The sequence below is a fragment of the Cydia splendana genome, chromosome 2 (assembly GCF_910591565.1).
Source record: "Cydia splendana chromosome 2, ilCydSple1.2, whole genome shotgun sequence".
In the NCBI taxonomy this organism is placed as follows: Eukaryota; Metazoa; Arthropoda; class Insecta; order Lepidoptera; family Tortricidae; genus Cydia; species Cydia splendana.
In genome coordinates this window covers 23,551,174-23,695,352 of record NC_085961.1, presented here as the reverse complement: position 1 = coordinate 23,695,352, position 144,179 = coordinate 23,551,174, and the positions used below count along the sequence as shown (strand labels likewise).

Genomic DNA, 144,179 nt, shown 5'->3' with positions numbered 1-144,179 from the left:
TACCTACCTTATTGGTGAAAAGCAATACGAAGGCAAATTAATGTGTTTATAACTTGAACTACGCTACTGGTGTTAAAGCCATGAAACAGATGCCCCACACCTACAGACTAATCCTACGAGTACACATACTTGTATTGACGCCACAGACCAGTGTTGGCCGAAAGTTAATGCGAATTGAAAATGTTGGCCATAACCATTATAAATTGAACCTTAAACCGTAACGGACGATTACGGTTTAAGGTTCAATTTATAATGGTTAATGGCCAACATTTTCAATTCGCATTAACTTTCGGCCAACACTGCCACAGACCCACGCTCATTTGCTGCACCGACGTATGTACAATAACTACATACCGTTTTATCATTTTAATAGGTACACTCAGACAATTCTGGTTCTTATTTGTCAGGGGATAAAGTTGACATACTCGATGTTTACTAGTTGATTGTTGACGCATCATGCGTTGCTGTTCATAGTGTAAGAATTATGATCAGTAGAGTAACTGTTCAGTAAATCGATACTTTGCATCTCTTTATTTTGTAATCGTTCTTCGTTGTTAATATCATTATTTTCTGACGTCACATATTTCGTGAAATTTTACGATACCACTTGTAAGTAAAATAATGGTCGTTTCAGAGAGAGCGATGTGATAATTTTTCTAAGTTTGACCACAAACTTTGTCCCGTAACTATTCTATGGTTGCTTTAGGGTTGGAAACAAACAAAAAATTGCTAAGATGGGTGCTGTAGTTTTCTTTTATAAAAGTAACCTACTAAATCAGGAATCAGGACTAATAGACGTAGTTATCACGATCTAATTATGATCAGTAGAGTAACTGTTCAGTTAATCGATATTAGGTACCTTTATCAGTCCATCTCTTTATTTTGTAATCGTTTATGTATCATGAACTTCTGACGTCACATTATTTTTATAAAGTAAATTTCTGTCATCGACTATATTTGTAGCTTTTGCACAAGATCATAAAATTTGCTGCTGTGTTTGTCTTTGATCTGATAAATTCACCTCTTTGGAGTCCATGTGCTGATTTGCCACTGATTTGCTATTCACATTCGTAAATAACTTGTTACTCGAGAGATTTATCTCTATACAAGTCTGCCAACGTGGCCAAATGTAGATTACCTAATAGAGATATGTTGATATTTCTAAACCAAACTGATTAGTTAGGTAAGTATGTCAATTTACTTAGAGGATATAACCAACGGAGACGCCATGTCTAAAATTTTCGGTACAAAATAGGCTGCCGTTTTTTGCGGGGGAGGGGCACATTAAATGTATAGGTACGTCATGTCAGATAAACGTCAGTCCATACATATGGTTGACATGTAGTTGACCATTGGCCGCCTTTTTTCGACAGAGGGGAACGCCTGTTAATGGCGGCTCCATTGTTAATTACTCCGAGTCAATTTACGTAATACTATAAATTTCTTAATACCAATTATTTATCAAATGCGATAGAAATTGCAGTCGCGTTGGATATAAAACGGTGTAAGTATATAAACCTTTCATATAATGTGTATAATGGTCAAAAATCGTAACTGTACATCTCGGATTTGCTGTAAAGAGCAGTAAATAACCTTTCTCGAAAAAAATGCATAATGATGACTACAAATTCAGTCAGAATCCTTATCATAACGCAGACAAGAAGTTAAAGTCATGGTACGGCCTAGATGTGTACTGTGCTCATGCAGTGCAGTACAATCCATCAGCCCATTACCACTGATTGTGGACGCACCGAGCATTGATTAAGGAAGGCTGCAGACATTGTGCGAGTATTCGCGTCAAGCAATAAATAAATCGCTTTATTGACTTGGCTTATTTTATTTTAGGTCATCTCCGTTCGGGAGAATTATTGCGTTCGCCAAAAACGTTGAAGGATTAAAAGATCAGAATTCTACTCCAAATATCAGTTACTTTTTCAGATGAAAAATGCTTTGTTATAATGTGTTAATTAATACTTAGGTATACCGGGTGTCCCTAGCCATTGGACAAAGCCGAAATGTACATATGCATTGGGGTATTTAGAACCAGTATACAAAGTAACATAGCAATCGGTGTAGCGGTTACGAATAAATTAACAAATTACGATTTTTTTTACTTTGGAGCAACCTGTATGTGTTAGTAGCTCCTGAGGTAATTAATAGTATGAAACCTTCTTCGACCGTTTTGATTATCTTTTTTATTTATGACATTAATAAGATTCTGACTTTTGACAAATGTCATCATTGCTCCACATTTTCAAACAAATTGTCAAAAGTACTGCCAATGATTAATACAGTATATTTATTTTTGTTGTCGATTATTGGAAATAACTTTTGTTTGAAAAAATTTTTTTTATCTTTTGTTCTAATTAAAAAAATATTACCGTTAGAGCATTTCTTAGAAGTAACCCTACGTGACCTTGACCCGTGATCTTAGCCATTGGACAAACCCTGAAATCCCAGGGTTTGTCCAATGGCTAAGGTCACGCTGTATATTCATATAATGTGTAATTATTGATTGAAAAACACAAAACATGATTTCGATAAAATTTATATTAAGTATGTTGTAAAAGATTAAACGAATTTAATCTCGAGACACGATAAAATAATAGTAAACTCTGCCAATCAAACCATGTATTTGCAATACAATCAATATCTTTTGATCATAAAACAACATTGTACGTGATCTTTTGCTGTTTAATTCATTCAAACAATTCATATTTCACTGTATAATACGTAATTGATATTTTTAGCACATTGTTTATCTTTGTTGGTCGATATCTTTGAATTTTATGTAAGCTGGAATAGAGTTCAATATCGCGTGATTGATAGAAAAGTGCCTGTAGTTGGTAGGTTTAGGTACTTGGTGGTATTTAAGCTTGGCGCCACGCCATTCCGATGCCACTTTTATTCATTTTACTCACAACGTAATCGATTGAACGTGGTATATTTTATTCAGAAGATCGCCCGGTATTCTCACGGGTAAAATGCGATATTTTATCACGTAGGCGATATCGTGATACAACACTACATAGCGAAATACAAAGTTCTGGCATTGACATGTGGCGATCTCACAATTAGATTATCAATTTTATCAATGACAGAAGAATCCAAGAATAGGTAGTATAAGTAGGTACCTACACGTAACTACAGTTGTATGTACATATCCAGGGTGAAACTGTTATCTTTGACCATACGCTGAGGGGTGGATATGTAGGTAGGCGAAAATGAACAACTTTTACTATGGTGCTAACCCCGAAAGCGCGAAAAGAAATCTGCTGTCTCATACACTTTGGTGAATCAGATGTCAAGCTTATAATATTTAGGATTCACCTACTACAAAGATACATACGCCTTGCGATGTTTAGGACTTTTAGGTAATATACGGAACTGTAATAATAATGTCCTGAACTTTTTTTATCGCTTGTTTCAAATTTGGTAGACTTGCGAACACTGTGTACCTACATATTTTTTGTACCATGCAGACAAAAAGTTGCTCTGTTGTTTCCACCTAGGTACGAGTATTATATAAAGAATTCCTTTCATTATTTACGATACGCACTCCCATTGAAAATCAAAACATTTCCCGGCTACGTGTCCGCGCCGCATTTTCCTAGCATTACTATTCAACAATTCCAAAGCTTACACTTACACACATTTATACATACAAAATGCAGCTTATCCTGCGGAAGCCCCCGTCAGCTTGGCGAGATCCACCTCTTATTGTAATGCAAATGCCTCCGTTGTCTGCCTCCAAATTACCCCTTCGGTCAAGCCGGAGTCGACCGATGACCAGACATTAGAACCCACCCTTTAAAACAAATTCGACCCCGCCATTACAGCTCCCCCTTTTAAACACACACACAAGTTGTACCTCTATGCTCGCTTTTATAAAAGGTACAATCGCTTGAAGAGGAGAGCGGTGTCATTTACGGGCATATTTCATACAGATATACTGTTATGAGAGTTGCTAATGTGGTATAGTATTATCTATGGAGTGTAGAGATGGCGCGGCAATTGTGCGGATAATAATTAAGGGCAGTGTCTCGCGTTACGGCAGCTTTACGAGACGGGATAATGTCTTGCGATTTTGTAAATGGCCGTTCTCGGACCGACAAGCTTATGGGAATTATCTTGATGGAGTTTTTGTCAGCTCGAATTTAATTTTCTCTTATTATACACCTTCTTTGTTATTAAAATGCGCACATTAACTGGTTTCTTTGTGCTGGGGTCTTGACCCGGCGAGTAGATTAATTCAGCCTCAGCTTACAATCTCATCGGTTACGGTCGGCATTGAGTGTTCGTTTATTATCTGGTCTGAACTAGTTATTTTGTATGCAAACACTGAATGTCTATGCAGTTGTGTGATGCATTGTGGTCAAGTTATTACAATTCAAAGATACCGGTTGTTACAAAAGCTTTGCTTTAAAATTTACCTAAAGGTAGACTACGTATTACGCTTTGCTTATATTTTACTCGCACAAGACTATATGTAAATTGATCTTAGAATGTATATTGAGACTATTTACGACATTAAAAGAAATAAAATCAAGTAATTTACCTTATTTACGCACGGATATTTACAATGTAGAGGTAAAAGTAGACGCAGATACTGAAACTAACGAGGTCATTTGTCGTCTCAGTTATTCCATGCCTTTACTTTCCCTCTTTCAAATCGTTTAATACTCCCATGTAAAATAAAAGTAATAAACTATCCCACTCAAGAAAAAAGGTAAAATTTTGAGACCTTTCTGTACCTATTTGAAATAAAGTAAATGAAGGTATATGTTTAGAAAATATCACCTAAGTTCAGCGATCAGGTGGAGTCTCGCCGTGCAGTGCAGCGAAATGCAACTCGAACGCGACGGCGTAAAGTTATTAAAAGTTCCCGGTCCCTGCACAGTGGGGAACTTATAAAACAAAGATAAAACAGAAACGTGTTCCCAACGAGGTGTTTAGTCCAGACACTCTCCCCTGGGCGAGCAGCTTCCTCGCAATTTCACAAAATGCGATACGAACATACCTACATACAACTACAACCTTAGTACAAAAGGTACGTTGGCCAAACAACCAGTCTTACGTAACCTCCCTCTCCCCCCACATTCAAACTCAATCGCTGGTAAACGAGAGGAAATGAAGCCCTTACTAAAGGCCCGAGTACAGTGGCCGACTTCTGGTAGACGGAAATAACTAGACAGAACTAAACTAAATTAGAATATTCCATGGAGACCGTTTAGCTACTACTAATGTGTTTCGTGAAGAATTAACTAGCGCCGGCTTAAGTGAGTTTATGAAAAGTCACATAAATAAAATGCAAGTACCTGCGTAGGTAGGGATATCTATTCTGCTGGTATAAGTACTAATAATTCTAAAATCAATAGTTTAAAGTAGGTAGGTACCCAAAAGCAAAAATGTTATTTAAAAACAAATAAATGAGGTAAATTTGTATAAATTAATTCGAAATAAAAGAACGCTTAAAGTGATTTATATTAAACTGGTATCGTCTGTCTAGAGGTAGATAGACACACGGTGAAGATAATCGATTATAATAGACGACTATTTATCAAGAAATTAATATGACCCATCCTAAGTGGCCTTCAGCCATCATATTACGTTCAAGCAAGGTCTTCCGCGCTGCCCGCTCCTCTCAATAAATGTTTAAAATCATACATGATTCTATGGATTTCCAGAGATCAAACAATATTGGCTCGAACGTCGCCTCTATAGAAAAACCTGCGGGCGGTATTATGTAAGCAGGCTATATCGATTTATTTTATTTGATACTGGCCGCAATTATGACAATAATTCAGATCATAAAAGCTATAACGATATTCATATATGTTAGAATCGAATAACTTAATTCTGAGTCAATTCTGCGTGAATGAAAGCGTTTTGGGTCGATATCTATATTTTTTTATATTTATTGGAAACAGGTAAAGGTGTGGGAAGAACATCGAAACGATCGTGCACGGTTGATCGAACACAGATAAATTGTACGGAACAGTCGGATAACCCGTCGATTTCATCTCCCTCAGCCTTACATAGATAGAGGTATTAGGTACTTCCTACTACACAGTGGTGTGAGGTAGTAACCTTATACAGTACGGCTAGTACAAGTAACGAGTACCTACATGCTATCCGAACCAGTTCTCAAGCCGCGGTATAAGTTCAACATTCAATGCTCACAGCTTACCTACTTTATTGGATAGGAAAATATTTTTGTGATTTAATTTGCAGTCGCGTCATCTCATGGAGATTTTAATGCGCATTAATGCCTTTCACGGATAAAGCGATCGAGTGTATTCAAATAAGCACTTTATTTTATTTCCCCTTAAATACAAGAGACATTTAATGCTGTCACAATAATATTCAATGAAAGGCGTGATTGAGAAAATTTTCTAGTTAAACTTGCGTACCTTTAATAGGGTTGTTAAGTTAATATAATTGGTTAATAACGTAAGAGAGTTAAGGCAGTCGCTTGATGCCTCCACACGTACCCAAAAGCGCCATTAACTCAGTAGGAAGCAAGAAAGGGCTGGATTTGTGGCCGCTCGGTGTCATTAACTGACAATCTCTTTAAATCACTTGCAGATCCTCCCGGCGGACTGCCCTGCCTTATTACGGAGGGTAGAGCGGAATGTTTTCGAGGTATTAAGAAATTTTACCTCCTTTGCGTGGATCAGAAAATAATATATAACCACGACAAAGCAGTTAGGATATCTCAGACCAAAACCACATTTATTATTTGGCCTATACATATATAATTTGTAGGTAATTTCCAGCTGCGTAAACTGCAAGCTAACAATTTATTGCGAAGACATAAGCCGAGTTAAGAATCATAAAATCTATGTTTTAGGTATCCCGTGTATTTACGCCATTCCAAAAGGTGAATAAGTTTAATAACCAGCACTTAACAGCATGTAGGTGTACACGTACCCTGTACTTATCTGTATAATTTTGCAAGAAACATATTACGAAAATAGTTCCTATTATGAATGAGTACATATTTTATAACGATGATACTTCAATTTTACTACCCTCCCATCTAGAAACCTTAACTATTATTCATAACCATCAAACGTTGTTAGTAACTAGTTGAAAAAAGTTGTAACTTTGTATTAATCCGTTACATCCCTAATCCCTCTTATTTTGTAATGGCAGGGCTTATGCATACCCAACACATGAAACTTTACGTTAACAAAGCGCGTTCCTAGTTAAGTATCATGTGAAGTATATTTACAAGTTGGCTTACGATAGTTCTAACTATATAGTTCTTTCTTTTCCTCTGCTGTAATATTTTATGACTGTGAATTTTATCTCGTTGCTTCAGCACTGCAAATAAATGGTTAACAAATTACGTTTGCGTGCGGTATACGATTTCCCATGCGAAATACAGCCTTATTTTGCAACGGTTAGTGGGTATTCAGGTTTTTTAGGTTATATTTTATCGTTGGTAATTATGGACGCATATTGTTGAATATTACAGGCAAACATGGGGTTAGCATGGCGCACAGTGTTGTATGTGAGCTCACAGTTTTACGACTAAACGCTACATGCTAGTTTTTGCTATCCCTATAGCTCAGGATGTTAGCTTTTTAAGGCAGCAATACTTGAGTATAACAAGATGGTGATGTAGCTTCCCATGACTGTGTCGATGTTTAGGTAGGTAATTTATAAAATTGCATAGGTTCGTCTAGTAGGTAATAGGACTTCAATATTTTACTACCTACATCACTTGGGAAGATATTAATTTAACATAAAGGAAGACTCACGTTACACCAGGCCGTGTCCGGGCCGGAGCTTCTGGCGCTTACTTCTCTATGACATGACATGCGATCACGTGATGCTTTCCATAGAAAACGATTCGCCGGAAGCTCCGGCCCGGACACGGCCCGGTCTAACGTGAGTCATCCTTAAGTGCTTACTCCTCTATCTATATGCCATTGACGCCTATTGCTTATAAGAATCGCACTAGCCACAGAGTAACTATGCGTCTTATATGTATTTACCTACTAAGGTTGCAATTATATTAAAATTATTATTTTTTGAACAAAATTCTGGTGGAGCGCGCTAAGAGCATGTAAACTGTCTTTTGTACACTTCCAGGAGAAATATTTATTTATGACACATAATACTGAACATATTTACTAGTCATAAATAGTCTATTACTTATATTCGGTTTCTTTTTAACCTTCGCGATATTTAAGACAATGAATAACAACTTGCAACAACTTTTATTCAGATTCCTTAGATTTCTCATACTGCACGAACGAGCTTCTATCCGTTGAATAAAAAACGTATCCGCTCAAAATGTATTGTTCGACATGCTTCCGATATCTCGTCATTATAATTTCAGTAAACCATACCCGCTGTCCTCTTCACTCCCGCGAATACTAAGTGCCTAATTTAGATTTTTCAACAAAGCCAACGAGTATCCGGGTTCCACTGATCGATCCGAGACCCCTCGATTCCGGCCGTAGCTAAAATTCCGAGCCATTTTTAAAATCCCCAATACCGGACTGACCAATAGAACTTGATCCTTGACTTTTTCACACTCGTACTTCTCGTTTGGTCGTGTTGGGAGGAGGCGGGGTTAAATTATACTGGTTTAGTTAACTCCAGCAGGTAGCTGGTAGCTAATTGTGTATTCTTTCCTCGCAGTCATAGTCCTTAATCCGCCCCTTACCCCACACTCTTTACTGACTTTAGGTATTGGACCCCAACAAGGCGAAAAGTAACACCCTATATCTACATTATGCAAATTTAAAGTCTTGAAGCCATTAACAAGCATCGTACTTAAAACAAAAACCAATGATTTACTTTGCAGTGAAATTCATTAAGGACCAATCCAGGTAACTAATTTCAAAATTGAGGAGCTAATGCGTAATTATACGAATAAGTAAATGCTAACTAATAAAGTACTGTTTAAAACACAAACCACTTAGCAACGTCGTATTACATAACTACTCAGTTTTAATTAATCTATCAAACATTTCATCTTTACAGAGTAATACGGGAATTACCTACTAACGCTGTTACTCCCTAACGCGCAAAGTTGTGTTTTGCTGAGTTTACCCTATTCTTACGCTCGTGAGATAACCATAATTCGATGGCAGGCGGAATTAACAAGGAGATGGCAGCTCATATCTGTATACCAACGTATAGACGTCTAAAGGGGCACCTTTAAAGATAGCAAGTTAGTATATTTAGAGGTAGCCCGTTATAACAAAATCCCGAACATTATGCAGTAGGACCCAATAACGAAGGTCGGTGTACGGAAGGGAAATTGGTCGGGAAAAATTTACATTTTCATTGAATTTTCCACGCTTGGGGTTAAAACTATGCTTTCTCGGTAAAGTTAAACATCCCTTTATACCTATAGGTCGTTTCAAAAAGTTGGTGCAGATTCAGTATACCTAACCCATTGTTACGAGTACCTAGTACTAATAAGTAGACAGACTCTTAAACCCTTAACCATGTTCTTATGGTTCAAGAAAATAGGTACAGTCACCAGCAATAATATGTTACACAGCGAAGGCCGCAAAAATATCTGACACGATCTTATTAGTAGCACAATAAGAGCGCGTCACATATTTTTGCGGCCTTCGCTGTGTAACATATTATTGCCGGTGACTGTACCTACATAATTGCAATTGATGTGTAACTACAATTCGATATAATTATGTATTTCTGATGTGAGAAATCTTAATACAATTTATTAAAGTTATTACTTACAATTACAAGTATTTACTGCAGCGTTACACGGATATAGTAATTACAGGTATCTGGATCATAAGAATAGGTATAAATTATTTACTTAACTACCTATATTTTGTACCTACTATTGGCAAACTAAGTAGGTACCTACAGACAATAGGTAGACAATTGTACAATTGTGTTCCCGGAGTAAACTCCAAAGGATAAGGGATCATAATAGGAATTTTCCTCCAGCGAATATGCGAGCCGATACCCTTTTCAATTGTATCGTTTTTATACCTTCGCCGTAATGAAATACTTGTCCTGTCTATATTACAAATTCAATATTGGACCCAAAATGTTGCTACTTCAACTATTTCTACACGTAGATATAGAATGGACTACGTTTTGTCTTTTTTCTGAGGACCGAAATCCACTCTCGAAATACCCGTTGATTTAAAATAGCTGAGTGGATTGGAAGCTGGGAAACAATGTCTTGTAAATAGCTGGATGGTGGGACGACTCTTAAAATAAAACAAAATTTTAAAAAAAATGTAAAATATGACTTCAGTGTCTTTAAAGCAAGAGTGAATAGGCTATTACTGAACCGGTGAGCTCCATAATCTTAGGCTCTGTTTTCACTTTTTACTGTCCATCATAGTGACTAACGCCAATCGCCGATCAATTTATTATATGTAAAAAACAGTAGGTATTGGAATTGTTTAGGTTCAGTCATGCATTAATAATTATTTTACTTTAATAAGGTGTCATGTCATTAATTTATGACTGTGACATCAACCTTCTGTTTCCTCATATTTCTGGTGATTCAAAACCCGAAAATATTTTTATGTTTCCTAGTGTACGTGAAACGGGGAGGTAACACGAGTACGTCCATGATTTACGACCCCAAACTAGGACATGAAAAATTCCCTTTTTTGTTCACCAACTGTAAATGTCTCCGCAAAATGACAATAAATTCTGCTCTATTAAAATGTATAGTCCTCAAAACGTTTATTATTGTAGCATTACGTAACTTGGTAACCCTTCCACGATAAAACAATATGCGTGGGTCAGGGCAAAAATACTTATAAGTTTCGTAATCCTGGGTCGTTAAGGCTACATTCGCATGATGTTTAGTCGATTTTACGATCGAGGGTCGCGGTGTTTTACGATCTCTTATCGAATCGAAAGCTCCCTTCACAAAGACTGGTTGTAGGTAGGTAAACAGATTATGAGCTAATTTATAATTTGCCTGTTGTTGTCTAAATTGTTCTATATGAACCTAATTTAAATTGATCAGTTAAATTATTACTTACAGTATATGACAAAAAAGCCAAAACGTGAAGTTTCAGAAATTTGCTTCCTACAATAGAAGTGTTTGCAAAACGCTTTACAGAATTATTCTGATATTCTAAAAAATAATTAATAAAAAGGAAGCGTCTTAAGTCCTTCCGAATCCTTAAGCAATTTATGTAGAATATTGATTTTAATGCTTAATTTTTTAAATTAGGTACAGAAACCTTGGAACATACTGAGTATTGCGAACGATTATTATTATTCAAATAATAAGAAACCAGTAATTATCTACCTGTGCAATATATAATCATTAAAATAATAAGACTCTACGTAAACCCTACCATTTAGTTCAGGATTACGAACCACCGAAAGGGACATGTCTGATCTTTACATACAAATCACTTGTTGTAAACTCTCCTGACACGACACGTACCTATCTACCTTCCCTTTTTATTCAAGATAAAGCAAACACCGCTCTGAGAAGATAAAGAGGAGAAATCGACCGCAACTATATAAAGGTTTGCGTCGATAAAAATACCATGTTTATTTGCACGTCCTACATCAGTTATTTCGCCACAGGAAACAGCTTAGGCGCCGCGCGAAAGAATCGCGAAAACACAACTCAAGTTTATACGGATACATGTTACTTTTGCATGCGCAACGTTACCCGCGTTTAGTTTACCCTAACGTTAGCGAGCACCCAACGAGTTGAACTTACATTCTGCCGTATCAGTAAATTCGGATCCCTATCTTGAAGCAATTTTTTCCCAAAAACGTGATTTAAAAAGGCTGCCAAGCACCTTTCCTGATGGTGGGGGTGTTTTAAAAAACAGGTGGCCACCGCCGCAATGGACACTAAAAGGATTAAACGCTTACGTAGACTGTTTATTTGAAGGTACGAATATTTCCGGCTGCCTTTGTTTTCATTGTTTAAAAACATTTTTTGTCGGTCCTAAGTTTAATGTTACTAATGCAGCATTATCTTTGTTCTTATTTCTTTCGCTTTTGATGTCCTGAAGAGTAGAAATCCGTGTTACCGCATTACGTCGGAAGTTATGTACCTTCTCGTTAAATAAACTCTTAATTTAAATTCGAAACATTTTGAAAATCCGGTTTTCGAATTTTACTAAAGTAAGAGAGTTGGCATGCAAATGACAAGGTATCGCCAAAAATTAAGAATGTTATATGTACCTAATATAAATGCTACTTCTTGATTGTGTGGCAAATTTATTGTTATCTTTTGTTGAATCGATAGCCAAAAATATGTGCATTGTATCAGTCGTAAACTTAACAACTTTACTATTGCGATTACATTTTGCATACGACTATGTATTTATTGGCTTTTACGTTTTGCAAACGATTTGCGATTGCTAGAGTAGGATACAAGGATTGTATCAGCTCAACCTAAAACCCAAAGCCAAGGTTCTCAGGTCTCATAAGTCAGTGTTGCTACGACAATGTTCAGAAACTTTGAAATTGGCTATTAATAGGTGTTTTTATTGCAGTTTGATGGCGCTATCTTCCCTTTAGGTACGTGTACGCGAGTACATACAACAGATATTTCATTAATTGTGCACGTAAAGAGTTTGCTATATTGTAAGAGATTGTGTCTGTAGATATTTTATTGCGGCTAGGGGAAACTTCTTGTATTTACTTACATTTTGAAGATAAGATTTATCTACAATTTAAATATAAGTAGGAGGTACCTACGTTCTTAGGTTTAATGAAAAGTAATGGATATCTTCTAATCCTTTACAATATACATACGTGCCTATTAACGGTGCTCTTGTCTTCTTTTTTTCTATACATATAGGTAGGTAGGTACTTACTTAAATATCTCATCAAACATCTAAAAACTTATAATACCTATACATCCTTAGTTCGCTATATTTTACGAACCTAGGTTGCTTTTCAAAGAATCAGCACCTTTTCCGTTCTGATTGTTCCAATAATGGATCGTTAGTTTTAATAGGCCAAATAAAAGTCGTCCAAACGTTCATAAAGCACCACTGAGCCGAATGCGAAACTCATGCTAATGCCGCCACCGCCCGCCGTAATTGACAAACTTCCTCTCGCAGGATCACTCGATCATATAGATAGACGTTAAGCGCGCCAGTTATCAGAGCTCATAAGAAATTCCAATAAAGAACGCCATGAAAAATTCAATAGGTCCCAGCCGAGACTCGGGAATGAAAGTGAAAAAAAAACGAAAACAATAACGTGGATTTAATCAGTATTCCGAATGCGCCGCGTCTGTCCACAGCTGGGATATTTGGCAAGCGGACAAGTCCTGAGCCTGCGGATGTCTGCCACAATGCGACGACAGACCTTTGCGATGACTACGAAAAACGTGGGTTGTTGACGACAAGGCAAGTTTACGGCGCAATTAACAAGAATTACGCAAGGAATTAACGAACCACACGGGCTGAATTATGGACAGGATCATACTCTCGCGAGGTAGGGCGTTACGCATTGGGTACCTACGGCTTTACTGAAGATATTTCCGTCCCGACTTAGCGCCGCGTTAGATTTAGGTAGGTATTCAATCTGGTGTTTCAAACTGGCTCTAAATGTTTCGACTGCACTTAAAGTTTGTTGCTCGTTGATCAAAATGTCAAATTGAATGGAATTATGACTATAACTGTAAATAACAGTCTCGTTACGCGTGTAGGTAGTTCGCACAATTGTCTGAGATCCGAAATAATCGTGCCAATAATAATTCTGTGGCCTCTATCATCATAAATACTCATTTCTTTAAACAAGAGGTCAGTCCGGTCAAATACCTGTGCTTTAAATCAAATGCAGCTCACATTTTTGGGAGCGATACGTTTGGTCAGACGATTCCTTTGTTGGGGACTAATTTCATGCTCTGCTGAATTACTTAGGGATTCCACGTACCTAAGCCACATGTCTATAAAAGGGTATTCTCATATAAAATACTGCTTTAATCAGCAAGTGACTCAACCTTACAAGGTTAAACCTTCAAATTCAGTTTTCTGGTTTTAATTTTGCTTTTCTTCGCAAATTCAAACATAATTTAATTATTGAAACTGTCTCAGAATTTTATTTTATTTTGGAACCATATACTTATAAGTACCTATTCCAAAAGATATGCTATTTTTCTGTGTTTTTTGTGCCCATCTGCTGAAATATTGACTCACTCGGAATAATCGGAATTGGTTCAATATTCTTTACTTCTCCATATTTTATTCTAGAATATTGTTTTTATATAAACTTGCTGAATACCCTTTACTTACAAATATTATAAATGTAGGTACATTAGATAAATTTTATAAGACTAGTTGATTACATAAAAACTTAGATTATCTACCTAAATACACTATCTAAGCCGAATCTTGGAAAAGTTACTACTACCTTCTAAGATACCAATGTAGTTTATGGTACGTAAGAGGACATTATAGGTATAACACTTTAAATAATTAATACTTCTTATCTCAGGTTGATATTTTAAGGCACGCGGCAGCTTTGCCATGCCATTATCGACGTTTATCGTTTGATAGCTAATAAACTGAATTTATAAGATCACCGTTCTACTAAAATTACTTTACGTACCTACTTATAGTCAATCGTGAGATTCGTGAGTCACCTTTTACTTATGTACCTACCTACGTGCTTTCATTTTACGCATATAAATAAGCAACCTTTAATAATACTTACAAGAAAAAACGCACAAGTATTTACCTAAGTGGCAAAGGTACCTATCTAATTCATATGCGGGCTTATTCATTAAAATTTTCATCGATAACATTTTTGCATGAGTTTTATTTCAGTATCGATTTTCGCAGTTTTAGGTGCGTATTCCTAAATAAACTACATCGCGCAATCCTCACTTAAAAATAGCCTCATGTTTACATCAGCCGCATTGCGATACGGTCTAAATCGTAGATCTAAAGTTCACGGACCCCGCAAGGACGGAATCCGTCATCCGACAGGTCAAGGTCACGTGTCTCAGTCACATATCTGCATCTGTGATCGTCTACATTGATGCCACGGTGCACGTGTGCCCGAAAATGGACTCTGTTGCTGTTGCAGCACGGCTCATGGTCATAGGATGCAGTGACCCCGGATAGCTTGATTGCGTTGGATGTTACTTTCGTTGGTATTTCAGTTTGTAGGTTAGTTGGTCTTGATAAAAATGTAAGACACTGCCACATGGATTGAAAACATTTTAGTTTTAAAGAAACGTGTCACTTGAATACCTATTAATTATTTTCAAGATGCGATTACACGATGCAAGAACTGTTAAAGTTTGTCTTTGCCACGATAAGCCGTTATGTCAGATTTTTGAAATATTTTCTTAGTGTTAATTTTACAATTTAAACACAATAGGAGGCGAGACAAACTCGAAACGTCCGTATACTAATTTAGTGCCAATTAACAAAAAACATCGATGCCCCTTAGACATGATTATAATCATAAATATGCTGATTTTAAATAAAAATTATACATTGGCCCCGCATAAATAAGAGCACAACATATGGCACGTTGGGTTTTCATTCCAATTTCGTATATTATTTTATAAACTATAAATTAGTAAAAAAAGTAAATGGTAGTGCCGTCGGCTATACAAAGGTGAGATAGATAAAGTTATTATTTGAAGGTGGTCTTTGAGTAATTATTTGTGTCCAGGATACGTGAAAAAACGTTGGATAAGTTCATTAAGCGCCTCGGGGTAATTTAGGCAACGATAAATAATTTCACGTCGGCCGGTGTCGGTGAGGCAAAGCTTATGGAAATGAGTCCAAGATGGTAGATCCTCGCACTGATTGAGCGCCGCTAGCTGCTTCTATAGCCCTTAATTAAAATGTACATACGTCATAGTTATAACATAAGTATTTTAACAATAGAATGGTAATTGCAACTGTTAAATTACCTAATGAAATATAGGTAAGTAAAAGTATATGGGTCAAAAAGAAAAGTAAGCTGCGAAAATATCTGGGCCCCTCTTCATGCAACTTTCTATGCATGAGAGGTTGAATGTTTTTGCAGCTAATTATTAGGTACGACCCAAAATAGGTGCCACCACTATAGACTTAAAAATAAGTATTTCATCGACATATTTAATACCGACGTGCTTGCATAGGTAACTAGAAATACAGGCAATTACCTTACATAACAAAAATCTTAAGCTTATAATATCACAATTCAATCTCACCTAGTCACAAATAAATTAATAAATATAACAATAGGTACATACATAAGGTGCATTAGGTACCTACCGAGTAAATCATAAGCTTGTAAGTTACAGTTTTTCATTAAACAAGATTGTATAAGTAAATGCGCTAAAATGAAAATCCGTGACCCCGCATAATTTCAACACACTCTCCTTATGAGTAAAACAATAACACTTGATTGTTAGATAGCAGTCAGCATCTAAACACATCAGACTACGCGTCAAAACTATCTACCATTTTGCCCATGGATAAAAATGTATGTATCAGGTGGCTAGTTAAAAAAGGGTAGTTCCAGGATAGTTACCCCAACTTAAAAAAAAACTTAATAAGCAATTTAATAAAATAGCCGTTTTGGCTATGTTTTTATGTTGGCGCAATATTTTTTTACGTGACAATAATATGAATTATATTCGATGTTTGTCTAGAGAAATAGCTTATTAAATTAATTAATAGGAAGACCACGATTTAGGTTAAAAAAACATACATACCTATCAAGCCCTTTTAATCCTTTCATTCGAGCTTCCCTTTAATCTGCTTTAAAATACGACACGACGCGGTGATAAAATGTGAGAAAAGTCAGTTAAGTGAGTACATAACGAGGTATCACCGGGAGACCGCCCACGATTAGGTAATAAGCCTCATACAGGGTGAAATCGGACTAGTCATTGAAAATTATTTCTAATATTTCATATGTACCGGTACAGTAAGAAAAAAAAGCAGACTTTTAATATTTAATTGCAAAACCAAAAATCTCTGGCTAAATTACCTGATTTTTTAGGTATAATATATATGTATATACATATACCTATGTGATACTCTCTAGCCAAGGATAACGTCGATGATTCTAATTTCCGAGTTGTCGGGCAGTTTAGTAAAAACGTTCGTAAATTATCCATAGTGGTTTTTTTGCAATCCGTTTATTAATTAGGTAGGTACATAAATAACAGTCGCTATAAAATATATTATAAGCTTATAAATAGGTATAATATTTTGGAAGTTCTTCTTTAATGAACTTTAAATCGAGATTTTTTAAAAGTTGCTGAGCAAATATTGGTTACTTTGAGGAGTAGGTACAGCCTACAGTTAAAATTTTTGCTCGTGTTACAGGCCACACTCGGTTGTGTTTGATCTTTGTAGATTCACTTTACGCCAACATCTCCATATCTTCGTAATAGAAGTATCCCGATCATAAACTTTTAATTTTAATTTTTTCAACTCGTTTCTCATATCGCAAACTACATGTTTAAAAAAATATTAAAAATAGTGTTTGCACTTATCAACATGATTCTTTTTTACATAGATAGCTAACTTTATCTAGCTTTATGTGGTATTAATAGCTTCATACCGCTCAAGTGGTCCCTTTGGACTATCACTGTGACATAAAAGGAGTGAAAAAATGTTTGTTTGTTTAAAATTTCCAGTTGTTGTTGACAACTGAAAATTTCTTTACATTATAATTATATTTTTTTACTTTTTGTGGTAGGTACCTCATTTTGCAATCGTTAATATTGTTTTGTTATTTTTATCACGTCTTAAATCATCTATGAGCATCCTGTATATAAGAGATATGTGTGTGTGTACCTATATATACATACCTATAATTTGTATGCCAGCATATTTATAAGTAAGATTTGCTAAAGATTAAGTATGAAAACTTTCGATTTTTAATGAGGTTAATTATGACAGGTCAGAGAGTAATGTCTCTGGTTTGATTCATAAATATTTACACCATTGCCAATAAGTAAATCAACCTAGCTAGGAAACTTGTTTTGTGGGTATCAGATATTAGCACGTGTACTTAAAAGACTGAGTTAATAAGGACTACCTTACCCTACCCAACTACCTACACCTAAGTACTTAAGATAAATATTTAAAAGTACTTACTATCAGGTAGGTACTTTTATTTAGTACATTACGAGTGAGATATAGGGAAGTAGAATATTTAATGTAGATTGTAGAATGTCGATTAAATTAGGTAATATGTAGCTTAATGATATGAAATAAACACATTTTAGCTTGTTGATTTTACTAGGTAGGTACACTATCTTAATAAACAGGGGTAGTAAGCATCATTACTTACCTTGAGATTTGTATTAATGTTTAGATTAAACTGTTTTCTATCAAGTAGGTATATATAGCTGGTCAAGCAGATCTTGTCAGTAGAAAAAGGCGGCAAATTCGAAAAATGTAGGCGCGAAAGGATATCGTCTCATAGAAAATTTGAATTTCGCGCCTTTTTCTACTGACAAGATCTGCTTGACCGGCTATAGATAGAGTACGTCTGCAGGCGATAGGTGGGTAACAAATTCTAAAAATTCCAATGAGGCAAAGTTCGAGTCTTGCTTGCCCGAAGCGGTGAATTTTTCCATTTGTCCTGTAGGTACCTTAGGTATTTATAAAAGTAGGTAATTGTTTAGATTTAGGTTGGAATTCCTGTTTAGATAAGCACATATGATAAAAAATCAGTTTCGTATTTTGTACGCTCATTATACCTAAGTATAGTTCTATCTATCTACCTATGTCCATTTATGTTTCATTTTCTAATCACTAATTAATACATATTTTAAGTCAATGCTTACCTAGTGTGGGTAACTAGGTACGTAACTACCCACCAGGCATAAAATCTAATTTATTTAAGCACCATAAATATGTATACCTACCAATCATAAAAGCACTTATTTGTAAGTAATCGTTGTTATTTTTTTCATTAACTAGGCTACCTGGCTTTATTGTAAGATAAACTTAAAAATTAACTACGTTTCATTGTAGGAAAAACAAATCAATTTTTAAAGAATAGTGTAAGTTTTGGTAATTTCTTTAGGATAATTATTTAGAGAAAAAGTCTTCAAGTATGAAACAAAAAATAGCAGCCAATTAAAATCCTTCAACCCGTTTTGGAGTCACTTGAAATTTTAAAGCTCCCTTTTGCCCGATTAGGGTGCATCTTAAAAGCTTCAAGCGATAAGTCTGACGTAAGAATGCGGGATGACGAGCGTAGGCTCAGCCAGCAACTTTAAAATAACGTAAATACGATCTGCGTGACCTTTATTCTTTCAACTTTAGAGTATATTTTGGAGTAAAACGTTATTAGGGGCAAGTTTGTATATGAGCAGCAATGATAGCATGCTGTGCCGAGTATGACGTCACTCGACCAATGAGCGCGCAGGGCGACGGCAGCGCCACAAGATGGCCGCCGCCGGTCCGCCGCCGCCGCTTCACAAGTTTAGGCCTAAATGCGATAGATTTATTAGTTTTTGTATTACAAGGGTATCATAAGTGCTTAATTTTATTTTAAGAAATTGATATATTATTATTTTCGTTATTTTAAAAATTGAACGGTGATAAAGTGCAGTTGTTACAATCCAGGTATGTGTATTTTCCTTTGTTTTCTTTTGTCAGACTGTTGTGCGTTCAATGAATTTGATATGTAGTAAAAATATATTTTTATTCATTTATTTTAAGAGTGAAGGTCCATAAGCACAGAGTCTATTTTATGTTTAAAAAAAAATTACTCTCTTATACTTACTAAGTAGATTCTAATTTAACAGCTGATCTGATGGTAGGTATTAAGTACCTACCTACTTAACTATAAATGAATTATCATAATTTATTTTGTCTATATATTTTGTCTAAATATTTCACGGTCATTCTTTACCTACAGCGTTCTGCAATGAAAAAAGGTATTGTTTAAATATTTGGTTAATTGTAATTAAGCCAGTGTTTTAATCATGTTTAAATATTCCTATAACTAAATGATGCTCTATACGAGTGTGTTCAAATTAAATAACTTCACAAAAACAGGGCTTATTTTTGAAGTAAAGAATCCTATTGAATATCTAATAAGAATGAGAAATTCTAACAGATGTTATAGCCGTTATAGGTAGGTGCCTGTTGAAAAAATGGTGTGTTTTCCAAATTTATTTCAGTAATAAATTATTTTGTAGAGTATAATTATGTATATTATTAGTAATAATTATAAATAATTTTATAACCTGATAATTAGGATCCTACAGACGCCGAGTTTAAGATTTGTATTGTGTAGGTACCTAACGGTACAATGATATAATAAAAATTAGAGAATTAGGTATGTAGGTATCCTAAATGGCCTGATATATGGACATTTTCAGAAAAGTGTACCATTTAGGTACTTTTTTCGAAAAACTAGCAACTGTTGGGTTATTTCTACTAGATTTTGTATGAAAAACTGGAGATACTATTTTTCCTTTTTAAATAATCCTCTTGATTCTGAGTCGAAATAACCCAAAAGTTGACACTTTAAAAAAATGGTACCTACATTTTTTCTAAAACCCCCATATAATATAACTTAAGTACCTACCTAAGTAGTTAGGTAGATGTAGGTTAGGTTAGGTTCAATTTGAAAGCGTTTAATTTCGAAGGTTAGTTGAAGCCTTCGATTAAATTCGGGAAAATCTTTAAATTATCCATGAAACTGGGTAGAACGGAGGTCCCTTATCCTACTCATGAATTATTCCTGTAAGGGTTTCCTTACCTAAATGATTCCACCTGCTTCGGCACGTACCTGCATGCGAAAGGGTGTGCATGAATTTAGGTATTTAGGCATTAAATTTACAGGTTATCTATAATATGCGCGTTCCTAGTATTAAGATACAGACACTTATTTTAACATAACAGCTAATAAGAGTTAGCTATTTTCACAACAAACCGAACACTGACTATATGGAGTCGGTGTCTAAATACAGTTATTTATTCACATTTAAATTTCAGTTTCAAATGCTGTTAAAATGAATCTATCCTTATTTTCGTTGCAGTGTTTTTTTTTAATTACATGGTTTAAGTCCAGGTCCCAGGGCAAGTCTCCCGGTATCCCCTAGGTACCTATTTTAACTAAAAGGGGCAATGAAAACTATTTAGCTGTTTATTTACCTACTCTTTTACATCTTTGGTAATATAATAAGGTAAATAAATATATAATTATATAGGATAAATAAGGTCCCGATATACCTACTTTTGAACATGATATATAATCACATTAAACCTACTGAATTGGTTTAAAATTCTACAGAAACTACCACCACTAATAATACCTACATACATATTACCAACCAGCATAAAATTATGACAAAATTATGAAAAGGACAGTATATTTAAAATTCTTGATGCAACTTAAGGGGCCCACTGATTAACAGTCCGCCGGACGGTATCGGCCTGTCAGTTGTTCGGAACTGTCAAAATTTTGTTCTAACTGACAGGCCGATACCGTCCGGCGGATTGTTAATCAGTGGGCCCCTTTAGTTTCCTCATAAAACTAATCCTACACCTAACTCCTGTTTTCTGACCTTCCCAATTCGACCAACTAATCCTATAAGAGCTTCCACTATTCAAAAAAGCCCCAAGCTATGAACAACCGATTTGGTTACTCACACAAAGGCACTATTATTACTATTTATTGGACACGGGTTCGCAAATAAATCTTAATTTTTTTGCTTGCAGGGGATGGAACCACCCTTCTTTTTGTGAACGCCCCCTGGACGGCGCCGGGTTTACATTTGACTACGGACGGCCGAGGTGGACGGGCATTAAAAAGCATGATGATTTTGATATCTTACCTACATTTAGCGGTAGGTAGGTGAATATGTGTAAGTATATCCATTTTTTGGTGTTATAGGATATAGTTTAGCATTTTAACTGCTAAAGGAAATGTGGAGCTTGGCACTTGTTCGTATTGCGGGTTGGTGGTGAGCGGTGATGTTAAAACGTCCGGAGAGTAGTAGCATAAATATTTATTGTAATACAATGTTTGTTGGAGTTTAAAATGTTATACCTAATGTTAAATAAGTTAAGTCTAAAATGTTACTAAAAATAGTGAACATTAATTTCGAATGCACCCGAGCGCGATGGTCCCGAAAAGTAGGTACTTACCTACACTAAAAGTAAGTTTACTGTAAATGATTGAGGTACTAGGTACCTACTGCGTCTTTTGCTGACTATATAGACGCACGCGCCGCACGAGGCTTAAAACGTGTTAAGATGCATTGCACCGAACAAGACTGAACGTTTTTTTTTTGTGTTGGTTTGGTAGTAACTAGAACTAGGATAGAAACTATAACTTAGTTTGCAAAAAAAAAAAATTATATTGCACCAGTTCTATGTTTTTTATCTTTATCCGATTTTTCATTAACAAAATTCTTACAAGTACTTATTTCTATTTTATTATAATATGGGATTAGGTATTTTATATTACCTATATTCCAAGGACATTCAATGTACATTATTATAACATGTATAGGTAATATTACAATTTATAACGTTAAACAGTGGATGAAAAAAAGAACTAAGGTCGATTAATAATAATAAATAATAAATATTAGGGGACATCTTAATACACATCAGATCAACCTAGCCCCAAACTAAGCAAAGCTTGTACTATGGGTGCTAGGCGACGATATACATACTTATATATAGATAAATACATACTTATATACATAGAAAACACCCATGACTCAGGAACAAATATTAGTGTTCATCACACAAATAAATGCCCTTACTGGGATTCGAACCCAGGACCATCGGCTTCGCAGGCAGGGTCACTATCCACTAGCCCAGACCGGTCGTAAAAATGTCGGTCAAAACTAAAAAAAGCCGGTCAAGTGCGAGCGGGACTCGCGTTCCAAGGGTTCCGTATATTACTCAATTTTTAACAATGTATTTTTTTATGTGGAACGTGAATGAAATGTCTTTAAAAAACCCGTAGGGGTCGGAATGAAAAACTAAGTAATTAAGCTAGTCTGACTCACGCTTGACTGCACAATTTGTAACAGGTTTTCCTGTCATCTATAGGTAAAGAACTATTATGTTTATTTTTATTTTTATTTTAGACCCAGTAGTTTCGGAGATAAAGGGGTGGGGGAAATGGTCGGACAGACAGACGCACGAGTGATCCTATAAGCCATTTTTCCTTTCGAGGTACGAAACCCTAAAAAAGAATCATGGTAGAGATAAAAGATTGCCGCATAAATGAAATAACATCTATTGGACTATAGTTTCTTAATGATGATCGATTACAATTATAGATAAGCGATATACCTACTCAGGTACTTGTATTGAATATAAATGGTTTTGGAGCCACATATTCGTGTCATATGGAGGTTTTTCGACCGTATCTCGAGTGCTTTATCAGACGTTATTGCCCATTCCGTTTTAACTAAGTGTTAGGTAGAAACAAGTTATTTAATAGACACTTGGCTATCGCGTGGTGTGCCGATTGTTATAAACAATTATTCTTTATTATATCAACAATGTATAAATGAACACGTTTAGATAAGTTCGAATCCGATTAAATATACAAAAAAATACATACAAAGTAAACACGACTAGAGATGATTATGTTTTGAGTTCACGTTCTACAGCAAAAACGGGACGACGGATTTAAGCTCATATTACCTATGCTTTAAGTCTCCCACCTGGGCAAGTCTCCCGGACACCCCCTAGGTATCTATTTTAACTATAAGCGGCAATGGGAACTACTTAGCTGTTTACTCACCTCCTCTTTTACATCTTATGTACTTAATTTAATAAGTTAAATAAATATGAAAATATAGGATATGTAGTAGTTGAGTTCCGACATAATTTTGAACATGACATACCTAATCATATTAATCGACGGATTTAAGCATATGATTAGATTAGTCTAAAGTAAAGTCGAAGTAAGTAAGGTAAAAGTCCTAGTGCTCGACATGCTAATGGCCAATAAATGACACCCTGCTGTCACCTCTATTGACAAGGACTTAAGTTTAAAGATGACATGTACTGGGACAGTGGCGGGCACTCGGACGTCTACCTTAGATCATATTTCATACATAGGTAAATAAAATATTTTGTAACATTAAATTCATTATAATTTTGTAAAATATTAAGAAACATAAGCATGAATAAATAATAGTTAAAATAGCCGTATCAGGAGGTTCAGTTCAAATATTAGGAATATAATATTTATTATTTACAATTAGAAGTCAAGATGAATATTTCAATATCAAAGTCAACCCTTCAACCATGCAATTCACCCTGTTCTACAGTAACAATATCATATTTTACACAGCAATATTTCCTCTTTTATATACCTACCTAAAGTAAACAACCGTTGCTAGATCAGCAAAAACGCTGTACCTGCAAATACCTGGTAGTTCCAGGACGTGTCGCCGTCGGCATGCGAATGGCGCTACGAAGCAGATTGCCCGGACAAAGCTCCCGCCCAACTTAATAAGACTTTTTTGCTGAAAATATAAATACGCCGACATCGCCTCCGAGTTCACCTGTTAATCAACGTTATTTGAATTTTATGCATAAAGAAGATATTGTTTAAAAATAATTAAAAATGGACTTTATTAAATCGAGAGTGAATAGATGTTTTTTTAGAATTTAGGTAAGCATGCTCCATCCTAGACTGCATTGACACTTTATGTAAAGTTCTTTTAACATTTATAGTCATGCATAAGATTATTAAATATGGTATTTGAACAACGTTTCCAATTTTAGAGTAGAACACCAACAAACACTTCGCTTTTCCTCTGTCTAGGCTCGAACAAGGTTTCACTATTTTACAAATTTATTATTTATCTAGGCCTAGGCGGCGGGATTAAACTTCCGGCGAGATAGGAAAATGCCGTTCTATTTACGCAAATATTCCCATATACACTTGAGCAGAAAGTGTACGAGTATCTTATCTGGGTATAATGTAGGTAAAGTAATTTAATGAACACTCGAGGCCCCAGGTGGCGAAGGGAGCGTTCTGTCTAATGTCCATCGACTTTTTATCTCCCGACATGCGAGTTGAAGCGACGCTTTAAACTATGCGCCCGCTATATTGACATACGTCGGCTACATCGCCCGTCTACATGTGACAAGTGACAACTATTAATGTTGAGGCAGGTCCTGAACACTGTCTACACTAATTCGCTTTGTTTGATGCCACAGCAGCAATATCGACGCTCAGGCCGCCTAGGTAAACTATCAAAAAGCATTACGGGGTGCAAATAACAACGATCATGGCGTATGTAATGAAATCTTGCATTGGGATTAGTCGCGGGTTGGTCGGCGCGCGCCGGCGTAGCGAGGGCGGCAATCGATGTCGGGCCGGGACGCTCGTCCCGACGCCAGCCAGACCGGCAGACGCCCGCCGACGCCGTGCCCGCTCACACGTCCCAACCACCGCCATCCGTCAACCATCCTTCACTGTTTACTTATCGGACACGCCGCGCACAGCTGACCGACCGGTAAGTCACGTGCTTCCACCCCCGACTTTGCCGACCATTTCACTGCTGTCGTTCACGTGATTTTATAGACACTCCGAAACGAGAAGCTTTCGTTTGTGTATTAGAATCAATAAAACGTTGCGGACCAGAACTATTGCGAAGAGTCGTAAATTACAAATATAATGCACCCTTGCGCTCTTTTAAAGCTTTAGAAATCCCTGTCGCTCGCGACGAGTCAGATTCTTTACTTATCTTTACGAGTGGTGGTCCAAACGGCGACTCTTTTGTAATTCATCCTTTTATGTGCAACAATAGCCGGTGGACAAAAGACGTGCACCGAGGCGACGGTCCCACCTCGCTCGAAGACGCCAAAAGACAATAGCCTCGTTCGCTACCGGCTCGCAACATTGCGAATATAATTTTTGCAAACCAATCCTATCTTTTTGCGAGAGTCTCGCGCTCCCATTGGTTTTTAAGAGCACAATAGATAGTTTCGCGACAATGAATGTGTATTTTTAAAACAATTTTCCATTATGTTTTCTATTTACGATGGCCGTGTCGGAGTCGCTGGAGGCGGTTTCCGATAGCGGAACTTATGTGCTATCAGTGTAACCCTTTTTGCGTTGAAAACCCGGGCGTGTTGTAAATCGGGTGTTTTATTTTATAGGTGGCGGTCCCCGGGGCCCGGGCGGCCGGGAGCCGGGCTGCGGTCGGCTCTTAACTTATTACCGAGACCTCAGAACGACCGGACCAGCTTCACATCGGCGATAAACCGATTGGTTTCCGACAATCCCGGGAACAGTTGGCCACCCTACCACTTGGGTAAGTATGAACTAATATTTCTTCGAGTGTTTCAGCAGCAGAGAAGAGAATAGAAGACTTCGCAGTGAAGAGTACGCGTCGCCTTCTGTACGTATACTGAATGTATCCTGAGTGCCTCATTCTTTCCGGTATACCTTCAGTATACGTAACAGAAGATGACACTGGTCGCCCGAAGAAGACGGATGCTGAGGCGCCCTTGATGACTTCATGCTGTGGACGATTTTTATTATTATGACATTATGTGTTTACCTACCTACCTGTTACAATAATTTATATAAGATGTGTCTAATTAAGATTTCTAAAAATACATGAATTTTAAATAAAACAAAATTATGGCTACTTATAAAACAAAAGTAATACAACTAAATTTACCTACCTGTTTATGAACTAAGTGTTTTATAAATATAATATGTAATAAAAATCAGCATAAAGCTTGCTCCTTTTATTAAGTAATTAAATATAGGTATCTTACGTCTAACTAATGTAATTTATATGGATTAGAATATCTGAATTATCGTAGATAACATGTGTATTTCTATAATGGTAAATATTGTAATAAGAACAAATGAAGAATCACTTGAATGTTAAATTCATCAACGTTAATTTGTGTCATCATAGAGTTCACATTATTGTAATATTTTAGGTAGGTTTAGATACAATACCTATCTAAATCATTCGAAATAATATGAAACCCTTATTTGTTTTTTGCATAAAAATATATGTATAGCGAAGTACTTTATAGACAAGAAAGACTACCTATAGTAAAAACATTGTTGCATTTTTATTATTCTGGCATGATTAAAAACAAAGTGTAATATGACATAGGTATTTGAATGAGCAATTCAAACACCTACTTATGTATTCCAATGTGACTATTTTGTATTTGTCATTTTTCTAGGTACACATCGAACTCAATAAATATCTAAATACTAGAAAATCGTTTTATTATTTGTATACAGTTGACGTCAAAAATATGTCTACCTACTACCTACGCTTTTGCATCCTACCCTTTTTTAAAAAGGAGAAAAATGTGAAGATATCTTTGACGTCGACTGTAAGTAAATACCTACGTCAAAGTTTAAGGCCCATACGAAATCAAAACAAAGAACAGAAATCTATCATGCAGGCAGGTACAGTTAACATTAAAATTAGAGTATGTATCAGACTATGCGTCAAAATTATCTATCATTCTCCGATATAGTTTAATAAAAAAGAGATAGGTATGTCTCTATTATATGGATCAATTAAACTATTTCATCAGATACCTAAGTACTATTGAAAGCGACCTGTCGAGATATATATTACAAAAGTATTCAAGGGTGGTAGATACTTTTAGTGCGTTGTTTCATACGGTACGAGTACTGATGCTAACTGTACAAATTAATTCACAAGAGTTAACGGAGAATGGAGTTAAGCACGAAAATATTGCCACTATTGGAAATCACGCCAGCTCTTATTAATCGAACTCTACCTGCCCAATGATTAAATACAGGCTCTTAATGGTAAAATTTTACACATTCACCGCTGAGCTACGGTCGTGGCGCTACGTCGTAGCCGATAACATGGGTTTCCCGGTATGTAGCGAAAATACTTCGTAGAGGCAACATAACAACGTGTCGTGATTAACGCTTATTAAATAAAGTATAAAAAAATCTGGAGATTAAACAATGTCACACTTTTTCCATGTGTGAAAAAATAAGTAGAGCTTAAATAATTATTTGGTGTAAATAGCCTGCAATACGTTACCGACTTTACTCTGCCTGCAAAAAAGTGCCTCAGGTGCGCAGGTACTGGTTAACTAAGCACATGAAATATTTATTTATTTATAACAAGGTGTAATAAGTAAGGATTAGGAATCACCCTAAAAATAATAGGTAGGTAGGTTCGTAGTGGTGAAAGTATTACAATAGTGACGTAGGTAACTAATAAACGAATCAAACAAGCTGTTCTTGTAGAGAATAACTACTTGAGTCGGACCAAGAAAATTATGCAGCGGATTTGATAGTCAACGCAGACTTTTCTTGGTCTGACGCTACCTACATTTATAAATGATTATGATTATAATACGTAAATTGGTCTGCCTTATCTACGATACTAAGATACCTAATACTCCTAGTAACAGGTATAGACATACGTTGATAAGTAAGTACTTACATATCTATATTAGGTTTATTTAGTTCTAGGCTACTTATACCTGAATACCTTAAAAATGAACATAAAAAGTAGAATTATTTCCTAAGATCTCACTTATAATTATGATGCTGACTTATCTATAGGTACTTATTGCTAGAGTTGACCGACAAAATTAATTGCCAATGTTAAAATTGCCGTGAGCTTGTCAAAGTAAAAAACAATCGACAAAAGTATTATACGGTCAGTAGGTATGTTTACTTACATTCAGTCAAAACGGACTCTACCATAGATCACTAATTAATTAACCACGAGTTTCAATGACATCGGGTGTAGAGATTCTGTTTGATGTAATCATAAATAAATACTTACAGGAGACTAATTTTTACATTCGAATCAAAGACATTTTTTAAGAATTCAGGGCTAAGTATAAAGTTCTGAGTATAAAAGTAGAGACTTTAGAACCCATCGACAGTGGCGCCATCTCTGAGATTTGGGCGGAACTTCTAAGAAACTAGTAAGCTCACAAGGAAACCTGCGAAGAGGTTAGTTTTTGACATAAAATAATAAAATAACAAGGTCCCTGGGATTTAATATTTTTCAGAAATATTACTGCATAAATAGAGTTGGGTAACTCTAGATTATTAGCTACATTACAAGCTATCAGAGTCAGATAGATAAACAAAAAGTGGCAGGATTAGGTAATTTAAAATATTTTGTAAGTATAAGTAGGTAAGTGTTTTGAAAAATAAATTGGCCCCTGCACACATAATACTTACAAAACCAATGTTTTAGTTATTAAATTACTATTTCTATTGATCACAAACCCAAATTAAAGTTTCCAAGGATATTATTAAAAAAAAAAGTTTTTTCTAATAATACAGCCTCTTTATTACACAAATTAGGTCTATTTTACGACTACACATTTTTACTGACCTAAAGTCCGTACCATACATACTTAATTACCTCTTCCAAAGATCAGAAAATACTGAAAAGATACCAAAACTGTTTAGCACCTTAAAGACATTAGTTAGAGTGCAAATTTGAATGACAAGTATATGTGACGAGGTAGTACAGTCGAGCATATGAATGAGATTTTAAGTAATTAAGTATCTGATTATCAACAAGCAATTTTCAACATTATTTAATCAACAATTAATGACCCTGCTTATCCGAAAAAAATAAAAAGATATTACATCGTACTTAGTTAGGTAAAAAAAATAATGTTTTGTACCCACAAAGCAATAACTTCGTTAAAACATCTGGCTCTATGGGATCTAAGGAACAATACCCCTTTGTTTCAGAGTGAAAGTCAAACCCCTTCCGCGTTCGTTGTAAAGGTATACAGGAAGAATGCAAACTGTAACAAAACGGAGAAAGTTTTAAGGTAAATAAAAAATGTTCTATTTTCAAAACTGACCAATGGGAGACAAGAGTTGCAACTTTCTAATTTAGGTCAGAATTTTTGTTAGCGGTTTGATGATCATTTGTACAGTAGCTTTTGAGAGTTGAGTAGCAAGTCGGTTGCAATTTAGGTTTTAGGCATAGTACAGTGCTTCTTAAGACCTATCTATCTTTGATAGATCAAAGATACTAATCCTAACTGTAACTAGATCATAAATAAAAAACAATTTTAAAAAGTGATTTGTGCTTAAGTGTGATTACATAATTGTGTCAGTAACTAATAATAAAAAACCTATGTAATTTTGACATCAAAATAATTACAATCCCTAAGATGTTAAATGAAAAGGCCTGGCTGGCTGTCTGTATTTTTTTTTTCAATAGGTACTGGTAAGTTTCTATAGTGTAATACAATTTACATAATTTTTCACATCATCTATTCGGAAAAAGGGATTCCCTGCTAGGACGGATCAAAGTGGCACTGTTCTTCCTTGCTAGGAGGAATCAGAGTATCACTTTTCTGTTCTAGGACACTATATTTGTTTTTTTTTTTTGCATACATGTTTTTATCTTAAATAATATTTTGAAACATAATAATTTCCTCATAGGTGATGTGAAAAGCAGTGTGTGTCACATGGTAGCAAAATTATTCTCACTTTCGGCGTTAACACTTAAATCCCTTACTACGCTCGAGATTCTATTTCAGAATCTATCGCTTTGTTCAGGATTCGATGTATATAGGTACGCCCTCGCCGTAAATATAATGTCATTTAGCTCCCTAATAATTTATATGTGGTATTAGATTGCTACTAATTATCTATCCGGATCGTAATAGCTCGATTAAATAAATTTGGTTTTAGAGTAGGTCGGTAGTTTCACTTATCCAACTAACTTTGCTCCCTAAAAGACCTTCAAACTAGAAACCGTTCCAACTGAGCCCATTCGATAATTTTCTTGTAAGTCAATCGTTTTCCAATCAGTTATGATTGTACGTGTCGGACTGTACAAGACATCTCCGCTAAGCCGTTCAGCCATCGTGGTGCGAATGAAACAAACAATCAACCAAATCCCGTTCCTGCCTCTGACTAGTTAAGGAGTAAACGAGATAAATGTAAGTTTGATTGTGCGGCCGCGAGGCGGTAGTATCGAGCGAGTGGTCGCCATGGTAACAGACAATGGTTTTTGGGTGCATATTTTAGGCTGCGCCGGGGTGCGGCGGGGCGGGGGGAAGGACGAGAGCGGCAGCCATCTTTAAAATTATATTTCCAGTTTGGGTGAACTTCGATCTCTCAGCATTTTCTTTCCGACGAAGGATATGTAATGGGTTAGGAAATGCTATACGATTTTTTTTAAATATTTTTGGGGTTAAATGACAAAAAAATTTTTGATAAGTATTTATGTTCTAATGTTTAATCTAATACTAATGTTTAATATGTTAGGTTTAAATTATTAAAAAGTAGATAATAAATAATTAACCATCTATTTTTTTTTCACCAAGTATATTCATATCAAACAATTATTCAAATCAATAAAACTAAGTGTAATATTTATTACCTAATGCTCTAAGATTTTTACAAATAATAATAATAATTTTAAATAGGTAACAAAGTTTTTGTTGATATCTACAAAAACTTTGTTCGAAAGTTTTAGTCTTCTCACGTGTTAAGCTTCAATTATACAAAAGAAGGTAGAGAATAAATAATTAAATACCTACCAATTTAATATATTTTTATCGGCTATAACTAGGTATAGGTAAGCATCTACGTTTATTTTTAATTTAACTTTAATAGGTATTATTTCAAAAACGTTGGCATTAAATGAAAATTAGAATCTCATTACATGCAATCATTTAAAAAAAATCATCACAAAATATGCTAAAAATATTCTGCAAATTTCATGTACACTTTGATATAAGTTAGGTAGTCAAGACAAGAGGCCTCTCGAGTTGGGCCGATCGTAAACCGCACAACTAATGCCAGAGGCTCCCGACCCGCGCTCGATATTAAACATTGACTCGACTTTGGCTGAAACTCAGAGCTCAAGAGAAAATGTTAGGTGGGTACCTCATTACCGTTGGGAAGGTTTGTGTTTAAGTATAAAAAAAATCTGAAACTTTTGACTGTACTTACACTAGAGATGGGCCGATCGTAAACCGCCCAACTAATGCTAGAGCCTTCCGACCCTCGCTCGATATTACACATCTACAACTTGACTTTGGCTGAAACTCCATGTTGTCGTGAAAGTGGGAAACAGTCGAATTCGTCTAGTGATAAAGAAATATTTTAGATACTATTTTCATATTTTTTAAACATGTTGATCAAAGTAATTAGTAATAGGACCGATAATAGTAGTGTTTAATCCAGTGGGTATATTTTGATTATATCGGGTGTTTCCTGTAACAGGAGCAATAAACAGTAACAGTAGGCTATACTCCTCAAACTGACCAACATTTGTTGAGCAACTTTTGATGATAACATATTATGTTTTGATTTTTATTACACTTTAAAGTTTATTCTTAGACGCAATGTTATGATTAAGGCGTGACAAGCAACGTCAAACACACTGATGTCAGCGTTCATTGAAGGCAATACGTATTTTGTATGAAAAAGAGGAAGCCAAGGATTCATAATTTTTAAAAGATGGTTAACACAAGTTTTATTTTTTATTTTGTTCTTGTAGAATATTTCCAAATTTAATTGTACTACATTAGTATTAATCATAAACATTATGTTTATTTTATATAAAATATTATTTTTGTGCAAATAGAAGGGCTTTAGAAAATTCTCTGACTAGACGAGAACATATGCACTGGGGCTAGTAATTCCAGAGCCTTCTTTATCACCGACCCGAGCTCTATATTAAACATTGACTCGACTTTGGCTGAAACATCGAGCTGTCGAGAAAATGTTAGGGGATAGTCTATTGCCGCCGGTGGGTTGTGTTAGTGTGGCATTAAGTACTTATGTATCATAATAGAGTAGTTAATTATGTGTGTAAAAATACATTAATAATAATAATAATACCTAGGTACGTAACCATATGTATCATATAGGAGCGGATAAATATCTAATAAATTATAACATAAAAATACGAAGTCATTTTTATATTTCACTTTAAACTCTAACATCAATTTATACGCCTAAACCTCAATCAAGAATGCAAATATAATTAATATTAAAATATAGGTATGTACCTTGATAATTAATAATTATTATATAATATAACTATACCTTATTTGGAAATTATTGAGCTTTTAACAAACGAGTAACTTTCATATTTTATTGCACAATAAATTCCGAAATAATATAATAAATACTTCTTTGACAACCATCTTTTATAACACGTAAGTAATACAATGTTATTGCCCCGTCAACCCTTCCACAGCCTTCCGTCCAATTTAAACGTATTACATAACACATTTAGTCGTATCTTGAACAGATAGCAACTCGTAAAATAAAAGTATGACGACGAAAACAAAAATGCTACACGCGCCACCAAACGTCAAAATTTTATGAATGATGTAAACACAACTTTAAGTTATCACAATAAGGTTTAAAATCAAAGAGACTGGTATCAACCCTAAATTGCCATCACTTCGCTAGGGTTTGGTGTTGAGTTAACCCTAACACTGGAAGTTACTAAAGATCTTAATCTATGTTATAGGTACTTACTTACAACTACGAACAGCAAGCAAAATGTGTAACATAATTTCTAACAATTAATTAGTGTTAGTTAGCTACGAAATGCCCGTAGTCGCTCAGGATTTAGTTAGCAAAATATTTTCAGCGTATTCATCTGATTTAGAAAATAGGTACCGTAATACAACCTAACTATTAGTCCGCCTGAGGGTAAGCCATTACCGTCCCCATTGTGGACCATAGTAGTACCTACTGGACTATAGACGTTGGGTGGTTTACGGTCCTGCTTGAATCGGATATTCAGTTGTGGGTAGCTCGCTAAAACTAAGTCTAAGATGACTAAGATATATGTACGCTGACAGTAGCCAAGTAGCTAAGTCGTATTCGTATCAGGTTCTACGCTCGAGCGCGCGCCACATCCGTCAGGGCTATACCTATGCAACTATGCGTCGTCTAGACGAGCTCCCGTTCGATGCTCGGTCAAAGCCCGGACGAAAGGTCGACACAAATTGAAAACAAAATGTCCCAAATCGTCTCAGTGTGGTGCCGCCACATTCTCTATTTTTTACTCATCATTCGTGAGACGAAAAAAACCGCCTAACGCATTTTTATGCCGTCGTTCGGTGAAAATTGAAATGTTTTAGAACGACAAAAGTATTTGTTTTCGTCTGACGAAGAAAATAAGTAATTTTCTTTGCACATTTTGCGGGAATTGAATTTTACTTGCAAATATAGAATCAGAATGTGCTGATTATAATTATTTATTACTCATTACTCAGTTCGTCATACTGTAATAAATTTACGATGTACTTCTTTACTTTTTTACGAAGTGGCATTTGCAGGTGTGCTAATGTCAAATTTCAATGAAAATATGACGTTAATAATGAGACTCCTTCTCTCTGATCTGTTAAAATCGGTGCAAATTTAGCTTAGACGAACTTTATAAAGAAATATTTATGTAAGCAGGAAGAAAAATCGATGTAATTTATTCCGAGGGCCCTTGGCAGTTCGGTCGGGCTCCGAATATGTTCCAGATAATACCATTCTTTGGGATCACTTACGAACACCTGATGCTCGTTGTCCACCATCTTGGGGAGCAAGGATTTTTTTTTAATTTTCTGGGATTAGTGCAAATTTTAACGGAAGATGTTGCACTTATTTATTAAAAGATAGGCACAGATGGTGCGTTATGTTTGGGGTTGCGAAGATTGTACCTACATGTAAATTATTTAGATTGGATTTTTGTGGGTTGTTCTTCTCATTTTGGAAAATAAATCGAGAATTTTATTTCATATTATAAAATAACCTCTTTAACACAAAGTATTAGGTATTAGGTACTAACTAATACCTACAGTGTTCAGACAATTATTCAATATTTGAAAAGTGTCTTAGATAAAGTTTCAAAACCCATTTTGCTAAAAAGTTAGATAGATATCCACTTACCTATATTTAACTAAATATTTTTATTTAAATATGATAAAAAATCAGACAATGATTCATAAATTATAGCTACCTTAAAATTTTGTTAACTGCACTTAATTATCCCCGTATTATATGAAGCTTTACTTAATTTTCCTTTACGTATACCCTACTATACTTACTTGTAGGTTACTCATCATAGAAAACTCATCAGTAATATGCCTTCCGACTATTTTCCGATAAAAATTAAGGCAGGATAATTCCCTACTGCATGTTTCAAAGTAATTAAGTATTAAATTACCATATTCATCATCATTTGCTGTAAGCCTGTGTTTAATGATGATGATAGCTGAGCTGGAACATGGCTCCAACGTTTTCGGCACATAGCCAAGTCAGCGATATTCCAAGTCGGATATGAACTTAACAATTTCAAGCCAAGCCAACTTATTCATGGGTCATGGGAATCCAGTAAGTACATATTTATAACGTGGAAAGTGGGATATTAGGGCATTCAAAGTTTTAATGTTAACCGAAATTCAATTTACTTTTAATACTTAGTACACAATCGTAGCATTTTTACTTACCTATTTTTTACTACTTATTTTTTGTCTTAAATCAAAGCAGGAGGATCGTAGACACATGATACTCTAGGCATATCGCAAGTTCTAATTGCAGCATTTCATTTAAGTTCAGATATTCTTCTGCCTCAATTACCTCCAATTCAAACCAGCCACAGTTATAATTAACATTTTATCTGTTTACGCTACAAATGGAGGCTTGTGTGCCGAGGTCGGTCCTTGGCAAACAACTCTAACTATGCTAACCTCAAAATAAAGTTATGCCCTTCCGAGGGTCCGTGGACCCTCCTTACTTATGAAACATTTTGCACGCGCACCCTCTCCAAACGTACGAGTACCTACCTCCCCTTTTATGGTATAGTAAGCAGGTACTGTATATTTAAATTTTACTAATCCGCTCAAAAATTACATGGATTAGACTTGCATTTTCCTGGTAATTAGAGTATGTTCTTAACACTTTATTTATTTGTTTACGTACTTAATTAGAAGCGTAATTTGTAGGTTACTTAAATCTAATGCTTATTTCGCGTATAGCATAGTAGGTAAGCAAGTAGGTAGGTACTGTATCTATATTAAAAATGTTCTAATTCGCCGTATGAAAATATGGAGTTTTTTGTATTTCGCATTTTCCGGATTTGTAGAATACCTATGCAACACTTTATTTGGTTTAGCTTAGTAGTTTCAATGTAGTGTATACGAGTATATGGCATATAGCAAATGAGACTATTTCAACTTTTAAATAGCTGTATAAATATATGTTACTGTCGGTTCCTACACGTACGTATACCCTAACTATGTAACTAGACAACCATTACTAATAAATTGCTTAGGTTATAAGTAGGTTCAGGCTCAGTTCTGGACAATGTTTTCTAATCATGGAGAAATTCTTGGTTGTCTTAGGGTACGTTTTATTTTGAGTTAATTTATTTAGTATAATATATATTATTTACCTGCCTTGTCTTATGAATTCAACAGTATATTTCTGGCCTTGAAGTTATAAATAATAAATTAAAATTCCTTGCTGGTACCTAAACCAATATGTGTTCTAAAATATGAAATGTAGGCACTAGCTTGCTCATTCATTCTAACATAGTCGGGGAGCGCGGGGCGAATACGAAGCAGGCGCGGGCTCTGCGGCGCGGGTAGCGTCGGGAAATGAGGAATTCACATATGTACTTTACACATAAATAAATTTTAATAATGAAATGCGGAGTAAAAATAAAGAGCATCTTCATATTTTATGAGAAGGATGACCTTAAAACCTTTATTCATAAAATATTCAGGAGAGTTCACATTATTTTGAATAAAGTTGAAGCTTAATAAATATATACTAACTTACATTACTATTATATGTATATAGGTACATAATATTTTTTTGACTTGCTTACATATTTAAAAAGAAGTTGAAGGAACTTGAAGTCACCGTCAAATAAAATTGCCGGTAGCGGTTATTTTCTCAAATTCATCTTGTAATGTTTTCGGTTCAAAAAACACATTTTATAAAATAAAATGGCGATGAAGCATGTACCTAACGATAATATGTGACGAAAAATAAATATTAATAATTTATAAAAAAACGACATCAAGTCATAACGATACAGAATGCGCGTCATGAGGATGAAAAGGAAAAGTCAATTTGACAAAAAACATGTTTCCGGCGAAAAACTAAAAAATGGTGGGCCAAATAAAAAATAAAATGCTTCTTTCTTAGCAATCTTCATATCGATTAAGTAAATATATTGTATTTTTATTGTGGTCATTAAAAAACAATAAGTAGGTAAATATTTGAATAAGGAACGCAAGTTGTTGGCAATACTTATTAGAATATTGCAGTAAGCAAAAAATATCAAACCGGCCTTTCACGAATAGTTAACGACGTCGGCATTTAGTGTAGGTATATCAATTGGATGCATAAACTCATAAACAAACCCTAAATGCCAAGCATGTCGATGACTGGTAAAGGGCGGACTCGCGAACCAACTAACCGACCTAATTTTAGGTCCAAATGGTATTAGGTAAGTAAAGCAAAGGGTAGAGTTATGCTCTACTAGTACCTGTGAATTCCAACTGCATCATTCGTAAGAGTACCAACGTACCGTAGAAGCTATGACTTTACTTTACCTATTTACTCAAAAATCTTTAAATCTATATATACAAGCTTTTTATGACTCAGTATTTACCGAATACCTACTCACTTGTCCAGCCGTAGGTTCAGGCTTCTAATTAAATTACTTTTTGAATGTTAAAAGAAGATAAGACATCACCTATATTTTATTCCTTTTGATTTCAAGCTTCACACGAGCAGAAACAAGTATTTATTTAAAGTAAAGTTGCGCTTATCCAAACTTTGTATTTTTTTGTAACCAGTACGCAAACGAGAGATGGGTGCCTTAGATAACAACTACCAGCACAAATTTGGTCCCATCCGCCAAATTGGCTGCATTTTCACGTGAAATTTTAACACATCAGCTTTGTAAACACCGCCGTTTGGATTATTTAGTTAAATTGGGTGCTCTTTGTTAAACAAAACGCCGCAGCGTCGGCTGGTACCTATAAGTAAGTACACGTGTCGAGAATTTCAGCCCGTAATCCGCGAAATAAAATAAAAAATTGCGTCAATAGCATTTTATTACTACTTAAAACATTTCATATTTAGGTACGTATATTACCTACTGGAAAAAATGACTAGGTAGATACCCGAAAAACTGCATGTAATCAGGCTTTCGAGTAATAAAAGCGACTGTGAAGAATTCTCTCGTAGTTATCTTTTACGTAACCAAAATAAACATCGTCGCATTGACGAAAATTATAAATACGTTAAAGACAAAGTCAAGGTTCTCTTAATGGCTGCGCTGTTACATGCATCTTATCTACGTAGGCGACGACGGAAATAATTTCAAAAAAGCTCTAAAAAGTTATGAAATAGAGTTCAAATTCTAACAGCTCTAAATTTGTGTTAAGATTTTTTTCAGAAAAGATTAGTGTCAGTAGTAGCTATACCACAGCCCGGGCTGATGACAGAGCGACCACAAGAATCGCTACGTATAATCGCCGCACATTTTATTGGTCATAATTGTTGTCATAAAATGGTAACAAAAGATATTTTACGTTCGGCACGAGAGGCGTGTTTATCATCTCGTAGAAACGACCCAGACTTACACGGCGATTATGGTGGGAATCCAGCGCTTTTTACGACTATTTAATTGTTTTTAAACACTTTATAGGTGCTATCATATCACACGTTTTTTCGGTAAATCTTTATTGATACACGGTAGCTATTTACATTTGATTTTATGATTATAAACATGTGAAAAAATGTATACGGCTCATTTTATTTTTAATTAAAATATTTGCGTACGGGGAAGTAGGATGTTTCGATTTAATATTCCAGTGGAGTATTTGATGCCTTACGCACGGGAGTAATTCGTAGAACGGTCGGAATATATTAAAATATTTAATTAAGGTTAACGCGAAACAGACTTTGCGACACGGCCCATCGGGCCCTTACTCGACTGCTTCGTTTCCGAGGAACGGATCACGTCTGGAATAAAACTCTTCTAATCAAAACTTCATAAACTTAGGTAGCTTTCCTTTCGTAACTTTACTACTCGAAGATCGATTCCAAACTCAATCTCAAACAGGTACCTATAAACAGAATTGATTAGAAGAACTTACTAATGGTACCTTCCTTTTGGTTAGTACAAATAATATTTAGCTTTTCGCTGTTTAAAAGTTAATTTTTTATTTAGTTATTAAGTTTATCTAAGGATTAGTGGTGATTTTATAAATGTAAGTAATGTGACTGTATAGCTTTTTTTAATCGTGTTAAAGCGAATGTTGTACCTACGAGTGTTTTGCTACCGAACTCAATTTGCGTAGGCTCTTCTCAATGTTTATTTAGTAGGTACCACATGGTAGGGGTAATATTTTCCGATTTGTAGGCGTAGTTTGGAGTCCGTCCTCGGGCGCCGACTGACTCACCGACTACAGCCGATTGTTCCACACTAAATGTCGATGGAATCGGTAACTCAGGCATTTTACGGCCGCCTTTAATAATATATGGGGCGTTGCGTAATTCTCCTTCGGCTCGGGCGTAACGCGACTTAGTTCTGATATTCAGAATGTAAGTTTAAGGGTTGCTAGCTTCACGCCTTTACAGAGGACGTAAATAATTTAGGTCGTTAATTTCCTCAAGCCTGCGGATGCTCGTCGCTTATTTTTTTAGACTATAAAAACAATTCTCAGCGCTCGTTAACAAGAAAAATGAGCTCTAACAGTTTGGGTTTATGGACAGTAAAGTTCGAGGCACGCGCCGCGCGCTGTGCAGGCGCCACCTGATAAACCCGAATTAACGATCGAAGCGACATCTCGGTTGACGAAACTTTACTACTAACAGGTGGGATGAAATTAAGGGGACAGTTACACTAATGTGCCTATAATTACCCTAATGCGCCTCAATAAGCACGTTAGTTCCTTGTTATAGTGACATGTTAAGAGATCTTTGTTCTTTTATGGATATACTATTCACGGATCTCGAGATCACAGGATCTACAGAATCGTAGGTGTAAAATGATAAGTACCTAATCACTAATCAGATATGTTTTCGAAAAAATAATCTGCATTTTAAACATTTCCAAAAGAGATCGAGCATTTTTGTGTGTATTGGGTATATGTAATGATTAAGTAAGTACCTATTTCCCCTCCTTCATGAAACTGATGACATGCTCAACAGTAAAATGTAGGTAAATAAAACAAAATTGTTTACTTACCTAAATGAAAATATAGAACAGTCGGCGTGAATCGCCAGACAACAGACTTTACACGTAACAAGTTTCAACCACATAATTGAACTGCCAAGTTTGATTAACCCAATACTAGCTGTTCAGTTAATAAACTCAAACAAGACTCTCCCTTTTGTTTGTCAATACAAACAAGTGACATAGCACATTCGTCCCTCCAATTCTCCATTCATACCAATACCAATTTAGAAAAGCATCGATTCTGCCGCGAGTCGAGTTGATGTGGACCGGTGCAGGTAGGGAGCCGGCTCGTGATAGCTCGCTTTATAAATAGGTAAGCGTAAATAGCAGCCGTTGTATCGCCACTACCAATCGATACTCCACACCTCCTTTCTATAAAGACCGATCAACCACCAACCCTCCAATCCAAAAAGGACCAACACAGCTCAGAATTTAGGACGCATTTTGGTTGTAAAACAAGGGAATGTGAACTTTAGATGCTTGTGGCAGATAGACGGAAGCACACAAACTCGTTATATGTATGTTGTGGTAGTTAAAAGTTAAATACTCGCATGTCGGATCTTTCTTAATCAAACTAATGGAAACAAAGTTTTGGGACCGAGAAGCAGAGTGATGATAGACCTATAAATAATTAGCTGTTCTTGAGTAGGTAGGTTTTTATATTTTATTAAGTTTAAAAAGAAATTAAAAGAAGGCCTGTGTATCTAATATGCCTTCCTACAAGCAAACGAATATCTATGCTAAATTGAATTAATTTTTATATTTTTAAATATAAACATTACCTATAGGCTCTCTTGTAAAGTTTTATTTCACGTCTGACAAAATATACAAAAGTAAAAGTACTCCAATAATCGTAGATGTGTAGGTAAGTACCTATATAAGCTATTTAATAAATAGATCTCTAGAATCTTACCAGATGGCTAGATTCTATGCATAATATAAAGTAGAGTTCTCACTGAAATTGGTTTATTTAGGTATTCTAGACTAGACACACCTGCGTACATTTTTCTAAGACGCAATTTGTTATCATTTGAGGTTGGTACCGAACTTCTGATAGTACTAACCAAGTAGGATTACAAATATTTTACTCCGGGCGGAGTTGGGGCTCGAGGCGGGACCGTTACGACCAAAGTTGCGGCGAAAGGAACGCGGGCTTTTAAATAAATTCTTAAAACTTTTATCTTTACTCCGATAGGAATTCGTATTGAGTTTCTTTCCGAGATAAGTATAAACCAGAAATAAAACTCGAAATATAACAAAGATTTGCCTCGAATGTATTAAGTCTGAAACTAAACGTCGTTTTAGGTATAATATAATTAAAATTGTATCGTTCTTTGCACGTTTTCAGTAATTTTATATTGTTGAACTTAATTTAATTCGCACTGAAATCTTAAGTAGGTGTGAGAATTAGAGCCGGTTTAATTTAGCCCCTATTTAGCATACAATTACAGCTAACCCTTTATTTTACCACCGGCAAAACGGCGCTCGTTACGCCGCTTCTGTTGCAAGGATATAACGCGCACCGGAATGACAATTCTTTTACGATCGATTTTATAGCTTTTTTTTTATGTTTTTTCAATTGCCCTCACTTGACAATCCGGTGCGTCAACTAGCAGGGCTCGTATGTGTGAACGTTCCAGATACATTAAAATGCTAATTTTATTGTATTATTAGTTAAGTACTTTTTTCAATACAACTGACTTTAATTGTTGAATTTGGCAATATATATTTATGTAGGAACTTACGTACTTTCTGCCAAAAATTGACGTCGCTAAATAAACTAATCAATCCCAAGCCAAGTGTAGTACATCTATCAGAAATAAATAATAAAAATAAGTATATATATTCCAAAATAATAATAGGATATTAATTCCAACTTACAACAATATAATACACTTACCTTCATTTCAATACTAATACATCGACTGTACAAAAAGAAAGAGACGCTAACTTAATTAGTTTAATAACCTACTTATTTACAGTTAATTAATGCACTTGTGTTTAACCGTTCGGTAATGCATTAATATTCCACTCTAAAGTGGTTATGGTAATAGTATGATATCACGTTATATACCTACCTACTACTTATATTTTTATAACTGTTAGGTATATATTTAATCTGAATTAATTATTGCGATGACAGCTCTAGCGCCTTCGGCATTTTAATAATAAGTATTTGTTTAAAATTGCAACTTAAGAGGAAGAGGATGGCCGTTTCTCTATACAAACGTAGTCCCCATTTTCCTCTCTGGATATTGACATTTTGGAAAATATTTTTAAACAGTTTAACGTATATGAACCGTAGCTATCAATCAATCAATTACTTTATTTGCAATAAAACATACTTAAATGCATGCAAATACAATTATATGGTGCACAATAAATTCAACAAAAAGTATAATGAAACAATCACAACAATAGTAATTACAGATTAATAGAATGTCAGAAGAGAATGTCAAAGAGTATAATAATATATGTGTCAGAGTCAGAATTACACGTAAGTACAGTATCGATGTCAACTACATAAGTATTCTTATTACAAATCATACATTTTAATCTAAAGCATTTGTAAAATATTCTTTAATAGAATAATAAGGGTTATTTATAAAGTAGTCTTTTAATTTAATTTCAAATGTCCTTTGATCCTTACATGATTTTATGTTAATGGCCAATTTATTGAATACTTTAATTGCGGTGTTGTGTAAACTTTTATCAAAATTTTGAAAATTACTTTTAGTAGTCAAAAATTCATTCTTAGTTCTCAAGTTTTTGAATAATCGATTTTTTGATTATTCTAAAACTTAGGACTCTTAGGAGCGAAAGACAGATTTCATACAAATTTTTAAATGCTCCTAACTCTTAAAATAATTATAAGGATGATGTTCCGCTCCCATACAAGTTTGGCCCAATTAACACTCGCTAAACATGGGTGGTATATTGTTAGGCTCCAAACATGAAATGAAACTCCCGATAGTTATTAGAAATTCACGGACACTTCACGGAACATTATAAAAGCGGAATTTCTCTACGATTTTGAGGTTAGGAATTCTGCCTTGTATCGGGCCATGTTAAATATTATTATGCCTTATTACAAGGAAATAAGGTGCCATAAATAGTTATAACATATCGATGATATTGGGCGTTTAAAGGCTGTCAAGGAACAAAAATCGAATAATATATTTAATACGACTTCCTTAAATGAATAAGACATAGCATGCGGACCGGAATAGACTATAACTAACAACTGTTTTATAGTAAAAATTGTTATAGCATCAAATGTAAAACCAATCACTTAAGTAAACATATTTACTTCAATTCCAGAGAGAGAAGAAATACAGTAACAATCACAGGATTGTTATACCTAATGAATTCGATAAGTAACTCATTCCAGAAAAGAATGTTTCAAAAACAAATGTTTGCCTAAAAGGCACTTAATAATAAACTTAATTTATTTCAAAGAAGTTAGAATTCCTATTTTGTAGGTTTATCATATAGGTAATTTATAAAAAAAAGATAGATATATATTTTTCTCTTACCTTACTAGGTATTTGTAAGTTTTAACATATTTTCGCGTTATTCATATTCATACCCTGATATGAAATAAGGTTTTATTAAAAATGTTAATCAATTTTAAAGAAGTAAAAAACGACTTCAGTGGGGAAAGCCGGTGAAAGCTAATTGTAAATTGGTGCTCTTCTAGATTTCATACAATATGTACTATCAAATAAATATGTAATAATTAATATGAAAACACAATCCATAGCGACTGTATTCGTTTGCTATTCACTTTTGACGTAAGTCATTTGGGTATGTTACAATTAAAGTCATTCGAATATTTTTTTTTTACTGTATCGCAGTTCTTTTTTGCAATTTTGATGCTTAGTGCTTAAAACAGTATGTCGTTAGTGGTATGAATGTTTTTCTTTGAAGTGAGCGTTATTAGCATCAACAGGAACATCGCAGAGAAATATTTTGCTGCTATACTTTTTTGTTTGGCTCTGGACATCCATTTATGAAATATCATTGATTCTATGTAATGGCGTGGGATGTGTTGATTTGGTTTAATTACTCTTTAACTTATTTTCTTTACTAAGAAGTGTCCGTTGGAATCTAATATATGTATGAGATTGTGAAATATGATGATATTTATCGTATATATAGCATGCTTAATTGCTTATCGAACTGTAGGCCAAATTCGGCATGATCCATTGAAAAAAAAAAACCAACGTAGTGGCATAGCTGTGGTTGATATACAACAAACTGTGTAAAAATATTTCCAATAATGTTAATATCCAGAGAGGAAAATGAGGGCAACGTTACTATGAAAAGGCGATTTCGCGCCGACCCCACTTTCGTCCCTACTTTTAAATTTTAGGACATCCGTAGGTTATTTCAATATATTTTATCTTAAGTGGTTCAAATTGCTTGTATGTAGCCAAAAATGGCAAAGGTGCCTAGTTATAAACCAATTAAGTACCTAAATTAAATTGAATTAAGTAAGTACGCGCCCTATCATATCACTGCCAATATAGCTATCAGCAGGGTCTCCTTATAATTTTCAAAAATTCCGCTTATCGTAAATACCTAACTGAAATTAAATGCATATAATATACAGTTCACATTAGCTTTTTCTTTACAAACACGAAGTAATCGAATAAAGCTGTAATATTTATATATTCCCTGGGTAGTACGATCCAATGTTTAGTACCTACTCCACAACGCCTTTTTAACCAAATCTCACTTGTATCAGACAACCAGAGCCTTATCTTATCTCTTATTTCATCCGACAAAACTTACGAATATTTAATAAACCGTTCCCTACAATATACAATCTTTTTTTGTATGATGGAATTGCAAATAGGTATCTATGTTATGTATTTTTCTTTTGTTTGGTCGATGGACATCATAGAGTATCATTTACCCAAGAAGCATGCTATAGGAAGCGATGGGGACGGAAAAAGAATATCTCGTTTGGGCTTTAATAAAAATGTTAATAAGGTACCCAGTCGATTAATTTTAAGCTTAAGAACCAATAGCACGCGGGGCGCGCGCGATTTTGCCGAAATTAAATCATTATACACATCTGTGTTTTGTACACTCTTTTCACCATAAAGCTGAGGACTCATTAGCGAAAATTTTGAAATTTAAATTCAATCTTTGATAAGCCGGATTAATACATTTTACGTGCATCATGCGATAGATATCTCTGTTGCTTAGGTATTTAAAATTCACTTAATATCCCAAAGTAATTAAAAATAATTGGACAATACGGTGTTCTCGGCCATGAAAATTCGCAAAATCGATGTGTTCTGCCAACTTTACTGATGTATCGATTACTTCGCTGTGTACTGGTTTTGTAGAAGCCGCAAAGTACCCCACTACTGAGCTTCATAAAATTCTTGATTTCTAGTTCCTTACTCGTATCTAAGATTGCACATTTCTCTGTTTAAGAATTTAATTACGTACTTATAATTAATAGCGCTTAATTAATTATGCATACAAGACAAGGTACCATGTACCTAAATAGGTATGTACCGTTTATATTTCTGCTGTATATAGCTACCTACATTCAGTTTATCTAAGTGAAACGGTATTTGAAAAAATCAATTATTTACATACAAGATATATACAGAGGTACTACTAAATGAAATTAATAACTAAAAATAAACAGTATTTTAATTCGATACAATTTTTTTATGATGATAAATATACGATATTATAATTCAGACTGTATCTCAGAATGTATTTTGCTTACTTAATTTGTTATGACTGCCTATATTTTAAATAAAAATTCTTAAAGTTCAAGTACCACGGTCGCAATGTTTAAATAGGTACCTAGATATTAGGGGTATTTCCAAGTGAGTAGACCTAGTTCCTTGAAGCTCATACTTTTGTTAGATTATGATATCTAAGACTTCTAAGTTCCATTTCGCGGACCAAATTAGAAGAACCCGTACTTGTAGAAATGCGGCAGTGGGTAATCTTCGTTAACGACTTGTCAGATCCCTAGCTAAGTGGTTGAAACAGTCAAGCCTGATTGAGGTCGGCCATCACCGCCCGATTGGCTACACGTGTCGACGCGGCTTATACCCCCAATATTTATTACACCCCACATTTTCCCGCGTCTGAAGTTTTCCTTTAAAATATTTATCCAATATACACAATCAGTGCCGCCTCATCATTTATGAAAAATCGTTTCTCTTCCGAAAGTCCTCTATAAAAAGCTCATTCCAAATTAAAATAAAGGTCTAGCGTAACTAAAGTAAAGAAACTCATATTTTCTTCAGTTCTCGCAATGCGAAATCAACTTTAAGGCGAATTAATAGGGAACATTATTGCTCATAGTGACGGGCCTTTACGACCTGTTTAAAGGAGCGAGCTGTCAAAATAACTGGTTGTTTTTCAAGATCCATTTGTACGGTGAGCTATAAGTACTGAATTATAGGATGTTAAAAGAATAACAACAAACCATGTCGATATTTCGGTCGTGTTAGATAAAGCGTTAATAGGCGCATTAAGCGCGCAGCGCGGGCCTGGCGGCTGTCGGGTGCGGGGCGGCTCCTATTTTCGTTTTTGTTCAATGAAAGGACTTAATAGATTTCATAACAATTATTTTCTCGATTAACAGTTGTAAACTGTAATTTTTATGTTGAATCTAAAGGTCGATCGAACGGTCGTTAGTAATAAAACGTCATTTCTTTGCGTCGCGATAAAGTTCACGGCCGACTTCGGCAGATAAAAAATAAGATTATTTTAATAAAGCTGACATCCGCATTTTACTTTATAATTAGCGTTCAGATGACGTTGCGTTGCTTCATATATTACTAGCTTGAGGCCGGGATTAACCTTGCGGCCACGTCTCTGGAACCCTGGGAGAAAAGTCTCTGAAAAGTAGTAGAACAAGCACCTCCGTCGTAAACCTATAGAGATGAGTTTATATAGTAGGTAGAGCGTACATGTAGGTTGAGTTGAGGGTATAGCTAGCGGCGAGTAATCAGAGGGTTGGGTTGGCTAGTTGCACCTCTATCGGTCGGGTCCATTAACATGAAGCGTTATGGGGCCGTATCTCGGCCCCGGGCATTTGTACACGCCGCGCCGATAGCCCCGACGTTCCATTAAAACGAAACATAAAAATACATTATTATGTGTTAATAATTTCGAAAGAAAGAACGCCTGCTCAGATTCCCATCGATGACAAATTAAAAATTCATATTTATTACCACTTATTCATCTTTTGAATTCGTTACGAGCGGTTAAGCCTTCGAAATATGAAAAATAATTGAGTTTCGCCTTATCGAGCGTGAAAGCCCGGCACCTCGAGTAGCTTAATTTTTTGTTCTCGAGCCTGACCTCCCCGTTAAGTGCTTGCGCAATTTGCGATATATCCGAAGAACCTTGTTTCGAAAAAACGACTTTCTTAAACTACCCAAATATTAACACGGAGGTATCTTCTTTATTATCGAGGCATTCTTAATTTTGAAATGTAAACAGTTAGCATGTATCAGAGTCATTAAGGTTTTTAAATTATATCGCCGGAGGTAAATAACAAAAAAATATCCGCCGTATAAGTTAACTATTTTATAGGCGGTGCCGGCGATGTCAACTTGAATAACACGTAGGTACCTACGTAGTACTTGAAAGCTTTTTCGGTGAGCTCAGGTAAATGCACTCGGGTTGCGGCAAAGCTTTGTATAACGCCTAAATAGGAAAATGGTTGAATTTCCAGAAAAGTCGTAAATTTACTAATTAACGGCAGCTTGTTTACTGTGCGACTAGTTTATAGTAATGCGATTCACCGAGCATCATATGTTTGTCGTAGGATGCTAGTTATTTGCAGAACAGAGTCAGTTACCTAATAGATATATTATCTTAGTCAATAGTTTATGTAATTAACTACCTACCTAATTATACACTTGCATATTTGTAGCCATTAGGTAATTAAAAACACTGACATTACTAGATAGGTAGTAGCTTTTAGCATGAAATTAAAGATTTTAAACATTCATACTCAAAGAATAAAGTGGCTCGATTTAATATCATATTTGAATAATCAATTTATTGATAGATAATGATGGCATGTAATGTACCTAAGTAAATAAGGCAATAACAATGAGTTTATAATACATAAGTAAGTATAAGTATTACCTACTTACCTACCTACTTCTCTTAAAATCTGCTAAACCAAATCCTCTCTGCATAGATACGTGATTTTGTTATAACTGTTATGTATCTACTTGTTTCTAGTTTTATTCTTAAAAATTTATTGACGTTTTACTTATTGCGTAACGTAATTAAGCAGGTAACCTGCAATGCGTTAGGTATCTACCTTATATACTTAAATATGATGGTATGTTCTCAGAACTTTTAATCGCACACCTGCTAAAAGCCCAAAGAAATACCCTTTCACATTATCACTTCCAACTTCCACCTCAAGTAAATTTCATATTTTATGTTAAATATATCAAATATGCTAATACGGACCTGAAAATAGCAAAAAAAGAGCGTGAAACGTAAAAAGGTATGATAAATTAGGGTCCGCGAATCGATACGAGTATCTACGGGTCCTAACCCTCCCAGTGCGCTGTTTGCCAATGAACCCGCCACTTTACGGCGGCGGCCGCGCGTAACTTTGCACAACGAGCATTGCCTCTTGTTAATGAGACAGCGTCGTTTGCTGTCACGTGGAAAAAATAGTGACGTGCGAGTACCTACGTTTAGTAGCGTGGTCACATGGTATAATTTGGTGGTAAAATTTTCTAGAATAATACTCAATGGGATACTATTACAACACAAATATTCTTTATTGCTTACCAATATCAAAAGAAATATGACATACAAATTAAGCATATAGATTAAACTATGGTAGGCAACAGGCAGTCTTATCGCTAAAGAGCGATCTCCTCTAGACAACCGATTTGAGTAGGTACTTACTTATTAGTTGGTTATGAATTATGATATATCAAAAATAAAATACGAATAAGCAGTTAGGTAACAGAAAAACCAATGTCAAGGTGTAAGAACCTAGATTCGTTTGTTTATTTTATATTTATTTAGGTATGACTTCAATAAATTTATTTTGTTCATAAATACCTGATAGTAAATAGCTTTTCACAAAAATAGTATATTATATTTAGTGCTTTTGAAAAAAAAATACTATATATTTACGAGTATAAGGTACTTTTGCCACCTGCCTAACTATAGATTGGCATAGGTAAAAGGTTGTGGAATAAACCTTTACTTTTAAAACACTAAACTTTAACTAGCTATATTCTTGGTAAATATAACTGCCTATAAAACTTTATTTTTAAGACAGTATCATGATTTCTTTTATCCTCCTTTGTCCTTTTCTGTTTCATTTAAATACCTGTTCATGTTCAAACGAAACCGTACATACTAAGTAAAGGGATGGATTGAAATCGCAGCATGTTTCGATAATAAAATGCCGAACAGACAGACGGAGGATACCCTGCACTCCCTGCAGTGGCATTTTGATTATTCGACCTACGCACTCTACTCGCTAAAACCTTTAAAATCAAAGAAAAACATTTAAAAAGTGGTGATATAGAGCCGAAATTATCATCATATTGATATGTATCGCCCATCAATAAATGAAAATAAAAACCGGGTTGAATTATACCGTTACTACATTTATTACTCGCTGCTTTAAAGCGATAGCAATATTCAAGGAGTTAAGTAGTAGTATATTTTATCACAGCAAAAAAAAGACTGCTATAGATAATTATTTCACATGAATAAATTATTGAAAATTTCGAGGTGATAACAAAACTTGACATTTTGGGTGCAAGCCGTTTCATTTCTGTTATTTAAATGCCTACGACCGTACTAATTATGGAGACCGTCGATATTAAATCTTAGGTATACGTAGAGGTATTAAATTTATTTCTAGTTATTACATTGCGACCTAAGTTGTTGTACCCGTGTACACAGCAATACCCCAGTCATAAAGTACTCAGAAAGCAATTCAGCACGAAGGTCCACCGCTCCTAAATCAATTGAACTGCTCGTGTCGTTTGCTCCTATTATCGCCAACGCACACATCACAAATTCATTCCGACACATTTAGAATTAATTTATGCCATAGATACGCCCTGCCAAGTGCCAGCAATATTGTCTAAATCAATGAGTTTCAACCGTTCTGTATGATTACAAATATGATTTAGTCGTGCATTTGATTGATTTATTGTAAATAACTTTTAGAGTTATTGCTTGCTTTTGCTATTTTGCAACTGATGCTTTAGAGTTTAGAGCACAAGAAATAGGTCGATTGGAAATAATATTAGCGTTTTAAAACCTGCCCCACAGTCAAGAATGAAACATATTATTTGTGAGAGGATGTCTTAATTTATAGATTTTTATTTAAGTAATTAAATAAAGCAGTATAGATTCAAGTTGTTGAACCAATTTTACATTTGATCAGAATAATAGGTAGGGTCATTGCGCTAATTTTCATCCAGCTCTAGTCCACTTGGCGAATTTCGAATATAAACCTACTTTGCTGCATAAATTTGGACTTATTGCAATCCTTAATGTCTATACAATATGTCAATCTACATAAAAAATATATTTTGCATGATGTAGGAAATTAAAAATGAAAGATATTATTTGCTACTCCGTCAAGAGGACGAAAACTAGAGCATGCACGTAAACTAGCGCAATGACCTCATATTTTTGTAAGAATAACTTATACATTTCTACCAAAAACAGTGTGATTCCAAGCAACACATGAGTAATCACGTGATAAAACCATGAGCATCTACATGTGTTAAAACATTTTGAGTGATACGCCGAATGCATAGAGAAATTCCTTCTTGTTATAGGAAAAAGGGCCTCTCGCGCGGTGTACATATTTTATTGACCCCGTGCACTACACATGAGCGGCGGGCGTGAGACGAATCCGGAAATATGAGGGATGCTGGGATGGTTTTGCAAGAAACGCCAAGAGGTATGAAAAAACCAATATTCATTATTGTTTAGATTTTTTGTGACATCTTGATGTAAACATTTGCTATTAATAATTGTAGCAAATAATTGTAGGTAGGTAAAATGTCACGTACCTATATCTACTTAAGTACTTGTTACTGTTACATTATTTTATATGTAAATTTCTGATATCGCAAATCAATTGATTTAGTATTAAAGCAGACCCTAAGTGATTGCACTATAGGTGTCTTATCTTAGGTATAAAGAATTTTATTACTCATAAGAATATTACAATTCACTTACATGAGTTAAATACTTATACAAAGAATTAATTAACTTGACGAGTACATTTTTATTACAACATTTTATTTTTATTTTTTACATCAAGTGCAAATTTATTAAGTTCTTGAACAAGAGGCCATCATTTATTGTTTATACCGTACACTGGCTGAAGTTTTAAGTTAACATGAAAAAAATATTCGATCCCACTTTGACGTTGGCGAAATCATCGACAGTAGGTACCTATCAATGGAGCCATATTACCTAAATATTGTTTGAGTTCTTGCAAAACAGAAACAAAAATATAAAAAAATAGTTTATTCAAGTAGGCATATTACAATGCGCTTATGAACGTCAAATAAACCTTTACCGGCTCCAACCGTACACCTCTGCCCCGAGAAGATTTAAATCCCCCCTCAATTGGAGGAGGGTATCCCAATATGGGACCGGCAACAAACTCGGCGGGACACATCTTTTCAAAACATTATTACATCTTATAATTAACATGCATTACGAGTAATTAAGAAAAATACAATTTAAATTACTATAGAATTCATGCAATTATATTCAGTGAGTACATAACTTTATACAAATACGTAGCTCTTTCAGAAAACATATCAAATTCTTACAAAAGGAAAAGAAAATTAAATCAATAAAAGAAATGAGAATACATATTATATTATGTATGTAGGTAGACATCTTTTATTTATTTTAGTAAGTCTTGATAAATATTATGATTATATCTATATCAATTTTATCCGATACTTATTGATTTGATACAGATATCTGATGAGCTTTAAACCCAACGTGGTTAACCCCTTACCCTACAACTTTAAAATTAATATCATCAAACGAGTCTTAGGCAGCTGCGCCCGCTGCTGTGCCTACTTCAGTACTTTACGGCCGTATCAGTCGGTGCGGTATTCCCAAACTGCACTTCAGAGCTCCCGGTCCACATTCAATATACATATGTGTGCTATCGTACCACGCAGGGCTCATTCTATACACGTAACACGCCTATCGCGATACGCGAACGTCTTATACGTAACGTACTTACCTACGTTTGTTTTGTTGTGTAATTTTGCGATTTTATATCTTTTCAGGTTGGATCTTTTTGATGGCATCAGGTGGAAAGAAAAGAGACAACACCCCGCTGAGCAATTTAAACCAATACGCATCGACTCAACATTCATACTTATTTATTATAAGTTATTTATGTAGCTGGAAAAGAATGTACCTAATTAAAGATTGCAAGAGCATGTTCTATAAAAATTACGTACCTACATTTGATAGCGTCAATGAAAATCGCCATAAATAAGTACGACACTATTATGAGGGTGATTAACACGTACATTAAAATTATAAACTATTTTAAGTGGCGCAATTAAATAGCTACTAAGTATGTACATATCAATTTTGCACCAATAAAATGTACCTAAAGGTACTGCAGTAGGTACACGATGAATGTTTCAGAACTTATAATGCTTGGTTATATACCTATATTAGTAAAACTTTCAGTTTTTTTATTGTTTTATTCGTGTAAACTAGAATAAGAAAGTAATGCCCTGAAATTAAAATTCCAACCTTGAATGACTTCAAAACTCGATCAGTTTTTGTATTGTCTGCGAGTTAAGAGATGTTATCGTAGAAAATTAACCGCTTGGTCGAGCAAGCGAGCGTATTTTTCCAATTCTATGTGAATCGGTAACTTGTTTCGACAGTCTCGTACATTCACAGAATTTACTGGTTTGCTCGGGATCTACTTAGCTGCGTCTACCATCAGCGTGGGACAGCTATTAATTTGTATTTGAAATCTGTCAAACGTCCACGCGAGACGTAAAATTTAGATTAGGTACGAGGTTAAACTCGAATAAAAACAATTATCAGCGTTTGAATTATTATTATTATTAAGCTTCGAAAAGCTCGGCCCAAGCCCTCCTACACATACACTTACGACTCAAATGGCGAGCTTTACTGCATGTCTTGCGGCCGGAAGTTTAAAACAAAACTCGGTTTCGCAAGTCACGTTCGAGCCCATGCACGTCAGAATTTACAGAATACCTGATACTGATTTGTCCGGGTGTCGCCGTCGACGGATACGTCTGGGAGGACATCATCATCATCATTATTATTAAATTTATGGACCAACTTGTTCATATTAATAATACGTAGGTACCTAATTTTAAAAATAATGTTCAAAATTGTTATTAATTAAATATAGGTACTTACCTATATCTGTGCATGACTGGGGCGCCGCTCTGACAAGTAGGAAAAGTAAAAAAAATGTAACTGGGATGGCAGAAGCGAACGGAATATCGCGTAATGTAGGTAGGTATGGAAATGTTCACTTATTTATTAAATTGTCGATTGGCGTTTTCCATAAATATACAGTATATAACTAAAGTGATACAGTCGATAAAGTAGATAGGTAACTAAAGTGTTTATAGGTGGTTTATTTACCTACCCATAAACTAATCTTATAACGAGTTAAATATCTGTCGCAAATAATATTATATTTTCTATTAATATTAACTGGGATATAGTGTAGGTACCTAGCTAATAAAGTTATAAAAATGCAATAAAAAATACAGCTCATTCAGTTTACTTTATTAATATCTAGAAATGCAATGAACTTAAATAGTTACATAACTTGCCCATAAATCTTATACACATAAAATATATAATAAAAATAACAGGAATAAACGTAAAACTCACGTTTTGTTTTATTGTAATTACCAATAGGTACCTATCCTATACCACCAACCAAACTGTCGATGCCAGTGACGAACATAGGCAAGTAGGTAAGTAACCTACAATACACAGTACACATGCCTATAGATTAACCCCCTTAGGGCCACTTGCACCATCTCACTCACCCGGGGTTAACCGTTTATGTCTGGACATACCATGGTTACCAGTACAATTTGATACTTGGTTAACGGTTTAACCGGTTAACCCGTGGTTAGTGGGATGGTGCAAGTGGCGCTTATTCATAAACGCGCTACAAACTTCAATTAGCTAATAATCGTTTGACCGTATTTGTCATTTTGACTTATGTATTTGTAAGAAAGGGATTAAAACATAATTTGACTAAATCAGGCCCGTAAAGTTAACACGGAACATATCTTTATCACTTACCTCTTTTTGAATTAGGCCTATACTTAGGTACATTATACTAATAAAAAAAAGTTTAATTACTTAAATTTATTTAATATACTTACCTACAAAACAATATTGTAATCAACTTCATATTATTAAATTAACTTACTTTTTTTTATTTAGGTAGTAATGATAAACACTTTATCCATACCTAGTTATAAGTACCTAATACTTTATTAAAAACAGTAAACTAATGTAAAATAAGTTTATAAACCAAAACGAGAAAAACAGAAAGAGATTCAACTAACTGACATGGGAAATTTCTAAATATTTTTGATACCTGTTTTATAAATAGTTGGTCAAGCAGATCTTGTCAATAGAAAAAGGCGGCAAATTTGAAAAATGTAGGCGCGAAGGGATATCGTCTCATAGAAAATTTGTATTTCGCGCCTTTTTCTACTGACAAGATTTGCTTGACCATCTATACCTAAGTCTTATTACTTAAGTACATTGGCTGAGTAGGTAAGCTTGTACGTGGTTACAAAAGCTTTCCTATTCAATCTAATCATAAACCTGTATGTTGCGTGTCGATCATTAGAACTGAATTAAAATCAATCATTTGACAGCGTGTTCGACGAAATTAGGGTTTTTAATATTTATTTATTTATTTAAACTTTATTCCACAGTAAAAATTGTACAAAAGGCGAACTTAATGACAGAAGGCATTCTCTACCAGTTAACCCTCGGGCCAAACAGAGAAGAAGTAGTATTAGGTGCAAGAAAAATTAGAAGCATGATAAATTTAATATTAAACATAAATAACGACTTACCTACAACTGCAACTGTACTCTATATACATTTAATATTTGAAAAATGAAACAGAAAATGTTTATTTTTGGGTAACAAATAAATTACAATTACAAAATATGGCTGGAATTTCCTAGTAGATGATTACATAGGTACATCTGTGTCAGGAAACCCCGGTCTTCCTTTGAGGTTTACAATAGCTGTTTCCAAAATAAACTTAACTATTTGCAAATTTTATACTATAATTATGTAGGTACATGTGCAACTGTGTCCATTTCGATTTTGAATCCTAATCAGGTTTCGCCATACAGGTACTTGTAAGTATGTAGGTAATAATATCTATATTAGGGGGCCCACAGATTACCAGATCGCCGGGCGATATCAGCCTGTCAGTTGTTCGGAGCTGTCAAATTTTGCATTTAACTGACAGGCTGATATCGTCCGGCTAACTGGTAATCAGTGGGCCCTTAACATCTCAATCAATTATCCAATAAATCAACGACCCTTACTGAGCACCTATCGATATCTAAGTAAGTATACCTACATAATACAAATGTAGATATTCAAATAAATGTGGGATATAACATTATTTAAATACTACCTACCTACAGTTATCTGGGCATCTCCTATATTTATACCTAAATAAAATAACTGACTCCAGGCAGGTAACCGATACATACTCAGGTTCCTATAAGAGATATTCAAAACTTGCCAAAACCAGAGTTTAAATCGTTCGTTTTACGATTATTGCGTACTTCTATGGTAGGTATCTTTTGAATACAAATTTGCGATCGGAGCACTCACGCAAACTCGATAACCCATGCTAACACAAAATAGTCGTCGTCTGAACGACATAGGGTGTATATTCTTTTGATAATTTTAATACACTATGACATAGGTAAAACGGTTAAGTTTACATTAGTGAAAGCAATATTTTAAGGGTAAATCGACTATTTGCGTGGAAATCGTAACGAAAAGAGAACATAAAAGTTTTGATATGTGGCTACGGTGCACTGTAAATTAAGATTTTGCGATGCCTAGTAAGTAGTAGATAAAATATATTTGATTTATTTTTATGTCTTTCTAAGTATAAACTAAGTACCTACTTAGTTAGTAAACTTGATAAGTTCATCTCGTTCAAATTTATTTTTGCGCAACTGTTTTATCCATAAAGCCAGATCACAAATAGGAAGGACTGGCAGTCAAAGACAGTCGACGCACTACACATATAAATTACTCGTAGACCACCAAAGTAGTCTGAATAAGTTTGTAAAATATACTTTTCATCACACTCGCTCAGTAAATGTGGAATTGCACGAAGGTTTAGCGGGAGTTATAGAAAAAGCGTTCTCCCTAGGGAGTTATGAAGTTTCTAGTGCCATAATTAACAGTTTTTTGTCTTTATATTTAATTTTTGTATCACAAGTGTGATGAAAAACATTGTGTGTAACTCGGGGCGTAATAATATTGCAAACTCGAGTCTATAAATCGCTCCGGCAATTTAACTTACTCTCGTTCGCAATATTCAACTTACGCCCCATGTTGCACAATGTACTATATCTTTAGACTACTGATGTATTATCAGTGCATGAGAATAGATCGAATATGATGTAAGTATTTAAAATATTAATTAGCACTTTAAAAACTACGGAAACGTATGTACTTGTTTACTTATCTACTAGTAATAAGCCGTTAGATTGTAATGACTAGTCAAACAAAACTACATAGTTAAGTACGATATGAATAGCGTAGTAACAATTAAATTCAGCATTAAAGCGATAACCATTCAATTATAACGTTAGATAATGACGCAGGCATCACTACTGAATGCAGATCGTTTGTATGGGCGATTGACTAACGCTGTTTATTGATTTCGAATCAAGGTTCCATGGGAACTTGTAATTTATGCCGGCAATTAAACTGATAAGAACAAATAGGTATATGCATAGGTAATGATTCTAAATTATTGCTGTAGATAGGTATCAGTCAGTCACACTCATCATAAAAGTGAAACATATGAATACATTTTTATTAATTAAGCCTTACCTGAATACTATTTATCCGACTGTCAAGGGACACGGTGTAAGTATTATGTAGTACCTATAGGCTATAAATATTTATAATCATGATTCTTTCTCTGGCCCCTTCCATAATAACTAGACGGATTTGGGAGGGACATGGGAGCTTGGATTACCTAATTATTTTTCTAGCTAATCTATTTATTTAGTTGTTTACCTACTCTTGTATGGTTCATGAAAAGCTACTAGTATGATCGGAGCAGAGTCATTTATAACTCAATCTTAGTACCTACCTAGAAATGTGGAATCTTTTAAGCTAAGCATAATGCAATATGCATGTTCTATGTCTTCTAATAGATATGACATAAAATTAAACATAAATTACATACAGTCATATATTGAAGTTGTTGGTTATTTAATCAAATATTTGCTTTTAAGACTAACTTAAAAGACATCTAACTTATTGGAATTTTAAGTCATGTAAGATCACGCCAGTAAGAGAAAACAAAAAAAATAGAAAGTCACAATACGAGTACGAGTTGGATACGGTCAAGGAACTTGAACAAGGGTCCCAATGCTCGTTGTAACATTTTTAATGGTGACAATTAAGAATAATGTTATGATATGAGAAGTTTCATATCGTCAGGTGACACCCAAAACTCACTAATTACCACCACAAGTTCATAGCCAAAGTGAACCATATAAGTACTTACTAAAATAAGGTTGATTTCTGTTTAATCATTTTTAGTCATTAGTGAGTTTTGGTTGTCACCTGACGATAATATCTTTTTGACAATTTAAGAGAACAAGATGAGTAAAAAACATGGGATAAAGTAGGGAACTGTTATGCACTTTGGGAGGTGGTCCAGCAGTGGATAATTTTGGCCGCATAGTTATTGATGATAATAAAGATACCCAACAGGAATAGAAATTGTAGATATGTACCTACCTGCTTTAGGCACAATTAAAAACATAAATTGAAAAAGTAGGTACCAATTTTTTTAAGAGTGCGTTAACGGAACCTTTCGAATGAATCAAACTTTTCCAATCACACCATAGCTCTAGTGGTTAAGCAGTAGTTTTTATAGGCTGTCACGTTGTTTTATAATTTTACGAATAAGCGAGTTAAGCTGACGGCCGCCGCGCACGCGATCTTTCACCGCTAATCAAATCAGCTGTTTTAAATGAAATAGAACATATTTGACATATGGATTGCTTCAATATTTAACAAAATACGTATACTTAATGGATACGTCTTAATTAAAAAAGTAATTTTACCGAATATTGAGATTAAAAGAAAAGTAGAACAGGTTTTTTTTTAACTTAAAATTAAATTTTGAGATTAAAAGAAAAGTAGAACTGGTTTTTTTTAAACTTAATTCTCGGTTTCTTTCTAAATTTAGTCAGTTACTGATGGCAGTTATCAGCAGACGTCTTAATCTAAATAGCTGAGGTGAGGTATAGGTACCTACCTACTCATTATCTAAAACTGAAATAATTACTTATAGGTAAAGAGTAAGACAACAAGATATACAGAAAAGAATAGGGGAATTATTTTCCGTATATATGAATAGGTAGGTAATGCCATTAGTTTCTAGACCCAATTGTTTTTCTATCCAATGTTGTCACGTGAATGTAAAAAGTGCGTTAAGTAAATGAAAGTTAAACAAGAGTAAAGGTGACCTAGGTCATTAAAAACTCGTTATACCTACTACTTTAGCTTCAGTGCATGAGTAGAAACAATTAGATTTTTAAATATTAAGTAATATGGGACTGCATAAGTGCAATTAAAAGTGAAGTTATGAGAAAGACAAAAGGTGTGCCCTAGGGCAATAAAAGTCATAGTTATACTCGTAAATATTTGAAGTTTATAATAATGCATGTGCAGAAACAGTTTTGGTTCTTTAAATGTACCTATTACCTAAGTAGGGTTGCTGTATGCTATATGAAAAAATGGAATATCCTGCCTGACAAGTCCGGGCAACACCCTAAAGAACCTGACAATTCCTAGACGCCTCCAAAAATCCTTGTAGGTAAGTAAATACTCGTACAAAAATATAGGTAAGTACTTAAAGACTTACAAAATCTACCTTCTCCAATTTAGGATAGATAATATGACAACTCAAGATATAAGATAAGATACCTGTTCTAATTTGTCTTATTGGAAAAAACATTTCTTCTTAGACAATTGACAGAGATAGTACCTACACGTTCTGTATGATCACACTACCTACATAGCAGAAAAGAACCGGTAGGTACCTACTTTTAAATAAAAGAACATTAGTTGTCTGGTAACTATTAACTAGGTACATAACATAATCCTACAATTCCGATAAGTAGAAGAAGTGTAGGTAAGTTCTGATTTCGGTAAGCTTTTTAAATAGGGAGGTACAGGTACCTAGAGTAAGTAAATCGTTAGAGCATCTTTCGTCATTTTTAATGAGATTATGAAATGTAGGTAACAAACATACCTACCTTGGTACATTAGAATTAGATTCGCTTGTTGCTAATACATCGACATTTGTAATCATAGGAAAAAAAGAAATTAAATATTATGAGATACCTATTGCTATTGAAATCGGAACTAAAACTTTTAATATGATAATGAAACATTTTAAATTTAACTAGGTAAATTACCTACATGCACACGTACCTATAGGTAAAATGTATTATTTTAGCAAAAAAAATCGTGGAATAAAATAGTATCCTGCAATATTTATTATTCCCTCAGACTATCTAGGCAATGTATTCGTAATAAGGGGCTGAATAGACTGCATATTTTTACCCCCTTATTCATCAACGTTTACTAAAGTTGACAAGCCGATAATAATCGTTTGTCTCTTTCCGACGTATTGGTATGATGGAAAGGGACAAACGATTATTATCGGCTTGTCAACTTTAGTAAATGTTAATGAATAAGGGGGTTAGTGTTTAGTTACATCCAAAAAACAGCTGACGCTAACGCTAACATCACGTTAAAATCAGCACGCGCTGGCGCCATCTAGCGCACAGCGGCCGTACTACGTGCACTACAACGCCATCTATACGTAGATTACTGCAACGGATAGCTACTCACCACTACATGCATATTTTTATCTGCACCGTTCTCACTTATGCAAAGAAGGGAGATAAATATATTCAATTCTAAATTAGGAGCTGGTTACCTCCATGGCGTTGATTGGTCAATACGTGAAGGGGCAAACAGGTTTTAGCTTATTAGACCAATGAAGAGGCGAAGGCGTGTGCAAAATGAGCGGCCATGCTATTTCAGGCGGGGCTTGGCTCTAGATCCTCCTTTATATTCCAGACGTATGCAGTCATTTGAGTTATGTCCTATGGCGCAGAGCTACGTGTTTCGCCAAAGAAATATTGAGTCGATTTATTTTGGTGAAAGACATGAGGCCGGCTTAGGATGTTTTTCATCAAATAATTATTACAATATGGATAGATTTTATTTGGACATCTTGAACAATTTTTTTTTTCTTATTTATTGCTAACTGAGAATTTATGAAATACCTACCGTTCTTATTTAAGATGATAGGAAAATAAATTACACCCACGTTTAGATAAATATTTATTCCTAGTTCGTAGGACGCTTTTGTAGGAATTTTACAATAAAGCATCATTAGGTAGGTAGGAATTCGTTGACGTTTAAAAAGCAGGGTGTAGGTAAGAGGTATTAGGTATTACAAAGAAAACAAATTTCAAATCAAGAAATTAATATGTACCTATAGCGGAACAAGCGCGATTTTATTACCCACATGCAAGTATGTCGGTTCTAGTTAAGCTGTAATTTGTACATAATTTTAAATACCTAATATAATAAAAAATAACTAGACTGAATGACATTAACAAAAACAAACAATAAAATAGACTATAACTAGTCTAACTAGAAAGATTTCTCCATCTCTTCCCATTTTCTAATCTGTAGGTAAAGGTTTAATTTAGGCTACTCACAATAACAACTTAAAAATGACGAATTGGGTTGACATTGACGTTGATTAACTCATAAAAATCCCTATACCGGCTAACCCCAACGTTAGCACCGTAAGACAACTAAATCGTCACCTCGTAAATACTGAATGAAACGTACGGAATTGGCGTATTAAAAGTTTTAATGCCATCAAATGATGGACCCAACAGGTGACCGTGTGTTTTATGGACGGGAACCGTTACTTTGAGGTGCTCTAAACTTGAACATTTATGGTAGGGGTTTCCCAATGGGTCGTAATAGTGATTTAGATTCAGAATTTTTAAAAGGACAGGAAATGTCATTTGCATTTCGTAAAAACAAGAGATTACGTAGGTAATTGACTTAAGTCTATTTTTACACTCAACGTAGTTACAAAAATAACAGTTCAAGTAAAGATTAAGATAGTTTATTTTTCAAGTAAGTACCTAGGCATATTTATTACATTACAATGCGCTTATGAACGTCAAATAAAGCTAATATAGGTACGCTGGCTCTAATCCTCTACACCTCTGACCCGAGAAGATTTTAATCCCTCCTAAATCGGCGGGACATCACGTCTTTTCCTTATAAAACAAACTACCTTACCTACCGACTACTAATATTTTTCGATTTAATAATTTTGTTAATTAATTTCGATAATTTTGTTCTTACCTATTAATGTTTTAGACCCAACCTCATGGGTAGATCCTCATACAATTTTATAAAAGAAAATCGGTGTCATCGGCCGATAGAAGTTGATTTCTCAAATGGCCCGAGGCATCTTGCGTCACATCTTATCACAGTTTGTGCCGAGAGGTCAAAATATTATTAGGCTCAATGTGATACCAAAACCATTCCATTATGAATATTCACTCGCCTCGGGATAGGTACTTAGATACTGTAGATAGGTAAATAGGTATGAGGTGTTTAGTTTTAGTCATTTTTATTATGTGTAAGTACCTAAATATAACAAGTTCTTTCATCTTTACAGTGACAGTGGGGTGTAGCCATTCGCCAGTACTAAGTACCTATTTTTAAAGGTACCGTCAGCAGTAATATCTAGAGATCAAGAGTCAAGAGATCTGGGGGTCTAGCCGAGTGACAATTAGCTGATAGAAAATGCCAATCGACACTGAAATAATGATCCATTTTTTCTTTTCAATCGGAGATTCTCGACGTACCTACTACCTCTTCAGCTGTCATATTGGCTAGGCTTCTTGGACATGTTTTTATTATACTTTCACAAAAACCTAATAGCCCGATCAGTAATTAATTTCCATACTGTAAAGATTGCATTATAGGTGTTATTACGGATGTTTATGGAATATTATCTATTTTATTGTTAATTAAAGCCATTCAACTTGATGATCTATTAAACTACATTGTAACACCTACTCGCTCAATTGTGCCAGTTAGTATGGAAACATCAAGGCATTAGCATGGCATACATTAATTGAAATGAAACGGCTGTAAATTAACTTCTTACAAGAAACGGCAACAATTATGTTTGTCACGCATGTCCTTATTATCTAGAAATCCACGGAATGTTTAAGAAAAAAAATGGATGATAGGAATAGATAAGTATTAGGTACGTAAGTGTATATAAGTAGATGGAACGGATTTCATATCCTAATAGGTAAACGTATGTAGCTTATAGTGTTGGTTAAGGCTTTGAGTCTTCTGAATTATTATTTTAATTTCTTAACGATCGATAGGTATAGAGGTACGTGCAGTATAAATTAATTGTAAAAAATGTATAAAATAAAATAGTGCTTTTTGAGGCAGTAGTTTTCTTTACGCTACATCAAGACAATGCCCACAAACCGTGATATTTGTATTGTTATATACTTATAGTTGACACGGTACCTAATACTTATCTAAAAGCAGCTGGTAATAAACTTCTTACCTTACACATCCCTGTCACCAGGTCAGCCGTTATCTCGATCTGCCTGAAACAAACAACATAAGATATGTAATAAAAAACGTAGGTAACATTCTTCGCGTATTGGCAAAGCAAGATAGCGTGAGTAAACGCCAATCGACTGTTTTTCTTTTTTGAATAATTAGCAGGGCGATGTAGTCGCCCCATCTGACAAAGTTTGTAGTCTGTAATAGGCTTGAAGGCCAATGACGATAGTAAAAATCTAAAAATAGTTGAAACATGATTGTAAAAACAGTTTAAAAAACTTCATATCCCAGCCCAGCACACGGGCCACCGGGTGTTTAATCAAGCAAAAGGCTAACTTTGTGTGCTCAAGAATAGGGTATTTCTCTATCTCGGCTTTACAACTTCTCGACATTAATTATGCAGCTTTATGTCTGTTGTTCCTAGTTGGTCCGCTCCAGTTGGACCCGTGGACCCGTCGATAGCGCCCAAAGCGCGGACACTTGTCAAATAATTGCACGACAGGCCCGCCGCGTCACACCGTAAAACCGTCTGCCTCTAGTCTACTCTTATACTTTTACGACCACACAGATACTGATAAATATACCTAAACCCCGCCGTATAACATGCACCCGCTATTATTATAAACGATACCGTTTACGATGATATAATATTTACGTTTTTATTCCTCGTTTATGGGCTGTTGTGCAACTTAACAGCGCACTTGAACTTGCGGGGCTAGTGACACCATTTGATGGAGTTTTATTGTTCTGCTCAATGGACGAACGAATTTTACGAGCGAGTCGTAATCTGTGACGTCACAGTTTATAAGTCGGATGCGTACGCTACGATTGTGACTCACGACTCATTTGAATGCGATCGTAACTTTCCATTTCTTAGACTTAAGTATCCAAACACCTGCACGCGACCTAGACTGTTACTGGTTTTGACTGTTAAATTGGTGAAGCGAAATAAAAAGCACCTTCACTTTGAGTCGTAGGTTACCTACCTATTGGTTAGGTATATCTATTGTGAAATAACTTTGCTGACCTAGTAGCTAGAAAGTTATTGTGACAAATTGCACAAAGACGTTTCATATCACTATCTTTCGGGATAAAGGAGATGAAAGGTCCACAAAGTAGGTACGATCCTTTTCACTGTAGATATCTTGCTCTAATATCATAGCTCCCTGCGGTGTATTTTCATAGATAGAAGGAAGAAAATCGTGCTCGCAAAGCGTTCCTCCATCCGGAAAGTAGATTTGCATTATTTACCTATTCATATTTCTTGGGCAAGGTAACCTTTTCTGGGGAAACAAATAATAGGTCGAATGCATCTGGGCTCGTATTAAGGGACGTCTTTTTATTCGCTTTGAGGTTTGGTAAATATTTTTCTTAGCTATTATGCGTAACCTACGTCTCCCCAGCGAGGGTTGGGCTGTTTTCGTTTTCGAAGGGGTAGGCATGGATCCGATAGAAAATTGGATAAGTAACCTCTATCTATTATTTACGGAGGATGCCAAAATATGGAGCTAGGTTTCTTCCTTTTCAGGTAGCCGCTCGATCACGTCCGGGATCAAATATCTTGTCATATCACTACTAAGTAAAAATCGATATTCTCTAAGGTTTACCTACCTTATCACTGCCTCGACTAATATGTATTGAATATATAACGAATCCTGTACGGTACCTACTCATCTCGATGCCTATAAATTAATAAACTAATAACCTACTTAACTTGGTTAATGTAATACCTACCTTAACTTGATATCACATTGCAATCAAAGCTGCAGTGGAATACTTCTTTTCAATATCAATGTGTAACTTCTGTGGGCAACTAATAAAATGTTAATTTTACGCAAGACAAAAGCGATATAAAATAAGCAAAGTAAATATCACGCTGCGAAAACTCGATATGGGTAGTAAAGATACACAAAATACGCCATCCTATCTCGGAAGATTTTTCATTAAAATTCAGCAATTAACTTAACTGCCCAACATCAAGAAGAATCGAGTAGCGATAACACGAAAACAAATAGTCAATTCATTTTGATTTTATAGGCTTTACTAAAGGAGGTGGATATTTTCGATCGTAATGGCCAATTTTCGGAAATGAAAAAGGACTGTCGATGTTACAAAATGAGTGTAGATTATCGATTTTATTTCAGACGTGCTATGGGAGACCTCGTAATAATTAAATGGATTTAATTTGAAAACTTTGGCAGACAAGTTCCATCATAATGTTATTGGGTAGGTGTACCTATAGTTAGTCTTGTTAGGTAAATATACATTTCCTCATCGATCGATATACTTACGTTTTACCTACTCACCGAAAAAATGAAGCTAGGATTTAGGTTACTCATGTATTAAATAAAAGCAACACGTACATATAATATGTACACCTACCTACCTATATTTTATAAGTAGTTAAGTAGTATCTACATACCTACCTAATTACACAATACAAGTGATTATGTTAAATATTAGGAAGGAAGGTGTCTACTTATTCACTAACTGTCGTATATTATATCAAATAGGACTATCCTAAAGCTAAGTATAATTGGATATTGAATTTCCATAAGTGACAGCATCCAGCAACCATTTCAAGAAATGTTTCCAATATAGTGCCAGTATTCATATTTAACACCATATCCCCATTGGATATTATCCAAATTAATGTAATAAAATCATGAATATTATGTGACAAGCAGCTCTTGGTTTTGGGGTTATGGAGGTATAAAGGTGGCGCCCCACCGGTACTGATTATATATGTAATTTTGTAGTTTGTTTTTCAAAATAAAGCTGAGTAAGATCCGATGTTATCCCTTTACACGGTGGGGCGTGGAGATTGCAAGTGCAAACCGAGTCGGGTACGGTGTGCAGAAAATAAGTGTGCAAATACTTGTTTTATTTGGAGCAGGTAGGTACATATTTAATAGCTTTTTATTAGGTCCCTATACATATATATTGTAAACTTCTTATAATACACTGATGTACACAAATACGAGGTACAGGTAGGTACCTAATATTTCAAATAAGTTATCAGGATTTCACAACTTGTATGACACACTTGCCAATCAAGTTAGATCCAAAAAAAGCGTTATGAGGATTTAATTTCCAGCAAGCTGGGAATTGTTTCATTACCTTCATTTGGTCCTAAATGCGTGTAATGCGAGTTTGGTCAATCCCAGGAGGAATGTATGTAATTTTAAAGGGTATGTCGAGCATCCAATAAAATACAAATGATATATACAACGTAACTTTTCATTTAAGGAAAACCACTGGGGGTGGTAGTGGAGACAGAAAAACACAAGCAAAATCATAAACAGGTCCCCTACCTATCCCCTACTTTGCCGACGCTACCTCCTTTAGAAACGAGATTGCACGCAGAAAATGCAACTCGCCTCTGAATCGGGAAATGAACGATATCCCCGCCCAGGCACCGAACAAACGACTTCAAAACAACCGGGCGATATTCACCCTAAAACACACGCTAGACGCAATCTCTGCTCAGCATTATATGTATTACAACCCCATAATCAAACGAGAGGTAACGTGCGATATCGTGCCTTAAGCAAAACTGAAAAGGACTCTAAGTATAAACGCCAACAAACAAAGTTTAATATTAAATAGTGTTGCATTGAAAAGGTTTTTACGATGTTCTGAAGTTTGGACTTACGACTGTTTAGTTTTAAAATAAATAATTGGCAAAGGATACCATGAGTGGGACGGAATAGGCATGGAAATGAGGAGCTAGGGGAGTCAGGTGGATAATATGAATATTATGCTAAATTAGAATTTATGGGATAAACAAATAATGCGAATTACCTACGGGGAGTTTAAAATGGCCAGTATAAAAGTAGCTAAAGCGACACTTTCGTATGTCTGATTTTATTATTTTGCTTAAGTTTTATCTAGGTATCGTTAGTTGCTATTGGCAAGTTCGATTCCTCACGATATTTGTTTAGAATTCTATCAAAAAGTGTATCAAGGTCTGTCTATACCAAAACTCAACCAAAAGCAAAAAAATATTTTCGTCTGATGTTGCATGTTAACTGCATCATAATTAATAAAAGAGTAATATCGAAACAGATCATTATAATCATGCTAAAAAATCAAACAGGGTATGAAAACATAATATCAACACGCCTGACTGTTCTCAAGTATCCCAACAAAATCACCACCGAAGCCAAGTCGTAAAATCCCAAACAGTGGATAAAGAAATATCCAAAACTCATAACTCAATATTAACCTAGAATACATACAGTTCAGTTTTTAACTTCAAAGGGGACTTGTTAGCTGAACAAGGGCCACTCATCGTCGAGTAGTATAACAAGCTAGCTTGTTAAACTCTGCATTTATATTTGTATTTGCAGTGCCCGTGGCTCCCATAAGAGACAGACAGTCATTTATAGCGGATATACTCGGTGAGATTGCGGCAGAGCCGATTTTATAACGTTGAATAACGTGGGTAGAAGGATTGTTGCTTTAAGCTTGTTGAGAACGTCTTTTGTTTCTAGATAGAATGGCTTATTAGGTAAGTACCTACAATGTCAACTGATGGAGGTTTCATATTACAGGGTTACATAGGCCTAATATAGATTGCAGCTGGTTAGTACTCAATAGATAGTTAAGCGTTACTTCTTCTTCTTCCTAGCGTTATCCCGGCATTTTGCACCGCCAGCCTCGGGTCCGCTTGACAACTAATCCCATGATTTGACGTAGGCACTAGTTTTTACGAAAGCGACTGCCATCTGACCTTCCAACCCAGAGGGGAAACTAGGCCTTATTGGGATTAGTCCGGTTTCCTCACGATGTTTTCCTTCACCGAAAAGCAACTGGTAAATATCAAATGATATTTCGTACATAAGTTCCGAAAAACTCATTGGTACGAGCTGGGGTTTGAACCCGCGACCTCCGGATTGAAAGTCGCACGCTCTTACCGCTAGGCCACCAGCGCTTTTTAGGGTTCCGTACCCAAAGGGTAAAACGGGACCCTATTACTAAGACTTCGCTGTCCGTCCGTCCGTCCGTCCGTCCGTCCGTCCGTCCGTCCGTCTGTCACCAGGCTGTATCTCACGAACCGTGATAGCTAGACAGTTGAAATTTTCACAGATGATGTATTTCTGTTGTGCTATAACAACAAATACTAAAAACAGAATAAAATATAGATTTAAATGGGGCTCCCATACAACAAACGTGATTTTTGACCAAAGTTAAGCAACGTCGGGAGTGGTCAGTATTTGGATGGGTGACCGTTTTTTTTTTGCTTTTTTTTTGTTTTTTTTGCATTATGGTACGGAACCCTTCGTGCGCGAGTCCGACTCGCACTTGTTTTAGATAGTTAAGTGTTACGGTAAAAAAATAATGTAAGATTTTATATTGGGGGTGGAAGTTTATATGCCTTCTATGATTTCATGAGACGATGTCGCAGGCAATAACTATATATATTCCATATAAGTAATATTGCCTTAAAGTCCATGTCTTAAATTTAAATGTTACCCGAGAAGAGACTAAATTTCGTCGCGAGCAAATTGTCTGTTTATTTTATTTTTTTGACTGAAACGACCACTTAATTTCATTCTGAACCAATTTCAGTCTGATTTTATAAATGTCTGGCGAACGGCCAGGCGACGATACACAACGTATGAAGTTCATCCACCCGTGACTATTGTATTTTTACTTTGATGCCTATATTTATTACCTATACCTACACTGCACTGAGAGAAAAAACTAACAAAAACACACTTAGAATTACAAAAATAAAACTTAATCCGGGGACAAGGAGAGTCAACTAATAGGAACAAATTGACTTTTGCAATTTCCATTTAGTAGGAAATACAACTTCTATATTTGTAATTTGAAGTATGCTAGAGTAATTTCAGAAATTTGGTTTTGTTATTCCGAGAGGTGCTTTAGCAATATCGGAGGTGATGACGTCATGGGTGAAAACTAACCGTTTTGTAATTCTAAGCGTGCTTTAGCAATATCGGAGACGATGACGTCATAGGTTTTACTAAACTGTACTGCGATTCCAAGCTAGCTGTTGTTATTCTAGAGATAATGACGTCACAGGCAAAAACTAAACTGTTTGCAATTCCTCCGCCCCTAGCAAACGGGCGCCGCGAGAGCATGTCGCGCGCGTGGTAGCTACCCGTCTCTATTTCTGTCTGTATGAATAAAAAAGCATTTGGTAGTATATCTCTGTACTAAAGAGGCACTATAAAAGCCTGTCGAGATATTCTACCCATTCCTTTCTTATTCATACAGTCAGAAAGAGACTAGTAGTTATTACGCGCGCAACATGCTCTCGCGGCGCACCTGTGCTAGGGAGGTTGGAATTGCAAACAGTTTAGATTTACCTTTGATGTCATTATCACTAGAATAACAACAGTTAGCTCGAAGTTGCAGAACAATATATTCCTGTAGACCCCAACTACACAGTAGGTCGCGGGTTAATATGTCCATGGCCCACAATATATCCTAAATTTATTATTTAAGTTAAGTATCTTTTAAACAAAGAAGACACGAGACACGCCCGCCCGACATCCGACACAATACTAACTCTAACCAAATGAACGTAGCAAGTAGCTGTGTTGGTATTACAAAACTCGTTTAGTGATTGGTACAACAATGAACATAAACACAACAAGTCTATCTACTAAATACCAGTAAACTTTGTAATGTCGCTATAGTAACAACTGAATTGTTATTTTAAATGGGGTAATGTTATTCCCGCGAACTCGTTTTTTAGATATTACAAAACTATGTAGGTGAGACATTTACTAAAATCATAACTTGAAATCACAGATGCTTTTTTCCAAAAATCACAAACTTTACTAGTAAAAATCGGAGAATTTTAGTAGTAATAAAAATGGATTGTAACAAATACTGAACTTTGTTTAATGCTCCATTTACTAAAGTCTGTTTGCTGAAATTAGATTTAGTATTACTGAGCTGTTTGTAGAAATAAATAAATTTTACAGAAATAGTGAAACTTCCATGATTACTACTAAAACTTCATTTTTTCCCCCAGTACAGAACTGTTTATTAATTCCTGGTGGTGATTTTTCTCTCAGTGTGTGGGTACGAACAACCTGACACACTTCAGCTACACTGAGAGAAAAATCACCACCAGGAATTAATAAACAGTTCTGTACTGGGGGAAAAAATGAAGTTTTAGTAGTAATCATGGAAGTTTCACTATTTCTGTAAAATTTATTTATTTCTACAAACAGCTCAGTAATACTAAATCTAATTTCAGCAAACAGACTTTAGTAAATGGAGCATTAAACAAAGTTCAGTATTTGTTACAATCCATTTTTATTACTACTAAAATTCTCCGATTTTTACTAGTAAAGTTTGTGATTTTTGGAAAAAAGCATCTGTGATTTCAAGTTATGATTTTAGTAAATGTCTCACTTACATAGTTTTGTAATATCTAAAAAACGAGTTCGCGGGAATAACATTACCCCATTTAAAATAACAATTCAGTTGTTACTATAGCGACATTACAAAGTTTACTGGTATTTAGTAGATAGACTTGTTGTGTTTATGTTCATTGTTGTACCAATCACTAAACGAGTTTTGTAATACCAACACAGCTACTTGCTACGTTCATTTGGTTAGAGTTAGTATTGTGTCGGATGTCGGGCGGGCGTGTCTCGTGTCTTCTTTGTTTAAAACATACTTAAGTTAAATACTAAATTTAGGATATATTGTGGGCCATGGACATATTAACCCGCGACCTACTGTGTAGTTGGGGTCTACAGGAATATATTGTTCTGCAACTTCGAGCTAGCTGTTGTTATTCTAGTGATAATGACATCAAAGGTAAATCTAAACTGTTTGCAATTCCAACCTCCCTAGCACAGGTGCGCCGCGAGAGCATGTTGCGCGCGTAATAACTACTAGTCTCTTTCTGACTGTATGAATAAGAAAGGAATGGGTAGAATATCTCGACAGGCTTTTATAGTGCCTCTTTAGTACAGAGATATACTACCAAACGCTTTTTTATTCATACAGACAGAAATAGAGACGGGTAGCTACCACGCGCGCGACATGCTCTCGCGGCGCCCGTTTGCTAGGGGCGGAGGAATTGCAAACAGTTTAGTTTTTGCCTGTGACGTCATTATCTCTAAAATAACAACAGCTAGCTTGGAATCGCAGTACAGTTTAGTAAAACCTATGACGTCATCGTCTCCGATATTGCTAAAGCACGCTTAGAATTACAAAACGGTTAGTTTTCACCCATGACGTCATCACCTCCGATATTGCTAAAGCACCTCTCGGAATAACAAAACCAAATTTCTGAAATTACTCTAGCATACTTCAAATTACAAATATAGAAGTTGTATTTCCTACTAAATGGAAATTGCAAAAGTCAATTTGTTCCTATTAGTTGACTCTCCTTGTCCCCGGATTAAGTTTTATTTTTGTAATTCTAAGTGTGTTTTTGTTAGTTTTTTCTCTCAGTGTACCTATAATTTTGGCAACTAGTACCTACCTATATGCAATAAATTTTGTTTTTGTTTTGTTTGTTTTTTCTTGCGTTTGTATAATTGTAACGTATATTTTCCTTTGTTTGGAGGCATGTATCCCATGTTCTGGTATTTATTCCACTGTAGGTATGTCGAATATGTGTGTGAAATAAGTAAATACATTAAATATATTGTTGTCTACAAAATTAATAGGTAAGTCAAGAAAATCAATAATTACTATCAATAATCTTTAAACGAAAATATACAACTTACTTTTAGACGCTGACACTGCAACACGCTACAGCAATAAACTACCTACAGTGTAGGTACCGAAGTGGCAAGATTTGATCTGATTATTTGCTCATGAATAACGTTTTGTAAGTAGGTGCAAATATGTATATGGAAAAGTATGATTAAATTATGGGTTATTAGGTTCCAAACTGTATTAGTTCAGCACGTTAGTCAGGGCACTTATATTTAAAATATAGCTGCGATAATAAAACCGAACACGGTACTACTTATTAGGCTTCTGTGTCATAAAGGATGTTCTACACGTTATTATTGAATCAAAGCTCAAGCATGAGATAATTTGACAGCAAAATTATTAAGCCACTGAGATAGACTAGATTGTTGTCATGGAAACTCAATAAATACTTTCACGAATGAAACAGATGATATCAAAAGCACAGCGGTCGTTTGTAACTTTGTTGTCGAATAACACCGATATGAGTAGGTAGGTCGAAGTTCCGGGCAGTTGCCAGTTGCTATTTGTTACATAAAATTATTATTGTCAGTGCTTATATACCTACTAGTAGTTATCAGTTTTCACTAACGTGACACGTGTTATGTTCCACGGATAAGATAAGGACAGTTTAATTATAATTACATAATGCGAATGCGGTATAGCACTTTATAATTACACGCCGTTTTGTAGCAAATAGCTAAAAGATAAGGAATAAATTATACCTAACCTATAAATACATATATTGTTGTAGATGATTATATAAAGCTCGTATCTCGTAACTTGTGTGTTGATTTAGGTACATTGCGGGCTGAATTATTTTGTATGGTTAATATTTTCATTGTGTTTCTAAGCAAAATTTATCTTAATAGGTATACCTACTTCTTATAGGTCCTAATGCTAACCGTATAAATGTTTGTCCGTATTGGATTTACACACTGTATATATAAAAGGCCAAATAAAATATTAGCATAGGTAATGTCTATTACATTACATATTTGAGCAAAGTACCTAGCACAGAAAACAATTTATTTAAATGTTTGATATTTTACTAACAAATATTTTAAGTAGGTATATACTAAATTAAATATGAGGTATTCGAGCCGAGTTTTCTTTCATAGAATAATTTCGACAATTCGTTCGTCTGTTCGATATCTACTTTCACATAAGATATAACTGATACAAGTAACATATCCCAACAATTAAAACTCAAACTGTACGGAAGTTAATCCGAGACGTCTGGTGGCTGCATCATAGCTCGTGCGATGCTGGCAGCGGGCCAGTTTGGCTAGCAACCGATATATGATAGGTATATTATATCCAATAGGGAAACAGTGCAGACAAGGAAGCTTTAAGAAGATCATTCATTTTGATATTAAATTTGAGGAACGTGAGTCTCCACTATTGAGATCTTTTTTTTATGTTCTTATCTTAAATATTTATGGGTGAAAAGTATTTTCTATACTTACCTGCAATTACTTACCTAATAACTATTTACCTATATGAGTAACTGATTTATTTTATTGTCAGTATTTAGATATAATTTAGGTACCTACCTAAAGTAACTCACCCAGATGAAAAGCTTATTTATTTTAGATAAAAATTAATAAGATGGGCCTTAAAAAAATAAAACTATGAATTTCAAGAAAAAAGAACAAAACTCATTAAATTATTTATTGAATCATCGACAGACTAATACCAAATAGATTTGACTTGGAAAAAAATGATTAAGTACGGTTTTTGTTAACCGTATTTGTAAAAATGATCTAGGTATTATAAAAAAAGTGGGCTTTATTATAGGCACTGGGCCTTAAATGGGTCAAGTACTACATGCAACATGTCTAAAACATTATGTATCTACGGATTGTTCCCATTCATTAAAACAACTAGGTAGTTACGTCAATGAAAATTATGTAAGCACCCCCTGGGAAAGGCAATGTCGTGCCACTAATGTTTTTAATTATACAATGTAGCTACGACATAATGTACATACTGATTATTCAGTAGACACCTAATAGAACCGTTTACAAACATAGTGCTACGTCACATTTAAAGACTCGAACCACGACTCAAAGGTTCTCATCGAAAAGGACAAGACGTTATGTTCTCATGAACACCAGACCAATGCTAATTTTACCATAGCATCCATAGTAAACGTGCTTGGTCAACGAAAACGGAAGGTCCCGAGCGGCATCATCAATGCTAATTAGAAAACGTTTGAGTCTGTAGTTGCAAAGAATAATGACTACTCCTTTAATTTTATGCCCCTCACGTTACAAGGACAAATTAACAACTACCTACAAATAGCCACAATGTATGCTTGTAATCCTATTTAGTCGGCTGCCTAATGTTTCTAAGGCCTCTATTGGTATTACTAATTGTTACATATCGATACGTAAGGCAATGATGGGTGGTTAGCATGTTTGTAGGAGTGATTTAGATTTAATTTTATACTGCTAGTAAACGTTCTATTCTACTGTTTACAACTTGAGATATAAGTTGGTGTCCAATGGCTTAAACGGTAAATAACGTAGGAAAATAATGGTCGCTTGAATCAATAAGAATATATAAGTAACCACTTTATAAAAGTATCATGAAATGCTGATCAAAAAATATACCTATTGGAAAAAAATACATATACCTATATCAAAGGAACAAAACAGACGAGTAGCACTTATGGTAATAGTAGCAATATCATGTTGTTTATTGATTGTGCCGATATCTTCGAGATCTTTTACTTAGTAAGAAGAATGCTTCGATAAAATATTGGCTTGATATCAAATGTAAATGGTTTGCGGGAAGCTCTTACCAATCATGATCTACGATAATCCTTCTATCCTCTTCTATTTATCTTATTTCTTTAGCATACTTATAGCCAAGTTGATATTTATAAACTTAATAAAGTAAATTAAACCGCAATAAACTGACTAGAGGAGACACGGAGTGCAAAAAAGAATGAAGCTTTTAAAACGTTGCATGCATTAAAAACGATTAAAGCCACTTGTTCATTCACAACCAAACATCTTGAAATAAGTCGAGACTGGTGTACCTATAGGTACCTACTTACGCCTAGTGTTTCTCGTAATTGTTTTTTTTTTACGTAAACAGACTTTAAGCACACAACGTTATCTTATTCATTACATTTTCATTAACAAGCTCCAATTATCGAAGTATTTATGGCACATGTGGCCGCACTTATCTTCAAAGATAATTCAAAATGCTTCGAGAATGAAATTTTACGTTATCAAAAAACTTGTCGGTCTAAAATATTCTCAGAATGACGGGGACAAAAATTATCCAGTATCACATGCAAGCTTTATGGAATAAAAAAAATCTGTATTCAAGTCGAACAAAAGTTGCGTAACATTTCCTTTGTTTCTTGAATATCAAAAAACACCTCAACCCGTCCTTGCCCGAGATCCTTTGTTACGCTTTTATAAAGAAATTGAAAGTGCATTGTATTACTGCCTTTTTAAGTTTTTGCCGACATTTTTAGTGGCCATAAAAATTTGGAGCATAAACAAAAAAGTTGAGAGAATCCTTCCGCGTTGCAATTGTATGGTGAGGTGGTGCCTCAGTTAAAAATTACAGGTGGGATAGTGAAGGTGGTTATTTCACATTGTGATAATGTGCGGTTTTGTCTCCGCCGTGGTTTTAATTGCTTTCTTTTATACGTCATTGATTTATTACCAATACGTTTCGAAGAGGTTTCTGAACAATACAAGGTAAGATTCCAATTTCGAATTGTTAATAGCTTTCACTTTATTGTGTTTTACGCAGTCATCTCCACGGTGCCCAGGAAAGCAGAGGTGTTCATAAAAGTCAATGTTACCTAAACGTGAATCGTGAGCAGGAATATAGTATAAGCGACTACAAAACAAACAGCAATAAGTCACATATATCCACACAGTGCCGGAAACGTAAGATTGCCAAAACGACACGTAATTTTATATCGACGTGTACATTTGCTCTGTATTATGATGCCCCACCGTTTGCTCTGCACTGAGGCGAAAGCTCATTCTGAGCGTATTTGCAGAGTCTGTATCACAATATTTGTAGAACGTGTCAACCGTCGTGTCAAATGTCACATATCTAGGCGTGACACGTTGCCTTGCACGACAATTCCAGTTATTACATGTGTTACTATGTTATTATCCCGTTTTCGTTTCTTTTTGGCGCAATAAAGCGTTGATTACCTCGCTTTCGTGTAAGGCGGCGCCAATTGACGCCGGGAGCTGAAATAAGGGACTGTGGGGTGCCGATAACGTAAATGTTTCATCGTTTGTGTTTATTTTCGTGTTACAAAGAAAACAGCAATCAAAATCAAACCGCATATACCTAGAGTTCAACTTCTGTTATTCCCCCGTCTGAGGTTGGGGCCTTATTAGTAGCTAAAAGAAAAAGACGAAGGAAACGACTCTAACAAACTTAGTTAATGCAGGAAAAGATGCAAATGGACTCTTTCAAAATTGGACGGGGTCTTTCAAACTTTACCTACGAAGTCTCAGATCGGGAAATTCAGAACCCAAACGCGAAAATACCTCTTGAAGCGGCATTGTACAATAAATCTTTTCCCAAGGAAGTTAAGTTAGCTTTAAGTTGAACTTTGTGGTTATTTACGACGTTCTGATTTTGGTATATTTCTTGTGAAATGCGATGGTATTTGCGGGTTTGGCATGCACAGCAGCCCTCGGGAGGTGATCCCACAGATTCAATGTTCAATCTTCTGTCGGATTTCTGATAATATGCGCCCGTCGTACTGACATGGGATGAGTTCTCGTGATTTTTCACAGACACACGATTTGCCATAAGTATTAAAGTTTGAATACAGTGATAAAAACTCGGTGCGACTACTTAGGTACCTACTCAACCTCAAGGACCTTAGTAAGTGCCAATTTCACAGATCAGAGGATTAGTGCTTGGCCAAGGTGATAACTTACATAATGTATTTATTTACTTCCCTACTAGGTACCTACCACCCAAAGTTAAATTCGCGATGCTGTCGTAATGAATATCATAAATAATTGATACCACTTTCAATTATTTATGATATTCACTTGTTACTTTTATATAATGGTGCAGGTAATGAACGTAAGTTACCTACTGTCTGTATACCTAGGTACAATTGTAACACTTAGGGTAACCTTTATTTATTTATTTATTTATTTATTTATTTAAACTTTATTGCACAAAGTATATACAAAAATGTACAAATGGCGGACTTAATGCCAAATGGCATTCTCTACCAGTCAACCATAGGGCCAAACAGACATCTACAATTACCTTTACTATTAAAAGCTTTTTTCTTTTCCAAAGACGTTTATCTAATCTAACCTACTTCTAGCCTGTTGTTTTAAAATGTTGAGGAAATTCATATAATAATACATTTTAAAATATTCTTGCTAATATGTAGTAAGTACGTACCTATCTGAAGCTGTAATAAACATAAGTATAAGTATCTACCTAACTACATGCTTCGCTGCTTATCCTAAAAATGCCAATCTGATAGACACAATACCGAAGGTCGGCGCACGAAGGGCCAAACATGGTCTCGACATGTAACGTTTTCAGCCTTCATCATAAAATGCATGACGAACGGCCCCCGCGCCGCCCCGGGCGCCCGGGGGCGGGCTATGCCATCGGTAACCAATACATCTAAGCCCGTACTCGAACACGAATCCAGCAAACTCGATAAGGAAAAAAACCTACTGGGGACGATTGGGGCTCTCACTATATTGGATACCAAAGGACGTTGCACTTTGGAGCTTAAAATATGAATTAGGCAACTACTATCCAAAATGGCCGAAATCTTTACGTGATATGCAAGCAAATGCGAAATCGAAATCTTTTCGGCTGTCGATTTAAATGGTAATTTAGTAAAGACTAAGACGCTAATTATAAGTAATTGCTTGATACTTTCATTGCATTTAAGTTCCGTTGAGACCGTATCGCAGCGTGGTACGCGTAAAGGTAAGTAGATTTGTTATCGTTTCTGGACCACCTGTCTGACATAAGCACATATAACCGACTTTTTATGCTCATACACGACACGTTATTGGGTATGAATCCCCAATTTTATTAAAGATCGAATTAAAGGATTAAATTAAAGATTGCGACGTGAAAGCTGTAATTTGGTTGAAATAAGTGGGTACCTTCACCGTGAGAAACGGAGGTAATGACAGTTAATATTACGGCAATTTACACAAACATGATATATATATTTAAGTATGTAGTTACATGCAGTATAATCGTTTTCTACCTATCGATAATTTATCCCGGCCAAATTTCTCAATATCTAACAAACTAAAGAATCAAAATTTTCCGTTACGTTTACGATATGAAATGCTACGTTTTCGGTATTTTTCAGCAGTTAATTTAGACGGTTTTTTGTAGCATTTTTAGGTTCTTGTTGCGATTACCACGAATATGTAAAGCATATCCACCAGTGTATAGGTATAGGTACCTAATTTGTGGAATGGTTCATTCGTGCATAAACTGGCCGTAGCGCCAGGGTTTGCCTGACATCGGCCCTGAAATCTGTTGAACCATTAGATACTTCTATGGTAATAGGATTCAAGGAGAAAGCTTTGTTTGTGTTTTATTTTATTTGTAAATAAGTACGCCTACCTTTTAACTTAGAAACTTACGAGTAGATAACCTAATTTATACTTAAACTACAGGTACGAGTTAACCCTTAAATTATGCAAACAATCCTAGCACTACGCATGTTATCTAAATATAAAAAAACGACTTACCTACATTTTCTTTCTTAGATGCACAGATGTTTAATAAATATAATATTTAGACTTATATATATTGGCTGGAAGGAACTTGTGAGTTAGATATAAATATAGATAGAAAACAGCGAACGTCTCTTTGGTATATTTCTTACCAAATTAAAATAAATAACTGAAAGAAACAAACGATTAGGTATTAACATCATATGAGATTTATTTTGACAGACATTTATGAATACCGCCAGTGATTAACTAACTTTTTGGCTTCAGATATACCGTTTAAAATGCAGATGACTATACGTTTGACGTAACGGCCAAAGTTTCAAACCGCGTAACCGCTAGCTCAACTTTGGGACGGCGCGAACTAAATGACTTTACGACGGTTAGAACAGGTTGTCCTTGCTTAACACATAATCACTTCACCTTAAATAGATATAGTTACTTATATGCTCCTGAATTCCCTTATATCAACCGTCTGAAAGAAAGTCACATTTTTTGTCTTAACAATCTGTTAGTTCTTAGCTTTATTTGCTTACAAAACCTGCATATAAGTACCGAATAAGTAATAGAGTCAGTCCATGAAAAGTCTGCAGCGGATTTGATAGCCCACGCAGTGCACGTGTTATTTTAAACGTCAAACTTCTATGAAATTATGACGTATAAATAACACTTGCACTGCGTGGGCTATCAAATCCGCTGCATCAGACTTTTCTTGGTCTAACTCTATGTCGAAATCAGACGGCGTCTTATGAACTCCAGACATTTCCCTTCGGGAATAGGTAAGTACTCGTATCGTTTCAGTTCCGATAAATCCTTGTATGATTGCTACTTTACTATAGTGACTTTTCCAATTAAGGCGCAGTTCAAGTTCAGCCAGCAGTTATTGAAAATTCGTAGCGCTGTTTTATATCATAATACGGTTGTCAAAAATATAAATAGCAATTATGAGGCCTTCCTCTAGTAATGTCATCGATTCGAAACCTGATTAAACAATATAATATTTTAAACAACTTTCATTTGATAGAATAAAACACATACATACGTCTAAAAAGGTTATGGCTAGCAGACAAAACTTAATTTAAAGGATGTGTGCGGTATTGTAGTTTTTGTATTTAGTTGTGTATATATGTATATATCTGCTATAGGTAAGCTGCTAACATTATAAGTAACTAAGAAAATTTTCGTTTTTATTATTATTCTTCTTTTCTTTTTCTTTTATTTACGCTGTTGGTACAGTACGGATGTCTACCGTCTCCAATTCTCCCTCAATTGCTCAAAGGTTAACTGGAAGAGATCCCTTGAAGGGATAAGTTCGCCTTTGTACTAATGACGAATGTTATTTTTCCTGTTTTGTTTTGATTTTTGTACAATAAAGTGTTTTACTACTACTACTACTACTACTAAAACGCATACCATTAAAAATTTATAACAATTTTTGCACAGAAGCTAATTAAAAATATGAAAATTGGTTCTTAAAATGCAGAATTTAATTTTTGATCGAAATCATCTATTATTCACTTTATTTTTTGTTAATACTAATTAAAAACAACAATTCAAAACAGTAATATACGCGATTCCGAACGCACAGCTGTCTCGCTCACGCTCGCCATAGGTAGTGAGAGTGAGAGAACCTGAATTCACGGCGCCTTAAACAAATTATACTTAAAGAATCACACGAGTATCGATTCAAAAGCGATAACGATATACAAAACAAATGAACAAGTAAATATACGGATCACGGGCGAAATAAAACTTGTAAAATATCTATACTGCAGCGCATTTACGTGGGCATTACAGGTCGTTGGCTCTTTGCGAAATTGTTTTGAGATTAGTAAGTGCTTTGCTGATGGCAAATGCAGTTAGTTAATAGGTATCTAGAAACTTAACTTACCTATTTTATTAGGTATATGCTGTAGCGTGGCGTCAAGCGACCTTAGTTTTGTTGAGATTTGAATATTCCTAAAATAATTAGTAATTTGCCGTAAATTTGAATTGTTTGTTAGTGAGTTTAGTGTTCAGTTAATGACAAAATTATTTTAACTTGGTACACTCGTGCCAATATTTCGATAACTATTTCGGTTTCCGGAACAAGACGGATCGATTAAGCTTTAACATAAAGTAGTAGGTAGTATTTTTAAGACTAAGATTATTAGCATTAATTATATAAAATTATTTGTTTTCCATATACAAGAGTGGATAAAATGTACCTCGTATTTCCCCTGATTTCGTGGGGGTTGCATCGGTAAATCAGCTGTGAGACGCAGGGCGACCCTTCGCCCGCTAATCCCAATAACCCGGATGGGGTCCGTCCACAGATAACCTTTAAACGATACCCATCGGAACCTTTGTGCTTACTGATCACTTTTGTCACGAGAAAGTTAATTATCTCTATGTATTTATGATATCATATAAGTCTATTTTCAAGTCCATTATATAAGGTATAGGTACCTAAATGTCTTTTGTCGTTTTAATTAGCCTAAAAGTATCCTGAAGATTAATCTGTATTAGAACGAAAAGGCTATTAGTATACCTAAGTATAAACGAAAGTAATTACGTAATTTGGAAGGTATGTTGTTATTTACGGTTCAATTTCGGAGTCCGGTCCCTTTAATTTTGGGATATCCAATCCTCCTCGAAACAGATAGGTACCTAACGATTTCATTAACTTAAGATCGGTTTAATCTCGACCGGCATCCACGCTTTAGTCTCAAGAGGCCAAAATTAATTCATAGAACAGAACAACATTGAACGCTGAAAGCACTAGACTGTATTCATCGTAGTACCCAACCATCGCGCGATTTTAAGCTTTATTTAAAAGGAATAAGAGCTATGAGACAGTTTACAGGGGGTAATTATGAGCTGGTTATAGATCCTTAGACCGTCTATCAAGCAGTGGGCAAGAAACAGATGGCTTGAACGGGTTGTGTTATTCAAATTAATCTAAAATTATTATTGGCTCGGTACATAATTGTTGTGTTAATTTACGAAGTAGGGCTACGCCAGACGAATGCAATTTCATTTCAGTGCGGTTTCTGTTTGTAAATTAGTTAATTTGGGTGGAATTTCATGTTTGGCAGACGTTTGTTTCGGCTGCCAGATATGAATCTACAAAACGAAGTTAAGCAAAATTAAAGTACAAAACATTTTAATGATACATATTTAAAATACTTAGTTACAAAATTAACGTACATTTACATACCGTACGTAAGTATAAAAAGTAACCTTCAAGTTTTTGTTTTTTGTCTACAAAATGCCGAAACATTTAAAGAGCAGGAAAAATGGGTTCGCCTAAATGCTAAGCCGGCTGTACCTAGTAGGTATATATTATAATGTCTATGTTAATTTTCGCACGTGTGAGCCACGCTACGTGATCAAAATGCGATCACGGTTGTTTAGGTTACTCGTCGCCTTAATATATGAAGGTACATAGTACAAAATAAAGACGTTTGTGTAATTAAGCAAGCAATTAGTATATTATTTTCTTTTAAAGGTATGTATGTAATTTAGGTAGGTATATAGCAGATTACGTAGTATACCTACCTACTTCATGAGTAAATGCAAACCAGTGTTAGTCTTCAGATGCAACTATCATGCATTTTAGATTAAATTAGTATACCTAAGTGAATTCGGTAATTTACAAATTAAGAAGGTAAATTTAAAATCTTAAAGTAAAAGTTGTACAAGCGTTTTTCTTTCTACACACTACACTCGTATTTTCTTTTCGCAAAAACAAGAACGAAGCTTGTACAAAGAATACTACAAACGCGTTTCAACCACCGTTCCAGCCACTCAAGCAAAACAGCTCAGCCAGTCTCGACATAACTATGCACAGAATGTCTTCTATCAAAATCTCATCTCGTCTCTAGCTCCATGATCGGGTTCTAAGCGTCGCTAAACCATGAGCCTGATTCTGATTCAACTATTTGTTACGGTTCTGAGCTTATTTTGATAAGGTCAATGTGGCTAATTCAGTCATAGGGACTATTCCGTCCACTAGCGTTTTTCTCGAACAACGAATAACATTGATAATTTCGTCAAGAAAGCAGCGGTTGCTTTAACTTTCAGCAATCAGTAGAAGCAAATGGTTCCTATACGATTGAAAATCAAAGAAATATACGCTCGTGGACGGAATAGACCCTATGACGGAATTAGCCACATTGACCTTACGACCTTGAAGATCAAATTGATTGGTGCAAATGCAGTGAAAGTGTTCAGTTCAAACTAACACCTAAAATGAAAACGATGTCTAAATAATTATACTTCGTTCTCATTCTCCCGTGCGTCTCACTTGCTCTAATGGATGTCCAGCAAGCCAGACAAGTCTGAGAGATATGAACGCGCGATGATAACTCATCATTTCAACATCGTTTTGATGTCAGTGCACGTTTGAATTAGCCTAAAAGTTCCGTTTCCAACGACAGCTGCACTGCCGTGGCGACTCGGTGTTACTGTTAATTTGCATAGTAAAATGAATGACAATCCCAATTGACAGTAACGCCGCGACGATAGTTGGAGCTGTCGTTGGAAATGGAACGTCTTAAAAGTCGTGCGTGACATGCGCGCCAATCATCAAGACGGTCGTATCAAACCCAGTTTTAAAATCTTAACAAATTGTTGAACTAGAATCGTACTCCAGATTATTCGCATGCAGGTCCGATGCATGGGACCTTGTAATGAATGCACCCTTGGGGGTGGGAGCTCCCCCGGCCCTCCCCTTTACCCCGCCATCGGAGATGTCGCTTGTTTATTAAGCCTGAAGGTTAATCCATTTAGTACTATTTTGTTGGATCGCGTGAATGGAAATTTGGAAGGTGAACGTTGGGGCATAAATTTAGTGGCTTGCGTTTGTACGCTTATTCACGAATGCATTTGACGTTAGTAGATAATTAGGTATATACAGTTTTAAAATATTTTCTTTTTAAATTTAAATTTCTTTTTTAACGATAGCGTAAGTTTAGTTATTCTGAAATCACGCCTTATGTAGTTTTATGACGCATGATATTTGCTGGTGAGTGTGTTTGTAACATTAGTGACCTGCTGTTAAAATACAATTTAAAATAAAAAAGACTTTTTTATTTAACGAAAGAAAAGAGTTAAAACAAGTGTATGAATTAAAGGCATCAATATTGAATAAAGGTGCCACTATATAATGCAAATAAAGTAATTAACGATCTTTATTGCATACCTAGCACATGTTACAAACTTGTACTAGCTATTACATGTGACCACTGTTCATAGTTATGTAGACATTGTAGGTATGGCATTTACAAGAGTTTCATTGAATATAGTCATAAAACTGAGATTTACCTACTATAAATAGGTAGTAGCAGTTTTCAATCATATCTACCTGCTACAATATATATATTTACCATATTTACATAGGTACAATCAATTTTCGACGAACCCTAATGTCATCTGGGGCGTAGTCCCCAGGACACTGGCCGCATTTCCCCGCTGTATGGTTAAGCTGAGCCTTTGATGGGTAAAATATGACCCTGCTCGCAAGTCGCCAGACACTCCAACAAGTTTTCGGGAAATATCCTTTATTAAGGTTTTGGTGTCTACCTGCTTACATATATTAATGAGAAGATGGGCTAATGATTTAGGTACACTAGATATATGACAGTTCCTTCAACGTTCTTTGGTTGGGCTTATTTAAAAAAAATATGGTTTTACCGATTTTTTATTACCTACTGTAAATATTTTTTTTTTAATAAATTCATGCGCTAAACTTCCAACAAATGTCGAGGTACAATTTTTTTACGTGACGGATAGAACCTCATATAAAAATTTACTGTCATAGGGGCCATGGCTCAACGCGAGAGGTATACCCATGCATCCATGACCAATCATAATTACCATTTACCCTACTAACTTGACCATCCCATTTGTAAGTAGCACACCTATTTTTAGAAATATACCTTCCAAATGTATTAAAGAAAACTACCTTAACCTCTCTTGGAGCCCATTCCCAAGGTCCGCTAAGTGGCTCAGTGTTCACAAGGCGCATATGTGTATGTACAAGTAACGCGTGTTTTTGGTCCATTAGTGTTTATCTGTAGTGAGTAAATCACGGCGATAGGGCTGTCTCGACGGTATCTAATTGAAATATTTGACGATAGGGAGGTTGTTTACTGTTGCTTTGGAGATTGTCGGTGCGTTAACCCTGCCTTGTTGGGCGCCTAAGGGCACTATACTCGGTGCTGTTGTTTCAAATAATGTGTTAGTTTTCGTATGCGCTCGGTTTTTGTTTTGTTGTAGATTTTATTCGTTAGTTTTGGATACAATCTGGCTGGTTTGAAGTGCTCCTCATTCTGAGCGAGAGAAAACCGAAATCCTAATTTGGGTAAAAATGTAATTGATAACAAATTAAATAGCCCGATTAATTGACCGGAGCGTAGCGAAGGTCTACGTTTCGACTGGAGCATTTTGCTTTTGTATGTCCGGATGTTCTCCTCTACAGGTCGCAATTCTTAACCGAATCTCGTGAAATTTTGTGACTGGATTCTATGTCTAAATAAATTTTTTTTGTCCGTCCGGTTTTTTTATTTTTTTTTAAATGGCGGAGTCGTGATAGCTCGCGCCTAAACAAATAGTGGTATTGGTACCATACGAGTGTTTTCTTTTTGAGATATGTATATAGATTAAATGGCCAAAAATTCAGAAAATTTATTTCGCTGGTTTCGGAGGTATTGGGATATTTAATTTTAACTAATTTTAATTTGAGAAGGAGTAGTTAAATTTCGTCAACCCATCTAAGAACTATTTGGCTCAGTTTGTAAACGTTCGCTTTTTCTGTTTGCACAGAGGGTCTGGGTTCGATCCCCAGTAATTGTATGCTGGGATATTATAACTTTTTGTATTTTTTTACACATAAATTTCGTATTGTTTTTTTTTTTAATTTACTATATTTAAAGCTCTTAGCACCATGTTATTTAAAGCTCTGCTCGCGAGGTCTACAGCTCACAGAGCCACTAGTATTATTATTATTCGACTTATTTAATTCTACATAAGTAGGTATATAACCTATATCACAAACCAACTTTATAACAAAAAAGCTTTTATAGTAATATCGTACTCAGATAGGGATCTTAGGCCAAGAGGCCTCGTACGTTTAACACAAATGAGGAACCAAGGTGAGATGACTACAATATCCGCAGATTGCAGATAACCTACCAACATAGAGATTCCGCTTTGAAACTATTCTACATTGGACTGTAAGCTCTATTACAGAGATCTAGAGGTTAGTATAACTAGATTAAATGTTTTTTGTAAGTTGGTGCAAGTTATTATGAAATACTGGCGTCAATCAGTAGTTGGTTGAGTGTAGGAGGTGCGGGATTTAAACACATCTATTCCCAGAGCGTGATGAAATGGTTATGTGTTTAGGTACCTACCTAAATAACCATAACTATTTACAGTTTTATAGATGGTGTAAGAAGAGGCTTAGTTTTAGGCGATGTAGACTTGCGAGCAAAAAAAAGGTACTAGGTTTTAATGATTTATTTATATTAAATCAATTATAACAACTTTTTACTGTATGCTTTATTTTTATTAGTTCATCTTAATATACCTAAATGACCTGCATTTATATAAACCTACACGCAGATATGTAGGTATAAACGAAATTATAGAACAAACGAAAATATTTTTAACCAAATTTCATTTCCTAATACTTATGTATCTTTTCCAACTGCACATTCAACAAGCCTACTTTTCCCCATATTATATGTATAGGTACATACTTATTTACAAAATTTGAAGTTAGCAAATTACCTATTAATTTCCGATGAACAATTCAGGCAATTTTCATTAGAACTTTTCCTTGGATTAAAAACGTTTAAGATTTTTTTGTGTCACACATATTACTTTTAAAATAATTTTATTTATCCAAAGTAATGTTTAGTCAAACATTATTTTATTTTAATATGAAAATTTTACAACAACGTAATTTACTCCAACTGTTCTTCCCAATAAACCCTCACAATAACAAAATTTTGCTAGGGAAGGGAAGGATATGGGTTAGGTTAGGTTAGGTTAGAACTGAGATCCCGACAAATACAAACTGTTGCTGGAAAAGCTGATTAGGTTAGAACTCCGACACCCACAATAACGAACTGTTGCTTGAACATTTTGAATGAAGATAACCTGTCAAATTTGAATCATTGAAAAAGTGACCTTGACCTTCAAAACAATAGATTTAAATTGCCACGCGCGGATCTGTGTCTAAGCATTCGAGGGGTTTTAATACCTACGTTAATATATTTCACTTTACCGTACCGTAATTCGGTGGGTACCTCTACCTATAAACTGTCCCACCGACCCATTTCCATTGCCACCGAGTGTAATACTTTACGATTACGCTAGTGTCCGTAATTGAAACGGGTATAGCTTCTATTTTATGGCGTGAATCATTTAATTTGTTTTCATCGCCATCCTGATTTAGAAGACGCCTGATTTCCTTTAGATACCTACAACGTATACATTTATTAATTATTTAAAAATATATGTTTTTTTTATAGGGAAGCAAATATTTACTGAAATATTTTCATATAATTACTAGTGTCCGACCGAAGGTTCGGTTTCGGTTTCGGTTTCGGCCAGTTTCGGCCAAAAAATCATGTTTCGGCTGTAGTTTCGGTTTCGGCCAAAAAACGGCCGAACCTTTCGGCCGGGCCGAAACTTACGAAATGGTACTTAGTACTATGAAACTAAACTATGTGACAAAGACCAAAAGTTGGGGAATAAGTAGGACAACAATATTAATATGTACCTAAGTACATATACTGATTCATGTATAGGTACAGAAATTAATTGGTTTATTATCAAAACACAATTCCACTTTATGAGGGCGCCACTAGACGCAGTCTTAAGAGGCTGTTAATACCTATAACGCGCATACTTTCTAATTGTATCGGAGTAAATGAAATAGCACTGTCGCATGTTACTGGGCCTGGGCAAAGGAATAATAAGAAAACTCACCATCTTCCTCGCGTAATCCCGGAAATTTTGCCACGGCTCATGGGAGCTTGGGGTCCAATTGACAACTAATCCCAAGAATTGGCGTAGTCATTAGTTTTTACGAAAGCGACTGCCATCAGTCAGACTAACCTTCGAACCCAGAGAGTAAACTAGGCCTTATCGGGACTAGTCCGGCTTCCTCACGATGTTTTTCCTTCACTGAAAAGCAAATAGTAAATATCAAATGATATTTCGTAAGTTCCGGAAAACTCATTGGTACGAGCCGGGGCTTATACCTGCGACCTTCGGATTGAAAGTCGCACGCTCTTACCGCTAGGCCACCAGCGCCCAAGGAAATATCTCGCTTTTTAATACAATGGACATTGGTTGGAGTCTGTGCTCAACTACTTATCGTGAAGCCTGAAGCACGGCTTTGACTTCGCATGAAAGTTCGCCTCACTGGGGCACTTCGGACTTTTAGGCCCAGGTGAAGATCGGTACCCGGCCTTGCTATATTTCAACAAAAAATTTCGCGCTCGCTGCGCTCGCGTTTTTGCTTGACCCTGTATCTACATGTTAGCTTGACTGGTGAATGAATAGAGTTAGACTAAGAAAATTCTGCAATTATTTTCATAGCATACGCAGTACAACTAGTGCAAATGATATTTATACGTCATAATTTCATAGAAGTTTTGACGTTTAAAATAACACTTGCACTCCGTGTGTTATCAAAATCGTTGCAGAATTATCTTGGTCTAACTCTAGTAATTTTCTTAAAAAACTGCTTAAGCAACATCTATTTCAAGAACATTGGGTGTTGAGTTGACAGCTCCATAATATGTGTGTAAAAGCAGTTTTATGACATTTTTTCAACGATTTTAACAAGTCTACAAAAGGTTCGGTTTCGGTTTCGGTTTCGGCCGAAACTAGAGCCAAAGCCGAACATTCGGTTTCGGTTTCGGTTTCGGCAAAAAAACATGTTTCGGTCGGACACTAATAATTACACCTAACACCTACCTTTTAAAATCGACAGGTATTTTTACATACATAAATGGTGTTTATGGAATTTATTACTGACTCTTTTGTATTTAATGGTACTGACTCTACTAAAATATCGTCAGACAAAATAATAATAGGTAGAAAAGCCGAATAAAATATAGGTACCTACCTAAATTAATTCCTTCCTGAATTTTTCGACTATCAGGTAAGTACCATGTATGAAACATATACAAAACATTTTCTTATAGGACTTTTGAACCAGAATAACTGTTCGATTTGACATTAATTGTACAAATGAGTAGTATTTCCTTATAGGTATTAATAGAGTTAGACCCAGAGAAGCCTGCAGCGATTTTGATAGCCACGCAGTCAGTGCAACTGTTATTTATAATTACGTCATAATTTCCTAAAAGTTTGACGTTTTTAAATAACACTTGCACTGCGTGGGCTATCAAAATCGCTGCAGCCTTTTCTTGGTCTAACTCTATATACATTTTAATAAAATAAAATAGGTACATACTAAAATAAATTAATGGATTATATTGCGTATTTATAACTAATTTAAAATATATCTAGGTTGTCCACTAATCTAATTGCATAATACAAATATTATCGACCAATTTCTCCCTTGTTTATTTACCGAAATGCGTCTCAAGTACGCATGCGTGCGTTGTGTATGTGTTAGTGTATGAGCACATGTAGAGTGGTTGTGTGTGTGTCTTTATAAAGCACACAAGTGCTGAAACCACCCTTAAATGGTGGACTGATCTTGAACATATTAATTCATTGATAGGTAGGTTATTTGGGTGAATCTACTTTTAGAACACTGTTTTCGTGTCCCTAGACTCCCTAGGAAAGAAAAATCGATTTTTTCAAAAACCATCTCCTACGTTACTGTACAAAATGTATTTTTTATCTCATCAAATTGTTAATTTTAATGTGTTAATTCAATACTTATATGGATTTAATAATGCCCCTGTAAACGAAAATTTTAAAAATCAATATGGTATTGGTATAATCGATTTTTCTTTGCTAGGGAGTCTAGGGACTCGAAATCAGTGTTCTAAAAGTAGATTCACCAATTTTCGAACATTAACTTCAGATTCGGACGAAGCTAACTCTGCATCGTATTTGAAATGACAAAGTGTGGCGTGGGCGACCTTAATGTCAAATTTCTATGAAAATAATTATGAAGTTTATAATGACACTCTTCACTATGTTCTATTAAAATCGGTGCAAAGTTTGTGCTTTGACTGACTTTAATATCCATGGTAGAAAAACAAGTTCAAGTTGAGAGTAATATTAATAAATAAATTAAATACTTTATTTTTGATATATATATAAGTACAGTAATTAAATGATAAAATAATTGAATTAAATATATTTTCAAGGGTTTGATAGGTACCTATTATAATATCTAAGAATGTTCTAATAAGGTATTATTTCAATTCACACTCATTATACACTCGTGTTCTTATTAGAATCAATACATTGTTATAACAATGTTTACCTATACGTACCTAAACGTGGCAGGTAGGTACTACCTACTACCTACTTTAAAAATAGCAGATATTGTAAGAACTTAAAGCCCTTCTTAAAATTGACTTAACAGATCTACGAATAGGAACTCAGGCCACGCTTTATTTCCAAAAGCCGCAAAATTCAAATCGATTATCAGCCAGTACCTCCGGACACACGCGAACCCAAATGAGCAGATTTACCAATTCCATATTTAAATTTATTCAAACGAAATTCTTATTCTTTGTTATTGGCACGTTTTCAGCCAATACGTTTTAAAAAAGTTGCATTTTAAAAATGGAATTCAGTATTTTTTTTAAAGATTATCGAAGATTAGTGACAAGGATAGAAGGAAGCCATTAAGTGGATCCTAACGCCATCTATCCGCGATCCTCCGAGGTTCTACCAAACTTCACCGAATGCTGCGGGACGCAGCGATTGATTCCGAGCATTTTATTTTAAATGTCAGTTTATTTCGTTTTGGCTGGAGCGAAAAGCAGATGGCGCTCGTATTTTATGGCGCATTCTTGACTTTTGGTCACATAAATATGAATGTGGAAAAACTTAATATATTATGTGTTAATACCTATTGTCGAAATGTTTTGCGACTCAGTTATTAAATATATTAAATTTTATTTGTGTAATAAAATAATTTCAGTTATTTGCGTCTTGTAGTTTTAGAACAACATATTGTATTTCGTTTCGGAATAATTGAATAAAATGCTTAGTTGCTATGTCAATCTGTATCATTCTATTAATATTAACTATTTTCTAACGTAGTAATAACTGTACAAGCACTTGAAATATAAAATACATTTCATACGTATTTTAAATTTAAAATTAAGGCAGAAAAATTAAAACAATAATAATAATACCGTCCCAATATTTCTCGACGTCCCGTAGCATTCGGTCCGAAACCAGTTTCCCTAGTAAAGCCGTTTTAAGGAGGCGACGGCGCTTTCTATTTGTCTCTCTCCTTAATATCGATTTCAACTGCGATGAAGAGAGACAAAGTGTCATTACGTATGCTTTTTGGTCTTCTATTTTGTATTCGGATTTCCTTTGAGCGTTATTATCTTCGAGGGACTCTTTACTTTTTCTTTTTATTAATTAGAAGTTTAAAATGCTTTAAAAAAAGATTGTAGGTTGGATATGTACATACGAGTCCAGTAGGTATATACAGCTTGGTATAGATATACGTAGACACGATTGGACGTTGTTTTATTAATATTGGTTTTACTTATAATAATTTAGGTATGTAGGTATATATTGTCAAAACAATAAGTAGGTTTGAAGACTATTAGTTCGCTACTTAGTTTACTTAACTTAAAAGTTCTAGGTATATTAGTGTAGAGTATACGCTGTAGAGAGTGTATTAGAGTAAAGCAAGCAATATAATAGTAGGTAGAGCTAATATTAGATGAATTTCGGCGTAGGCTAATGGAATTAAAAAAGTTCATCCGACATGAGCTCTCTACACCAATATTAACAACTAGGTATCGGCTCGATTCGAACTTAAAGATACGTCAATTAATAGATCTCGAAACGATATGGATTAGATGTGTCAGTGTCAAATGTGACGTTTCTTCAAACAAAAACGTCACTTTTGATACTGACACATCTAATCCATATCGTTTCTAGATCTATGAATTGACGTAAATGGATAGGACAGAAGCGCATTGAGTGAGTCTGTACGGTTTTTAGGTTATTATCCTTTATTATTGCTTTCCTTCCTTACGTATACTTGGTGACGGTTTATTAACAACATTAGTTATTTCTAAACTGTAATACATACAAATCTCCTGGCCTGAGAGTCAATAAAGCAGGGATGTCAGGACATGAGAAGGAGAAGCCGCCGGACCCCGGTGGTGGCAATTCCATGGATTTGACGAACGATTCTGATGCAATGGATATTGACACTCAAACAAGGAAAAGAAACGCTAAATCTCTGGAATTGACACCAACCGACTTGTCCCGTGAACCACATGAAAAAAGACCAACACAGGGTGACATCAGCAATGCATCTATTTCCAGTTTATATAAACACCCCGACCTTGATAACGAAACACGTAAGTACGACACCAAAGATAGTGGCCCATTTATAGTTCATATCTCACGAGTAACTGAATCTCCTAATGCGGGGTCCTCTCTCCAACCCATCAGAATAGGACAAATTTTCGCGAAGGACAGTGTTCCGGACATAAAAAAAGATGGCATCAAGTCTCTTGGTCGTAATCGCGTTGCGGTCGAATGCAAATCGGCAGATGCTGCCAATAAGCTAACTGAAAACCCCTGTTTAGCTCGCAATAACTTAACAGCGTCGATTCCGTCATATCACGTGTCCCGCATGGGTCTTGTTCGCGGAGTCCCAGTAGAATGGTCAATGGAGGAGTTTGTCTCGGCTACTGATTTAAAAGAGGGAACTGGCAAAATTTTAAAAGCTCGCCGCCTTCAGCGCAAGGTCCTCAAAGAAGGCAGTCCACCATCATGGGTCCCGACCCAATCTGTGGTTGTCACAGTCGAAGGACAAAATTTACCAGCTAAGATTTATGCATTCTACACATCACTAAATGTGGAAGTATATGTGCTGCCAACTATTCAGTGCCGGAAATGTCTGCGATTTGGTCACATTCAAACACAATGCAGATCAGACGCGCGGTGCTTCAAATGTGCCAAAAAACACCCCGGTGAAACCTGCAACATTGCTCCGGAACATATTTCCTGCCTTTTCTGCACAGGTCGCCACCTCGCCACAGATAAATCCTGCCCAGAATTTGGTAGACAAAAGGCGATTAAACTGTTAATGTCAGAACAAAATATTTCTTATCAGGAGGCTGCGGCACGTACTCCTACCGTTCGGAAAACCTACTCTGATGTTACAAATACCATGTTCAGCCCCGTAGCTCCAGAAGCCCCTCGTCACTCTCTCTCTTCCGATTTGGCTCCCTCTGGTTCACAAGCCGTACCAATTGCTTCTCAATCCCGCCGCCAGACTATATACCGACCCGTTCGACCTAGGACACCTCTGTCCCCCGGTTATGACCGCGTTGCACACCAAAATATAATTTCTACTCCCTCTTCTCAACTGCCAAATGGACACGCTCTTTCGCTTCCTCCCTTTGATACCGAGCCCTCTAATGACAACAGTGTGTCACTTATGTTAGCTCTAATGCAGAACTGGGTCGCCATGATTAGCGACTGTATACCGAACAACGTTGCCCATCATCTTGCTGCCATCAGAAAAGAACTAGCTTCAATCAAAGGTCCCTATGGCCAATATCCTACAGTGGAATAGTCGTAGTGTAAATCAAAAAAAATCTGATTTGATCAACTTAATCAATGAGCACTCTGTGACGGTTGCGGCCATCTCGGAGACATGGCTGAGACCTGGATCCCGTTTTAAGATCTCTGGGTTCTCATGCCTCCGAGATGACCGCAATGACGGCCGTGCAGGTAGTGCATTACTGATTAATAGGAAATATCCCTTCACACAAATTCATCTTCCCCCCCACTCGAATGAAATTAACGCTGTCGCCGCTAACGTCATGGGAATAAATATTATATCGGTTTACATTCCTCATCCAAATTTAAATTTAATTCCTGATCTCTCTACTCTCTTTTTTTCTGTCTCTCATCCCCTTCTGATCCTAGGCGATTTTAACTGCCATAACACCTCTTGGGGTTCTTCATACAGTGATACTTTCTCCTCATTTCTCATTGACCTGTTTGATGATATCAATGTAATAATAATTAATGATGGTACTCCCACTCACCGAGTATACCCTGGCCAGAACCCCAAGTCGGTCTTAGATCTGTCTGCTTGCTCTCCTAATCTTTCTAGTCTGCTCTCCTATCAGGTTCTAAATCAATCTTTCGGAAGTGATCACTTTCCTATAATAATTTCTAAGCCATCTTCAGTATCGCCTCTTCCATCTCCGGAACCTCTTTTAAAATATAAGCTTGATAAGGCTGATTGGCCCAATTACTCAGCTCAAGTTGAGGATAAATTAAAAATATTAGATCATATAATAAGTCCCCTTGAAAAGTATTCCTTGTTTAAATCTATAATTCTAGAAGCAGCTGATAATCATATTCCTAAGAAAAAACCTTCTAGTTCTAAATTACCATCTCCACCTTGGTGGAATTCGGACTGCACTGCAGCAGTTAAGGAGAGAGACGATGCAGAACGGAGGTATAATTTGACTGGACTCACTGCAGATTTTACTTCTTTTAAAAAAATCTCTGCCCAAACCAAACGCCTTCTTAACAAAACAAAAAAGAAGGGATGGAAAGGATTTTGCGAAAGCCTTAATCCCAGAACCCCATCTTCACTGGTTTGGAGAAATATCAAAAAATTTCGAGGATCTTTTAAGTCCGATCCCTCATCATCTTGCGATCCTTCTACCTGGCTGGAAGAATTTGCAAACAAACTGGCCCCTCCATCTGTCCCAGAAGAGTGGTGTATAAATCCAGTTTCCGCTTCACATCTAGTTCCATTAGACAACCCCTTTTCTATCTCAGAACTTGACATGGTTCTAACCGGTCTCCGTAACAGCTCACCTGGAGAAGATGGAATTCCGTATTGCTTCATCCAAAAATTGAGCCCCCCTTCCAAAGACTACCTTCTAAAACTCTTCAATTTGTTCTTCATGTCTGGCGAAGTCCCTGAGGATTGGAAGTCCCAAGTAGTAATCCCAATCTTGAAGCCAGGCAAAGATCCTCGCCAAGCATCTTCCTACCGCCCTATCGCATTATCTGCAACAATAGGAAAGATTTTTGAACACTTGGTGAAGAACAGAGTGGAATGGTTGGTTGAGAATAAAGGAATTCTAGCTAATACCCAATTTGGATTCCGCAAGGGAAGAAGTACCTTGGACAGCTTAACCATTTTAACTTCTGATATTAGACTGGCCCTCTCTAAGAAGCAGCAACTTGTTGGGTGCTTCCTAGATATCTCATCTGCTTACGACAATGTGCAACTCTCTCTGCTCAGAGCAAAACTGCTACAGCTGAGCATACCTGCGAGAATTGTACAAATTGTCTGCAGGCTGTTCATGGGAAGAACCATTAAAATTAGAACTGGGAATACCTTCTACCCACCTTTAACAGTATGGCAAGGCCTCCCCCAAGGCTCCGTTCTCAGCCCTCTTTTATATAACCTTTATACATTTGATGTTGAGCAATCTGTCCTCCCCTTCTGCAACATCCTGCAATATGCCGATGACTTGGTTGTCTATACCGCAGTTCACAATTTAGATGAAGCGTCTTCTAGATTGAATGAGGCCCTGGTGTACCTCAAAGACTGGTTGGATGAGCATGGTCTTTCACTTTCACCCTCCAAATGTTGCACAGTCACTTTTACGCGCCGCCATACCATTCCTAATATTATTCTTCAATATGAAGACCAGATTATTCCCAACAGCAGCAGTGTAAAATTTCTGGGTGTTATTTTTGACTCCAAAATGACTGGTGTTCCACATTTAAAGCATGTCATTGACAAGTGTGAAAAAGGCATTAATGTGCTCCGATCCCTTTCTGGGGTCTGGTGGGGTGCTCATCCCTACTGCCAAAAACTTGTTTACAATGCCGTAATTCGTAGCCAAATGGACTATGGTACATTTGTTCTAGAACCATGCAATAAAGTAGCTCTCAAGAAACTAGATGCTATCCAAGCCAAATGTCTTCGGATAATCCTTGGTGCCATGAGATCCTCACCAAAGAATGGCATGCAGGTGGAGTGTGTGGATCCTCCTCTTTGTCTCCGCAGGCAACTCCTTGCAGACCGATATGTTTTGAGGGCATGTTCAATATCCAGCCACCCCCTCATTCCTCGCTTACAGGCTCTCTCATCTTTGGTATCTGTAAATGCATATTGGACTCATAAACAAACACCAAGATTCATTAACAGCTTCAGAAAAATTGAAAACCTCCCTTCCTCACTTTATAGCACCGACAAAAATCCAATATTTCAATTTGAATATAATTGCTTAACTTTCCGCCCAAATGTAATTTTAGATTTTAATATCAATAAAAATGATCTAGGAGCTAATATTAAATTAAACAAAGAATTAGAAAAATGGCCAGATTACTTACCAATCTACACAGATGCATCAAAATTGAACCTCAATAGCTGTGTGGGAGCAGCAATCTGGATCCCTAGATACCGCATTCTTTTATCATATAAATGTCCTTCACAGTCCTCCGTCTTCACTGGGGAATCAATTGCCTTAATGGAAGCAGTTGCATATGTTGAGTCTCACAAAATTCCCAAAGTTATCATTTTCTCTGATGCCAAAAGCTGCCTCCAAGCCCTATCTGGTAACCAGCTCAAAATGAAAATGATTTCCCCATTCATCCTGAAACTTAAACAATTACTGTACAGATGTGAAGAAATAGGCTTACAGGTAACATTAGTATGGATTCCGGGTCACTGTGGGATTAACGGCAATGAGGATGCTGACATGTGGGCCAAGCAGGCCACTCTCAATGGATCGGAGACTCACAACATGGTTCTCGCATCTGACTTAATGATTAAAGCTCGCCGTGACTTAAGAGACGATTGGCAACAATTATGGGATTCCTCTAGACGACATGTAGGAAAACACTACGGAAATATACAGCCAATTATACCTCATAAACCATGGTTCTTCCGTTTTCGCTCTGCATGTAAATGGGCCACGTCTACACTTTGCCGGCTTCGTTTGGGTCACGTATGCACTCCTGTATTCCTCGCAAAAATTAGGGTGCGGGATAGCTCTTTATGCGAGTGCGGTCTTGACGAAGGAACGACGGAACACATTTTCTTTTCTTGCAACAGACTTAACCACTCTTTATATGATGTTTTACCGAAAAATATTCCGCGGCCTATCAATTTTCAAACGCTTCTGGTTCTCATGGATCCTCCCATCACTGGAATTATTCTTAAACACATACAAGAAAATAATATAAAACTTTAACGGCTTTACTTGCTCTACTCTTTCTATAATACTTGTCATCTTATATCTATTGTCCATCTCTTATTTTTCTCCTTATGTTGGCATGCTGCCTAACTGTCAAAACTATCGCCTTTCCCGCTCTTTTTCTAATAAACTGTACATATGTCATGTGTTGTCTGTGATGTCCATAACAATAAATGTTTTTGTTTTAGGTTCCCAGCACAATTCCTATCACCAAATCAAAATTATTCACCGAACATTCTTATCGTGCGTAGTACGTCTTAAAACGTCGTCATTGGCAAAATCCCTCCTGCCAATACACACAAGAGGGGAAAGCCATAAAAAAAAAAAAAAAAAAAAAAAAATTGACGTAATCTTAAAGTTTGAATCGGGCAGTGTGACATTAAGATATGAACGAAGAAAAAGCTTACAAATACCTATCTTAACATAATTCCCAAAAACTCCTTCAGATGTTTATTTTTCAACCTTCAAAAGTTCAAACGTCGGCCGACTAAACGGCCATCATTCCCACCTGCTACCATGGAACGAAGCGACAATTTGTTCTCCCCTCTCACTCCTATTGGCGGGGCAGAGGGAGACGAAACATGCGAACCCTCGAGTCTACGCGAAATGTCAATGAACTAATCTGGCTGCGATACAAAATCACGGTACATGGTTTTAAAACAGTAGAGTAATATGTTTTGACTGTAACTTGGTGTGTATGACAGAAATATTAGCACAAATTAATGAAATTATACTTATCTTACCTATCTTTTGTGCAGAGTACAATTTGAAGTTACATGGGTTGAATGAAAATTCAATTTAACGTTGGTCATACAAATATTGTCAAACTTGCAATTCTGACAAAAGTAGAAATGTAAGTAGAGTACCTACCTACAATTCTGACTTGAACAAAAATGTATGAACCTAATTACAAACATTACTATCAACGCATTTCTAAACTTGATTATCAGTGCAGTCTTAACAGTAGGTATAATTAAGTTAAATAGTAGACGGTTTTATATAAAACCTCTGGCGCCGAATGATGGTCTCTATAACAGTTCCTTAATTTTTTAGAGGGATTTAAAAAATAATTGTAGGAATATTATTTTATCGTATTGCCATTACTTAAATGTTTATATTTCTAAATAAATAAGTGTGATAAACTTCTAAAAAATGTCTACAAAACAAACATTTTACGTGACAGCTACTCCATATAAAAATTAACTCTCATTATAGGGATCATCATTCGACACGAGAGTTATAATAAAGATTGCGTAGACACTACTGTTTCGAAACTTTTCACTGTGACAAAATGTAAGCGTACAATACCGAGCAAAAATGTAGACTTGGGATTCATACCACGCAGTGTCTTTATCGAGCGACGCAAATAAATTACTCTAATCCCTTTGAAATATTCCATACTTGCTTCTCAAACCTCGTATCTTCATCAAGCATTTATTCCAACATGCGACACTATTAATAGCGCAGTAAAGTTTAAATTTAAATAACATCTTAGTTATAGTCGAGAGTTATCGATAAACTACCGAGTAACGTCTTGCGTAACGTATTTGTTTCGATGTTCTAAGTTTAAAATTTAGAACGCGCGTTTTCTTTGTTCGATTTTTGGGTGTTTTGATGTTTCAATTATTAAACATGGCGTCTAAGTAAGTTTAGACGATGTTAAATCAATTATTTCGAGTCACTTTTCGTTAACAGACGATTTGGAATTTCTATTTCTGTTTGTTTTGTTACTACAAACAACATGTTTTTGCATTAATATACAGAAAACTCGATATACTATCTCAATGCCAACTTTAATTCAATGACAGATTAACATCGTGCATATACAGTATGTGTCTGACCATGGGGCTTTAAATCCAGGGCTTGATTTTACTCTCTAAACTGAGCTAGTTTTACTATGGGACCAACCCTAAATAAGGGGTTTTTTTTTCTTTTCCATAGAAAACGTCGACATCTGATCAGCCAAAATGTATGAAAAAGTAAAAATTTTTTTCGGGAATTCGGGGTTGGTGCCATAATAAAAGTAGCTGAGTTTAGCGAGTAGAATCGAGCCCTGAATTTAAAGCCTTATGGTCAGAAACACCCTGTATTATGCAAAATACACAGCCAACCCGATAACTATCTTAATTTCAATGAATGATCTTATGATACTTCTGAATGCGTTCGATTAGCAACATTGTAGCTTAAAATAACAATCACAGGTATTCACCATGGGCTTGGCTTAATTTCAATGATGAAATTATGTCATGACACTTATTACTTTATTCTGATCGTTCTATTTCCATCTTGTTTGTATTAAAACCAGCGGGCCGCGTTTGAAGTCAATTGCATAAATTACTACAATTACTAGACACATTCAGAAATCTAGATTCAAGAAATATAACAATCAGTTTAATATGGTGAGCGTTGTCACGCTCGCACATATGTGATTGTACTGTAGAGGAGGCGAGCAAGCAATATGTTTCAAGTGTTGTTAAGATACGTTATAGGTATGGAGATGCGAGAATGAAGTCCGAGCCACGTGACGTCACAATACATTGTAGAGCGACCTAAATACTTCAAGCACGAGAGACAATCGTGCCCAGGAACAAATGATATGATTTGATTTAAAAAAAAAACTAGAATAGGGTCATTGTGCTAGTTTTCGTCCGGTGTCAGTATCCGTCCAGTTGACGAAATTTGAATATAAACCTTCATTGCTGCACAAATTTGGACTTGTTGCATCCTTAATACCTAAACAATTTATCTAAGTATCTACGTAAAAATTATAATTTTAATATTTAAAAAGCAGAAACCTCTGCGAACGATGCTATTAAGCTTAGAATAAATTTAAAAGTGGAAAAATTACTCACCCAAGACAGTAATTTTCCCACTTTTAAATTTATTCTAAGCTTGATAAAAATTATACTTCGCAAGTAGCAAATTATAAATGAAATGTATTATTTACTAATCCGTCAAGTGGACGGAAACTGACACCGGACGGTAAACTGACGCAATTACCCTATATTTTATTTAAGAGGTAATTTAGAACTATAACTTAACTACGGATGTTAAATTTGGAAGTCGGTAAATGTAGGGATGTTACGGGTAAAGACGAATCGATTGACAAATCATTCATCATAACACTTTTAAAATTTCAAAAAACCCGAACACACAAACGGATGAACCGATTTTAATAAAACATGTCTAAAAACTCCGCTAGAGAACATGCTTTTAATTTAAAAAAGTCGCATCCAAATCGGTAAAACTGTTTAAGAGCTATGATGCTCCATACAGACACACATTTTTGCGTCAGGTCAGGGGTTATAAATCAACTCAAGTAGGTTGAAACGTCACAGTGAAATACACGAGACTAGCACACATACATACCTACTTTCATACCTACCTAGTATAACCCTTCTCGTAGTCGGATAAAAAAAAAGTTAAGTAAAACGTAAACCTATAGTCACAAATCATCCCATTAAATCTCCACGAGGTAAAAACTATAAATCCGTGTCGCGTATTAATTATACTTCGTTAAATATAACATGTCTTACGTATATTATGCAAATGTGTATATTAACAGGAATTATAAGGTTATTGGCTAGTCGTCCGACCTCGACGCGGGCTTTGATAAGGAACTATTTTGGGCGCGCGGCGCCCCAGATGGATCAGGTTGCAAGTGTAATTTTTTTAACTGCTTTTGATTTTTTTGGTGGAGTAAATAAAATAAAATAATAACAGCAATTTAAAAAAATACAATGCACGTATTTATCGTAAAAAAATGGAGTAGATCTAAAATAACTGAAATTTATAAAAAAATATATAGGTAATACCTATATCATAAGGTCGTAGCTCGCAGAGCAGCGGACGGAATGGCGCAAACGTGTTGTGGAGGGTCGCAAGTTTTGTGATGAGACCTGGTTCGCCACACTCGCTGACAAGAGGCAAAGACGACGACAAGGTGTCTCAGTACCGGTTTCCGCAAACTTCTCTTGTCAGACCTGTGGTAGACCATGTCGGTCTCGCATCGGTCTATTCAGCCACCAAAAACGGTGTTTCTCCGGTGTTACACCATAAATCGTCTGCTATAGACGAAAAGGCCTATGATGATGATGATGAAGGTCGTAGGTGCCTAATATCGATAAATACCGTCAAAAATGTCAATTAACTCTATCTTATTCAGAATGCCATTTATTATCGAGAAAAGGGTTTTTTTTTTCAATCAATAGGTACATAATTTGATTCAATGGGTATGTCTATGTAGGTATATATTCTAAATCACAGCTAGACGATGCAACGAGTAGGTACTCAGTTAAAATTAAGATTACCTTTGTTTTGCCACCTCTTTTTTTTATTCTAGGAAAATAAAGGAGTTTTTATTATGAGATCATACAGAATAATTGTTACTTCGAAATCAAACACGTGACTAAAATATGGCCGTTTCAGACATTTTTGTTGAAGACTTAATTATGGAAGATCCGATTTCACTCGTGATTTTGGGATTAAATCCGTAAAAGAAAACTCCAATACACCTCGCGGAGCAGGTCAAAGCCCATTAAGTTCATATTCGAAGTTAAAATTTGTATACTTAATATAGTCTCAATTTATATTCATCGAGTTATGACTTTTGTTGTCAAGATATATTTTTTTCCTTTTTGTCTCAAAAATTCATGTCCCAAATAAAACTATTTCAATTGAAATTTAATGAGATATCCGGGTCAAGATTCTTTATCCCTCAATTTTTGTTTATTTAGTTATGATTACCGAGTTAAAACAAGTTGAAATTGCAATATTAGTAGTAAAATTTTGTGCACTTGTTTGAAATGTAACGTACAATTTTCGTTATAATATGATCTGAAGGAAAGTAAAAATGTACTTATTTAAAAAGTGTAATCGTAATTACAAGAACGAATCCTTTAAGTTTTTAATTTTTTTTATGGTTGTTATTTATATTAACATATCTACTTATTAAAAATAATGTCCTATTACAAAACCATAACACCAAAACTCTCATAAGGTAATTTGTTACCACATTTAAAAATGTATTTAATCCAATCAGAATTTATACTTCATTCCATTTGCAAATTGTCCGTCGCGAATTCGTTCCTAAACCGGTTGTTAGATGGCGCTACGGGTATTGTTTCATTCGGGAAACTCCTTGTCGATGTGGGAGTGTACTTTACTTGCTTACACGTTTACGCACACTAGTAGTGTACGCACGTTGCCATACCCTGTAGAACAGAGAACGCACACACAGGACTCTCGTGTTTATTTACAACTACAGCGAAGTAAGCCAATCTTGAGTCCGTTTATTTTGGTGTGGGTACGACAGCCAGTATAACAAGTACGAGAGATAGTTTACACGATTACTTACAAACACAAGTACGATATGTAGTCAGGGGAGTCTTGAAAAAGCGATAGATGGCAGTAGTAGGACTATATTTTCGTGATTATAGTAGATACCAAGGTAATGATTGATTGTAGGTGATTAAATACATTTCGTTTTTTAAAGAGAATTTGTATAGATTTATGGCTCTAAAGTTTTTAAAATTATGAAATTTTCAAAACTTTAGAGGTATTTCGAGAAATCTGTCTCTATTATCAAAATGGGATGATAGAGTTAAAATATTTGGGTCTTTTAATCTCTAGCCACCCGGAGACTTAAAGGCCTCCCATTTTATTATGAATCTTTATTTAAATTAAAGTATTTAGACAAGTTGTGATGTGTGAATTATAAAGTGGGTGTCAGCTTTATAATTAAAGTTACATAAAAATGCTAATTCAAAAGAGTTAATCACCGCAGTTCATACTAATATGTAGAATTTAAATGAAAAGATAGCGCAAAATACTGGCAAATAAAGAATAACAATGCACGGAGGTAAATAATTAAACTAAGTTTTTGCGGCAGATTTCCGTCTTGAAAGTAGGCGTTGATGTGAATTGGACGGCTACAATGTAATGCTAGGTAAAAACTCGGCTAGTTGAAATGAAGGTTATGTCTAATTGCAAGCTTATTATGGCATTGCCGGCTTATTTGCAAGCGACATTGTAGCGAGAGGCACGATTGTTAACCGCGTCAGTTTTATACTTATTGACTTATTAAGCCATTGTAACTACTGTGGCATTTTTATGCGAGTATTAGGTACCTACCTCCCTGCCTAAGGGCCCGATTCGGATTTTGAAATAGATATCTATTAGATATCTTTTAGACATCACCAAGATACGATAACGATATGTTTAAGATCTAACCTGTCAAATTTGACATTTGCGCGATCCTGGAGATACTATTGAACGATTTCCACAGGATATGACTTAGAGATCCAATTCACATCTAGTAGAAATCTTACTCTATCTAACGTAAAAGTGACATTGGTTGCCCGAATTGCGCTTCAAAAGAGAACTAGTTGATATCTAAACTATAACGTATCTAGAATGGATCTAGTACGTGTCGTCTCTTGTGAATATCTTGAAGTTCGAATACGGCAGTAAGTAGGAACACCGCCGGGTTATGCTTTGCAATCGGTAAGTATACCTACTTACGTAAAATTTTGTTGTTATCCGATAGAAATTAATTCCAATTATGTACTTATGACATTTGCAATAAGATTTTTTTTGTAGGAATTTGTATTATTTTTAAGTATAAATAAAAAAATGTTCGTTGTACTCTGATAGAGACCTGGGTAGGTCTAGTTTGTCGCTTTTTGATGTTGGTAATTTTTTTTTGTTAAGTGCCTAATTTCATGATTAGACAAAATAAAACTAGTGTACATACTGCACAAACTTTTAATTAGGTACATAAACGAAAAAAAACTTGACCTTAAAATCCTTTGCCTGGTATATTGAAAAACAAGTAAATACCTACCTTACATGCGCTTGTTCCTTTTAAAAATGACAATTTAGATAGGTACATAGGTAGATATGATAGATAAACAACAATGGTATACTTTCTACATAGGTTGTACACAATTACTAATGTCTTTTTAGAAGAAACAAGCCAAGTAGTAGTACTATTAGTTATTCTGTGCCAATAGGCAGGCAAGCGTCGTGTTACAAGTGAAAAAAATATGGTGATATTTGTTTAATTCCGGCCTCGCTAGTTCGTAGCCCCGCAAAAATCCAAGGTTTCATCAGACTATTAGCCTAGACGGAAGGGCAATAACCCCCAGAAAATATTCGAAGTTTGAATATGGTTCGGTGACTTATCCTTGACTTTGACACAATTTTATTGTTTATGTAAGCTGGTTTATGTAGTTAGGTACTTTGACACAATTTTAGGTGAAAAAAATAACATTATAATGTGTAGGTACTTACTTAATGCATAATGAAAGTACCTACTTACCTACCTTCAAAGTTTTTGTATAGATATAGTACATTGCGAGTTAAATAAAAGCTTGTAAAAATAAATAAATATGGAGGTATAAGGTACGTCAAAAAAATCAGTATTATTAAGAATCCAGTTTTAGTCCCATTATTACATCTTTAAGCTTACTTACATGAGTAGTATTACTAGTATTCATAAAACGAATACTATCATTCAACAAAGTCTTGATATCCACGACTGCACGACGTTGCGGGCCAACTCAATCCGCGGGGCCTTGGCGGCAAAGCCCCTAATAACATTTTGGCACACATTTTGGTACTTGGCATTTTGGCATCCGAATGCTCGCCAAATATCGCGACCATCTTGAAATATAGGAGTTTCGGCTTTATAATAAAGCCTTTATTCATTTATGAAGAATTATAAAAAATGAGGTTAAGTACTTGCAAATCCTTACCTATTAAATAGGTAAAAAGTGTGGAAGCGCATCATTTCATAACATTCTAAGAGTAAGACGACGTGTGACCAGCGTTATTTCCCACCTGACCTGATCCCATACAAACAAGAATAAATTCCAATCCAAAACATTAAAAAAAAGATACGCAGCCATTTTGTAGAACTACCTATATCGATTGGCGGAATGAACCCATTGTTAGGGATAAGCATTCCCCATTGGCCCAGTTTTTGCATGAGGGTAGCACAATGGGGACCCGCTTTCCCCATTTTTTGCTGACGGCCTTTTTAATACGAACTCTTTGTGTTAAATCGACCAGACTTTTACATTTGCTCGAGCAGCGCTGAGTCGAGAAAACTTTATATTTCAGTAAATTAATTTTAACTGTGAAGGTATTTGTGCTTTAAGGTAAGAACCTTTGTTTCATTTATGTTAGAGACGTTTAAACTTATAAAATTAAATTCTTGGATAGAACGCTTTATAATATTCGGGGAGCTTAATTTTGCCGCTGTCTGTAATATGTTTCTTGATGTGATAAATAGGTGCGTAGTTGAAATATTCGCTAAGAACCTACAATTGTGTGAGAAAACATATTTATACGTACATAACATAACTCATAACTTTATTAGTTGATGGCTAATTTTGCAACGTAACATTTAGATGTTTATTTCTCTGTTTTGTAATTTGGAGTGCGAACTACTCGAACTAATATTTAATTAATATGCAGCAACAAAGTGTCTTGCAAATTAAGACCTATTACGTACATACCGACATGTTGTAAAATGACTATGTACTTAAGTTTTGTTGTAATCCAACTATTTATATCTATATCATTGGTTTAAATAATGGGCACCTACATAAATAATAGGTAAATATTATGGGACAATCTTACACAAATCTACCTAGTAAGCTCAATAAGGCTAGTGTTGTGGGAACCACACGACGTTATATATAATAGATAGACACAGATATATACTTAAATACATAGAATACATCCATAACTCAGGAACAACTATTAGTGATGAACACACAAATAAATGCCCTTACCAGGATTTGAACCCGGATCCTCCTGCTTCGTAGGCTCACTAGTCTGAGACTAAGTCTCACTATACTGACTAGGCTAGGAGGCTGTTACGTGATTTTGAACTACTGGCTTATATTAAAAGCTCTAACTTGGTAAGTGTATAAATAATAAAAAAAATTGAAAAAAAAGGAAACCGACTTCAAAAAGGATAAAATAAAATATCCTTTTAAAGTATAAATATGCGTTACCAACTGAAATATATACCTACGGAGAGTCGAACAAATAAAGAATTACTCAATTAAGACCACGGGTCTCGGCGTAATCGGTGAACATACATAAAAAAAACATAGCCACAACCGAATACAGAACCTCCTCCTTCTACGAAACTGAAGTCGGTTAAAAATAGAATCGGTCTGAGTATTGGTACGGTTAATTACAATACAACGCATGAATACACCAGTCAATGTATCCGTCGGTAAAGCTGAGCCGTTGTTACGAAATGAAAACAAATCTATCTGCAAGTACTGGAATATTATTGTTACAGTCCAACTGAGAGCGCCACAGCGGAATCAATAGGTAGTTAATTAATATACATTCTCGAGAATTAAATCGTTTTTTAATCAATTTTATTATAAGAAGTAAACAGTACGTAACCTAGACTAGCAAGATACGTTAGAGATGTACCTACTTATACTCATATTTAAAAATAGCAACCTAATTTTATTCATATGATAAGCCATGTGTATGTCCCCTTATCTTTCGTTTTTGAATTTAAAAAAATGTTAAGAGACTAGTCTCTTAAAAATATATTTAATAGGTCTAGACCTATTTAAAATAAATGATATGTACCTACCTAACTCGTACTATTAGCACTTACTTGAAGAATTTTTATTTGTTTTGACATGTATCTTTAAAAGTTTTAGGCACAAAAACGGAGTAAATTAATTCAATATCATCGTGACCTTAAGAAAACCACTCGATCGGAATACACAGTACCTATTTGAGGACTTAAATTTCAATTTGTCTTATCGTTATCATATCGAAAGAAAAATACGATGGCTGTGTCTTTATTAACATAAGCATTTTCAATAACATTTTACGTATTTTTTTTACGTAGGTACTTACCTATTATATGTTTTACTAAGAATATTTTGCTCTGTCAGGCCAAAATAAAATCACGTTCATGTACTACCTATAAGTAGATTAGGATTTTCAGTCCTATATTTGAAGAACTCAACTCGTTTTTACTGCACTAAAAAGCTTCCGAGTTTTTAAGTCCCGAGTCTAGTCCTTTACTGAGTATTTTTTTAGCGCAAACGTCAACAATATTTGACGGGTTTATCTTAATACTAATAGCAGAAAAGAAAATAAGCGTTATTGCAATGTGTACCTGCTTAACCCATGAATTTAACATAAAGACAATGCATTTAATTAATTTAATTAATTATAAGACAATGCAGACGCGGGGTGTACACCGCGGACGCTTGCATTTTTCGCCAGCTATATGCGGGATAGGCGCCAGTACGTAGATTGTGCAGGGTACAAGTCGAAGCCGTACTACACGAGGTCAGGAGTCAGTCAGGGCAGTAATTTAGGTCCATTGAATTTTGTTCTGATGATTAATGACCTCCCAGGTGTAGTAAGAAACTCAGAATGTTTATTATTTGCTGACGACTTAAAACTGGTACGTGAAATCAAAGATGTATCGGACTGTTTCGCATTACAGGATGATGTTGATCGAGTCGTACAATGGAGTCAAAAAAATAAACTTTACTTTAACGTTGGTAAATGCTCATCAATATCTTTTAGCCGGTCACACAGTCCGATACATCATCGATACACTGTGGAGGGAACGGCCATAGAACGCGTTGCGGAGGTGCGGGATCTGGGCGTGCACTTTACAGCTGACCTTTCCTTCAGAGATCACGTTGTTAGGATTTGTAAAAGGGCATACAGGAATTTAGGGTTTGTCATGAGGCAGGCACAAGGTTTTACAAATATAGTCGCCATACGTGCATTGTACGAGGCTCTTGTAAAAAGCCACCTCGAGATGAACGCTAGTATCTGGAGCCCGCACGAATCCAAATACAAATTAATGCTGGAACGAGTACAAAATAAATTTGTGAGGATTTTGTACCTGAAATGTTATGGTGTTTACCCTTTTTACCCCCTTATGTACCCAACTTTATTTATACTGGGAATGGTAGGGTATAACCAGTTGGAGGTTAGGAGGGAGCTTGCTCTAACATCCTATATATTTAAATTGTTGCGCGGTAGAATCAGTAACCCGCGGGTACTGGCCACGGTGAGCCTGTGCGCGCCCCCGCGGTATGTGTGGCGCCGACGCCGACCGCCGCTGCTGGCGGAGCCGCGCGCGCGCACCGGCCTGCTGCGCGAGGCGCCGTGGACGAGAGCTTTGCGCACGCTCAATCGAGTTGCTACCCGGATTGATGTATTCCATTGTTCTGAGAATGACTTCAATAAAATCAATTTGTTTGTATTATGTTATATGTAATTCTTTGAAATAATAATAGTATTAAGTCCTAGGTTAAATATTTGCTACACTATCGCATTGGGCAACTGTCATGATAGCTGTACCGTTATTATAAATAAATAAAAAAAAAAAAAAATAATAATAAATAATTTTTTTTATTAAAATATGAGAGTTTTCTGAAAAGGAGTCAAGAAAAAATTTCAAAAGGCATAGTCTTCATGTAAAATTCATGTGTTAGATACACCATACAATAGCGCTTATTTTCTTTACTGCTATTACTAGTATTTAGATACAAACTACAAAATTGTCGACGGAGTCTTTATTCGGGGGTTCGAGTCCTTTTGCTGTTGCGCTTAAAAAGACTCAATAAAGGACTCGACTCGAGACTTAAAATACTTGGAAGATTATTAGCGTAGAGTCTCGTAAGAACGAGTCGAGTCGTTCGTCAAATTTAGACTCAAAAAACTCGAGTTCCTGCCAACACTACATACACCTACTTAGTAGCAAATCTAATACATTTAAACTAGCAATTCTTGTTTATTTATATATTTTGGGGATCTCGGAAACGGCTCTAACGATTTCGATGAAATTTGCTATATGGGGGTTTTCGGGGGCGATAAATATCTAGTTAGGTCTTATCTCTGGGAAAACGCGCATTTTTGAGGTTTTATATGTTTTCCGAGCAAAGCTCGGTCTCTCAGATATTAATACTTAATTAGTGTAGGTTTTCAATTGTCTATACCATTTAATGAACAGAAGATTCAGCTTACGGTAAACGATTATCGCATCGCATTATACGTATACATAATTATATTATTCATATCGTTAGACTACGGTTCCCTTGGTAAGAACAAAGGGTAATTATGTCTTTTTTTTTATATAAAATAATTTACCTGATAAGATTTATTTATTCTTCAATAGGTATATAGCGCTTTTTACTATTAAACTTTTAGCTATCGTATACTACGGTACTACCGTATTCTAAATAGATTGATATCGGAATAGATAACAATGAACATATTCTCAATTTTCCTTTTAACTAAATTCCGGTTTTCTCCTATCCATGAGCTGGTCACCTATTACGCTCGACGATCGGACGGTTCGGCCAGCGAGACTCGCGCCTAATAGTGAACGGTCCAACAAACGCTTAAGCTGCTTCATTTATCTTACCGTGCCACTAAACATGTCGTATTTGCATTTGAAAATCCATTAAATTTTATACCTTATCCTAATGCAACAAGTTGCATATTTGAATGAGTTTTTAAAGTGAGTTACGGTGGTTACCTTAGCACGGCAGTGGATGACCGAATGCACTCCAGTGGGCAAGTGCTGTCTTACCTATCCGTTATGATGTAAGGATGGACAAGACAGTGGAAGTGCATTAGGAAATTAGGTGTGATGGGTTTCGGTAATATTTGGATGATGATGTCAAGTTTTATTATAAATAATGTTTTGGGAAATGTAAGTTAGCGGTAATGTTACGATGATAAAGTCACCGAGTATTGAGGCGATATATGAAGCCTCTAACGTTATATTAAATATTCCACTAAGTTTCGAGAAAGTTAAACACGTTGTAACTGAGTCGATTTTTTTAGATAAATCAGAAGAACTTGTAAAGAAAAGGGTCCACCATATTTTTTGACAATAATATTTGTCACATGTCATATTGTTAATAATAAGGCCAAATAAGGCCAAAAAGCTGCTCCTATATACCTAATCGACGTTACACTCTCATTTTAAAACGACATGCTTAAATACAAGAATATTTACGTAGGTAACAAAAATCTAAGTCTGGCTTGCTTTCGTTGCTAAAAAGGTTATACTAAAATACTTACAAAGAAAAAAGGGCGAGTAGAAGTTAATATATTTATTTAATTTCAATTCTACGCAAATCACGACCCTGAATCACGTCAAAAATTTGCTAAGTCATTTAACGTGTATTAACGAAGCATTGAAGCAAGTGAGATTACCAGGGTGTTAACAAGAAATGGCGGGATTTGTTGAGTTTATTAAAGCACAGGCATCACTCCCTTCACCTACCGAGCTCGGGCGAGATGAAGGTTCAGAAAAACCTATGTAAGCTAGCTCTCTAATAACTTTTAGTTATTGTTGGTAGGTACTCGATTCTTTTCAGTCTAAATTTGAAGAACTCGACTCGTTTTTACGATACAATAACTAAAAAAAACTTCCGAGTCTTTTAAGCCCCGAGTCGAACCACGACCATCGACTCGAGCCTCCGAATAAAGACTCCGCCAATAATTTTGTAGATTTCATCTTAATACTAGTAACAGTAAAGAAAATAATCATTATTGCATGGTGTACTTGTACCATGAATTTACATGGAGACGTGCATTTTGAATTTATTGGTAAACAAATTCGCGTTCTCTGAAATGGACTCAATCTCAAGCCTCTACAAAAGACTTGAGTCTCTGGAGACTCGAGTTTCGACTTATTATATGAGTCAGAAAAATAGTACTTAGTTTTAAAGCAGAGGACTCGAACGACACGAGTGTTAACCAATACTACGTACAGTTGTTAAGAATCTGGGTTATCTGGGGGTTACTTTACACTGGTCTTAAATACTTGATTCGCTAGAGCTTGCGTAGCCAATGAGAGGCCACGGCATACGGAGCGCGGCAATAGGTTTGCGTTTTAATCCTACACATTTGCGATACGTATAAGTATGTAGGTATTTCAATGAGGCCTTGAAATAGGGAGGATAGGATGAGGTAACATTGAATCTTAAATTGTTTTACACATTTATCAAAGAATTTTATTTAGAACTGTTTATTTGTTTTTAGAAGTTCATTTTGGAATCAGGCACCTAAACATGACGGCAAATAAATAAGTTGTTGCTTTCTTTTTATTTTTATTTTGTTGTGTTAAATAAAATAAAAATACCTACGTAGTACCTAAGTACTTGATTTGACTATATTATCATCAGTAGTCATATACAGAAAACCTGACACCTCTACCTGCTTCATATTCATTAAGTATTCTAATTAATTCCGATGAAGAGATAACTAAAGTAGATCTAGATGGATCAAGACCAATGCAATTAAAATGGTTAATTAAAATATTTTTACTATTAAGATAAATTGATTCTTGTGCAAGGGGAAATCGAATCTTGTTTGTTACCCACCTATATTATCTAATATTATATTCTTCTTAAATTGATCAACTATGTCTGCCTCTCTTAACTTCATACGTAGGCAGAAAATCAATTTTTCTCATTTTCCCCATCATCATCATCATCATCATCATCATCATTCGCTTGCCCTTATCCTATTCATTTGGGGTCGGCGCAGCATGTCTTTTTCTACCATACCTCTCTTTCGCCCGTCATCTCATCATTCACTTGCGTTCGTTTCATATCATTTCTCACACAGTCCATCCTTTTCCCCGGTCCTTTTCTCAGTTTTCCTCTCCCATTACTTCCCCATACAACGAAAATAAGATAACATGCTGAAATACTTGTTTGTTTACCCGTATTTCGTACTCCGTGTGCGAAATGCAGGCTTTTAAAGGGGTGGATGGTAATCAAGAACAGGCAAGTCGGGATTCTGAGGATACCGACATTCCCGACCAACTCGCATGCTCCCATTGTTGACTGTCGCTGCGCTGAATACTCTACCCGACCAGCTTAATTTGAACCTTGAGATCCGTGACAACTATACGATATCAGACGTACTTTTACTGGTTTCTTTAAGCGTTCGACTCTTTTAGCAATTTGAATAACACGCCAGGGCTGAGGTAAAAAGCCTTTAAGCTCCATTTTCCCGCGATTGCCTTTCACGTCTGCCAACACACCTATACTTATGGATACCAAAGTAACCAAAGGGTAGAGCTTTAAGCCAGCCAAAAAAGGTACGAATTATGTTTGCACTTCTGCAGTGTTGTTATGTCGTGTTAGAAATATTTTAAGGAAAGAAACATCTCAAAGCTTTATACCCTAATTTAAACTTACAAGTACAACTAATTAATTTTACTCTAAAGTTCAAGTACCGATTGTACCGACCGAAATAATTTGAAACTACTTAGACTTGCCGAAGAGTATAAATTGGTTAAAATAATATATCGACCTTTTTAGACTAGGTATCTGTAAGGTTAATTTAATCCAAAGACGCCTAGATATACGTATACCTACGTTGTTCATGTTTATGTCCGAAGAAGCTTCAAACTTCTAGTGGACCTATGTAAATAAAGGCCCGCAATATTTGTCGTCTCTGGCGGTCCCATCGCGACTACTGTTTGCGCGCTCACAATTTCACAAAATACCATTTTACCCAAACTTAAACCTTAATAACACTGCTTAAAGTCTGTTCTAGTTTCAAAGAGAAACTCAACATGATTATTTTAGTAAAGGATAATGGACCATCGTCACGACAGAATAGAATACGTTTTCGGAAATAAGGTTTCTCGGGGCGCTCAGTTGCAGTGCTGCTTGGGTAAGCAGTTTTGAGATGAGATCCAGTTTTTGGCACCCGTTCTCTTCGTTTCGTTCGAACTAATTTGTCTTTAATGTTTTTCGGTTAATTAAAGCATATTAAATTGGATTTTTCCGTTTAAAAATCTGCAATTTGTGAGCTCTGACATTACATACGTTATACGTCGTTATCGACCATGATTTTGCGGTACCCGCACTGAAAGTAGCTGTACTTTTTAGTGCCCTTGTCTTGTAATTATGTTTAATTGACACATACCTACCTAAAGTTTAATTGTCACCAGTATGTGAAAAAATAACAGCAACTTCAGCGACCAACTGAACTTTAGGTATAAAAAGTTATGACTTTTATTTACTTTTTAAACGTAGGTACTCAATAGTCTTCTACCAACTTGTAAAACAAATGAAGACTAAAACTTTGTAAATAATTGAATTAATTTATCTTCTTTTGTTTATTTCAGGATTCCCCTCCGCTGTCGTCGGCCGCCGTCGCCATTCAATTTTCCCAAATGCAGCAGGTAGATATCCGAGCAATACGAGCAAATAACGAAACCATTTGGGAATCGGTACCTTTACGCCTTAATACAGCTCAAGAGATTTCCCTGTGTCCATTCCATTCCATATATCCAGGCGGATCACGTAAAACGTGGAATACCGGAGTATGGTTTTCCTTTCGGTAACATTTGTCGGCCCTAATAGAGACTTGTTACGGTGTATATGCACGAGGAATATTTTGTTCAAATATAATCAGGGATGCGACGTCCAATTTCTCTTGTTTTTATCCTAGGTTATGGTATATGGAGGACCGAGCTACGCAAATGTTTGGCCCCATATTGGATTGGGTAGGGTATGGCTGATTTATGTAGACAAACAAACAAGTAGGTATGTGAGTGTAACCCGCTCCCTGGACGTGGGGCGTAAATCATGCATACAATGTTGCAAACACAAATACTGAACTTTTGATTAAATTTTGACGTCGGACATTGTAGGATTTTGTTTACATTTATGAATTTAGGAAGGTAAACGTGTAGAAATTAAGGAAATAGTGTACGGTATTAAGTATGTATGGGATCTGCCTATAACTACATGCCTGTACCCAAATGTCGAAAGTTTACCAAACAAAAATTATTAAAAAAAATATTCGATAATTTTTGAAGGTAGGTATTTGATAAAGCAAGAATAAATCTTTAAACTCGTTTAAAATTTACCTTTTTAATAATAATTAACAAATGATTACCTTACCTAATTCGGCCAAAATGTAGGTAAGTTAACATAATTAACATCCGTATAAAACCGAATTTAAAAGACGCGCTCTTATCTCTCTCTTTAGGCTCACATACCTTTGCAAATTTATTCAAACTCCAGAAAAACCTCTCTACAAATATACGTTGACAATATTCCAGCGGTGTAAACAAGGTGAGCGTACCCGCGGGCCGCAATAATATAAAACATGCTCATATCGCGCGAGCCTACATTTGGGTTCCTCCCCTATTACTCCATTGCACATGAGATGGCAGGTAGGTATCTACCTGAAAAGTGACGTGTTTTGTTTTTAATAAAAATCGAGTCAACATCGATAGTTCTGAAGAAACATAATAGGTATAATACATAACTAACATAACATACCTACTAATGTTATTATCAAAACTTAGTTTTTAAATATTGTTTTTATTTTCGTATTAATGCTTAAGAAATCGACAAGAAAACAGAAATAAGCTCTAGTTATGACCAACAAATTTATATTCTATCCAAACCGATTTCATACCTGACTCGTATTTCAAACCCTGGGAAGTAAAAACAGAAATATTGATTATCACGAATATGCGATGGACCTCAGGGCCTCGAGTCGTAACTTCGAAGCCAAAGGTCACGTAGGCGAGCAATGGCTACCAAAATGATAGTCCGTGTTAACCGGACTAACCGACCTCCACAGAATAGGTAAAGGATCAGAGTCAGCATTTCGATAGGTAACCATAACAAATACTTGCTAGTATTGGTAAGAACTTGAATTTTTTCAGTCTATATACATATTTGTATATAGAACTAACCCGTTTTTATGTGACTCTTCGCTTAAAAAACTTTAGTATTTCAAATCCCGAATCTAGTCGGTTGTCGAGTTTTTTATAAGCTTAACACAAAAAGACTCGAGCATCCAAATATAAACTCCGTCAACAATATTGTAGGTTTTATGTACATTTTCTTAACTGTTTAGTTAAACAGCAAAAAAATATAGGCGTTATAGTATGATTTGTGTTCCTACTTCATGAATTTCAGCTGAAGACACATGCGTTTTGAAATTTATAATCACTCACGAAATAAGTTTTTTTTTATTTTTAAAAGTTTTAAGCTTATGAAGCTTATCGCGAAGTCTACAGCTCACATCTCACATCAGAGCCCCTAGTATCTAGTTAGGTTTCTCCAGATCCAGGTAGACCGAAAACACACGCGCGTGGCTAACAGGTTTTAGAATTGAGCGAAGAAACTATTTGATTCCTAATCAGGTTTTAAAACCGAAGTCGAGTTAAGACATTACTGGCCACATGAAGTTTCAGAATGTAGATATAGATTCGTCACACCGATGGAAAGTGGAAACCAATACGATCGGACACGGAGTTTGATTAATTGACTTTTGAGACTCTGATTCGGGCATCGGGGGCGTATTGCATAATAAAATACAAGCTAGCTAGTAGGTATATACCTACTGTTAGTGATTTTACATACCAAATCACTAATAAAATAAATAGCATTAGCTATAGTATTTTATTATGCAATAGGCCCCCGGAGCCCAACTCCGGTTTTACAATTTATTATGGTTCTGAACTGGTTTTGACATGACCTTGAAGAACGCTGATTGGTGTTTGCGAAATAAAGTGGAAGTCGTGCGTGTGATGCGCGCCAACCACCAAAACGATTGTCAAGGTCGTCTTCTTCTATAAGTCGGTCCCTCACTACTGAGGATCGTGACTCCGCTTGCTAATTTATCCTATGGCAGCTCTCCACTTCTTCCTGTCGGTTGCTTTGTGGAAAGCATTGCTTAGTGTGATGTCCATCTGGGCGGATTATTGGTCACACCATCTCGTTGGACTTGGTCCTCTAGGCCGTCTGCCGTCCACCTTTCCCATCACCACAAGTCTCTCCAAGTCAGGGTCTCTGCGAGCTATGTGACCGAAGTATCTCAGTACTCGTTGAAGACAGATGGTGGATAGTCTAAGTTCCTTTTCCAATTTCAAGGTCGTATCAAAACCATTTAAACCAGTTCAAAACTATATTCTGGCACAACGACTTTGTTAGGTAAAAAAGGCGGCAAATTTAAAGAATGTAGGCGCGAAGGGTTGATCTCCCATAGAAAAATAGTATTTCGCGCCTTTTTTTCTACTGATAATTAAGTTGGGTGACATTTTTTTATTACATTATAGAATCGACCTCATGTCCATAACATATTACAGAGTGCCGAGTGACTGTTAATCAAATAAATGTACTTTAAATGCAAGCACCGATATTACTTCTTATCTTAACCTCCTGCTTAGATATTAGATACATATCTGCGCATTTCAAAGATATATTGGATATATCGGGTAAGCTGAATCTGCTCTCTCTGAACCTTCCAAACTCCCAGCTCTCGAGCTTTTTAGCGATAACATACCCTAATATCGGAATTTCTAACACAAACATATGAAACACTCTTTGATCATAAGTCAAAAGCCGAACGTATCTTGTTACGCTAACAAGCCATCTATGACAATGGGATATTCTTTGCACGGGCGGCCAGCACGTCCGTCGGACGTCGCTCGATCGGAATATTATACGAACTATCCACTCGCTTTTGATAAGCTGCCCATTTCAACCGCCGCTGCTACTCAGCCAAATATGGAGTAAAACTGAAACAACTTTGTAACATGCTAGTTTTTAATAATTTCATTATACCTATCTGTAGTCATTTAGATGATACTCTGATATCGGATGTCGGATACGTCTACAAACAAGCAAAAAATGTTTTATTTTTTCAATACATTTAATTTTGTTTGTAGTCCAAAAGAAAGCGTTTATGAAAAAAAAAAAGGACTTGATGCCGTGGGGTATGTTCTGGCAGCTGTTTTTTCTCCAAAGATTATCCGACAACCGAAATCGGATCGGACAATGTAAAAACGCTCTTATCGCATATTTTCCTTCCTATGACAAAATAAGTTTTAGTCAGTTCTTAATCAGACCACTAAATTAAATCTGTTATGCATCGCGGACAGTTCACCCGTTGAGTGATTAACTTAGTTGAATTTAATGTTTTTTGCTATTAGACTAGGTGTTAATTTGATTGCTTGTAAAAGTACTGGGGCATAATATATAGTCATACAATTTGCGAGCATAACAACGCCGGAGAAACAAAAAGTCATAATCACACAACTACCTATTTCTTACTTATTTTATTATTATCTCAAATATTCAGATGAATTTAAAAAATAGTTAAGGACTTAATTTGTATACAATCTATTGAATAATTTCCATTATGAAACGATGATTGACAACGTGGTAGTCTGGACTATTTTTCGTTTCTCAATTAAACAATTTAAATTGCAGACTCTCAATACGTCCAAAATTTTATCAAAAGCCTGTTTCCTCAAAGCCGCGTTTTTCACGAAAACTTCTCATTTAATCTATAGGATAAAATTAATCAGTTCACCGAGGCTTCTTATTCTCTCCATCTTTGTCTTACGCGGTCTGTTACATCAGAGCAGTGACGTCACTTTATGGCCCGGCCAGAATAACGTTCCATGTGGCATTGGGTGCCATAATCACATGTGGCATTTTCCCTACAAACGGGGAACTTTATAGCTTGTTCCGAACACAATGGACACACTCAGATCTTCAGCGTACGTGCTAATTTTGACTAGCATCTAATTAGCCGTGTAAAAATATTTTATGGCAATTCCTTGAAATTTCAAAATTAATAAATAGACAAGTTGTGAAGATACAATGACATATTAAGACAGTTATTTTACAGATGCTTTTGGTGCCAGGAGGTTACAGTGTGCGTTCAAAATAAGAAAACACTACGTTATTTTAATTTAATTAACAATTACGGCCGCATAATACAATAAATTTACAATTATTGTTTCACATTTTAATATTCGTCGTCATGATAAGTCATAACATCAGGAAACAGGACTACTACTTAGTATTTCAGATAAGTATAAAGATTACGCCATTCTTATTGATATGTATCAATCCACTCGGCTAGCATTTATGTCGGCAACAAAAGCGATAAACAACCAACAAAGCCAATCAAAGGCCTTATTATGTTGTTCGCAAACCGCTTTGGTTACAAAACCACTAACAAAATGATTCGCGTGCCAAAGTCTCACTAGCCGTTTTTCTAATTCAATTGTCCAACATTGCAACTGAAGCGAAAATAGTTAAAACTTCATTCATATACCATAGCACATAAGCTCTTTAAAGATAGCGGCGACTTGTGTGTCGCAACTTTTAATTCCCGGATAATACACGCCTCGAGTCAGGTGAGCCGCCATTGTGCCTCCCCCTTCCCCCTCGCGACCCATTGACATGCAAATGAGAACGAAACGGGCCGCGCTCGCGGACCGCTCCGACGGTTATTTATCTCTGATTGACTCGGTTTATTCCACTTTGACAGACAGGTTCCAATTTCAAACTGAATCGGCTCGTGGATGTTATTATGTAAATTCGCGTGCAAGTTAATTCCATGCGCTTCGTTTTTGACAGAACAAAGGCCTTATTTTTAAAGTTACAAGATTGAGATAGGGCCGGCACCAAAGCCATTAGCCATATATTCGTTAAAGTCCAGATAAGTCTGCAACGATTTTGATAGCACACGCAGTTCAAAGTGTTATTTATACGTCATCATTTCATAGAAGTTTGACGTTTAAAATAACACTTGCATTGCGTGTGCTATCAAAATCGTTGCAGACTTTTCTTGGTCTAACTCTATCAAGTTTGGTGAAGCCCTGGTTCTTTGCCGATTTATGTTAATCATTCCGTCCATTATGGTTGGTAAAAGAAGGGGTTTTAAAAGTGTTATCCACGCGCACAGAGCACTTTTCTTCCTTCCTTAGTAGATAGTTTCCTAAACTTGCTTAACGGATTTGGATCTGTACGACAAACTTCTAAAGCACTTGAGCAAAAGATACCGAGCTTGGCACGACCAACTTTTCCAGGTAGTACCTATGCAGGGACAATAGATTCGTAGATATTCATGAAGGTAAAGTCTTGTAACTTCGTGAATATCAGTTAGGTTAAGGAATAAAACTAAAACATTGAACTGTAGCACAAAAGTGCCGTCTTGGAATTATTTAACCTTAAGATGGCATGATATTGAACTCATCATCCGTAGACGGTAACAGGTCCCTCGAATGAAAGCCACTAAGCTGAATACATTACGGATAGATACGTGAACTAGCTACATAATATACTGATCCCACGTAGTACGAGTCCCGACGGCAAGGCCGAACGACTATTTTTCGCAAGTCACGTCTCCGCGAGCTTATCTGGCGTTAGGTTTGATGATAATAAGCGATACCGCAAAACATGCGAGGCATACTGTACTGGATACGGCTGACCCCACTAGCCATGGAAACTTATCGATATATAAAAGTGTTTTTTTGTTGAAGGGACTTTCAGTAGACATAGTATCGTTAATACGGTTTCATAGATATTATGCCCAATAGCGTCTTTCTCCAAGACCAAAATTTCTCAATGTTAGCTAGCTTTAAAAAGACAGTTGAACTCCGAAATACGGATTACAGCCCAGTAAGGACATTCTTTATTCAAAATAGTATACCTAAACCTCCTATTCTTATACACAGGGTGAAATTTTAACCACCGTTTTTTGGCTGTTCTAAAAATTTGTTTCATACATTCCGCTCCGCTCCGTTCATGCCGCTGATTTTTATGGGACAGCCACATTTTTTTCCCATGTCCCATAGTAAAAGTTGTTCAGTGTGACCTTTAAGTCACTACGCAAAGTATGAACGGTGGTCAAAAGTTCACCCTGCATAAAAAACAGTCGACTGTACTTTTCCGTTCACTTCTAGCAGCGTATCCACCGACCAGCATTCACCCCGCGTATCACCGAGTCAATATCAATAAATTGAAAGTTGGGAAATTGGATGTTCGGCTCGATACGGCCGCCGTAATAACATAGTAATGACAGCTACTCGTAAAAATATGGCTGCTATGTGGATAAGGTTGACCAATTATAAATTACCAAATCACAGAAAGTATACTAAGTAAATAATAAGTTAATAAGAGGACAGTCGACTGCACTTTTCCGTTCACTTCTAGCAGCGTATCCGCCGACCAGCATTCACCCCGCGTATCACCGAGTCAATATCAATAAATTGGGAGTTGGGAAATTGGATGTTCGGCTCGACACGGCCGCCGTAATAACATAGTAATGACAGCTACTCGTAAAAATATGGCTGCTATGTGGATAAGGTTGACCAATTAAACTACCAAATTACTAATACTAAATAATAATTTAATAAGTAGGTATAGGTAATGAGACAGCGATGTGATACCTGTATCTTCGAAAGTGGTTTTTATAAGTCTGTTACTGTTGGCAGCAGGTTTTCGCCGGGTAAAGATACAAAGGTAGATAAGAACTATAATGACAGTCTAAAATCCAAAACATTTCGCTGTTTTTTTAATGTATTATATCTATAAACGGGTATGTATTTTTGCAGCTGTGTGTACCTCCGAAAAGTAGAAATTATGTAGAATTAATAAGAACACAATTAAGTAAAAATCCATACCTATATCAAATAAAATAAATTATACTTACTAAATCTATCCGAACGATAAGAGAATTACTGACCTTCCTCAATATTAAGAAAATTAAATATTAGAGAAAATTTAATTGTAGTCTGACATTGTTTAGTGTTTACCAGATTACAAGTAGGTAGTTTGTAAATATTGAATGCTTAGCTTAAGACCAGAATTTGACAAACATATAGCATTAGATATAATTAAATTATTTTCATTGTGCGATAGCTATTTTTAAATCTAGTTGGCTGCATTATTTCTTCCTTTAAAATTCCTGTCCAATAAACATTTATTATTCAATCAATATATCCTCCATATGATATCAATCTATACTCCATTGAAAAGGTAAACTATCAATTAACATACCGTTGTCTCGTTCGCACTCGCCATCCTTCCAATGCAAATCCTGCAACAAGACAATGCCATTAATAAAACAAAATAGTTCCGCCAATATTGCCAGTTGCATCAGCCTACAAGAATTGATTCGACATTGACACGGGACGCATGCGTATACTGGCCTAATTCAGCTCGCCAGCAAGAGACAATGAGATGCAACTATGCATGGGTCGGAAAGAGATGGATATGCAGGACGAGTTTCGACTGTTTACGTCGATTTAGAACATGGCGGATATTGCAACTGCATGCATTTTGAAGGAGCGATGCAGTTTATGAATTTATTATTATCTTGGCATAGTCTACCTAAAGATCTATTTTTAAATTTTGAGTAGCTGTTTGCATTAATGTATTCAAAATTGGGGTTCTAAAGTAGGTTTTTATCTATTGGAAACATGAGAGGCCACTTTGGATAAGTTGTATTACGTTGGGTTGTCTTAATTGAGACGGGTAAGAATGTTACTTCGTTACGTTTTTACGATTAGATTTGTCCGTACATAATTGATTATGTAGGATTGCTTTTCCTATTCTTTTGATACGAACAAATACGAACATTAGTACAATAAATGAACTTCTTAATTACATTAATAGTAGAAAAAATTACACGTGCATAGAAATAGGTATTAATATTCCTGATTTTTTTAAGCAAATTAATGTAATTACAAGTTTAATTATATCGGCCCTAAAATATAAGTTTTCTTTAAATTGTTTAATAGTATTTTCAGTTTTGTACGTTAAAAACTCAATAAAGACAACATAATTTCAAATGCCGATAGATATCTGCAAAACATGATTAGTATGATTTGTAAAAAAAATCATAGTGATCATGATTTATTGAGATAGTTTTAGTATGCATTAAAATAATGATTGAGTCCAAAAAGGGCATTTTTAATCTTCTCCAGAACCACTCTGTATAAATTATAGGTTAATCGTTTTTAGGGTCCCTTACCCAAAGGGTAAAAACGGGACTCTCCGGGAACGGGAATATGTCCGTCTGTCCGTCTGTCTGTCTATCACCAGGCTGTATCTCACGAACCGTGACAGCTAGGCAGTTGAAATTTTCACAGATGCTGTATTTCTGTTGCCGCTATAACAACTAATATTAAAAACAGAAAAAAACAATATTTAAGTGGGGCTCCCATACAACAAACGTATTTTTTTTGCCGTTTTTTGCGTAATGGTACGAAACCCTTCGTGTGCTAGTCCGACTCTCACTTAGCCGGTTTTTCTCTATGCACTGTTCCTTTAAAATTAACGATCTTGTAGATACCTACAAATAAGTCGAGTTATACAACTTACAACATTAATGAGCACCTATTAAGCACAAAGTTCCTCGCGTTTGTTAAATGGCCTTCTGCTAATCGTACAATTTGGCACGAGTAAATAAAAGTTTAAACAGATTAAAGTGGGTAACGAGCCGCGGGGAGGGGGGGAGGCGGGCACAATTATCTCGTCCCATTTTCCCCGTCTAATTTCGCGTTAGGTTTACCCTTAAACATGAGAACACACGAAGAAAATATGGAAATGAATTTAAATTTATTTGTATGTTCATACATTTTTACAGCTGACTTTAGATTATTGGTGGGTTCTTTTAGCTTATCTTTAAAAAAGAATCTAGATAAACTCGAAAAATATCCAATTTCCAAAATACAACACAAAGAGCGCTTTCTGTTTTGGAATTTCAAAATGTGTTTCCATGAGTTACACTTACAAACTGAGGTACTTATACAAGTGTGTCATAAACTGTAAGATTTGGAATAGTTAGTCAACTTTAATATACAAATTATATAGAGCAATCCAAGCAAATAAATATTGTATTTTATATTTTTATGTTAATAGGAGTTTTCCTACAAATAGGCCAATTAGTTTGTTTGCAAGCTCATTAGTTAAATATCTAGCTCATCTCGATTTCTCGCTCTAAAAACAACCAGAGAATAAAATTAAAACAACATTTCCATCTGTACTTAATCCTTTGTTTACCTACTCGTTAAAACCTGCATGTGTGTTTCCATGCGGGCCCGGATCGCATGGATTTGCATACGCTGATAAGGTGTAACAAGTTTAGTTTGACCGGTATACTATACTATAGAAACAAATATAATTATATCATGCCACAGTGCCGACACCCTTCAAAATCTGCCTATGAATAATCCTCGCACGTTCAACTTGTACAGTCAACAACAGAGCTATGAATACAGGCAAAGTGTCAAAAATATGTACATATACAGTACTTTATTGCCTGTACATTAAGGTCGTGTATACATATTTTTGGCACTTTGCCTGTATTCATAGCGCTGTTGTTGACAGTTGACAAAAATATGTATACAGTACTTTATTGCCTGTACATTAAGGTCGTGTATACATATTTTTGGCACTTTGCCTGTATTCATAGCGCTGTTGTTGACTGTACCTATTGCTAAACAAGTTAGTGATATGAACTCGCTTTTTAGAAAAATAATTCAATGTCATTTAGCTTACTTTTTAGGCTTTCTAATAGACAGGCAAACATTGTAGTGTAGTTGACACTTCTTAAAAGTACAATGTGTTTTAAAGTCATCTGTGTGAAAACACCCTTTGAACACCTTTTCATTCGCAGCGAAAATAAGGCATTTTATATTACAGTAAACTACCAGGGTTCATGACCTACAAAATGATCTCCGTAACATATATTTATAGTGATGGAGGTACAAGCATGCTTTCATAAAGAATATACCTTATAATAATCCTCACGAAGAAGTTCAAAACAAATGAGTGGACAATTTCGAGTAAACTTGAATTGCTTCAAGAGGAACTCCATAATACTTTTTCGCTTACAAATTTTCGTTACATTTACACCGAAGTAAAAACCCGTGATTATTACTTCCTTCACTCAATTCTCTCAGTCGAAAATATTACAAGAGAACGAGTTGTCTGAATTTGCATAGGAATCGGCGTGACATCAGAGGGGCTGTCATAAACACCTCATGTTGATTCCACCCGTAATCCTTACAGTTTAATACATTTCACGATTATTTAGGAATTTTACTTTGTAATGTAATTGGAAGTATTTGATAAGACTTGCGAGTGAAAAATTAAGTGTATACGTGGGATACATTTTATCACATCATTATAGATAGGCCCAATTTGCTCTATAAGTAGGTAGAACCTAATAAAAGCGAATGGCTCAATAGATGCCTGATTCTGAGGAGTGGAAATATCGCGATTCTTGTTATGTTTGCTCCGAGCTCCGAAACGTTTTGTTACTATCGACATAATCAAAATCGAATTGTGTTTATTTGAAAATTATGTTTATTTGAAAACTACAAATACATTTACTCCAATGTAACGAAACTAACTCATATAATTGACTGACGTAGGTAGAGATGGGTAACTACCCGGGTAAATACCCGAGAGCGGGTATTTACCCGGTAAATACCCGATATTTACCTACCCGCGGGTAAATACGCGGGTATTTTCGTTTTTCTTCTAAATTTGATGTGTTTAATGGTATGTGAGTATAAATAAGATTAATTTAAGTATTTTTTTATAATGTTACATAAAATGTATGTTCAAACTAATTACGAAAAGGTTGCTATGAGGTGAAGTTCGATTTTAACATATATCAGTCCAATTATAAAAATCGTGTAAATCATTCCCTGGCTTCCGGGAATGTTTTAAAATGCTTTTAATATACATTAGAAAGATTAAAATCATGAATACTTATGAATGATAATAAAAAAGAATTGTGCAGTATCCCAACTTGTGAAGCTTATAAGTCAAACACAGTTAGTTTTAGGACGAAAATGTATATAACTTGTTTTGTAGAAAATTATGTCTACTTTAGTTTGTACATACAACACTTTTCGATATTAATGACAGATTCCAAGAAATATGAAAAAGTTCACTTTTGCCCCTCTCCCCCCAACCACACCCCCCGCCGACCGAAGTTGGAATGTGTATTATCAACGTATAAGTACGATAATTTACAAAAGTCTAAAAAAAATACTCTTATGACGGCCTTTTTTTAATATTTATCAAAATTGTACTAAAAATTCCGTAGTTACAACTGCAACTGCAACTAAACCATTTCATTTTAAATGACACACAATAATTACAGCCATTAACTCGGTTTATATCTCCACTTTAACACAAATCGACATGTGCAACAAGAAATGAATCTACCCGTCCATTTGGGTAGATACGGGTAAATACCGGGTAGATGGGTATTTACCGGGTATTTACCTGGGTGGGTAAATTGGGTAAATACCCGCGACCCATCTCTAGACGTAGGTATTTACAAATCGGAATCAAATAAGTAGACAAATTTAGGCATAAAAATAATTCCAAAATTTGTCTATCACTAAAAAGCTTCTGTTACTAAATTATTCCCTTGAACTGAACCCTTGAATTGAATGGTTAGCTATTTGTGACGTAAGTAGTTCTACTGAAAACAATCTTGTCTCTCACGGGTGTGACACACATACAAACAGCTCTCCCACAATTACGTAAGTATTTACCATGTTTTTCGAATCTCCGTTCCTATCTTCCTATATCGCGAGCATGGTCGTGACTTGCATGGATTCTGGCTTATTAAATATATTTAGTGGCAGTCGGACTGTCTGGATGTAGATTAAAACACACATTTCCATAATGTCTCAGACAAAGCGACGCCCCGCTTAAGTTTCCTCTCTAGGGTATCTTTTGGTGGAATTGAAGAAGTTCGATTGAATTGTAAATCGTTTTTAAACGGATACGCTTGGAAACGAATGGAAAAATAGTGACTGGTGGGCTGGTTTTATACGGATTACCTATATGTCCTATATACTGTGATGATTATGAGTTACTTTTACATGATATTTACTTTAAGATTGAGAATAACCTACTGAACTAAATTATTTTAAGGAAAGATTTTCCGTAACCTGATCTGCCTAAACAGATTTGTTATGGGACCACAATTGAAAGCAGGTATTAAGAGTTGAATAAAAAAGTATTTTTATCGGTTATCATAATAATGTAACGCCTACATAAGTGACACAACATGCTCATAAATAACAATACAGACAATTCAGAACCTCTCCATGTCATGTAGATTATATGTAGAAGATATCATGAAACCAGACAAACTTAAAGCAAACAACTTTGAAATTCTCAAACAAATGACTGTTGTCTAGATGCACAATACATTTCAACATTCCAAAAAGGTACTCAAAATTAGTACCAAGAAATAAATACTAGCTTGTTTTATACGTCTTTGTGCCAAAACTGCTCTCAAGTTTATTGCCTGTACCAGGGGACCAGGGGATGGAGGAACAAAGGTATTTATCTAAACAGCTGGAGTTTGCGGTTGCATTCACCTGCAGGCATTAGACTACTCGTAGTTGAGCTGAAGGTATTGTGCGGATACATGTGTCGGCTCGGTTCCAACAACACTCGTAAATTATAGGCTACATGTAGATTAAGTGATGAGCGGCGGCGAGAAAATGTGGGCATTTAATGGAAGCAATAATGTAGGACCAGGATTTATAGAATCATTATAATTTCTGGTAACGGTAACGTCATTACTCACTTTTTGTTCACTTTAAACATCAATAAATGTCGGGATTGGACAGATGAATTTCTTATTAAATAAAAGATTACCTTAGCTGTATGTCTTTCATGTATACTTAATATACCTATGGGTACTTGGGTACTGTAACAATGCACAATATAATAATTATTAAGCGACTTTTTTTCTTTCTCAGGCCGCAGACATGACTGACTCTCCCGTCTCGACTTCGACCTTCAATTGACGACGACCTTCAACTACCTACATCATGATTTCATCCTGAAGTCTGGAATTGGAAAATTCAGGATAAGTAACAACCTATTTAAATTTATGAACTCCATATGGTATTAATGTAGCGTTTTAGATACAAACATGTTTTTTTTATCAAGTATGTAACTACACCTTAATTGATGTTCCTACAAGCTGATCGCTAAATTGGTCAGAAGTATTTTGGTAGATGCATTGTAGATAGTCATAGGTACTTCACAGTAGCAGCTTTTATGATACCTTTGCTCAACTAAAGCTTAAAAAAATATTACTGAGCTTTCACTTTCAACAAAAAATTACGACCTTCAAATAAGTTTCACTATCGGTATAATAAAATAAGTGCTACCGTATCCAACGACAGGTAAGATTTGTTTAAAAAATGGGTTACGAACAATGTAATGTTTTAGAAACACGGCATTTTATTGTAAGTAATAAACCTTTGTGCAAGAATGATAAAAAGTAATTTGGTTCACTTTAGCGAAGCCGCTTCCATTGTTGTTTTGTCAATAAATGTTTCTTAATATGCTACGGCCTTTATAATAAGCCTTGTTGACAGTGACCCTGCATTTGAGTCTGATAAGGGCGTTAATTTTTTTTATAAGTATAGATATCTTTTCTATATGGTCTATCATATGATAGACATAATTATACCTATAGCGACCAGTATGTATAAGATTTACTTATGAATTCTTTTTTTTATTAGAATCAATGGAGACGTGATAGAAGAGGATAAAAAAGAAACAGAAGCATATCACAGCGAAAGAAGGTGGATGCGCTCAACTAGCGGGAGTTTGAGAAAGGTTATATACAGGGTGTGGCCTGTAATAAGAGCAAAAAATTAAAGTACACACCCTTTAACTAGTCAGGAATTAAGTCCAAATAGTTTCAATTAATTAAAATGAAAATTTTTTTTTGATTATTTTCTAACAAAATTAATCGACCCAGCAATGTACTGCAGACATTATGTGTCCAGTCGGAATACTTGACATTGACGTTTACGATCGTTTTCAATAATATTGAAAAACTTATTAAATACATCAATATTGCTTTATAAGCATATGCAATTCTAATTAAATAGTCACATCTTTCAACATTACTTAACAGTTTTCTTATCAAATGGACCTGACGGGAAAAGGGCGAAATGAGATGCTATAAAGTAACTTGAGCTGTTTATTAAGCAGTTCCAACAAAAAATGCGCACTTTTATAAAATCACTGATAATAATTATGCCAATCTTACTGGATAACTTCACGATTCACGAGATAACTTGCACTTTTAAAATTTTGTAAGAATGTTTCCTTTCAACAACAACGACTGCGAACGACGGTACAACCTGTTCTCCGTTTGACTCCGCTCCGACACGACATCGACATGTGCAATACTAGGTGTAGGGCCTTCTCAAAAGTCTCAAAACGAACGAAGAATTTCACAGCTAATTCATCTGGCTGTATGTACACGGCGTACGGTGACCGTGCACCCACATTCGTAGCTCTGAGTTGAAAATAAAGCTCGGTTAACATTTACTCTTGTTTCGTTAATATCATGTTACATATTTCACGTGCATAACTGATTAATTCATAATAAATTTTATTATTTCTATTTTGCTTTATTTTGATTTTGCAACTTGACGTACATTGTCATGTATGTAGGAATAGAGTAAACAATCCCTAAAAAATTTGCAATGCGTGGTTTATGGCTTGTGACTGTGAAGGTTTAATACAATAATTATGAACTTTTTGAAAGGCGACGCACTCCGGTAGAAAACAGTGGTAGAGTCTGTGCGTAATGAAAAGAAGAATTATGAACTTTACTTATAATAAAACGCAACGTACTTGTTGTAGCAAAGTACTAAATATGTACAGGGTGCTTAGCCAAGATGCCAATCGTTTGCGCTGTAGTGAACGACACGCTAATGTCTCTCTCTCTCTCTCTCTCGCTGTCGCACTAATATCGACGACTGATAGAGAGAGATAACCGTTTCGTTCGCTACAAGCGCAAACGATTGGCATCTTAGCTCGGCCCTCTGTTCTTTTCCGTGATAAAGTACCTTCGATAACACTAAAGAACGGCCAACCAATTTGGTTAGTTGGTCGCTTTAGAGCCATGTACAGTACAGATGTGGAAATTGTGGAAAGTGAAAGTTTCCAAGAAGTTTTTGAAATGGAAAGCTTTATTTCTCATACAAAGATCACTTTGACCAGGTCGTAGCTACGTCTATCTCTCTCTTCCTAGCTATTTATTCTCACATGGTGGTGGGGTCAGCTCTCCTGCTTAACCTTCTCCGCTTCGCCCTGTCCACGACATCGTGCTCGGATAACTTGCAGTCACTCATGTCCTTTAGCACTACATCTTTCCATCTTGTTCTGGGTCTGCCCTACTAGATCTTCGACCTGTAATGGAAAGTTGTAGTGCCAAATTTCCTACGTAGTCAGAAGGCCTTCTTTTTACGTGACCATACCATCGCAGCCTGCTCTCCTGCATTTTATCGGCGATGTCGCGCACGCCTACGCCTCCTTGTACGTACTCGTTATGGATTCTGTCAAGCCTGGTAACGCCGCACATCCACCTCAGCATCTTCATTTCGGTAACTTACGTGTCTTTGAGTCGTTGCCCACGTCTCGCTGCCATACATAAGAACCGGCCTTAGTATACTTTTGTATACCAGACCCTCCTTGAGTTTGACCGGCACTCTTCTGTCACACGTAACACCAGTCACTTCTCACCATTTTAGCCAAGCTGCGGCTATTCGGTGTTGAATGTTGCATCCACATTCCCAGAATGGTGCATCATACTACCCAGATACTTGTACTGATCGCACATAGTGATTAGTTGCCCATGGATGGAAATTGGGCTAAGCATATCCCTCTACATCTTTCGCTTCATGTAAATAATTACATCACCAAGAAAAAAATAATGAACAAACACGTATAGTTACTGCGTTTATTAATCTTAAACAACTACATAACACAGTACTTACATTAACACATCTAACAAATTTATAAGAATAACACTTTTCAGTTTCCATTCATAATCTTGCCCGATAGATTGCTTTTGTGCTTTTTCTTTTTTCGATGTGATGTATCATTAAGTATCCTTATTTTATCAAATGACTTCATTATGTATGAGGTACTTTTTCTCCTCAAATCTAATAGAATACACATAGTTTTGATTTATTGGTACTGGTAGTTGTCCAAAATTGCGGAGTATTCTCTGGTATACCGCCAGCAACTGACTCGAATATCACCGCCTGCACGCTGGCTGATAGGCTGCACCGCCGTCCCGGGCCCCGGGCACAGGCAGACTCGTTGTCCCGCAAACGTGGCACTACGTTCAACGTTGACGATGTCACTGTCAGTATGCCTCCTATCGGGAAATCGTTTGCGGTGCAACAGCTTGGTTTGAACGTCTTCTGGCTCCACCGTTCAATCATGTAATTCAATCATAAATAAGATTGGATTACATAAATAATTGTTGTGCATTCGCTTGACAGTTGTCAATATTGACAAAGTTCAAAGCATTTTTCAAATAGGTAGGTAATGAAGTTAAGTGTTTTATGGAGGTTTTTATTACGAAATTAAATTATTTTAAAAACTGTTTCCATTACATAGAAAAAAAAGTTTTTTTGAGTTTGTCAACAAAACATAACGTGTCATTGCACATTGAATGAGTTCTGATTTCCTAATAATAAGAGCTACTTTTCTCTGTATTCATTTTTAAAATAAATTGTACTACCTAAAAGGCGCGTACCAAGACGTCCCGGTACCATGACATCTTACGCCAGATAAGCGACCGTAAAGCAATGTGAAAATTCATTGCTTGCTAAACTTGACTTTAAATTAAAATTTCTCCTAAATTAAGAATTTTGAACCATCGGGACCACTTGGTGGTAACTTTGGGTACTCCAAGGAATCTCCAGTTTGATTTTTTGCTCTTATTACAGGCCACACCCTGTATAGCTGATGATATAATAGTATATGTGTAATGCTATTTATTTCAATGCTGTTTAAACTAAGAAATTAATACAGTCAATAAATTGTCTCTTGCTCATAATAACGTCAATTTATTGCAGCATAAATTGATATCAAAAGGCATTAAGTACTTTATTTTACTTTACATGATAGGTATTAAATAAAGTTGCTGATTATAGAACTTATTTTTTGAGATAAACCTACTTCGACAGCACTTGTCGTAAAATCGCCCTAGTATTTGCCCTGCACCACGCACGCCGCACTAGTTGGACTTGTCTATGAAGGCAGGGATTTAATTTCCGCCATTTTTGCATCCACCGCATACCTTCAAGTGGCATATACAACCTTTACATGATTACCTACATAACGTGCTCAACAAATCGCCTGAGTCTTTGCCCGGTACCACACACACCTGACCGCACTGTTTAGACCTGTCTATAAAGCCAGGCTTTTAGTTACCGTCCGTTTATGCACCCATCCCATACCTTCAAGTGGCTTATACAACTTTTTACCTCCCCGGAGATTAGCTTAAACTGTAGTTAGTTTGAGTGAGCGTAAATACGGTTAATTTAAAGTTCTGTGTTTGTTGTTTTTTGGACACAATTTTACATAATGAGCAATGAGCATTCTTGGAATAAATACTACTTGTAAAGAGTAGCGATTACTAGCGAACTACTTTAGCAGGAAATCCCAGCTTTTGAAAACTTTTACGAATCTCCTAAATCATATAGTTACTAATATAGTGCTTCTCATTTTCTTTTAAATAAGTAAGACTTCCGACGGATAGGTAAGCTAAACCTTCAGCGGACTCCGCCTTATCCTAGAATTTAATTATGATGTAGGTACCTACAAAATGCATCATCCATAGAACCTTTTAATACAACCGTTCTTAGGTCTGTGTTCAGAATTAAAAATAAGATTTTCCGTTGAAAAATAAAGCACCAAAGCTTTTACAATATCTACTAAGGGAGCGTAATCGAGCAAGTGCCGGGAATATGCTGATGCTTAAAATTAAAACGAAGAAAATTCTTAATGCAGAATAATTTAGCTACATTTCACTTTAGTAAGACGCGACCTTCAGGAGTTATGGTTTTCGGTCATTTACTTAATTAGAATTGAAATATTATTTGAATTTTCAAATGTTTACATGTAGAGTTTAACTATTATATAAGATATGCATTGCAACATTGTTGGGACAAATAAAGACTACTATGACATGTAATATGTAACGTCCACGTTTTTGTTATGAGAAGTGAATTGAAGATGTACGAAATTCACCCAAACCAATTCATTCAGTCCCTACTTTATCCAAATTACTAAACCAGAACCAGACCTATCTGTACAAACTGTAAACATATCAAACCAAGACAATAGGTACCATCGATCAGTTCGCTTGAGCAATGTCAATGACAACAGTCATCTTGGGTAACGTAACGTCATAAGTTATTATATTATTTTGTATGCACTTAAGACGTTTTTCCCTCAAATGTGTGAGTTCGTAGTTCCGTACGAAAGTTATTTACAAACGTAAGCGACTTCAATTCTGTGCACCGCTATAAATGATTTTCCATTACTCATATTGGTTACTGATTGGTAGCTCAAGTAATATTAGCGTCGAGAATCTAGTTTAGTGAATAAGGTAGCAGGTAAAAGGGTAGAAATAGCTTGGCATGCCATGCGTCCATGAGCCCGGGATAAATATTGTTTAACCCTGCAAACGACGGGGTTTATCTGATGACGTACCAGGGAATGGGAAGTCACGGCGTTCTCGAAGGCGAGTCGGCGGACGTGTTTAACAGTAGGTTACGTAACTCTATCGTTAAACCACTCAACTATAAATTGTCCAAAATCTCCCAATTTTATGATCCAAAACTAATTCCAATATCTTCGTATATCTATTACTTAAATGACGCAGTTCTAAGCCAAAATATTTTCATAAATGAAAAGAAAATCTCAGACAAAATTAAACAGAAAATTGTTATTGATAGGTACTTAGTTACAAACAACTTTAGAACCATTGTTGTAGTATCTACTGAACTATAGTTGGGTGGTTCTACGGTACTATACCTATATCCAACCCTACTGCATAGGTATATTACTATTTATAAGGTCACATACGTCTACGTTGAGTAAAAAATATCAAATGCATCACGAAGGGCCGTCGCAAACTATTCCCCCTTTGATACAAATTTCACGAAGAAGGCTCCTACATTTTGCATGAACCGACGTTTCCAAGAAAAGTTGTCGAACTTCACGAACCCCTCTAGACGAAACTTGTGACTATTTTCGTATTCAAGCGCTTGCTCTAAAATAAGTTTTTTAAACGTAACAAAAGAATGAAGAATTGAACGAGAATAGAACTGACGCGTGCGAGAAATACAAATATTACATATACTTACTGATGTACCTTCAATTTCATCCTTCCATCCTTCATACAAAGATATATATATATTAAAGCTGTTGGGAATTTTATTACATCTAATTAACATTAACGCCTTCATTTTTATTAGTTTTATTGCAAGCTTTTATTAACTTGCAGATATAATAATCACAATAAAACCCTTTTCATTCGGCTGTTTGAAAATCTTGTGTAAATTCGATAACATACCAGAGACTGAAATAAGTAAAATAATACAAACCATTGAGCTCGTTAGATTGTGGTGATAATCTTAACTAACTTATCAATTAAAATAAGTGATTGTTGCCATTTGTCATTGTTGAAAAGCCATGAAGTAAAACTGGATACGTCAACTGTAAGCAAACATTGCAACATTGTATGTACAAAAATAATAAATTTCAATTATGAAGATGGCCACTTCATCGGATATGTCCATAAATCTCGACTAGACTGAAGATTTTTATTTTTACAAACATGGATCCTATAAATATGATCAGAGACGTCCTTAGACCACCCACAGTCGTTTCACGATCCAAATATTTTAGAGTTCCGTGCGCGTATCGATTTTCAATAGAGGCTGCATTACTTACCGTAGAATATAGTAAGGTGGAACCTACAGGTTCTATTTATGACATGAACAAAATATACGAATGTTAAATTAGACTCCTTTTTAAAAAGAATATTTAAAATACTTGGCGTCTGTTCTTAAACATCTTTATGTAGCTTCATCGGAGTTAACACCCCAAAGAATGATAAAATATAACGTACTGATCGCGTGATCTCACTTCCGATCAAGCTAAAAGTCATTCCAATCCTACATCATAACATGTTTGTGTCAACTCACGCTTGCCTTGTCTGTTGCAGATTGGCGAAACTCCACATATCAGTGCAACAATGTTGCATTTCGTGGACGGGTCGTGTTTATACGCAGACTAACGACCATTTCTGTCTCTTGGGCTTAATTAAATTGAAAAATTTATGAAAGTATACGAGTTCTGCGGGGGTTTGGCTGCAGTTTTTGCGGTACTTATTACGCTTGAAGAAGACCAATGAGTGAGATAAAGCTTTGATGTACAGAAATACTTGAACCTAGGTACTGATCTCATACATTGTGGCTATTTATTATAAGTGGAATCAATTTGGCGTCACCTTCAGTGTGTGGGTAGGTACATGAGTGTCGATGTACCTACGACTCATTTACTCTTATTATTTTGAACGTTGCTTGTAGTGCAGACACGTGATCTTTCATGCTCCATGATTATTGTAACTTTTGAAAACTTTTGTATTTACTTTTAGAGTAGGTTTAGGTACCTATATTTTTTTTTATCCCGCAGCATATTGTGAATAATTGTAACAGAATATGTTAAAGATAATATTTTTTTTGTGTAAATGATTGTATTTCTAAATTTTAATGGCATTCTGTAATAGATGTGTGTTTAGTAAGAAAATCCAAAAAATAAATACATTTTGTCAACGTATTTACCCTGCATCACTTAACTACTACATATAGGTACTTGTACTAATAACCACACTCCAAATATGTAAAACATTGACCTTGTCCAGAGTTTTATTTATTCCATTCTCATTACACCAAGCAGTCCTGTTCAACTTGATCCAACAATATATGCAGAGCATTCCGAGCGTTGTAGTACGTGAAGCCATCCAGAAAATATTTCGTTTGTGTCCCGCTGAAATGGGCAGAGTTGGGCGCGTTCGTATATTGGCTGATATTGCTCGATGTTTGTATTCTGAAGTGATATCGTATATTGGCGTGCCAATTTGCAAACATGTGTCTTCTATTGTGTTATTAGATGGAGCTAGTAATGATTGGCTTGTTGTTGTTGTGGAAGGAAAGCGTGTGGAGAATCAATAATTAGATAGTTAGGTAACGTAAGTACGAGTATGTAACAAGCAACAATGTTGTGTAGGAAAAGTTAGTAAGAATGTTGCTATGAAATATTTCATTTATGTATTAACTAAGTACCTACTAGTATATATAGGTAAATAAATATGTCATGGCAACATTACCCAATACTATTAATATTTGAAATAAGCATATCACATACAAGTCAAAAATAAGAATATAAAAAACAAAAAGAAATATATAGTAAAGAATAAGCATCATAGGCGGCGATAACACGTTTTAGGAAGAGTAATTATAAATTAATCTGATTTATTTAACGACAAAATGGGCCCCACAAAATCGAACCCGAGGTCGCGGCAAACCTCGACGGCGTTGGCGAGATGACCTCGACGCCTTTGACAGGAACTGGTGGGAGACGGGTCAAGACCGGGATACGTGGAAAGGGAGGAGAGAGGCCTTTGCCCAGCAGTGGGACACTGTAGGCTCATATAATAAATAAAGTGAGAAAAAGTACTAAGGTAGGTACCTACTTACCTCACTACTCAGGTACAAGGATTCATTTGAAGTTTCAGATTGCCAGGGCATAAATAAAAACAATACCCACGTGTTTTTTCCTAGCTTTTTCATAATTTTCTGCTTTAGGTTAGGTTACCTATTAAGTAGGTGCCTAGTGGACTGCCAAATTTCTATGTTTGAAGTTAGTACCTAAATTGAAAAAATTTAACTTAATTACTTACTTAATCACTAATAGGTAAGTATGTGTGATATCTTAATAAGTGATACTAACTGGTATATAATTTTAAATAATTTATTAAAGTTGCTGGCAAAATACCTCACCTTAAAACACCAACATTTTAGGTAAAGGAACTTATTGCACGTTCGGTAAAGAGATTTCATTTTTCCACCGTTGATCAGGGTATTTGAAACCTGGCTGAGTCCGACTGGCCAGACGGCGGAGTGGAAACATAACGAATGTACGTGTCTTGCAATTGGATTATACTTTACACGCCAGTACTAGGGAATAAATGGGAAAGAAAGAAATTATTATTAACATTTCGAAATTAATTTGTGACATTGGCAAGATCTGTACAATATAAAAGTAATTGTAGCTGGATTAATTTCAAACACAGTATAGGTACATGAGTGCTCCACTAACAAGCTACTATTTCCAAACTATAAGTAAGCAATATTATAAAAATAAAATACCTACGTTTGTTTTTTTTTTTGCAAATATTTAATAGCATTCTATTTTTCGGTCGTGGATTATTTGAATGATAGGTAATATTATCCTTCAAGATACACTAATAGCGACCCGCCCCGGCTTCGCACGGGTAAACTTTAACAAATTATGTATTCAAACCTTCCTCAAGAATCAGCTATTTAAAGGTGAAAACCGCATGAAAATCCGTTCAGTAGTTATTGAGTTTATCGCGAACATACAACGTGGCGGGGGACTTTGTTTTAAGTACAAGATGAAGTGATAGTTTATTTAATAATGTTTTTTATTGACTTATCTATTCAAATTTCTATTGACATAGCTTTTAGATACATAGTAGTATTCAGGTACTTTTAATACATTATACCGTTTGTATACTCTTGTCCAACCTGCAGGTCCAACCCCATGTTTACAAATTACAGTAAGTATTGTTAATTGAATACAAATGCGACATTCTACATTAAGATGTAGGCATTTCTATCCCACAACAAAAGGAACCGGCTACTTGCAACTTATTAACATAGTACAATGTAGATAACGCAGTACATAATGTGAACGATACGAGCCATTTATATTCAATGCTGAGGGAAACTTCTTACATGCCTTCACACACATCTTTCTACACTTACCTACCTATACCTACTCATATTACCCTAACGGAACCTAGCTTGTAGGTAGCAAGTTTTACAAACATATACAATCTATCTACTAGTTAGGTCAGTATAAAAATTTCATTTTCGTTAGAAGTTCCTAAGACGAAAAGTTCCCTTGATTAGCTTGTAAGTAGGTACCAGTGTCGCCAACTTTTAGATACTTACTTATTCATATTCTTTTAATCCATTGTTTTCATGCTCATCAGTACAATAGGTCTTACATTTTAGTCTTAGTAGGTACATGACACCCCGCTAGGGCATACAATACCTACAAGACATGTTACTTAATAACTAAATAAAAATTACAATTATACTAATTCTCATAGTTAAATAAATGATTTGAAGTAATTATCATGCAACACTAGGTTGAAATTAAAAAACACTAGAGCAGTTTAATAGGTTAGATACTTGATGTCAATTAATTTTATACTTATTATATCGCCAGATTTACTTATTAACTTAAAAGTGGCTTGTATGAATCAGTAAATTAATAAATCAATCAGAACTACTGAAACACTTTTAATGGAGGTAAATGTGACATTATTAAACAATAGACTTTTATAACCGCTACCAACTGTTATCAAAAACACCCAAATGTCTTTATTACTTGTCGACCGTTTAGTGGCTATAAAACAGAACATCTTTGTAAAAATAAAAGTGTAAAACCGATAGTAAAATATCAGTGAGTAGTTTTATTGATACATAATCAATTGGTTCGCTCTGCTGGGGAGATCGTTAAATTTATGCTTTTATTACATTGCTAATTTTCAATATTTACTTGGTTTCCGATAAAAAGAAGTACATATTTTGTTTAAGGAAATGTAAAAGATGTTAAAACTAAATATTGAATACCAACAATAATAATTATGTAAATGTCACTGGAGGATCAAAAGAAACTTATTACTTAATTTAACTAAACTTTACCAAAAAATATGCCATTACTTTTTTTGTACAAATTCAGGTTTTAACACAATCCTTTTTGCTAACAATATAAGTACAAAATTAATTTTTATACAACAAATTTACATAGGCATTTGCATACTTAAGTTAAAATAAAAGAAAATAAAATGAAGTGAATCAGTTGTCCGATCGGATTCCTTTTACGATTAAATATATGCAGAGTTGAACTAAGAAAAGTCTGCAGCGATTTTGATACGCGCAGTGCAAGTGTTATAATAAACGTCAAATTTCTATGAAATTAAGACATATAAAAACACTTGCACTGCGTGGGCTATCAAAATCGCTGCAGACTTTTCTTGTTCTAACTCTATCTCCATTATCTCTATTTGTAAAACTATAAGAGTGTGCAAACGAGTGTAAACATAAAGTTAATGAGGCTTGTAAAAAGTTCTCAAAACCAATTTAAACTACGATCTCTAGTGTCTTTAAAACCAACCAGCGCCAACCTCATTCGATCCGAGCGCGAAATATGCGGCGAGAGCATAGATTGCGCCATCAGCTTCAAATTTGAAATTGGAACGAATAGATGCCTCGGTAACGGCCCAAGTTAGATGAGAGGGGGAGGGGGGCGCATTCTATTGGGTTGGCGGTTGATCTTGTCCCGGCCACGGTCACTTTTGAATGGGGCGTAAAAAAGACGGTTGGCGTCTAATATGGCGGGTGTTGAGGAGATGAATTAGGTATTACATATAAAACTTGTTATAAGAAATGTGAGCGGATTGTCAAAAGATAGGTAGGTGTACTGAAATAGCTGCTATAGCTATTTTTAACGTTATAATTTAGAAAAGTTAAAGAAAATGTATGTAGGTAGAGTCCGTCTAAACTAACTGCACTGATTTGAATATAACAAAATGAGCGAATGTCATCATAAACGTCATATTTTCATAGCAATTTGACGATGAATTAATTTGCGAATGCCATGCAGAGTTATCTTGGCCCGACTTATTTTACAAGAAAATGAATTTTAGTAGGTAATTAACATTTTTTAAGAGTAGGTACACAAGAATATGGTACAACTTTGTCCTTGGTGTTGGTTGTTTGAAAAAACAATATTAAGAATAATATTAATAAGTAACATGGAGTAGACACATAATTTTACACTTACCTACCACTCCTTGCCTTTACCTACATTCAAGGTACGAATGAATACAAGCGCTCTCTATCGGCATGATGTGGAACTTATTATTACTTAATAATCAATATAACATCAAACTTGAGTAAACGATACACTTGTAATAAATATCTTTAAAAACCGACGAAAAGTGTTTATCATTCACCTCTATCTTCGTCCGCCATTTTATACGACTATAAAAAATAATCATGATTTATGGTAAGCAATTAGTTAATTAAGTAACTACTTAACATTTCTTAACAATCTGCGTGCAGGCAAGTAGCTCACGACGCTAATAAGGCAGTAAACACACCATTAACATGATTTATTGGTCGACAGATAACTAAGAGGCTACAAAAAGTTTTATTTGAAAACTGACTTAGTGATTTCATATTGGAATTAAATTTCTTGTAAGTTGTGGTTCTGTAGTAAAATTCCTTACAATTAGATTTTTTTTACCTAGCCTAATATATATTAAAATCCTCAGCTCATCTACTCCTCTAGTTATATAAAGTTCACAGATATTCCATTAACTAAGTACCTACCTATATGGTCGTTTTATTTCGAGTTATTTTTGTGAGACTTAAATACAAAAAATAAGTACATATATCTATTAGTTGTAACAATAAAAAAAATGTAAATTTAATGTAAAAATATTCAGAAGCGAAACTGAAATATTCGAAAAAGTGACTGCAAATAAGATAATATGTATCTTCTCCATCCAGATTAAAGCTCGAGTAAGCTTACTAGTTCCATCAAAAGATCTCATAAGAAAACTAATTTAAAACTTTCCGAGAGCACACCAGCGCCAAATGCGCAAAGTTGGAATCGCTTCGACCGAGACAGGAACCTTTGGAACAGCGCCACCCCGTGACGGACGGCTGAACCTTTTCAATTGCTGTTTTTACGAGCTCGTGCGTGCAAGCCTTACGCACACCAACACAGAGACGATAAAACTTGTGCGTGTGGTGAATCTTTAAGTGTGTTAGTGAAGACTTGAAGAGTCGTTTTATGTACAAATTGTGATATTGTTGGTCGTCCTAAGGTATCTATTGGTTAGATAGCTTAAAGATAATGTTACGCGTGCACATGTTACGCGCGATAACGAAAGGCACTCACCGAGTGTTGCGGCTTTCACACGTGCTCACGGATATCTGGACGCTTTTAGACACGTGTAGATTTACGCACATACCAACAGCAGAGGGCACATATAATTTAATTAAAAACTACGAAGACGTGTTGGCCTGAGCGGGGTTTTGAAATAACTGTGATATACGCCCGTGAATGCAAAAACTAGCCACGAAGAAATGTGGAGCGATACTGCGTATGCCATTGTTTAGTTGGCCAATTTATACGGGTCGGTTACACTAGCGACTTTTATTGATGCATTACCGATAAAAACTGGCCATAATACGTTTTATAGGCAAATTTTAATGGCGATATGTAGAGAACTGATTTGCACTTTTCTCACTAGCTTATGGGGACATCAGAATATTAACGCCTGCTAATCGTTTTTATAATGACAATGACAATGCCTACAACAAGATTAAGTTTAGTAAGAACTTAATTTAAAAGTTGACGATCATAAACGCCCGTTACGTGTCGTAGGTTCTTTCTAAAATATTTGCAAAGATTAGCAGCTTTTAATTTAGTTAACATAGCTATTGTAGATAGCGAAGTGACTAAAGAACTAATTTTCTCTCTGCTTCTATATTTCAAGCCTGACTATCAGCGAAAAAAAGCGAGCAAAATTAGCTTAGGTCCAATGTTGGGAGACACGATCCTCTTCACATTTGAGCCACCAGTAAACAAATAAAATTAACTCTGTCACGTTGAATCCTGATTCAATATTCCGACTTTCAATCTCGATCTTTGATTAACGTTTTCTCGACAACAATGGAGCCCCTTATCAGTACTTTATCGGGGTTAATACGCGTAGAGCCGTTATCAGCAACCTATTCCATTTCTTTATCGGACGTTGCGTTTGAAAATTCGTTATTGTGTTTTTTATATGGCCTGTGAAGTCTAAGAGGTATCACAATAAAAGATTGTGGACAGCAATGCATTTCACTAGTTTTTAAGGCGGTGTAACGTTGCATAGGTCATCTATATAGGGATCGAAATATTTTCACAATAACACATGATGCATTGTTGTGAAAATATTTTAGGGAGTCTATTAATTCTTAAAATAGGTACTGAATCGGTACATTTTATAGGTAGATTTATTAGGTATAGGTATTATAATTGAAACAACGCCTTAAACCAAAGTTTCAAAACATGTTAACATTTTACATCCTAACAATCCTAACAAGCCAATTTTTACGTTTTGAATTTGGAACTTCCTTTTATTTCTATATATAAGAGTTCATAACTCGAATTTAATTTGTACTTTTACAAGTATACCGCGGGGACTTACGAGGGTCTAAGGAATCACACCTTTAAAGTAAAAACTTTGACGTCAATCCATAAGAATCTTTTCTGATTATATAACAAGTATGTGAGGTATCTAAACTCATACAGTTTTAAACCCCACCTCGTTCCTCAGCTGATCTTCGCCGTTAAATGTTTACAACCCATGACGTCACCATTTTTTCTCAAACTGATTTACAGCCAGCCGTAAACCTCCACAATAACTGCACCGATTGTTTAACAGTTAACCGCAATAGTCCAAACCTTTAAACCCTTTACTTTTTTCTTCGTCTTTTTGCTCCAGTTAGCTTTGTTATTCAAAATTTGTGTCCAGGAAATTGTTTGTTATGCAATTATATGCAAAAAAGGGTTGGAATCTTTAGTTATGGACAAAAGTTTGGGACGCATTTTGGAGTTCTGTTTCAGTTTACTATTGTCGACTTTGCACAATGTGCTGCAATTTAGAATTAGAATAGTTAAAGAGTCCATATGCAAAAGGATCAGCTTTTAAGTTCACTGTTCAAACATGTTCACTGGCAAATTGCTGCTATAATCTTCTAAGTATTTTACAAGATAAATAACATACCCGTAAGCCTTAAAGAAATATTATTTCCGAGGCGATGAACAAAAATGTAAATTGCATAACCACGAAGAATAAAAAAGGAAAACAAAAGGACGTTTTGTTTTTCCTCCAGCGATAAAATACCCGATGATGGTGGTGTATTTTTGACAAGAGCTGCAATTAGGTACAATCACAGGAAAGGGAACATCTCCGGGGGGAACTACTTCCATATAATTGGCCGTAAAGCTGTAATGAGCCGGATTTACGGGCAAAGAACAGGGCAATGGTAATAAGTACATAATACTGAGATTTTGTATCAGCATCTTTCATATAAGAAGTTGTCGTAATACTTGTGCTCTGTCGTCAAGCTCACCATACTTGTTAACCTATCGAATGAGATGATGCCTTTACTGATACTGGTTAGCGATATGTAATCATACTACATACCTATATGAGGCCTGGACGTTAGTGAGATGACGATTCACTCATTGCTGGTGTCCTACTTTATTACCTGCATATAAAATAAGTTTCACCTGATTATCCACCTGGTTTCTTGAACCTCATAGTCGCCTCCAAACCTCCCCTTATAGCGACCCCATTCCTCACACTAAGTTTACCATAAGTTCGTATTAGCCATCAACAATTCCCTCGGATCACTGTTCACTCTGAATACTGATATACGTTAGTCACAATTTACATGAGGCACATCATTAATCTAATAACACCATAAGAAAGCCGTTGAATTGATCCCCAAAGCAAAATTCTCCCTCCGTATCTCTGTTCGCACATAACCTCCCTTTCTTACTATCGTTCGGCGTCTACCCTCTTGTCTTGTCCTAAAAAATCACAATAACCTAGAAGCGGTTATTTAACTTAAACATGACTGCGAGCGCCATCTACTCCATGACGCTGGCAACTATTAGCCGGTTCGCATGTTCGCGACACTCCCGCCCCGCAGGAAAAAGCTACTCTTTTAATTGAAATTAGATGTCCATAGGCAAACATGTAAATAAATCAACAATTAGATGATAAGAACACTAATGTGAATAATAATGTATTTGAGCTGTTCATCCTCTGAATGCCTCTCTCGGCTTTGGCGCTGTGAATCGGCATCGGCATGACCTGAGATTTCGTACCATTTCTGATGATGTCGTAGAAATGTGCTGTGGCACACCGTTTCTGAGACTGATCTGATTGTTCATCTGTATTTGTGCTGAGCTGATAAAGAACAGGATCCTGAGACTGGTCTGAGCATTCATCAATGTTTGTGCTGAGCTGATTAATAATTTGATCCTGAGATTGGTCTGAGCATTCATCAAGGTTTGTGCTGAGTTGATTAATAATATGATCTTGGGTCTGATCTGAGCATTCATTGATATCTGTGCTAAACTAACTGATCTCTGATTTGAGAATGAAAGCAGTATCCTGAGATTGGTGCGAGCGACTGAGCGTTTATCGGTGTCTGAGCTGAGCTGAGTAGGATCACGGCTGCGCTTTGTCATCTCGGGTCCGTTACTTATCTCTCTGTCTACCTATATCTATGTCTATGTGTGGTATTTCCCACAATCTCGCGCGTTCAGTCCCAAATTGCTCCGAGCAGTCCTTAATTACAACGTGGCAACACCGATTTGATATCAAACATCGGTGTTGTTAGACAGTGAGAACTCAATTCGCGCTATATTTTATCTATGACTACCATCTGTGATGTTCTGATGTTATATGCTGCTTTGCTCTTATGATATCGTTAATAACTTGTTTCACTACTTCAAGGGTCAGAACTTCTACTACAGCAGACGTATACATGATGACCAGCATAATTTGCGTAATTAAACAACTGTAACTTTATTAAACACCGCGGCGACCGCGCGATCGAACCATAGTTATTACACAGACAAAAGCGACCGTCTTATCCAAACGTGACGTGTATATGTAACCTAAGTTCCCACTTCTCTTTACTTATTACTACTGGCAGTAAGCTACTATGTGAAGTATTTTAATCTACTTGCTTATTCATTAAACCTACTGCTGACATATCCATCTCTTCGTGTATCTACTTCATGTCCGGCAGCCCTCCCCAGCCAAGGAAGAATTACGCTATTCTCATTTAATCACAAATCAACATGTAAAAGAAAGAACGTATCTACAACTCAAGAGAACCACATTATTTTTTATTTTCTTAAGCTAAGCTAAGGATATTTAACAGACTTGTCAAATCAGGCACTTATTTCGAGTCAAGTCGCCTTTTCTTGTAGTTCATTCTGATTTATTAAATAGATATTGTGCCAAAAATTACTGCAGTTTTTATTTTCT

General features: G+C 35.6%; 1 long non-coding RNA gene across 1 annotated transcript; it reads right to left on the bottom strand.

Annotated features, from left to right (window-relative positions):
• Window positions 1-63,162: 63,162 nt before the first annotated feature.
• LOC134806040 (uncharacterized) lies at window positions 63,163-140,356 on the bottom strand. Its single transcript, XR_010146455.1, has 3 exons — window positions 140,018-140,356; window positions 120,911-120,950; window positions 63,163-63,207 (listed from the first exon to the last, which is right to left on the bottom strand). It is a non-coding gene; the product is annotated as an uncharacterized LOC134806040 (long non-coding RNA).
• Window positions 140,357-144,179: the final 3,823 nt, after the last annotated feature.